The sequence below is a fragment of the Microcebus murinus genome, chromosome 23 (assembly GCF_040939455.1).
Source record: "Microcebus murinus isolate Inina chromosome 23, M.murinus_Inina_mat1.0, whole genome shotgun sequence".
NCBI classification, from domain to species: domain Eukaryota; kingdom Metazoa; phylum Chordata; class Mammalia; order Primates; family Cheirogaleidae; genus Microcebus; species Microcebus murinus.
The window spans coordinates 26,572,289-26,682,345 of record NC_134126.1 but is presented as its reverse complement, the minus strand read 5'-3'; the positions used below and the strand labels follow the sequence as shown (position 1 = coordinate 26,682,345).

Here is a 110,057-nt window from a genome sequence, read left to right as displayed (position 1 = left end):
CCCAAAGCCCACTGCTCAGCCCAGGCTAAACTCTAAACTCCCAGACCCGGGCTGAGCGGCATCTAAAGGTTCCTAGAGTAGGAAGAGCATCCCTGGCGATGACCCAGGAGAGGGAATGCCCGAGCCCCAGGCAGGGCCCCAGGGGCCACCGAGGGTTTCAACCCAGACTCTCACGCCACAGGGAGGGAGGGCACAGGGCGCTGCCCACTGCCACGTGCGACAGGGCTGCCCAGCTGTCTCCCACTCGTCCTCCCAGCCTGACCACTTCAGCTGGCCACCCTGTCCCCAACCCTTTGCTGATTACTAAGCCCATTCACAGAAAACCCAGAAGTAGGAGAACGGAAAGAAGAGAGCGATTGTTTGCAAGACTCTGAATGGAGACGGCTGAGGACTGCCTCCCTGAATAAGGAAAATGGCCTTCACGGCAAGGGGAGGCTGGGGAAGGCCACGGGGAGGAGCCCGCACCCGACTTACCTGGGAGGGAAGAAAGGGTTAAACCCCACGTTCCTTGTTGCACCTGGTTTCCAGTAAGCGGCCTGGCTGGACGATTCCCTGACAAGACTGGGACCGTGTCACACCAATCAGCACTTACGGTCACGGAACCACGCAAACTGGTGGTTTGGCCGCACCTGCGAGGGGGCAAAGGGGAATATCCAACCTCCCCTGCCCGAAACCACCCGGCACAGCACCGTTTGCCACCAGAACCCTTCCCGAGGACAGCCGAGCCCTCTCTGCCCGGCTGCAGCCAGACCTCCAGAAACCCCAGGCAGGGGTGAAGGCGGAGGGGGCAGACGCGGCTTCCGGATGCCAGTGGCTGAGCCTGCCCTCGAACATCCTAAAGAAAATCAAAGGAAGGAGGAGGAAGTGGTGGAGGAAGGCAAGGGAATGCACGGGGTCCGAAAGAAGGAAGACAGAGGTCAAAAGACATCCTTGGGCAAAGCAAGGCAAACAGGAAACTAGGAAGAGAAACCGGAAGCTGTTCTTTGCAAAGGGGTACAGGGGTGCCCTCAGCCACATCACGTGCCCCTCGTGTCTCTCCCCCTTGGAGCCCAATATCCGCGGGAGAGCTACTGGCCTCTCCTGGCCCTCGGCCCCCACATCAGCACCCTCATCCGGCAGGACCTTTGAATCTACCAGCATCTGAAACAGGGGCAAGGAAAGTAAGCAGCCGCAACCCCAACCCCCCCATACACACATGCACGCACACCCCCACACGCGCGGGCATACACACACAGACACACGCACCCCCATACACGCACGTGCACACACACACACCCCTCCCCAGAATAAAAGGCCCTTGGAGGTGGCTCGCGCTCTCTAGGTTCCGGTTCTCTGACACAAGTGCTCCTCTCCCACAGGGGCGGGCAGACACGTCTGATAAGAACTGCTTAGCACAAGGCTATATATAGTCTAGGTTCCTACCAGCCTGGAGATGGGGAGCTAGAACTTGGCAGAGAACCACGCTAGGTGCTGGCAAGGGCCATCCTCCCACAGCCAGCCAATGGGGAGCCTCGTTTCCCGGCCGGGGGCAGGGAGGGCACCCAGGGTCCTTCCCAGCGGCCCATCACCACTCCCCCCCAGAGGGACAAGGGCTCTGTGGGCTCTGTCTTAGGGAAAGTCGACGTCTCCCGAATGTGAGGGGGATGTGTGGGGGCTGAACTCCCAATTCTAGCCTCTCTGCAGCTTATATCCGGTAGCGTCAGAAAATCAACCTAGTCCCCTCTTCTGGAGGACTAAGGGCAGGGTTGTGCAGGAGAAGAATGGAGAAGGCATAGCAGGTGGCTGGGCTCCATAAACATCCATCCACTTCCGATGTTTGGAGAAATAGAAGAATGGAAAAGAATGCAGACGAACACTTACTGCAGAAGGCAGGGCTGCCAGGCGCCGCCTTTTTTTGTTCCAAATAAACGCAGGCGAGCCACTCTACCCGGCAGCATGACGGCTGTCTTCGGCACACTGGCACCATCCTCGGCTGAGCCTGAGTCGCCAAGAGGTTGTCACCCACTCACGCGGCAAGCTGCACTCTCCCAAGCTCTCTGTGGGGAAGAAGACGAAGGAAGACAGGTGGGCTCAGCTCACAGAGCCAACCAAGCAATGAACTGCGCAGACCCCAACCAGGGTCCCATCCGGGGCTAATACGCAGCCCCGAGACCATGGCCCTCAGCCGCTGCCCGCCATCCAAGACAGAAGCGTGACAACACTGGGCAAAATAACACGGGCCCGTCATCCTGGATCAGTGCCGGAGGACATGGGGTCTGGTCAAAGAAGGCCCGTCCATCACCTCTTTCAGAAAACGAGCCTGAGAGACAACAGAGCCTTCTAAAGCATGGAATCCAGGCTCCCATCATATGCACAGCTCAGGATGAAGAAATACGAGACACCAGCGGTTCCGACACCCACGTAGACACAATATTTTTAGGTCAAGTTGCTCTCTACTCAGGCTCAGAAAGACATGACTGGAAGGGAGGGACTGGGTCCACCTGCCCATCCTGGGTGGGGACGGATGGGCCCCATCCCTTGCCCTGCTCCACTCTTCTCCGTGACCTCAGTCACGTCTCCCTGCCCTCCCCGCCTCAGACCCCGGCTCCCCAGAACCCAGACGCCACTCCTACCAGAGATCCCAAATGACTCACCCTGGGAGGTCCTTGGGGAGAGCAGGACTGCCCGGTGACAAATGTCAGTGCGGGCATCATCCACGGGAAAGCACGAGACCGGGAACCGGTACACGGGAGAGTGGGGACAGGGAGCTCCGGGCCGGGCCACCCCTTCGCCCACACACAGGTTGTCTGTTCCTCTGTTCCCGACGCTGGCTGAGGGGGACAGAAGAGAGAGAAAGGGGACGATGGTCTGAACGGGATTCAGCGGCGCCTCGGCAGTGGAGACGTCTTCTCTTGTTCCCGGGAAGGCGGGGCGGGGCGGGGCGGGGCGGGGGGATCACGCGCCTATGGCGCAAGGCTGCAGAATCCAGAAAAGCCTAGAACCCTGGGCCGCCATGACGCCGCAGAAAAACAAAAAGAAAGAAGGGGCAAGAACGCAAGGTCCACCACTTTACCCAAGAAGGAAATGAGGAAGAGGAGGGGGAGACGGGGAGCTCTGACGTGGGTCAGTTAGGGGAGGGGAGGCTGACACAGAACGCCCAACAGCTGGCCCCGAGCGTGCGGCCAGGTGCGCGGAGCCGCCATCTTTGCCCGGCGCTCCCATCTTCGCCCGGCGCCCCCATCTTCGCCCGGCGCCCAGCAGGGGACCCCTAAGATACCACACCCCCACCATGCCCACCGGCTCCTGGAGTCTGGGGGGGGGGCCCAGTGTTCTCCCAAATCTGCCCGGGCCACCCCCACCCCCACAAGGACACCGAACTCTATGCAAAGCAATGACCACCAAGACTATCACAGACAGAGCCACGGTGAGAAATCCCAAAAGGGCTTTCTGGCCCTGGGGAAGACGTCTTGTCATTTGTGACCAGCAAGGAGAGCTCAAAAACCGACCCTGTTTGCCAAGCTCATCTAACTAACAAACACAAGCAGCTGTGTTTTGTTTTCAGGACTCTAAAATTCAAGGGTGCGTGGAGCCCCGCTGCGTTACCTGGGGTCGCCTCCACCCTGATATGCCAAGCGGCGGCCTTCCGCTCTGCCCAGCCCTTCCTCACCGCGACCCCAGGCCAGAGATGGGCTCACAGCCCTGAGCTGTTTTTCACTGCTTTCGTGTTGACAGAACATCCTGGCCACTCGGCTGAGAGCTCCATCTCCCGGCTCCCGATACACTGAGTCATCTTCCAAAGAGGAAAAAAACAACAAAGCAGCCGTCACCAGGGTCCCCGCTGCCCTCGACTGACGACTCACTGGCTGTCGTCACTCTCCGCTCTGCAGCCCCGGAACGGGTGACAGGGGGGCTTCAGGGCGCCCGACTGCCCTCCCACGGGACTCCACAGCGTCAGGAAGCAGGCAGCCACCGCCGAGATTATTCGGAAAGAAGGGGAAACTAACCTGGCATCATGGAAGGGCTCCCAGGAAGGCTCCCTGGTTAACCCTCACCCTGCCACCCCCGGTCCGACTGCCTGTGCCCACAGCGTGCTCCTGACGCAGAAACGAAGGGGCCTTTACCCCAGGTGGGGACAGGCACTACCCCGTCACCTCCTCCCTGCCCCTCCTGGGACACCCCGAGGACATACGAGCTCCCTTCTTCCCCCGTTTCTTCTCTAGCCCCCTGCTCTGCTCCCTTTTTAAGTCCCCGATAAACCACTGGGCAGGGGAAGAGAGCTGCGTCAGTATCTGCCGGGCAAGATGCTAGGCGTTTCTGTATAATAATCGTAGTGACTCTTATCTCACTGATTGAGGGCACGAAGACTTAGAAAAATCATATGACTTGCCTAAAACCACCCAGCTAAGAAGAGGCAGCATCGAGATGCAAACCTAGGTCTGTCCAAGACTGTCTGGAGCTTATTCTGCTCTTAAGATGCTATAACTGCCCCCTGCCCCGAAACCTCTTCCTCCTCTTCCAGGAGGAAGGCAACCGGGATACCTGAATCTATTAATCCACCAATGTCAGCTACACAAAAGCCATCATCTTGAGTGAACCTGGCCACGAAGGAAGAGGAGAAAGTTAATGAGACAGGTGTGGAACAGCTAAGTGACCCAGACCATGGACACAAGATCAGCCACCCAAACGCCCACCGAGCATCAGGGACTTACAAAACTCCTTAAACAGACACATTCTGCTGGTCTACCTCATGACAGGCATCGTGCAAACACTAAGGATTCAGAGAGGAAAAGTGCAAAGGCTTCGGAAGAACGGGCCTCTACTAACGACCAGGCCACTTACCAGTCACGGGACCCTCCTCCCAGGGCTATGGTAAGAAATAAATGAAATACCTGCCATGAAAGAGCCTAACGTGGTATCTGGCAAACAGAAGGCACCCAATAGGTATTTGTTTCCCTCCTCCTTTCTTTTAGCCTCCCCTCTTGGAGCTCCTCGTTGTGATATCAGATGCATGCACAAAGAACCATAACACAACACAAGTACCATAAAAGAGGGACAGCGTGTACGGGAGTTTGGCCGAAGGGACGGGGGAGGCTACGATTCCCCTGCTCCTTGCAAGGGCAGTCAGGAGAGGTCCACGGAGGAGGTGAGCCTGCCACAGGTGGACGCAGCGAAGAGGAGGCACCGGCACCACCACCAGTGAGAGCAGAGAGGCAGGAAAAGCAAGAAAAAGTCAGTTGCCTGGCTTTGTTGGCATGCGTGGCCCACCTGGGCAAACTCACAGAGGTGAGGACTGCACAGGCAAGCTAAGGCCAGGGACAGACAGCCCTGAGCGTCACGCTAAAGGGAAGGAATTTTACTCTGGGAACGAGGAGAAACCATTTTAACTTCCCGAGCAGGAAAGACAAGATGGCCGCTGCACGCAGAAGGGCCTGGAGAGGGAGGACTGGGCAGCCGGGAGCCTCACCAGAGGACTCCGGCTCCAGCCACGGCACTGGCAGGGGGCACGGAGGAGAAACAGAGGGGAGAAACCGTAAATAGGCAGGGCCATCAGAACAAATGCCATGGACCTCACTCCTCGTCCCCACGGGGAGGCTGCCGGAGACAGAGCCTATTTGGGGAACACGAACCACAGGTCTGACACGTCTGAGATGAGCTGCCTGCCTCTGCCTCCACTCTCCCCAGCGCCCCCCCCAAACACCCAGCTCCTCCCCGAACTGCTCCAAGCCTCAGGCTGCTGAGGGCATGGGAAACCCAATGCCCACACTCTGGCAGAGCCGGGCCCGGGTAGTGAACCCCCACCCGGACCGAGTCCGAGGGTGGGACTGGGCGGTCTGCCCCTGGGGCCACCTTCACTGCGGCAGCCACCACTGTGCCCGCCTCTGCTGCGTTGCTGCCCCCCCTCCTCCGTCACAGCCCCCGCCCCCCGCCCACTCTGCGGAACTGGCACAGCAGGACCAGAAAAACCAACGCCACCATGTCGGAGACCAGGAGGAATGCCTCCAAAATGGCAGCCGAGACAAGGAGTCCAGAAAGATCCTACACCCTCCCGGGGAGAAGGAAGCCGGAGGCAAGGGGAGTGAACTGTCAACCACCTTCCAACTAGGCTCCCCACTCGGTGGCCAGGTCTTCTCCTCCAGAAGCTTCCTCTCATAGGCCAGAAAGGGTACCAGGACAAGAAGGCCATCACCCCCACCCCCGGAGACGACCTGGGGCCCATAGGTGGTACGGGGCGCTCGGAAGGACGTTCTGCATCCCCTGCCCCACGATGGGGAGAGCAAACCATTTCTGTCCTCAAACCTAGCTCCTGCCACAAACCAGGCAAGAGCTAGCCGCCCCCCCCCGCCCCCCGGGGGTGGGGGTGCAGTCTTCCACCGCTCCCAGCCAGACCCTCCCCAGCTCTGCGGGCCCCGGGGAGCGAGGAGGTAGGGTTGCAAGGAAGGGCCGAGAAGGCACACGCCGTGCCCTCGGTTATGTAATAAGAAGGGCGGTGCTCGTCCTAGGCCAGAGACCCAGGGCGCACTGCGCTCCTAGATGCGCAGTCATGGGTGGGGGCCCCTGCGCATGGCGCGGGGTTTGCGAAACCCCCTCCCCACAAACTCGAGGCCTCCCAGGACAGGATGGGGAGCCGGGACCCTGATTTTTCCAGGCCTCCCTCCCCCAACCAGAGGCGAACAGCCTGCTGCCCTAGTTTTTACTCTGACTCCTCGTTCCCCAGACTGCCAAACCTCTCTAACCTGGGACCTCCAAATCTCCTGCCCCACCCCCCCCACTGACTTTTTCTGGAAATCCCACCAAATACGCAGTTTCTGAGCCACTTCCTAGGGTCAATCCCCCATCCTCACCTTTCCAAGCACCAGGTAGCAGCAGCTTCCAGAAGGTAGGTCTTTCCCACACTGGGCTCAGCTCACGACTGGCTCCTGAGGGCCTCTGGACAGCCCCGGACGTCAATGCAAATCTCCTGTCCCCAGGGAGTAGCCCCGAGTCAGCAGGAAGCCCGGGGTGGTGGCAATATCGACAGCAGCAGCTCTGCCCTACCTTGCCCATGTGTTTCCAGGGGAGCCAAGAATTATTTTGCCGCAACACCGAGGTGTGGCTGATTGGAAAATTCCCTTGTCCAACCCCAAACTAAAGGACAGATATTTTCTTCCGACTTGGTCAACCCTCTGCGCACCCATCTGCCCAACCTTCCTCCCACCAAAAAAAAAAAAAAAAAAAAAAAGTTTGGGGAGCCCTGAGCTCTTCTTCCGTAGAGTGGATGAAATTTAAAAAGGTAAAGGGAGAGGCTTCGACTGGGCAGTCAAAAGCAAGCATAGACACAGGAGCCTACGCACACCCCTAAAGAGATTTTAGAAAGCTGCTGGGCTTCTCCCCCCTCCCCTTTAAGCAAGTGAAATGCAAATTCAGATTTGATACCCTGCTCTCGGCCAATCAAAAAAAGCTTTTCACCTGCCATTGGCTCACCCACCAATCAGAGAAAGTGTCTGGAGTGAGAGCCCTCCCCTGGCCAATGGAAGGCCAGCTCAGTCACTTAGTTAATGATGCAGCAGTACAGGGAAGGCCATCACATGTGAACTGGAAGGGAGCCAACATGGAGACACAGAGAGCGCAAGGTAAACAACTTTCCAACGCCAAAGGATGACATTTAATCTCTAAATGCTAGCTTCCCTTCTCAGCTCATCCTTAACCCCTCTCAGCTGGCCCCACAGACCCCGGGAGCCTCACTACCTGTCCCCATAGAGCTCCTAACAAGATGCAACAGTGACTGCGTCACCATTCCCCACTTTCCCAAACTACGCAGTGACAAACCTACCAGCTTTACCCCACTTCTCCCAGCCCACACCCCACCCCGGCCACCCGCTTCCCACCGGCCCAGAATTCCCAGGGCCGAACATTTCAATAAGGCAGCCCCTGGGAAAAAAACTGTCCTTCTGTCTTGCTCTCGGCACTTCTCCTCACTCCCTACCTTCCACGTAAGACCTGCACAGACAGATGGACAGACGCTGACACCCCCAACAACCTGGAGAACCAGTCTGTCTGTCTGTCTGTCCACTAGAAGGAAATGGGGTAAAGGCTGGGAGGTCAGGTGGGAAGCCAGAGACTCTACCCTGGTTTAGGCTCGAGCAGCTGACACTAAGGGAAAAGAAATCAAAGTGGAAAAAAAAAAAAAAACCCTCCCTCGGAGAAATAAATAGCAAAAAGCGAGAAAGAAGGTGAGAACGACAGAGCACCCACATACGCAGAGACATCGCCCGGATTCCAGCAAATACGTACGTGGGGGAGGAAGGAGGTTACGCCATCAAGTCCTGAAGCCCATCGGACCACCCATCGTAGCCTGCGCAGACCCAAACCTCGGTCCGGCCGTGAGGTGCCGCAGTCCCGAATGTTCCAGAATCTGGTCCCGTCAAACCCTTCACCGTCACCCCGCAACCTCTTGCTCCCCCCCTGCCCCCCACCGCCACCCCACCTCCTCCCCACGGGAACCGCCCGTGCCACCTTGCGTGTCATCTCCTTAGCCCGGGCTACCCAGAGGCCTCCGGCCCCGGCAGATCTCTGAACGCTTGGCAAGTAAGCTGGCAGAACCTGGTGCCCGGTGTGGCTATGACTTGTTTCTTGATTTCTCTCTCTCTCTCTCTCTGCTGCAGCACGGCTGTTGCTAGCAGACCTATCGACGGAGCTTGCTCTCTCTCTCTCTCTCTCACTCTCTCTCCTCTCTCTCTCTCTCTGAGCTCTGTGACGCAGATCTAAATTCTCCAGTCTGCTCCTTGTGTTGCAAGAGCAGAACTGCAGCTTTTCCCCTGGAGAGCCGGAGGGCAGTGCCAAGGCTGGTCAAACAAGGCAAAAAAAGTTGGGCCTACACTCTGCTTCCCTGGCCACGCTTTTCGGCCCATCCCCCGCCTCCTCCCGCACCTCCCTGCTCTGGGGCATAGAGGTCCCTTCCCCTGCAGGCTCACTCCTTCCCCCAGGGCTTGCCAGCCACAGGACTACTTAACTCTTTGAGCAGCAGCCCCCAGAGCCTAGACAGGGCTGCCCCATGGTAAATGTTGCATCATCTTTTCTTGAGCCATATGGAATTCTCCCAGCACTGACAAAAGAAGGGTCCTCACCCTGAGACCTCCATCCCATTAACTCTTTCTGCCACAGACAGGTCCAGGGTTACAGCCATAGCTCATTTCTGTTGTTGTTTTCGGCTTTTTTTTTTTTTTGGCCAAAAACCAGGACCTTTCTCTCCCTGGAATTTCCTAAGGACAAAAAAGCGTCATTAAAACATTGCTCGCTTACCCTACGAATGAGATCCTTCTACCAGGGAAGGAATTTGAAAAACCAAGCTGAACTGCAGCTTGAAGAGCCCAGAGTAGAACAGTTTGGATCTCCATTCTTCCCGGGCTCAACATTTTAGAGCCTAGGTAGCTACGTCCAATTAACTTCCCAAAAGGCGCTTAGGCCACACGGTCTCAGAGGTCCAGGTTGCTGAGTCATTTGTTCCCAAGAAGATCCTTCTGACAACATGAAAAGCGGCAAAACACAGCGACAGCCGAGCCTGGACCTGAAGTGGCCGAGGACTGGGTCCTGGTCTCTAGCATGGGCAGCCAACTAAGATTAGCATCCACCGGCCCAGCCCACCCCCGCCCCCTCTACAACGGTAATGCCCGGACTTCCACACACCTGGAAACTCCTACAGGGTGGGGAGTTTCCCCCCAATGCCCTGGAGACCAAGTGGGGTTGTTTTTGGATACTCACAGGTCTCCACTGAAGCAAAGCACATGGCTCCTGATATTTTCCTGCCCCACAGACCCCAAAATACTTCCAAGACCAGCTGAGATACTAACCCACTGGACCCTACGAGTCCAGACAGACCCAGGGAGTCCAGGGTTCCCCGCACCGCTACCGACACAGACGGCAGACCCACGAAGGTTTCTGACAACCTTACACGGTATAAGCCTAGACTTGACCGGAAGTGAGACGTACATTCAGGTCCCATGCGGCTCACTCATCGAGTACATCGCCATCGAGAACTTTGCAACTTCCAGGAAGATGAGTGAGGATAAGAGACCAGGCAGCCACCTTACCCCACACCCACTTCCCAAGCAACCTTCTTTGAGCAACTAGGAGCCACGGTTTCACGCAGCACAAAGGACCACGTGGAAGACGAGCATGGCACTACACAGTTTTTAAAGAAGCCCAGAGCATCTGTGCCAGGCTCCCAGCTGGGGGGAAAGTGGTTCAAATTCACACCTTCTGGGCTCCAGGGTGAAGCATGCCAGTAAAGAAGACACCTCCTGGTCCGATGACCCCAACGGAATGTGGCCTTCATGGCACCAAGGCAAGTCCCCCGGAATGGTCCCCTGCTTACTTCAATCCCATTTGCCGTAGTTTCCTTCTCCATGGAAGAAAAACATGCCTAAGTTCATGTCAGGACATTCCTGATTTATCCAAGAGCCCAGGATCAAATAAACAAAGGGCTCTGAGTTCTGCCAGGGAGCCTCCTCCTTCAGGAGGGAGAACGAGAGGGAAGTAGACTCAGCACAGAGTTGGCCCATCACCCTGTGAACTCGGTGAATGACGTGGCTGCTCACTGCCATGGCGATGGAGATGTCACGGGTGGGTGGAGAGGAGAGGCAAATAAGTCATGAGAGACGGAGCGGGAGTCAGGCAGGGTCAGAGGAGGGACACACACAGCCACGGCATATGTGTAGACACAGGCCGACTGTGGTCTACAGCCACAGCCAGACCGAGCTTGAGGCCCTGAGAGAAGTCCCCATCGCAGGGGCGCGGCGTGGACCCAGAGCGACTTGCACGGCGCTATGACGACACTCTGTCTGGGGAGGCTTTGTTTCATTTCACTTTTCATCTACATCTTTTCCTTCCCACGACCCTGTTTCCCCTTCTCGCAATTTTACTAGGGTTAAAATAATCATTTTAAGCACCTCCGCCCGACTCGACGTCTTCCCTTTATGAACCTGATTCTGCGGGTCGCTAAGTGCAGAAAAACCCCGAACAGGATGACCAGGAAGCAGCGACGAATTCAGTTCCAGAAACACGGGAGGATGTTTACACAGCAGGCATGCGCGGACCTACCAGGAAGCAGTTTTACAGGGCGCTGCGTGCAGTGTTTGATTTCAGGGGGCAAAGATAACTCTGGAGCGAGGAGAAGGCGCTGGCTCCTTCCACTCACCTCTGGGGGCCTGGGGAGGAGAGGCCAGGCCCGTGCCACCTGGAAAAAAAAGGCAGGGCTTCAGCTCAAGCCCAACAGGTCGCTGGCTCTCTCCGGCTTCCCGGCAGCTACGGGCCTCAGAAATTAAACACACTCTCCAGACGTCGTGAGCTCTCCGCGGCCTCTGGCTGATCTGGGTCAAAACTTTGAAATGCCAAAGACGGAAATTTTTTTTTTTCTTCTTCTTCTTCTTCTTTAAAGGGAATGAGCTGAACTTTGACCCGCCTTTGTCCGGGGTGTGGAATGCAAGCACTGTGTACCGGCCACACACTCCAGTTCAGTGGGCACCGGCCAGGAACGCAGGCTCCGTGCCGCCTCTCTGTCCTGCCCCCTCGCAGGGGCCGGCGCTGCGGGGTCTGCCCCGCTACTCAGTGGGAGGCGCCGTGCTCCTGGGGCGGGCGAGCCGTCCGGGGGACAGACCCCAAACTCTGGCCGGACATTCTAGAGCTACAGTGGACGTTCTAGACAAATCAGGCAGCCATCCGGTCTCGGGCGGAACTGACAGGCCCAGTCCACACGGCAAGGCGGCATTTCTGTTTGCTGTCCAGGAGCAGGCGGACAGCAAGCACTCGGTGACCCTAGGAAGTAAATCATTTATTAAGTGCCTACTGCGTGCGAAGCCCGAACACGGCCCAGGAGAAGCGTAGGACAACAGGCCATCACCTCAGACGTACGCATCCTAGCGGGGGGGACCCTGGAAGGATCCCCAAAATCTGCATCGTTGAGATTTCAGAAACCCGCGCTCTCGAAGCTAAGAATCCACTTCCGGCTTTGATAGTGACATAATGGCAAACATAATGGTTGGGTTCCCAGGCAAGCCCACAAAAGCCTGTTTTATCCACTCCGGGAAGGTCCCCTCTCCACTGCCTTCGGGGTCCAAGCAAGCAGGTAACAACGGAGTGAAGCGGGCTGGGGAGGGCACGTGCCGAGTGGAAGGAACATGCCACTCCCAACCCAGAGCCCCTCCTGGGAGTGGACACCCAAAGAGCCTAGTCGTCCAGTTTTTCAGCACAAGGCAGAAAAATGAGCTTTAATTATGTTCATCTCTTGCTTTTTAAACTACTGTCAAGATATTTAAAAAGTCAAAACATACCTACAAGAGTTTCCAGTTTGTTCTCCATACCTACAGAGTTTCCAGTTTGTTCTCCATACCTACAGAGTTTCCAGTTTGTTCTCCATACCTACAGAGTTTCCAGTTTGTTCTCCATACCTACAGAGTTTCCAGTTTGTTCTCCATACCTACAGAGTTTCCAGTTTGTTCTCCTGGTCATAATGTGTCTAAAATACAGTATGTTTGCAATGGCAAAGGGGAGAAAGCTCTCCCAGGTGAGGAATTAAATAAAATAAACAAAGAAGAACATAACGGAGGAGAAAATCTTTACCTCCATAGATGCTGCTATTTCAGGAAAATAACAGCCTAAAGGAAAAGGAGGGAAATTTAAATTTCAGGTCAATGGCTGTCAACCAGCCCTACCTTGAGGGTTGCAGGTAGAGAGGTGTGTGGGAAATATTTTTAAGTATCTGTGATGCGATTAAAGTTCTAATGTTTGTAACCCTAACCTGACCTGCTAGAAGGGCAGAGAAGTCATGCTGATATACTGGGTCTCTGTCTCCCAGTTGAGAGTCATGGCTTGGGACATCCACGAGGGGTCTGTCCAGGGCTTTGCTGATAAGACTGGTAGGATTATCAGACTCCAGCTGCCCACCCAAGGCACAGGGCCCTCCACGACCAAGTCTCTGTCTCGCCTCTGCTTGATTCGACAACTCCCACTGCACCTCTGGAGGTCTCAGACACCTGGAACACAACTGAGACGAAATCTCTCTGCAGGTAAGTATGAACCTCCAGGTCTCTACTCTGCCTCTGGCAGAACGCAAGCATTACTCTCCCAAAAGACTCCGAGATATTTTAGCGCAGTTTTTACAACCGTAAGTTCTTAGGCTAAACAAGAAGGTACAAAAAGAGAAATGAAAAAGGAAGGGGGGGGGGGAAAGAAGCCAGAGAGAAATAGTCTTAAAATAGCTGATCAAAAGTTAGCAAGCCAAAGGAAAAGAGGAAGAGACATTTGCATTCATGAGAAAGGAGACTCTTGGGGCAGAATGAATAGCGAGTGAAGCAGCACACGGGAAGGAAGGGCCCACGGTCCACACACAAAAGAAAATGACAGGAGCCACCGGATCAGACAGTTCCCAAGGCCAGCCACCAGGTTGTGCCCATGATCCAGGACAAATTGGTTAAAACCTGGAATAGGGATAAGAACTGTATACCACTGACAATCTTAAATATGGGACATTCTTTTGCCCAACTGTGGGAAGGGGTTCTTTTTCTTACGGATTTGTTGGAGATATTTATACATTCCGTATATGAATCCACTTTTGCCAGTAATAGGTACTGCATGTATCTTCTCCTCCATGCTTGCCTTTGCTCTTTTACTGATGACTTTTGATGATCAGAAGTTCCCCATTTTAATGTCATCCAACTTGTCAATCTTTTCCTTGATAGTCAGCGCTTTCTGCGCCTTAAGAAATGTATGGCTACCCAAAGGCCATAAAGATATTCTATGTTATCTTGTAGATGAAGTTTTACTTTGTTTTATCTTTAACATTTAGATTTATTTCGAGCACTTATTTTTGTATAGGGTCAAGACTCCTTTCTTTCCTGTGGACATCCAGTGGGAGGAACAGCAAAGTTACCTTGGTCCTTCTGAGCCTCAGTTTCCCAATCAGCAAGAGGGGGATAATCTTCCTTGCTGAGCTGTAAAGATGAAACGGGCTATTTGATGTGCATCACTTAGTACAGAGCCTAGCACCGTAATATTCCAAAACTGCTGGGTGCTATCCCCGTCATTATTAGTCATGCCATAGAGACCAGCCAGCCTGTGAGAGCAATCCTGCCATTCAACAAACACTTACTGGGTACCTACTACTAAACAAAAACAGTACGGCTAGCGGCTAAAAACTCTGACTCTAAAATGAGACAGATGTGAATCTGAATTCTACAGATCTGAATTCTAATCCAGCCCCATTACTAGATATATATAAATCTGAACAACTTACTTATTAATCTTTCTAAGTTTCTAGTTTCAGCTTCATCCATACTTTACAGAGATTTCTCAGAGGGGGTATTATGAGAAGCAAACCATTTAGTATAAGGCCCAACACGGAGTAAGTGCTCAATCAATCCCAGCTATCACTACGATGATGATGATGATGAGAATGATTAAGATGAAGATTCTGCATGCTGTACAAGAAAAGGCCTACTAACACCTCGGAAGACCTACGGCACCCAGCGTTCTCAGGCCTTCCATCCAAATACCAACCAGGCACAACCATGCCTAGCTTCGTGCTGACAAGATCGAGTGTGTCAAGATCAAGACAGATGAGGGGCTTGGAGAAGAAAGGCTGGTTTTGGCCAAATAAAGCCAAATTACTGGGACAGTTCAATACTTGGTCAGGAAGAGAGGAATTTCTATTATCAGGGAACTTTAATAAAAAAGAAACAAATGCATAGAATCTGTAAATATATGCGATCACAAAAAGTCTGAGATATGCTGTGTTGATGGGGAAGGGTACGCAGAAGTCTGATGGCATTTATGGGGAGAAGTTTCCCCAAGGAAGAGCACCGTGGATGGCTCGGGGCAGCAACAACACGCCCAAGATGTGGTCGGCCTTGAGCCATCAAGACCGCGTCTCCTCGGCCTCCCGGAGGTGCCACCCCAGAGTCACTGCGGGGTTTTTTTTCTCCCCAACCCAAGGGACCGTGGCCCTTCCACCCAGGTCACTGAGCTGAAACGAAACGAGGCCCAGTAGTGACAACAAACACTCCAAGGACACAATGCGGTGCCAGGTGCCAAGTGAAAATCCCAGGGACGAGGGCTGGGGACAGGCTGTGCTGGAGGGTGGGTCCTGGCAGAGGTGAGATGCAGAACGCTGCCGCCGCCACAGACAGGGAGCCGGAGCCAGGCGGCAGATAGCGAGCGGCCTGGCAGGCGCTGGCCGAGAACGCGGGACTCCCCCCCACCTCCGAACTGCAGGGTGAAGGAAGACGAGCAAAGGCCAAGCACAGTGCTGAATTCACAGCACAAACGGGAGCGGACGCCCGCAACCGACAGAGACGCCCACGTAGAGCGCGCCCAAGGGCAGCACGGTGAGGGGGCACGTCTGCTTGCAGGGAAGGTCGGGACGGGGACGGCAGATACTGCGACCAGGATGCCCTGTTTGTGAGTAGATGATGCTTTTTCCTGGGCAGACTGAGCAGACTGAGTCAGTCTGTCTCTCGGGCCAAAACTCCAGGCTCCGAAGTGTCCTGCCCAAGCTGGCTCCCATCACCTTCTGGGACGGTGGAACAGGCCAAAACATCTATCTTGTCCTAGGCCGCTAATCGTTAAACCTAAGCTCCCACCGCAGAGGGCTCCCGGCTCGGCCTTAAGCAAAACCCAGCCTGGCTACGGGACTGACACGTGCTATTCCGGTGATGGGCTGGAGCCGAGTGAACGTGGCCACTCCACCAGCCACTGGTGGCAGCCCCTCCAGTGCTGCCCCAAACACAGGGGACAGAGTCTTCTTGGGACGCGGGGAGTAACCCAATGCGCCTCTTGGCTGGCTGCTCAAAACCCTGGCCTGGCCAATGGATGGAAATAATTTCCAGAGAGATGGAGTGTGTCTGGGCCACGTGAATCGGGCTGACGGGCGCACGACCCCATTCCTGAACAGCGGAACCCGCAGCCTGTGCCACAAGCCGGACGTGGCCTGGGGGCGTGAGGGGTCTTGGCCATACGTCCTCCAGGCACAGGCTGGTGGCCTTATGTGCTGCTGCTGCGCTTTCGGGCAGGACGAGTTGTGTCTAGGGTACAAAGAACGTGGGCCACTGATGACTCACGGAGCTGTGCTGACCTCTGCCTGACCATATAAGGTTAGCGCCATGTGACTTAAAAATGGGGTCTCCTTCCTGTCCCAGGACAAACCAATGCTTGGACTGACTGAGCCAGGCCAAGCATTGGCCTAGACGGCAGGAATGATCTAGACAGCAGGAATTCTGAACACACACGGGACACGCGCTTCCCCAAACAACTCTAACTTGGGCTTCCATTTGCGCCCCATACATCTGCACCCCGTACGGGGGATGCCGAGGAGGAAAGAGGACAGGGCCGCCATGCATGGCTGGGGGGCCCACCTAAAACATCGCTGCTAACATCACGATTTGGGGCAATATTTGGAATGCATTCCCATTTTGTCTTCACAACATGACACCATACCAAAAGTAAGGCTCCCCAAAATCTTTAATGACATTGAATACATCTTCTGTGTGGGGCGGGGTCATGGACCAGAATCTCTGGGGGTGAGAGGCAGCCCAGTGGTTGCTTTATTTGCTGAAGGAAGGTACTGGAACAACACTCTTCAGAGCAGCGGTCCCCAGCCTTTTTGGCACCGGGGACCAGTTTGATGAAAGACAATTTTTACACGGACCAGGGGTGGGAGGGTTGGGGGGTGATGGTTTCGGGATGATTCAAGCGCATTACGTCTACTGCACAGTAGACCTCTGCACAGTCAGACCTCTCTGCTACCGACAGTCTGTATTTGCAGCCCCTCCCCAGCGCTAGCATCTCCGCCTCCGCTCCCCCTCGGATCACCAGGCCTGAGATTCTCGTAAGGGCTGGCAGCCTAGATCCCTGGCACCCGCACTTCACAGCAGGGCTCACGCCCGTGAGAATCCAATGCCGCTGCTGACCTGACACACGCGGCGTCCGCGAGCCACGGGGAGCGGCTGTAAATACAGACGAAGCTTCGCTCGCTCACCTCCTGCTGTGCAGCCCAATTCCTAACATGCCACAGACCGGTACCGGCCCGAGGCCCCAGGGGTTGGGGACTGCGGTTCTAGAGGGTTCCGCTCCCTGAAGCCCTGTGGGACCAGCGGCCAGCCCTTATTCTCAGGCTAGGATCTGGCGCAGACCTCCGAGGCTGATGCCTTTCTCTCCAAAAGCAGCACGGCAACAACAGCTCTCTGCCTTAGAAGATAAAACATTACACTTAAGAAGCTTCCCCCCCCCAAGGTCACATGATTTGGGGTGAAGAGCACCCCACTACTCTCCAACACCCTCCCTCTGAAAACTTCCAAACCTTCAGAAGCCAGGGTGAACATCTAGAAAGCATGCAGATGCTTTGGAAAGAACTGTCATTGATTTATTCCCCAAAAACATGTCGGGGCCCACTGTGTGTGGGGCACGGTGGGAGGCACTCTCTCGGGGACTCTACCCTGGGCCAGCAGGGACGCTGTCCCAGTCTGCAGAGCCTGGTGCACTGGGAAGGCAGGACGCTGGCAGGACAGCTGGCTCCTCAGTTGCACCCTGGTCCCCCAAACAAGACGGCGTGTGTCCTGCCACCCTGCGGTCCCAGGCACCTGGACACTGCTTGCTCTGTGCCCTTCTGGGGAGGCAGAGCTGGCGGTAGGGGTGGGGTGGGGAGGACCTGCAGGTGAGTGTGATACAATCCAGAAGTTTCTGGGGATGCTGACATAAAAAAAAAAAAAAAAAAAAAAAAAGCACCTTTGAAGCTTCTGAGAGCCCTGAGTCACAAGACAGGTGGAGGAGTCAAGATCTGAGACGAGCTCGGGATGCCCTGGCCCACGTCCCCAGGGAGGCCCTTTCCCAGCAGCCAGGGGGACACCCTTGCTCAGAGCCCCTCCTCCCACTGACCTGGTGGTCCGGCACTAGCATCCACAGTGAGGTCGCCTGAGAGCGGTGACCACCATATTCCCACCCCAAACCCACAGAGCCTCATACCCAAGTGGCCCTCGGATGACCCACCAGACGGAGCCCTCAGGATGCTGGGGCTTTAAGGCACCCTCAACACCATCCAGCCTCACCTCCCACCAAGACGAGAAGAGTTTAACCTAGGTTAAAGCCCAAGATGTGGGATCTTGGGTGGGTTACTTCACCTCTTGGCCTAAATTTTCTCATCTATAAAGTAGGGCTCAGCATGCCCCTCCACGGTACTGTGGTGAAGATTAAATGAAGCCACCCAAGTAAAGCACGTAGTCACGGCGCCTGGTACCTGGCGAGCATTCCGTGAGTGGTCTCCGCCACAGCTGTTTTTATCACAGCATCCCTGCGTGGCGGTCCTTTGCTTGTGTATAAACGCCATGGGACCCACAGGAGGAGCACGCGCCTCCCAGGGCCACTCGCCTTCCCTCCCCCACGCCCTTCCCAGCTCCAGAGGTAGGAAAGTAATTCGGTGCTGCGAGTTGCCATCTGCTGCGTCCCGGTCACTGCCGTCCACTGGCCCTGGGGCTGCCGCCCACACCACCCGACAGCCCTCGGAATATACAACCCTGTGCCCCGAGAACCCCCTCTCACCAACCTCCTGCCCCGTCTGGGGCTAACAGGCTCGTGTTTGCAACCTGTCTTTGCATGCCCGCAGCTCTGCCCTGAGCCTATTCTAGTTTGACATTTTCCCTCCTAATCGGGACCAAGAACTGGAGAACCGCCCTCCAAAAAAAGTGGCCGGAGCAGAGCAAAGCACAGCGGACTCCGATCTTCCACGGAGCTTTCTTCCTCCCTCAGGAGCCCTCTTCGCCGCCTCCCTCCTCTCCGGCCACCCCCGTGGCTGTCCTGCTCTGCACGCCCACCCCGTTTCGATCCCTGCTATGTGCCTCCTGCAGGACCCTCTCAGATTCCCGATCTCAGGAATCTATCCATGAGCCCTTGCTGAATTATTTCTACGTGCCCCAACACGAAGCCGTTTCACATATGTTATCTCCATTAATCTGCTCGATTCCCCTTAGCCTGGAATCGATCCCAAAGCTCGCCTGCTCCTTTCCCGAGCGCTCGCTGGATGGACCCTTCCCGCCTGGCCAAACTCCAGCAAGGAGAAGGCGTTTTGACACTGGTGACGCTGGGCGAGAACCTGAGACCCTCAGTCTTCTCTAGACTGAGCAATAGGCCCACCTTCATCCTCCATTCGTTCCAGGGCCGGAGAGATGGCAACCCCGCAGGCCACATGTCTGCCAGGACGACCGCTCCCCCTTCTCTGAATGCCAACCCACTTCAACCTCTTGCTACAATTCGGAGCCCGGTGATATGTTGTCATGTCTCATGTCACATGTGGCTCATCTGGTACCAATTAGAGCCTGAACTTTTCAAAGACAGGGCCCAGACAAGCCTCGGCATTCTTTTTCACTCTTCCCAAAGCTAAGCTTCCAGCAGCACTCAATCAATACTTGTTGATTGGCTGATCGGACTGGATTAGGCCTGTCGACACGATGTCCCCTTAAGTCCCCGACGAACACTGGAAATGGGCTCACCTGATGCTAATCCCTTCCCTCCCCACGCTGGTCCTCTGAGGTTTCTGCTACTCTCTCCCTCCTTTGATCTACACTTATCAAACAAGAATGTACTCTTCTAACTCCGGCTTTTGGAAAGGGCCCCCAAGCACATATCAAAGGGACATCCAACCTGTGGTGTCACAAATACCAGCCATCACCTCACCCTCTGGCTGACGGATGCGGAGAGCGGCTCGCCCCGGGCTAAAAACAGCGCAACCCCGACACTGAGCCCTGGGGCTCTATTATGTGGCTTCCTTTTCCCGTGACCCCACCTGAGGCTGAGAACAAAGGAGACGGAGATCAGCTACCCTAATCACATAGGTGGGAAGGCCACGGCCAAGCCCACCCTCTCTTAGGAATCAAAGACCAGAGACTCTAACAGCTCCCCACGGCTACACACTATAAATTTCAGCTAAGGAAAGAGCAGAAAGCCAACCTTACCTGACACGGTAGCAGGAGAGGAGGGGAAATAACAAAGCAGAGGGGGACCATCCAGGCCCCCCCGGGAGGCAGGTGGGAGGGCGGAACCTTGCACGCACGCCTTCAGGCGCCTCTAGCGGTGGGCTGAGCCTCTTACCATCACTAAGAACACGCGCCGAGCAAGGAAAGAAGGCACAAACCCCTCTCTCTCCCTTGTGCCTTGCTCGCTCCAGGCATTTCACGGATTCTGATGCGTCCAAACAGCAGCTCGGGGTCCTTCCGAGACAGGAAGAGGCATGGGCGAGCGAGAGAAGGCCTAACGTCCTTTGGAGGCTGCTCTAGGTACCAGCTCGAGTTAATCAATCGGCTTTGACCGAGTTATCTCCCCATTCTTCTAAGAACTTCCAGCACCAAGCCAGGCACCCGGTGCTCGTGGATGCTGCTACTGAATCCAGGACAGGAGGGAAAAGAGAATCAGAATTAAATATAAGACATGGTTCATAACCAAAGGCGTTCCTAAAATAGCTTTCCAGAAGCTAACGTGGTTTGGGAACAGTTATAAAACAGCCTCACTGCGAGGAAGCTCCTCGCGGGCCCGGACGGCGACACACGGCTCCGTCTGCCCCCAGCAGGCCACGTCCCTTCCCGGGGGCCGCCTGCTGGGCGAATGGGCCCAGGAACACAGGAAGGGGACGCGGCACAACTTCTCTGGGGCCCACTTCCAAACATCCGGAATGTCATGTCTACCCCTCATTCTCGGAATCAAAAACCGCCAAGACGCTACTGACCGATCACCACCTGCGACCTGCCGCTAGGCTGTCCCCGGAGCGGTTATGTGTCACCTTTGTACCGGCAGCCGCTCCCACGCCCACCCCAGCACCGGGCTTCCTCATCCCCTGGCTCTCTCACACGCAGAACCAAGTCACAAGTTAAAAAATGGCAGGAACTCTTTCTTGAGTAAACTTTGTTCCCTGGCCAAGATGACGAAGAAGCCAAGCTTCGCCGCGGAATGCGTCCGTCCTCCGGTGATTTGCAACCTGCCCAGGCCCAGGCTGGAACCTGGCCGGCTGACCTCTAGGACACAGCGGTCCCCCTGGGGCCTGCGGGAGGACTGTGGGCAGAGGCCACTTACCTGCCTGCAGGTCCTTGTTGGGCCAGCAGCCCTGACCACCGCCGACCCCCGGCTTTGGGCGCAGAAGGACAGCAGAAGTAGACTCGCCATCTGGCTCGCAGCCTTTTTTTTTTTTTTTTTTCAAAAGGAGTCTGGCTTCCTTCCAAGACTGCCCTGTGAGCTCAGCCCTCGCTCCCACCAGGCACATGTTCCCCTTGTCCCCCTTCTAGGAGAGCCTTCGAATAGGGCCAGGCCCCCAAACGAGCATGCCCCTTGGGTTTTACCTGCACGAACAAGCATGCTCCTCATCGTGACCCTCAACTTCGCGTTCAGGGCACTCGCCACCTGTCAGGCCTGGTGCCACCTCCTCCCAGATCATCCGGCCCCACATGACAGCGTATGGAACAGGTACGGTCATCACCTCCACACCTTGCAGGTAAGAACGAGGAGCTCACGCACAGACACCCATCTGGTAATGAGACTCAGAGCCCCGACTCCCAGCCACCACGCTGCCCACGCAGACGACATCTCGCCCCTCTGATGAGACCCCCCACAATGCCTGTCCTGTGCTGATGAACTGCTTCCCCTTCCTCACACCTGACAACCCCTGGTATCAAAGGCAGAACTAACCAGGTCTCCTTTAAAACAAACAAACAAAAAGAGCCCTACACACACACATGTGCCCTGTTTTGTACATAAGTATTTTTAAAATACGTTTTTTACTTCTGACTCATTTAAATAAGGTGCAATGTGTGCACGACCCCCTGCTAGTTTACAAAGTACGCTCAGGACAAATGATCTGATTTCACTCCCTGCTGAAGCCTCGTGAAGCAGACACAATTATTCCCATTTCACAGACGAGCACGCGAGATAAAAGCTAGGAGAGTCAGCGAAGGTCACCAGGCCAGCAAGCGAGGGGCAGAGCAACAAACAGAACCCAGGACTTGCAAAGGCCGGGTCCTGCCTTCTGGGCACCTGCCGCGGTTGAGAGAAAGCACAGCACTGGGACCGAGAGTGGGGGCCTGGGAGTCAGGAAGACTCACAGGGGACCGCGCGTGGCCTAGGACAAGTTAATCACCTACATCTTGCATCAGTAAGACAGTGCCCATCGCAACCGTGACACGTGGTTACTGTGACGACGAAATGACATCACATATGCAAAGCACTTAGCACGATGCCCGTCACCTAGTGAACGCTCGATAAATGGCCGGGATTTTTAGTATTCTCCCAGGCAGGAATCATACAGTGTTTGCTTAACTCTTTGTATGTGCCTGTCACAGTGGAGACAAGACACAAAACTCTGCATGCAGGAGGTGCTTAACTAACACGAGTTGACCAGGAGCCACTGCTTCATGTCCTGGCCACCACACCTCACAAACAGCTGTGGCCAGGAATTGCAGGGCAAGGAAGCGGCAGCATCCACCCGAGATAAACACGCTCCGGACCCACACGGCTCCGAGCTGCAGGCTCTGACCACGCACAAAATGGCCACCGGCTGTTGGCACGTGTCAGCCCGTGCACAGCTGTGTCTTCCCGGGGGCGGCGATCTACGCTTCCTCCGCATTCTGCCTCAATCTTCCTGCCCCCCCCGCCTCCCCCCGCCACCCAGGCCCCAGGTCTTTGCTCCCAGGGCTTGGGAACATGCCTGTCCTTGGTGAGAAGAGCAAATAAAAGCACATGGCCTACTTCCAGCAGCCTCCCTGTTTCTCACTTTAAGATGAAAATAATAAACACACACACACGCACACGCACACACACGCACGCACACACACACGCACACACACACGTACACGCACGCACACACGCACGCACACACACGCATGCACACACACGCACACACACACACACGCACGCACACACGCACACACACACGCACGCACACACACACGCACACACGCACACACACACGCACGCACACACGCACACGCAGGCTGGAGAGTGAGGGGGAGATGGAGTGGCGTAGAAGCCGCGGCACAAGGACTCGCACGGCACAGGGCTGCAGTAACCTGGCAACCTGCGAACGGTGTGAGTAGGACGCAAATAGACAAGCGCCGGGCTCAGGAGCAGTCAGGGCTGGACAGGGAAGGTCATGGCGTGCTGGCCTGGTTCCTCCTGGTGCTGACCTGGGGGAGGGGGCGGGGAGAGCAGCCGGGGCGCTCTTGCCCACGCACCTCGTGACTCCCAGCCGCACGCCCCCGACAGCCTCCCAGCTGGCCGCCAGGCTAGCCCCAGCCTCTCTCCTCTCCAATCCCGTCCAGATACTTCCATCAGTATTTTCTCTGAAATTCTGAACCACCATGTCCCTCTCCTGCTCTGAAACCTTCCATGGCTCCCCAGTGCCTACCTAGCCTAGGCATGCTCCAGCATCTGGTCCCAATCTACCCCTCCCACCTCACTTTTTACTATTCTCCCATAACTGTAACCTCCAATCCCACCTCCCTGCCCCTTCCACATGCCTCCCTTCTGTATACCTCTGCTTATGGTGAGTCTTCCCGACCTTAGCCTAAATCCTGAAGTCATGTTTTTTTTTAATGCATATTTTTACTGAATGCCTACCACGTACCAGGCACTGGGCACTGAGACTTCAAAGTACTTAAGACATATCCTGCCCACAATAAGGGCATGGGGCAACCAAACAAGCCCACTAACGCTAAACAAATGTGACAATCCAGGAGTGACAGACACACAGCACTTAGTATCAGCAAGACACGGTTTTAAGCCCTTTACGTGCTCATTTAATCCTTCCAATAACCCTAGGAGGTAAGTATGCTTATCATCAGCCCCATCTCACAGATGAAGAAACTGAGACACAGCAAAGATCAAGTAACACTTACTCTGTATCACCCTAAATGTCGGACAGCCTTCTATGGACACTGAGCATCTCCGAGGCCCCGCAGGGGCAGGCAGAGGTGGCTGCAGCCACGAATGGAGCCGAATCCAGGATGGCCAGGACCATGGACACAGCACCCCCTTCTCTGCTCCCCAAAGAGAATATTCTGGAAGTGGGCACTTCCCAGATGAAAGAGATGCTCCAGGTGGGAGGTAAAATACTACCCAAGCTGCCCTCCCTCACTCTAAGAACAAAGAAAAGGGGGCGTGAGTATGAGCAATAGCCAGTTGTCACAGCGTGAGGTGACAGGTGGGCTGCAATGCCCCCAGGCCACTCAGTGTGGGACTTACCTGCACTGGGGTGGGGGGCGCAGTGGTTCCAGTGTTCTGCCTCTTGCACGAGCTGGGGAGGGGAATTTCTGGGGTACGTAGAGTGGCCTCTCCTTTCTGTCCCTGCGTGGCTGTAAGCCTCTGGCTGGCTCAGGGAGTCCACGCGCCCCTGCTGGCCAGGCTGCCACTGCTCCTGTGCCCGGCGAGCCTTCCCCACGCCGCGGAGGACGGGAGGGAAGAGGCCGGCACAGCCACGCCACGGGAAGCCACAGGGCGTTGTGACCCCGTCCTCTCTCAGACTGGGCGTCTCCACCTGGTGCCCTTCCTCCTGCCCCCTGTGGACCGCAGGTGCGGCTTCAGGGCCGGGCACAACAATACGGCTCAGAAGGGCTCACTGTCCCCTCAGTCCAACCCAAGTGGCCTTTCCTCCTCCTCTTCTCCCACAGGAGACACTGACCCAGGGCGCGCCTGGGCCCCCACGCAGGCCACCGGGCAGCCTCCATCCTGCCGCGGTGCCACCTGGGTTGCGGTTCTGTCACCAACCAAGCAGGAGGACTCTTTCCTCATCCCTTCTTCCGGCGACCCCGTGGGGCTCTTCCGGAAAACTGGCCGGATTAGAAGTTCCACGAGGACAGGGACTTCTGCCTGTTCTGCAAACTGCTGGACCCTCAGAACCTAGAATAGTGTCTGGCATACAGCAGGCACTCAATAAACACCTATGGAATGCATGCACTATCATCTCCACCTTACAGATAAGAAAAGTGTATTTCCTAAGGACATAAAGCTAGTGCATGGCAGAACCAAGACAGAAGACCACATTGCACAACCATTTAATTCCACTATTTATTGAGTATCTGACATGGGCAAGATACTCGGGAGGACGTGGAAGATGATCCCCACGATTAAAATTTTTTATTTTATTTTTTTGAGACAAGAGCCTTGCTATATTGCCCAGGCTGGTCTTAAATTCCTGGACTCAAGCAGTCCTGCTACCTCAGGCCTGCCACAGCCGGGATGACAGGCATGTGCCACCACACCCAGCTTAAAAACTTTTACTAGGGACCTATTTTATGTACCAGCACTGGGGGACATAAAGACGTGGTCTTTCTTTAAAGGTCATATGTATTCATGTGTGTGTATACATGCTATACACACACACATACACACATGTATATGCATGCATATAGATCACACACATATGTAAATATATAAATACATGCTATTTATAAACACAACATATATAAGTATTATGTGTGAGCACAAATACATTTTTTAAGCCCATCACTAGGCAGTATGGGGAGCCCAGTGGTTGCAAAAGCCCATACATGCAACAGGAAGCAGGAAGGGGCAGAAAAGCTGGAGGCTGAGGCTCTGGGAAGGAGGTGGAAGCCGAGGGAGGCTCTGAAGACTGAAAAGCCCCCGGTGAGAATGGAAGGAGCAAAGGCCACCCACGGGGCTGGCGTGCAGGACAGCCGGGAGCAGAGCTGTGCAGGCTCTGGGAGGAACTCACGGGACATGTGACTGCCCTAAGGATCTTCCCCCTTTTATCTTTCCTTTTTTGGAAAATGTACACCTCTACTCTTAACTGCTTCATATTCTGCACCTATCAGTAATATTTTGTTTGAAGAAAATGTTCTACTGCAATAAAAAAAAAATGTATTTTTTGGAAATCACTGCTTGAATTCCAATGTGTTCTCCTGCAGATGGGAAACTGGGATTGCCCGAGGTCCCGGAGCTAGCCGGCGGCAGAACTGGGGACAGAACGGAGGCCTCCAGGCGTCCCCCAAGTGGTGCAGGGCACTATTAGATTTCACAGGGTGGGGAGGAAGGGGCAGAGAAGGCGGCTGCTATGGAGACCGGGCGCTACAATGGGCCAGGCCACCGTGTCCTGACCTGTGAAACGAGGGGTGTCATGGGGCCCCTTCTCGGCAGTGCGTGTCTGCAGGCAGGACCTCACCTGGGACGTGCGGGCCCCGCGCGGCTGGGGCGTCCCCTCCCGCCGGAGAGACTGCACAGCCTTTTTCTGCTGGAAGTCATGAGCTGTTTGTTGGTTTTTTTCTTGCTTGGCTTGTTTTGACATGAGGAAGAGGCTAATCCCGCTGGCAAACCTGGGCAACCCGACAGGGCCGCAGTCTCCTCCCTGAAGCAGCAGGGGCAGCTGGCTCCGACTGGGAGAAACCGGATCCGGGAGTCTGATTGGTCCGCCCGGCTGACCCCTCCGCTCCTGCTCAGGCTGCGGGTGGCTCCTACACATCCCGCTGGGGCTGCCTTCCCTTAAGAGGGCAGGCGCCCCAGCCCCAGCTGGTTCGGGTTCTGCCTCTGCCTGTCCCTGGCTGAGTGACCTCAGGGAAGACACTAGACCTCTCCGTGACTCCGTTTTTCTCATCTGTCAAATGTAAGAACTATCCCGGAGTTACTGTGACGTTTAAATGAGTTAATACACAAGGAACACTTAGAACAGCATCTAGGGACACAGGAAACACGCGATAAATGTATCTGTGGTTACTGCGGGTACACAGGGCTCCCCGAAACCTGGTCCTGGGTGCCAGGCCAGACCGGCTGCACGCTAAGGCAGCTGCTATGCAGCTGGGGTAAACAGTGGTGCCGGAGATGCTGCGGGCACAAGCCTCCTTTAGGGTCCTGGCCTCCCGTACTGCATCTCAGGATGCCTCATGCCCCCGCCCCGTCACTCAGAAGGGAGGCTCTCTGCCTTGGTCCCAGCCCTGATGGGTGGCCTGGGACTGGTTCCCTGTAGAGAATATTCCTGCTCCACCTGCTCGGATCCTTCAATCACATCCCGTGGGAATGCTCAAGGCTCTCTCCTTGGGAAAAATAGCTCCCAGGAGTCCTGGATTTGGGAGAAGCCAGCTAGACATCATCTTTAAAAGTCATTGCTGAGAATTTCGAGATCTGGGGCCATCCTTGTGGGTGTACCTGAGGATTCCCCAAGCCGCTTTTTCTGGAGGGGATCTGTGTGAGAGTGTAGACCAGGGGTCCTCAAACTTTTTAAACAGGGGGCCAGTTCACTGTCCCCCAGACCGTTGGAGAGTGCGCACTGTGGGACAAGGATGAGTCGGCTGCTAAGCAGGACAGGCCGCGGTGGCAAAAACACCTGGCGGGCCGGATAAATGTGCTAGGCGGGTGGCACGTGGCCCGTGGGCCGTAGTTTGAGGACGCCTGGTGTAGACTTTTGCCTTGGCCCCAGGACAGAAAGTGGGGAGCTCTGAGCTGGCACAGGAAGCTGGAGAGAGTAGGACAGGGGGACAGAGATGGCATCCACTTTCTCAGTCCTCAGCCCCCTATTTCCCCGGGTTCTGTCTGCAGAAAGGAAGGTTTCTAAGACTCAGGTAAGTCTAGGTCCAGCCCAGGCTCAACTCTTACTCCCTAATCTCAACTTCTGTGTCCCTGTATCCCGGCATCTAGCTGGAGCTCGCCGAATCCTGGTTGGATTGACCGAAGCTCTGATTGTCCAGTGCGGGACTCAGAAACAGCCACAATCACGTCTGAGCCACCTGCATCTGTCACAGCCAACCAGGTCCTTACAACCACCGGTGTCCGTGTTAGAATATTCCAGTATACATACGGGACATCCAGTTGTCCTGGGATTCTTAGGTGTCCAGCAATTACAAATAGAAGTTATGTGAGATATAGTGCTTAGATATAGATTACTCAAGCTTCCCAAATGCCATCTCCTGGTCCACTTTAAAAGGGAGGAAATAATAGAAATGACAGCCCTATTCCCCACTTCCCTCACACGTCCTCTGCCTCACTGTTCTGGTCCCCTCTTTCTACCAAGCTCTGTTTCTCACTGCTTCCTCCACCTGAGGTGTCCTTCTCTCTGTTCTTTGTAGTGCAATGTATTTCAAGTCCACGCTCAAGTTCAAGACTTCCATGAAGCCTTGGAACCATGTGTGCTGATGAATCTTTCCCCTATTGCTGTTTCACCTGTTGCTAGTCCTAGCACCTCACCTAGTTCCCAGCATTTAATAGCTCTGTTTCAGGTGTACTTCCCCCAATCGCATGTTCTGGCCTGGACCACCACCACGCCATAGAAACTTCTTTCTGAGGTCAAACAATGACGTCAGACAGACCTGGGTTCAAGTCTCGGCTCCATCACTCTTTGCCAATTTCCAGCGTTGCTTCCTCAGGCCTCATTCTTCTTGACTTGGATGCTGCTCATCACCCTGGTCTTAAAAGCCCTGCCCTGTTTTAAGCACAGAGTACCATCCTGAGACCACCACCTGTCCTGCATCTTTCATGACTCTGTCCCCAGCCACGCTAAGCTCCTGTGCTCGCTGCTCCATCCCTGTCCCTGGGGATTCATCCCGTACCCCTGAAGGAGATTCCAACCTTTAGCTCTATGTCATCCTGGAATACCTGCTGGACAGCCCACCTGGGTGTCCCTCTGTCCCCATGTGTCAAACACAACTAAAATGCATTAACAACTGTTCCTGCTAAAGCCAGGACCTGTCCTTGTCACTGGTGACCAAACCATATAAAAACCCTTGCCCCAAGCGTCCACTGACAGATGAATGGATAAGCAAAGTGAGGGGTAAACATATGATGGACTACTACTTAGCCTTAAATGGGAAGAAATTCTAACGCATGCCACAACACAGATGAATACTGAAGACATTATGCCAGTGACAAAAAGACAAAGCCGGTCACAAAACAACAAATGACGCTATGATTCCAGTTATGGGAGGTTCCTCGGGCAGGCAAATTCATAAAGACAGAAAGTAGAACGGTGGTTTCCAGGGGCCGGAGAGGGGAGGAAATGGAGAGTTGTTGTTTGATGGGTACAGAGTTTCAGTTTTGTCAACCGAGGAGAGTCCTGCAGACAGATGGTGGCAATGGTTACACAATCTGAAAGTACTTAATACTACAGAACGGTGTACTTAAAAATGGGTAAGGTGGTAAATTTTATGTTATGTACGTTTTGCTACACACACAAAAAAAAATGTTTAAGACTCTTCCCTCTGAGCACTTTTCTTTATGCTTCAATTAAAATGGAAAAAACTTTTGTCATCATGAAACTTACATTCTAGAGTCAAGATCACAGTCATCATCTAAGCAGGTTCCTTCTCCAAACCCCGATCGCCTGTCCTGCCGTCCTGCAGGCTTGTGCGGCAGTCACCAGACGTCTCCTCCTCCCGCATGTCCGAGCACTCTCTCTCCTTCCTCTTTAAGGACTGCTCTCGGTCCCTCCCCAGTGCCACGACCACCAGTGCCACGACCACCAGTGCCTCTCAACTTCTGCTAGAAAAATAACCTGAGGAAGTGCAGAAAACTCTGCAGTGCCTGGTTCCAGAGCTGGCTCCACCACCTGCTAAATAACTTCTGGCTACAGCTTTAATTTCCTCACCCACCAAATGAAGAGCTTGACAAGACTCCTTCTGGCTCCAGCACAGGATAAGCCTCCGTCCCCCCCTCCCCGGCCCAGCCCGAGGCCTGGTGTATTCCTTCCCGGGCACTCCGAGAAGAAAGGCCTCATTCAGGAGGGGAGCCCAGCCCCGGGCCACAGCTCCCTCCAAGAGCTCGCTCCTTGGCTCTCTCTCCAGACAGCCTGAACTTTTTTACTGCTTTGCAACCTTGTGACTTTGGATTACCTGACCTTGAATCCTGCCAGCCCTGCACTCCTGCTGGGACCTCTTCTGACCTGACTGCCCATAACTGGGACAGCTTTGCCCGCTGACATCGGACCTTGTTCTGCTACTACAAACTGGGCTGCCTTGTGGCGGTACAACTGGGGTGCTGTTAGCTGAAATGAGAATTCTCCCTGGGCCATCACCACGGCCCCCTACCGATATGCCTGCCTCGGCCCTGGTCCCTGTAGTGTCCTCTTGCGTTCAACCCATCTGCTACTCGGGGTCCGTAATCCGCCTGTGATGGACTCATTCACTCTGCAAGTCGTAGGCTCATTCGCTATGACGTCTACTCCATAACTCGCGATGCTCTGGACAAGAGATACATCAGGACGGAACACAACTGCTTCCCTTATCGACACGCTCCACTGCCAGGGCCAACCTCCCTACTCAGTGAAGACCTCATCTTACTCAGCACTGTCAGATCATTTCACGCAACAGGTATTTACTGAGCACTTACTGTGTGCAGGGTACTAATAATCTAGGCACCACAATCAAACAGCAGTTTCGGGGAAAATGCAACTTTCCATGCGGTACCATGGTTAAGGGCATGGGCTCCACAGTCAGAATCTCAGCTGTGTGACCCTGGGCAATTATTGTAGGGAGCTTCTCTGAGTCTCAGTTTCCTCACTTGAGAAAGAGGGTAACAATAGTGTATTTAAGCCTGTCTGAGGAATGAGATTGCCAATGTAAAATGCTTAGAACAGTATATGGTACATAGTAAACACTTCTATATTAACACTTTTTATTTTGATGTGACCACAAAGGTTACACAAAGCACTTAATATGCCAAGAACTTCAGGAGTCTCTGCCCCCACACTACATGACCAACCAATACCCCAAGAGTGCCTTCGTAGATGAGTAGCGGTAGAAGTAGCCCCAGTTTCAGCACACCTAACAAAGAATTAAAAGATCTGTGTGCAAAGTACTATATACAACTCCGATGTTTCCACAGGGGTTAATTTGGATATCGCCAAAGATATGGATACCAAAAGCTACTGAGGGAAGAAAATATTTGCAATACACATAATATGGCAATATATAAAGAACTTCCTACAAACCAGTATGAAAAAGACAGAGGATACCCAAATAGTATCATTAAAATGCACATTCAGACCACAGTACAATATTACTGCACACCTACCAGAATAAGCACAGTGAAAAAAGAAGCTACTATCAAATATTGGCAAAAACCTGGAGCAACCAGAACTTTCCTTTGCTAGTTGGAATATAATTGGTACAACTACTTTGGCACTATCTATTAAAATTATGCTCTGGCAATTCTGTTCTTAAGTATATACCAACAGAAATATATACACATATTGGTACTTATAGATAGATATGTATGTACATATACATACATGCATGTGTATATATGTATGAATACATATACTTATATATTAATACATATGTATATGTATCCATATGTATGTGAATATGAATATGAAGACATTCACATTCACAGCAGCACTGTTTATAATCGCCAAAATCTACACGCAGCCCAAACATCAATCAACAGTATAATAAAGTATGGTCTAATAGTAACATGGAATAGTACACAGCCATGAGAATGGAAACCTATAATGGCACACAGCATGGATGAATGTCACAAACAAAATGATGAGTGAAAAAAACCCAGACTCCAAAAGATAACACATTATGTGATTCCATTTATATAAAGTTGAAGAGCCGACAAAACTAACCTATGATTTTAGCAGTTTGAATAGTGGTTTAAAGGATGATTTGTAACTAGAAAAAAATACCAAAAGCGTCTTCTGTTGGGTTTGATAATGTTCTCTTTCTTTTCTTTATCTGGGTGCTGGTACTTTCTTTGCGCTACATATTTATGATTCATGCACTTTTCTGCATGCATGCTACATGTCAATAAAAATACTAATTAAAAAAAGCTAATGAGAAAATAAACTTTTATCCAAGTAGGCTGTTGTCCCAACACCAACAGATTTTAGTGCCTACCACCTCTGCTCACAAAATCTGAAGGACACATACACATTTATGACCGTTTTTCTATTGTATTTTAATAAATGGCAGAGATTTTACTCTATAAAACTTCAATACTATAAAAAACAAACATGTTTTCAAACCTCTAAATTAATCCGTCAACATTTATGTTCTATGAGACCGAGTCTGAAAACGTATTCATTCAAAATGCACGTTGGAATATGGAGAACTTTTTAGGAGAAACGGGATTTTTAATGAGACACAAGTGGCAGGGGCCGGGGGTGAAGGGAGTGAAAACCAAGAAGACCGGGGAAGCGAGACAGTTCCAAATCAGCAAAATCCAGGGCTTAAATTTCCAGTGGCTGCCAGAGCACTGAAGTAACTCTGGGCCCAGAAGCCAGAAAGTCCAAGCAGAAGCCAGGGACTCAAAGAGACAAGCTCAGGATCTGGAAGCCAGAAAGTAGCTGAATCGTGAGCGGACTCAGAGACAGAGGTGAAAGAATCCAGAATGCTGATGGATGATGATTACAAGCTACCAGGAGGTTGTGAGTGATCTGCACTTCCTGACCCAGCGCAGGAAACAGTGGCTGGGCGTGGGCAGCCTTGGGTACACAAGGAAGTGACTTCAGCAGATCATGGACTAAGAGGATGTAACCTCGGGTGTGCTCTGACCTGTGGCAAGGATGAACGAGCCAGCCTCACCCGGAGGTTCTTTCTCTGCTGGGTGTGAGTTTCTAAATATACACACACACCTCTGTTCAATCCATTCAAATATTTACCATCCCTGAACAGGACTTCTGAGGCTTTTGGTTTCGACTGCCCTAGTTGCCAGTGAAGATACCACTAATTTAGAACCTGGTTCCTGAGCCCGCTAGCACCATCTCAGCCCCTTGCATGAGAAGTGAAGTAGTGAACCTGAACTCAGAGAACATCAAGGATTTGTCATATAATCCAGCGGTCCCCAACCTTTTTGGCACCAGGGACTGGTTTCATGGAAGACAATTTTTCCACAGACGGGGAGGGGCTGGGGGTGGGCGGGAGGTGGAGCTCGGGCAGTGAGGCACAGCCCTGTTTTCCTAACAGGCCACAGACCAGTACTAGGCTGTGGCCAGGGAGGTTGGGGACGACAGGTGTAATCCATTCCCAGTCATTTCCACTAACGAAGGGAGACATAACAAAAGAAAACAAACAAACAGGCAACCCCCACAGCACTTGCAAAATGTTATTTACTCTCCTAAATAGAATGACCTTCTTAACTGTTTAGCTTGGGCTTATCCAAAAAATATATTTACCTCCCCAAAACATGGGGACATTGAGTGAGGGTAGTGGGGGTAGTGGGGGCAGGGGAATAACACTGAGGAGCAAACTGTAGGCAAGGATGCCGAATGCACCCAAGGCGAATATCGGTGCATCCCCCAGGCTGTCTGGCCACTCACTCCGTCACTCTCTGACATCACAATTAGCGAATCCAGGTAGTGAGGTCACATGACTTCCGGTCTGGAAATTCATTAAGTGAGCATATTCTAGCATCCGTGCACAGCTACCCACCCTTCGCCGGCTACAGCAGGTGAAGGTCCTCACTGTGGGAGACTTCTACAGGAGGAAGGTGCTGGCAGGTGAGAGATGCACACGGACGGGGCTGCTGAGGGGTCTGCCACAGGTTGGGTCTCTTATCTAGGAAGCAGCATCATGTTCTCCAGGGCAGCGATTATGTGTTTCCTGCATTTTGGAGAACTTCAGCAAGTAGAACTCAGCTCTGCAAGGCAGAACAAGCACTTCAGCTACAAGCGAGAAAGCAGGAAAACAGCTCCAGGCTAGACTCCGATCATTCCCACGTGATGCCTCCTTGGAATGGCTTCCCTGTTGCCCTTGAAGTTCATCTTAAAGGCATCAACACCTAAATATGCCAACATCATGAGCTTATTCAGGTGCACCACAGAGACAGCTGCACAAAGCCACCCCTGTGGCCTGGAAGACGTGGGTGCTTAAAGAATGGGAGTCTATGGGAGACCGTACCTTAGGAGCTTCGTGACTGCCTGGAAACCAAAAGCTGAATGCAATTAGACAGGACACTTGAGCATTTTTCACCAAGAGTCCCTGTAAATGCTGAGGAGGGGAGGGAGGAGGAAGCGGGAGACAAAGGGAGAAGGCAACGGCTCGACAGCTCCTGTTTCAAGTCATTTCCAACAGAAGCAGGACGGGAGCTGGATGCAATGACCGCTCAGGGCCCTTTCTACAAAACTGTCACCCTCTGCCAAGGTTCCTCAACCTCAGCACGACTGGACAACTCTCTGCTGTAAGGATGGCTGTTCTGTGCATTGTATGACATTAGCAGGTATGACATCAGCATTGTATGACATTAGTCCGCATCTACTAGGTGCTAGTAACCTCCTTCCTGCTCCCCAGTTCTGACAACCAAAAAGTGTCCCTGGACATTGCCAAACACCCCCTGGGAGCCAGACGTAGGGGGTACAGAATTGCCCTTGGCTGAGAACCACTGCTTTATACCGACGAATCATGTCACATACCCATGACCCCAGCCTAGGCCTAACAGTGTAATCATCCGCTTTGGAAAGAGTTGAGTACGTTTAGCCTGGTTACGACGTCCCAGGGTGTTACGGAAAAGAAGCTCCCTCTGGCAAGCCACCACCACCAGCTCCCAGGGGTGGGACGAGGACTCCAAAAGGGGACGATGTCCTGTCACCTGCACACCTCCACTTTCCAGTCCCACAAAATCTGTCTCTTCCCGTCAATGCGGAAGGCCGAGCCAGGCAAAGAGAAACTCCCAACTGTCCCGGAGTCTCACAACCACTCTGTCCCCATGGTAATTCACCTTGGGTGGCAGGGATCCATCCTGGTTATGTTTTGGGGAGGAGGGAAAGTATATCTCAGGCCCTCAGCGCCGTGTTCAACTAACCACCCCAGCTCCTCCCTTTCCCCTCTGCGTCCACTTGACCAAAAGGTGGCCTAGATGCCAGGCACCCTAAAGAAGAGCCACCAAAGCTCAGGTCTTGCCCTCCAGGGCTTTGGGACACAAGACCGCCAACATTGCCCAAGAGGCATGAAAGAATGTACAGGCCAAGGCGAAGGAATTCTCACACCAAGGTGAGAATTCCAGACGCACGAGGGAGGGAAAGATGGAAGGACGGATGGAAGACCAAAATCCTAGGGGCAACCTGGGCAGTGGGGGTGGAGCCAGGGAGGCCTGCGGGACAGGCTGCAGAGCTTCCCAGCTTTGGAAACCAAAGGATCCTGTGTAACGACAAGACTTGCCCAAGCAGAGGCGGTGCTGACTGCGTTGCTGACTATAAATCTAGTCCACTCGGGCCGGGTTTGGCTCACTCCAGGCCGGCCCCCCACCAGCGACAGTTCTGCTAAATTTAGTGCTGTTCCCAGCCACCCAAACGACTCTGCTCTTCGTGTCCATTTCAGGTTCAGCTGGGGACAGACAGAGAGGGATGAGACTTGTCCAGAAGAGAGCTGCCCTCGTGTGACCCTCTCCCTTCCCCGCCTAAGGCAGGGGCCCAGGGGAGCAGAAGATGTGAGAAACCACAGTCAGAGGTCTCCAGGGCTCTGAAGGCAGGCTCTGCCCCCGAGGCGGCACTCAGGGCTAAAAAAGAGGCCGCTGATCCCGGGAGACCACCCCTTCTTCTGCCCTCCCCATCCCACCCAGGTTTCACTTTTTGGGAGTCATGGATGCTGGGGGCGTGGGGGTTCCTGCTCCGTCAGATACCACAGGGCACAGTGGGTGGGTGGGAGACACTCTCGGGATGGGCTGGAGGAAGCCCCTCTGCAGCGCTTTGGGTCATCCTGGAGGTACCAACGTCTCCGGCCAAATAAGTCAGAGGCCCTGAAACAGAGGATACGGTCGTGGTTCCTAAACCTGGCTGCACATTGGAATCACCTGGGAAGTTTCAAAAACTCCTGATGCCTATGTCGCACCCATCCCTGGAGACCGTGGTGTAATTGGCCCGGGCTTTGGAAATTCGAAAGGATTCCCAAGTGATTCTAATATTCAGACAAGTTTGGGAACCAGCGGGTTCAGAGCATGGGCTTCTGCTTCCATGGAGTTCTGCCTTCAGGCTGCCCCGGTGGACGCCTGACTCCACCACCTCCCGCCACCCCGGGCCGGTCATTTCACCTTTCTGTGCCTCGGGTGCACCAACGGTGAGTGCACGTGGAGACACAGGACACCGGTCTCAAGGGCCGATGTCAAGACGCAACGAGACAATCCAGGTAAAGCACACGGAACAGGGCGTGCAGTAAGCGCTCCAGAAAAGCTAGCAGTCAGCGTTGCCATTCGTTGCTACGACGATAAAGAGGAGGAGGAGGAGGAAAGAGAGGAGACCCAAGAGCTGGGTCTTTGTTGTCCGAAGAGTTAAGAGTCTCCAAGACCGAACGGGGAGCAGCTTAGGAAGAAGAGGCTCCAGAGCCACCTGCACTTGGTAGGAGGCCTGCCCCTCCCCCACCCGCCTCTGTCCACGCCGTTCCTCCCATCTTCCGCATCCTCGCCCTCCTCATCTTTGTAAGCCCCATCATTCAGGGCCCAGCTGTAACCACCCCAGGCTCTCTCCCTTCTCTAGTCTCCAATAATACTTTCCTCTCCATGCCTATTATTTCATTCATGCATTCATTTTTAGAGAAAGAGTCTCATTCTGTCACCCAGGCTGGAGTGCAGTGGCACAGTCACGGCTCACTCACTGCAGCCTCGAATTCCTGGGCTCTCACAATCCTCCCATCTCAGCCTCAAGCAGTTAGAACTACAGGTGTGTGCCACCACACCCGGATAACTTTCTTCTTATAAGATATTTTCAGAGACGGGGTCTTGCTATGTTGCCCAGGCTGGTCTCAAACTCCTAGCCTCAAGTGATCCTCCCACCTCTGCCTCCCAGGGTGCTGGGATTACTGGCATGAATCACTGCACCTAGCTAATGCCTATTATTTCAGAAGCTTATGATTTGCTCCCCTGAACAAAAAAAGTATCTGCCTGTGGGGTGAATGACTACTTTGGTACATACTAGTCTTGTCACCTCAAAGAGACAATAAGCCACTTGGGGGAGGGCCCAATTCCCATGCTTCCGAGTGTTCCCCATGACACCCAGCACGCACCATGCCGGGCACACAACTTTGGATTAACAAATATTTGTGGACCGAGAGTAGATGTTGAGCCAGCAGCACTAACTACACATCAGAAAGGATCTAGGCTCAGTGCCCAAGGGAAGCAGGCCCAGCGCCCAAGGCCCATGGGATTCTGGGCTCCCCAACCCATCATGACAAGGACACGCCACCACAAGACCCTGCCCACCTGTCCCAGGGCCTGCGGCTGTCAGAAAGCCACCGGCCTTCCGTGATTGCCCGAACCCCAAAACAGCCAGAAGCAGCCCAGCCCTACCCACATGGGCGTCCAGAGCAGCTGGCACCCAACAAGCTGTAAGCCTCTTACAGATTAAAGGTCCTAATTTAAACCTCTATTTGAGGGACGACAAGTGGGTCAGCACTCCACCGGCCGGTCAGTGCAGCCGGAGGAAGGACGGGCAACTCTCATGCGAGACAGGCTCCTTCCTCGGGGGGGAAGGCGGGGCCAGAGATCACGGATCTAAGTGGAATCACTGAGCGGGGAGCAGGTTCACACCGATCCACCAGGGATCTCCCCCCTGGATCATCTGAACTCTACCCTCCCTAGGCAATGAACCTGAGAAACAGGGAACCTTAGTAAGGGCAAAATAACAAGCCGGGATGGCCTTCCTCTCCCTGCCCTGGCCTTGGTATGTGGGGAAGGAGGAAATATCTGGCTGCAAAATAAAATAATTTTTTTTTTTTTTTACACGCAAGGAAACAGCTAATAAATCCAGGAACCAAGAGGAGAGGGAAGGGGCTGGGCAGGCTGCATTCTAGGGAATCGTACCCGAGGGAGGAGGCAGGGGAAGACGACCTTTGCTCCTAACCCCCGGGTGAGGTTTTCCTGGCCTTCCTCCCCAGCTTCTCTGCGGCAGGAAGCACTGGGCACGGGTGAGCAGCTGCAGGCAGGCCCAGGATCACGCTGTGAGAGCCTGACTCTGGCCGCTCTTTAAAAAAAAAAAGCTCTCTTGACACATGTCTCCATAGAGACGGCCTCTGGGGAAGTAGCTAGAACCCACCGTCTACACGAAGAGCAGAGAAATCCTTCCAGCGTGACGTTTCTCAGATTTTCCCGACTGTGATCCGTGGTAAGAAATAAGTTTTACACGATGACCCAGAGCATACATATATGCATGCACTCTGCACACATGTTTATGTATCTCTCTCTCTCTCTCTCTCTCTCGATATGTATAATTGAAACAGTTTCATGAAATAATACTCAATGCTTACTACATACCATGCAATCCAATATTTTCTATTCTATGCTTTATTTTTTTTTTTTAACTTGCTGGTTGCAACCCACTAAATTGATCTCACCACCCATTACGCCGTCTGGACCTGCAGTTTGAACAGCACTCTGGACAAAATGAGAGTGGTTCTGCTCTTTGAAGGAACTTTTAAAACTCGCTCACAGACTCACCTGGGCACAGAGAGAAATCCCGGTGGGCCCGTGAGTGGGGAACTTTGGCAGAGGGGAGGAAGTCTGGACCTCAAATGCCAAGTCCTGTCTCTGCAATAGGCATCAAGCAGTGGCTGCCCCCGAAGGTCCCCCGAGTCTGTCCCTGCTTCTCGTGGGGCGCAGAGTTCAGGACTTCTCCCCCTACACCGCTAATCGTGCCTCTGGGGCTGGCCCAGCAACTAAAAAACCCAATGCTATTCACTGGGATTAAGCACTGCCTCACCTGCCCCTCTGCTGAAGGAACGTACCTATGACACACAAAGGCAGAAATGTCAACACTGTGCTGCCCACATTGGCTTTTATTTCTCCCAACAGTTTATCTGCATATCAGATACCCTACAAAACCCCAGAGGACAGGAGGTTTGTTTTTGTTGTTTTAACTGATGGTACAGAGATGCTTTTTGTAGGATTTTTTTTTTTTTTTTTTGACAATAGGAACAAAGCCAATCCAATTTTAAACTATCCTCAGCCCGGCCTTTCTGCTCTTCCAAGAAGTCCATGAAATCTCTACTGCCACCTCCTCCAGAAAGCCCTCCCTGATGGGTCAGGCCTGCTAAGGAATTCTCTATACCCTAGAGCATGGTAATATGAAACTCTAATGACTCCTTTCCACCCTCGCTGTTCCCACAAATGCCACACCCTGCTTCCCTGTACCTGTCATTACTGTCGGGGTGGGTACCTGAGTTGGAAACCATGCCACAGAGAAAAGGTAGCATAAGCATTCAATATTCTGAATGTTTAAGTTTTAAAGGTTAATGTTTTTGTATTTCTTCCCAGGTAAGGTTTTTTTGTCCCTGCTAAGCGGAGCAAAATTCCACTCGTGTCAGCGTGCCGACACTCCACGCCTCTGCACGTATGGAAGCCTACTGTGCCTGCCACAGACCAGCACCCCCAAATCCAGAATGCCTCTGCAGGACACGTGGTCGATCCCCAAGGATTCTGGAGGGGAAAAACGTGTTTGATCACTGTCTTAAGAGCTCAATCAGCATTTGATGGCTCACCCAGCATACAGCAGGGTTTCATAACTTGGGATCTGTGAATCCTCTGATGGAGAATGTCAAATCATGAGCTATTATCATTTGTTTTTTCCCGGAGAGAGGGACAAACTACAGTGAACAGACACAAAAAGAAGTCAAGAGCCATAGAGGCCAAATTCTTAGAAAGCTGGTGGAGACCCTCCCAAGACTGCCTCTACTTGTCCAATGAACAGCCCCTCCTCTACCATGTACACTCTCTTCAATGACCCAACCGCTTCTGCCAACAAGCCATCTCCGCCTTCATCCTAGTGCCTTGGCACTGCACTCCCAGGTGAGGTCCCACTCATCCTTGAACACCCACTCACTAACAAACACCAGATTTAGGTGACACTGAGCACCTGTCAGGGACCATGCTAGGCTCTGAGCATACAGCCACGAACACGACAGAAGAGATAGCCTTTGTGTTCCAAGAGATGCCCCCAAATCCCAACCTGCCTTCTGGCTAATCCAGCTCTTTCCTATACTTCATTTGTGTCCCTCTTATGCATCATCATGTACTTCTCAGGTAAAGATGTCTGTCTCCCTCCTCTCCCAGCCCCACCCTATTCCATCCACAAAGAGAAACAGACACGAAATCTCTCACACAGGACGCCCCATACCAATGTGCATCGATCAACGGATGCTGAAGGGGTCACCAGTGGTCCAAGTAGCAAAGACCAGCACACCGGGGACAAGCCCGCTCAGCGAGGCAGGGAACAAGGGAGATGGTCTCCGCTGCAGCAAAAAGCCCACGCGGATCTCTGTTCCCCAGCCACAGCCTGCAGGTCTCATTCTAGCTGCTCATATTTCAAATTAAGCTTTGGGTCCTGGTCACGGCAGTTGGAAAAACAATTCCAACTGTGGGTATCCAGCTGACCTACCTCCTGGACCATCAGGGTGGAGGAGAAGTGTGCTTCTTAGATGTCTGAACCAATACTTTTTGCATATGGTTAACTGACAGAACACAAAGCAATGCTTCAAAGATGTACCACCTCTCTCTTTAAGAAGAGAACCGGCTACTACAGCTACCATGGTCATCTCCTGCGGCAATCTCTGCCAGCTCACTTCCAGAGCACAACTATCCACTTCCAGAGCACAACTATCCACTTCCTAAATCACGGCATGGCAGTGACTACAGCAGCCACTGTATTTACCACGTGTCAGATGCAGAAGGATGCACAGCCAACAGCATCGAGACCACAAAGCTAGGCCGGGCGCGGTGGGCTCACACCTGTAATTCCAGCGCTTTGGGAGTCCGAAGTGGGAAGATCACGTGAAGCCAAGAGTCTGAGACCAGCCTGGGTGACACAGCGACACTCCATCTCTACAAAAAGCAAAAACAACAACAACAAAAAATCAGCCGAGTATGGTGATGTGAGCCTATAGTCCTAGCTCCTTGGGAGGCTGAAGCAAGAGGACTCCTTGAGCCCAGCAGTTCCACGTTATAGTGAACTATGATCAGGCCACTGCACTCCAGCCTGGGCAAATGAGCAAAAGACCCTGCCTCTAAAACAACAACAACAACAACAACAACAACAAAAACCCTACAATGATGCTGTTTTCCCTAATGTCACAAAAGCTTTCACTGCTGCTAAAGAAATGGCTCTAGAAGCCACCAAAGAAATCTGACTACTGGACTTGGTTGTCCAAGAAATATAACCTTATGGCACCGAGGTCAGAGACTGGATCTATTCCCCAGCACTATTCACGCAACAAATATTGATGAAACCCAGCACTGTTAGGTACTATGAGCAACAGAAAAGACAAGACTCAACGCTCGTTTTGATTAAAGGTTGGGTAGGGAGGCAAGATTAACATAATAGAAGAAACCATTAGAGCAATCTCTGATGTGGCATGTACAAGAAGATCCATTAGGATGAAGAAGAAGATATCAGGATGTCTACTTATTTTTGTTGAAAAATAATAAATTAAACTGTATTATTATTTAATACAGGAACTGGCACTAGCATACTCCTTCAACTCGTGTGCTGGCTGTTGCTGTTATCTAAGGTCCAGGAGGCATCTGTGTGTCTGAGTAGCAGATCCAAACACAGAGGGTGAATGGTGGCAGTCCCCAGTCTGTTAACTTAGTACAGTTTACATGTGCCTAGGTGAGCAAGTTTAAAGAGACCATCCTCAATACAGTAAGTGACAATACTTCGTGGTGAGACTTAAAAAATCATGTGACCCCACTGTCCCTCATTACCTCATGGTAAAGTACCTGAGCTGCACAGCTTTAAGAGGAATTATGCCTTTTTTTTCAGCCAGAAAACAAAAATTTCTCAATTTGCTGACCTCTTCTGTAATGAATGCCTGTAAGTAGAATGCTACTTAATGAATGTCTTTAAACAAATAAATATTTAATCTATCTCTTTTAATGCAAAGGTGTCATTTTTTAAATGGTTAAGAAAGCCTTTACTCTTTGAAAGCGTATTTTAAAAACAGGCACTCGGAAATCATGTCCACCGTTACGTGATGATGTTGCCGATTTCAGCGTAAGGAACGTCATCTCTCAAATCCCCTATCTGTGCACACGTTCCAATCAGAACATCCAAATGTGTTTTAAAATTGCCCCAAAATGAAGTGTTTCAGAGGTCTTTAATCCACTTATTAACGTATAAAAATATTAAAGTTTCCAATGAGTGAGCTTGCAAGAACCGACTGATATCAAGAAAGACTGAAGTGTGTTAGCAGGATTTCAACAAAAATGTTTGCAGAAAACTGGTGGATATGAATAAAAAACAAGTATCGAGATTTCTTAAGTATAATCCGGGATGCATTTCTGCCATGAGGATCTGCACGTCTTTGTGAGGTCTCTTTCAAAATATCCTGACTGGAAACACAACTTCAAATTGCAAGTGATATACCAAGATATTCTGCAACAATAAAGTCTGCTCCATTGCATTGTTCTTACTGGAAAAAAAAAAATCATTCTTAATAATTCATTCCATTTAATTCTGCAATAAAATACCCATCTTTATATGCATCAGGTATACCATTCCACGCTCTGGAATACCGCAGGGAACAAAACAAACAAAAATCCCTGTTCTTGGGGAGCTCACATTCCAGTGGGGAGAAAGAAAATACACTAATAGAAATATATTGTACGTTAAATGGTGATGGTGGCCATGGAGAAAAAACACTGCATGAAAGGGATGTAGGAGAAGCTAAAGAATGTCAGGTGCAGGGGCAGTGCATCAAGAAGGCAACATCCAAGCACGGACCCAAGGAAGTAAGAGATTTCGCCACAAGGCTACCTGGGGAAAGCACTCCAATGGAGGGAACCAGGAGCAAAGGAAATGCTTAGTATGTCAGCGAACAGCAAGGAGGCCAGCGATGCTAGAACAAATGCAAGACAGGAAGAGCGGCAGGAGACAAGGACACAGAGAAAAGTGGGGCCCAGTCATGAGGACCTGCCTTGTGCAACATGGAAGGCACAAGCCGTGGGAGGCTGCTGAGCCCAGGAAATGCAGCTAGTCCAAATGAGGATGTGCTAAGAGCTTGACTTAGTAGAGAAAAAAGAAAACCAAAAACAATGAAACATATTTCAGAAATGGAAAATATTTTTAACATACACGGTTAAATATAAAATACATTATTAAAAATAACTTCAATGGTGTCATTTTCCTTTATCAAAAAATTTTAAATTATAACATATATGTGGCTGTCATGTGTGGCTCACATTATAGATTTCTATTGGACGGTGCTGATGTAAGCTGTAGGGCCCGAGGGACTACAGTGAGGCCTATGGCTTTTACTGAGAGAGGAGAAGCCACTGCAGGGTTCTGGGCACAGCAGGGCACGATGTGACTTGTGTTTCATGGGACCGTTCTGGCTGCTGGGAGGACTGCAAAGGGGCAGAGGAGAAGCAGGTGGGAGATGATGGTGGGTTAGACCACAGTGGTGGCAGTGGAAGTAGTTCTGATAGGTCGGATTCTGCATCTGTTTTATAGACAGAGTCAACAAGACTTGCTGATGGATCCGATGAAGGACATCTAAGAAAGAGAAAAAGCCCAGCATGACCACAGGTGTTTGGGATGAGCAACTGGAAGCACGGCGCTCCCATAACTGGGATGGGCCGACTGTAAGAAGAACATAATTGAGTAGGAAAACCAGGATTTCAGTTTTGGACATGCTCAGTGAAACATCTACTAACATCAAAGGTGAAATATTAAACAGGCAGATGAACACACAGGTCTATAGTTCAGGAGGAAGTCTGGGCTGGGGACAAATAATTGGGGCTCATCAGCATAGAGATTTCTTTCACTTTTCATTATGGAAAATTGTAAACACAAATAAAACTAGAAAGAACAGCATAATTCACCCCCAGGTACCCATTCCTCGGCCTCAACAATTATCAGTTCATGGCCAATCTTGTCTATCTCCCAGGATTGCTTTGCAGCAAGTTCTAGACATCATTCGCATGGACGGTATTTAAAGCCGAGAGACAGAACAGGACCAGAGAGAGAAAAAGGAGATGGACAGGAGGTGACCCAGGGCCTTGAATCCTTAGAAATCAGGGAGATGAGAAGCTAAGAAGGAAGAGCCCATGCGGCCAGTGGAAAACCAGATATACACACCCCAGAAGCCAAGTGAAGACAGTGTCGAGGAAAAGGGTCTGACCAGCAACGACAAGCGCTGCTAAGAGCTCCGAGGATGAAGGCTATGAAGTGACCACTAGACTCAGCATCATGGAAGTCACTGTGGACCTCGCTGACAGTGTTTGCATCTGCAGTGGTGTGACTCAAGGGAGGACATGAAGAGAATAAAGACTGAACCCTTCGCAGGGCAGAGAAATGGGGCAGCTGCTGGGAGAAGTGGGGTCAAAGAAGGCCTTTTTTTAAGATAAGAAAATTAGCAGCCTATGGAAATCACCCAGTAGAGGGGAAAAGCTGGTGATGCAAGGAGAAGGGAGAAGTGGTTGAGGAAACATCTTGAATATGTGAGGGGAATGGAATTTAGTGCAAAGAAGGGGGCTGCCTTTAACAAGACCAAGAATAGTTCATGCAGAAAGAAGGTAGAAAATATGATATATCACAGCCATTTGAATTTTCCCTTTTGTTTTATATACTATATATATAATGCTGTATATAAATTATAAATAGATATACACAAAGAAAGTTGCTCAAAAGTTTTAACTGATATGGGCACATGCTCAAAACAATTAAAGACCACTCTACTAGAAGAAAATAAAACATATCATCAAGCTCTAACCCACATAGCCTCTGGTGACAAGAAGGTGTATACCATGGCATATTTAATATAGTCTATATTATTACCTTAAGTATTCAATAAAAGATCTAGGAAAGGAGAAAGAATACCATTCTTAATATCCGAGGATATTAACTAAGATTTTTTTAAAAGGCTCAGACACTATAATTCAGAACTTAAAATATAGCTGCATTTGCACCGAGAATGCAAAAACTATAATAAGAATCACAGACCATTCTCAAAATCAGAGCATCCCAGGAACCAAAGTCTTATTACTTTTTTACATAGAGAAATGTAAATCAGTTACAAGGTTTTATTAGCAAGACAGGCCTGAGTTGTTCCATCGGATTCTGCTACAGAGGCAGTATGGCCACCCAATACCCAAACGTACTGCTCAGCAAAGAATGGCAAATCAGGAACGTAGGCCTGTCGTCTGAAAGGCTGACAGGTAGCCTAATTAGAACAGGCAGAAGCCCCAAACCCACCTGAAGTCCACAAAGTCACAGAACACATCCAACTTGCTCAAATATACTAGCACCACCTGGCAGCTGCCAAGCCCTGTAACGATTCACACAGCTCCTTTTAAACATTTTTCATTTAGCGTCTCTCCAGCCCATCAGTTCAGTAAGCTCTCCATTTTTTTTTTTAACTTTCAGAGCTATGCACACTCAAGCCCAAGGGTGTTAAATGAATACATGCAAAGGCAAACTAGCGCCACCGCCAGAATGCAGGTCACATGGCTCCGAAACACAGAAGCCCCGAGACTGGCTTCCTGAATGGTTCTAGAGGGCACCTCTATCAACCACGTACAATGACAGCAGGAGCACATGAACACCGAGCCCTAAAGCGTGGCAGGTCTGCCTGCACAGAAGTGACGGTCACGGTCCCGGAGCTCAGCTGGTGTGAACACAAGGGAACAGTAACAGCAAGCAGCTCTCCCGTGGGGGGACCGCAAGCTCCAGGAGGGTAGGGCCCTGCCTGTCTTTTGACAGGTGCAGGCCTGGTGTCCAGTGTGGTGCCCGGCACAGGCAGGCTCTCAAGAAATATTTACTGAAGGAAGGAAAACGTGACTGGTTACAATAAGCCGTAAAGGCCAGGAGGACAATGAAATATGCTCAAAATCATAAAAAATGGTTCAAGAAAACTCAGGAAAGCTGCTGACGGCAGCCGATCGGATATAGAAGCGGGCAGCTAAGTAAATCTAAAAAGTAGAATTGCCAAAACATAAGTTCTTTTAATGACCACGATCTTTATGAACAGAGACTTTGCAATGTATCGTCAACTAAATGAAACGCGTGGATCTTGTTCGGAGCCTGACTCAAACCAAGCAACCGCTAAAAGAAAAACAATGGAGACAATCAGGGAAATTTAAACACCGTCTGGATGACAGGTGACGTTCAGGAATGGCTGTGCCTTGTCAAGGTGCGATAATACTACCGGGGTTATGGTTTTAAAAGGTATTACCTTTTAGAGACACGTAATAAAGGATTTACGGATGAAATGATGCCGAATCTGGGATTTGCTGTTAAATAATAATCCAAGAAGGGAGTAAGGAAAAGGTGGGTGGAGGTATGAGCGAAATGAGAAGGGCCATGCGTTCGTTGGCATGTTAAAGAACTGGGTGATGATAGGAACGCTGAGGTGTTATTATTCTCCCTCTCTCTACCTTCATATACCTGTGAAAATTTCCATAGTCGAATTTTTTTTTTTTAAATCTCGAGTAACTGTAATGTGAAACCAGTGTTAATATCCTTGCATTTGCTTCAGCATAGCAAAATAACTGAACGGTATTCGTAGTCATACATCCTTTCTTCCTCCCTGCCACCAAGCTCATCTGCGACTCCCTTGCTGCATCTCTGCTGTCCCTCTGGGCCTGGAGATACCCCGAGTTTCCTCTCCCACTGGCTCCTACTCTCCCTCCTCCCAGTCTTCCCTTCCCTGCCTCTGGCTGGTTCTCCCTTCTTCCCCCAGCCCTCTGGGGCTCTGTCCCAGGATGCTGACTGCCTCCAACCCACCTCTCTGTACCAGGTCCCACTCCTCCTTTCTCACGGCCCTAACGCCAATGGATCCCATGGCTTTAACCCTTCTCTACCCTGTTCTCCTTAAAGGCAATCACATTACCAGTATATCCTAGTATGTCCATCTTCCCCCAGATATGTCACGCTTTGCTGTCATAAGCTCCTCTCTTCCTCCACTTACCTACTCACATCCCTCCCGCACATTTCCAGGACAAGACCAAATAAGGATGGTTCGGCCAGTGGAATATCTGCACACAACTATCGTGTGCCAAGCTCTGTACCCAGCACTGGGTGGGGTAACAGCAAAGAACAAGAGAGAGATACGCCTTTTTGAAGCATATGATCTAGCGCAGATGGAATTAAAATTGGTTCAACTGTCCGTGAACCTTCCAGACAGGACTGAATCCTTTATTTACCTCTGTAGCCTCAGAGCTTCATGGAGAACCCAACACGTAACAGATCCTTCACAAATATCTGGTAAAGGAAATGAATGTTCCTCCAAGATGGCACCTGTCTCAACATTAGTTTAAGTCCATGAAGTATGGAGTCGCCCTAAACTCCACAAATGAAAAGGTACTTGGAGAGGGCTTTTGATGAGGATCTTTTTTCGGATGGGAACAGCCTCCTGGGAAGATGTGTGTAGGGAGGGAGGTATGCAGGCAGGCTCCGAGAGCCGGGCTTACCGTTGCCGGCTAAAAGCAGCGCTGGGTGTGCTCGGCTTCTGTCTTCTTTGCTATTCTGGACCGTCTGCTCCCTCCTCCCACTGCCAGCCTCCTCCCTTCCAGCTGCAACGGGAATAAACCTCAGTCACCCCTGTTCCCCAGGCTACTCGGAGCACGCGGTTTCCTCTTGCCACTGACACGTCTCACTTCCTATCTCAGCCCTGAGCAGAAGTGCCCCAACCGCCGGGCTGTTGCTGCTCTGCTGTCACCCTGTTCCTAGCCAGGAGCTTCGCCAAGACTCCAGCTTGAGGACCAGGTCAAAGAGGTGGACACCTCGACACAGGAGGATTGCACAAAGGGTGGCTGCAAGAACGCCGGATGCTGGTTCCGGCCCCCAAGCTGGCACAGGCACAGACCCCACAAAATCCGAGCCCAGAGCCTTGCTCCCGCACGCTGGATGAGTGCCAGCTTCAGGCAGACACGCCAGGCTGGGCTGCAGGCTCTGCCTGCGGTGGCACCTCCAGGGCCTTGGCACTCAGGGGGGCAGTGAGGTCGGAAGTGACAAAGTAGAGGTATCACGGGCAACATGCCGCAGGACTTGGCAGAATCGATGAGCCTCCCTTTTTCCTGACGTGAGACTGGGTTTAGGTCACTCTAATCTCCCCCGCACAGGCTGGGAAATCAGAATGAGAGAGAAGGTGGCTTGTCAGATCGAGGCCATCACCCGGCCCTGCTGAGGAACTCAGGCCTCCATGCTCCAGGGAAAGCACTAGAAACGGAAGGGTTTTCCCAGATACGGAACTACCACTTTGAAGCTGACTCCAACAATCTCCTGTCTCAACTACCAGATCATCTTCTTGTGGGATCACAAAGGCAGGCCCTATGCAGAATCTTCAAGAACTCTGGAAATCTGAATCACCCAGAGTAAGCATCCCTAGTAGAGATCTAAGCACTTCTCTGGTAGTCTACAGCAGGGGTTGGCAAACTTTTCTTTTATCTTAAAGAGCAAGATACTACATATTTTAGGCTTATGGGACATATGGCCTTTGCTACGACTACTCAGCTATGCCACTGTAGCATGAAACCAGCCATAGACAATACATAAACATGAACGTGTCTGTGTTCCAATAAAACTTTATTTACAAAAACGGGCATCTGGCCCATGCGTCATAGTTTGCCAATCCCAGGCCTTTGGGAAAAACTGCTCATCCAGGATTTCTATGCTCAAAAGAGCAACAAGGGCCACCATCCACCTGGAGGGCTCCCATCCACTCTGGAGACAGGGGCCTACTACTCTGGGGAACAGGCCACCAACCACCCCTGCTGGTCTCTCCCACAAGGCACTAAAGAAATGTAGCCTACTTATTCCATAAGCCTGGTCTGCATCACAAACCTAGACAAAGGTGGAAAAAGTTTCAGACGTCAAATCTAAGGGCTTTGGAGCTGGAAAAAATTAGATTCCTTAGACTAGACAGTAAGGCCTGGAAAAGGAAGTGACACATCCAAGATCTTCCAGCTGACAAAGGTCTTCTGACTTTCTGGCCAGTGAGGGTATGGGTGGAAAGGAAGCATATAAACAGCATGCTGGTGGGGGCCAAGGAGCGTGGCACTTCCTGGGGCTGGGAGTGAACGGTACATAGGACAGGGCCAGGGGAGAGCTTGGGGTGGGAGGAGGTGGGGAGGGAGAAGAGAGAGAGAGGAAGGAGGGGAGAGGGAGAATTTTTCTTCCAGCTGTACCCGGACATAGTTACTAGGGAGAAGAAAACTTAAACAAAAATCTGAACTTCAAAAAGAGATGTGGTTTGGTAGAAGATGTGAGTGTTTATTGGCAGAAACTGGACCAGGGTCTGGGCGGGACCTGGGATAATAAACCAGCACAAGGCACCCAGCCTCACCCAACTGCAGGTCAACGGCCCAGGCTCTGGGATCTCTCTCTATATATACCTTCTCACTAACTGTGTACTGCACCTTCAAGCTTCATAATCCAGTATCTCCCAAATCTCTCCCCCAAACTGATGATTCCCATTGCAAACTTCATTTGACTGACTTTAAACATTTCTATCCAGGTGCAACATTTCTAAAAGAAAATCAAACATGACTCTCCCAGACAAGTCTGAACCCTAATGTTTCTATTTCTGTCAATCACTAAGGCTCAAAATTTCAGCACCTTCTCTTCCCCACATCCTGCCCCCAAGCCAAAGTGGCTCTCCGAATCTGTCTCTTCCTCTCCAATCCCACAGGCTCCACCCTAAACCATCACCTCCAATGCGGCATATTGCCAGACTCCTGCCAGGGGCCCCAGATTCCAGGCTTGCACCAATGCCAGCTCTTCCCCCATATACTCATCCTCCTCCCACCCACCGTAATCTCTTCAAGGTCAAGGCCCAGTGCTGCTGACCTCTGGCTTCCCAGCTTCCAGAACATCATCTAATACAGGGGAGGGGAGGGTTCACAATAAACGCTAACGAACGAATCCTAGTTCTCATCACGAGAGATGACCACCCAAGAAACCCAGGCCATTGCTGGCTCCCACTGCCTGGAGCCCAGACCGCCAGGCTCGGGGGGGCCCGACGTCAACTCACTGACCCTTCCCACCCAGCTCCCGCCACCCCAGAAACGGACTCTTGGCTCCAGCTAGCTCATCAATGCCCAACCCTCCTCTTATGCCAGTCATTCCTGCATCCACATCTCTGCCCACGCTCTGCTCACCCTGCCCTGCGATGACGTCCATGCCCTTCCCCCTCCAGCTACTCCAACTCCTACGCAACTGCCAATTACCGAGCTGGGGGGGGGAGGATAGGGGATGCAGGAAGAAGGGTGATAATAAAAAGTATTTGAGAAAGGGGGGCTACGATGAGGATACGCTGGGGTCTCTCCCTGACCCCCGGAGGCATCACCCTCCCAACGGGTCGCCAGCGATTAGAGAAGGAAGAGGCGGAAGCCAGATTTTTCCACTGAACGAAAGGCATGATTTTCATCACTGCTTCTGTTGCCCTGGTAACCAGGGACAGCCCAGTGGAGAGTACAGTAAAAGAACACCATGTTTATCTTTGCTGTCTGATCTACTTCCCTGTACACCCTTCCCTGACCATCCCCTATCCCCTAGGCCCGCTCCAAATCTCTCGCTCCACCACCACCATTCTTCTAGTTGCTCTTGCTCAAAAACTCAGACACAGAGGTGATTTCTCCCTCTCTTTAGCCAAACTCGAAGTACCGTTCTTCCACTGCAACGTTCTGGGGGTCATCTCACCACACCCACCTGCCAGGCCAGAGGGCCCCCAAGAACAAAGAGCTGGCCTCAAAGCCCAAGAAGGGCATCCGTTCCACGCGACAGGGCAAGCGGGACTAGGAGAGCAGGAAGGTGATGAAGGCTGCACGGCCAACCCCTCTTTCTCACCCCCCGACAGCCGGGGTGGAGCGGGCCCCTGTTCTCCCAGCTCCTCTCCTCTGCCTGGGATCAGGAGAAGGAGCCAGGCTGGGGATGGGGGAGTGGGTCCACCCACAAGCTTCCACAGATCCTACCTCCTACACGGACACGGTGTCTGCGTGACCCGAGAGTGGAGACACAGTGCTCTCCCTGGGAGATTATATAAGCGTTACATAACATGGTAGCACCAATAAGCACACGGGAGCAGTTGTTGAGTGCCAGGGACAGGCCAAACCCAAGGGGCTGGAGGTACAGCCCTCTTGCCACCCATGCCAAAGCAGCCCTGGCCCTGTCTATACCTGCTCCTTCCACCCCAGAGGACACGGAGAGAGACTTGCCTGGCTCTGCATTCTTCTTCCCAAGCTGGGCAGCAGGGAGGGGCCGCAGCACCATGGCCACCCTGGCCCGCAGCAGCCTCCGTCCAACGGGCCTGAGACAGCCTGGCTGCCCTCCCCACAAGGGGGTGCTGGGGGTCGGGGCAGGGGAGGGGTGTGGGCCAGCAGCCCCCTCCTCTCTGTCCTCCTACCAGACTGTGCTTGTTTGGGGAACAAGTGCTGCAGCAGCTCCAGGATTGGCTGGGCCAGCCGTCCCTCTGCTCTGTCATTTGCTGTTCCTCTAAGAAACAAAACAAACCGAAAGGGAAAGAAAAAAAAAATAATAAGCACATTTGGCAAGTGCCAAATCCCAAATGTTGGTCTATGGCTGCAAACAAAGCCTGAAGAAGGGGTTCCTAAGGAAATTATTTCCCTGTGGCCCCCATCTCCCACCACATCCTGGCCAACCCACCAACTACGCACTTACTCTGCAAGCCTGAAGATTGCCCCCCAGTCCTGGGTTACCCCACCCCGGACCCCCGCGGTCCCTACCTCAGCAGCAGGCTCAGTTGGAAGCCCTGGGTCCCCCAACCCCCATCTCCCCCAGCCCCTGTCTGCAGCTGCCTCAGTGGGAGCCTCTTCCCGGGCGTTCCCCCTCCCCCCTCTGCAGCGTGCTCAGAGTCTGCGCCCCCCTCCCGCATATGCACGCGGGACCAGGTGGCCGGCCTGCCTGCGGGGCAGCTCTGGGCCAGGTCTTCACCAAACTGCTCCAGCATCATCACCACACCCACTCTATTAATTTGGGGGAGGTGGGGGCCTGAACGGAGACAGAGCCCAGTGGGATCTCCGGCAGCACCTGCCCTCTCCCGAGCTATGACTCTGGCCTTCCTGCCTCCTCCTCCGCGCGCACCTCCGCGCCCCCTGAAGAAGGGGGGAGAAAGAAATGCGCGTTAATATCACGAGCCCCGGCGCACCAGCCCTCGCCCCCTCAACCACCTGTCTCTGAGCTCTCCCTCCCCCACAGCCTGCCTCAACTCCAGGCGCCCCCTCTGCAGCACAGGGCACCACGCCCACTGCGGAGCGCGGAGACGCGCGGCGCGCAGGGACGGGGGCTCACGTGCGGGGCGCGGGGGCCGCCCCTCCACCTCCGCGCCCGGCCGGCCGGCCCCAGAGCCCGGGGCCCGCCCGGGGCCGCTCCAGGCCGCGATCCGCTCCCACGCCCGCGCTGAGGGCAGCCGTGCCCGGAGGCCGCGCTGCGTGCGGCGAGGGTGGGGCGCGGCCGGGACCCCCGGCATCGTCCCCGGGGAGCCCGCCCAGCCCCGGGACGCCCCGGGACCGCCCTGCAGGCCGGGCCCACGGCGCCCACTCCCACCCGGCCAGGGCCCGGCTCTCACCTCGGCGGCCGCCTCCCTCCCCGGAGACGCTGCGCGGCGCGGCCCGTCGCCCCCCAGGCGACCCGCGGCCGGCGCGAGATGCGCAGCCGCTGCGGACGGCGGCTCCGCGGCGGCCGCTTCCCGGCGTGTGAGCTCAGCCCGCCCGCGCGCCCGCGCTTCCCACGCTCGGCGCCCCGCGCGGCGCCACCCAGCGGCAGCGTCCCGCACCGCACGCTCGCGTCCGGGAAAATCTGCCGCAGCCCGGCCGACCGGTTCGGAAATTCCCAGAATTGGACCGTGGGTCTGCGGCGGGGCGGGGCGGAGGACAGGACGGGCAGTGTGACGGTCCCCAGCCTTGAGGCAGAACAGCTCCCACTCACCTGTCTCTGAAGGAGACTGCAGAGTCTTGGCACCATACATTATCGGCTTCCCCCTTTCCTCTGACCTTGCCTCCCCGTGTTTCTCTCCGGGCAGTGGAGACGCCTCCTGTTAATGGGGGTGGGGATTCGGGGGTGCGCAAGGAGCGGGAAGCTCTTGGGGCTGGCGCTGCAAGGCCTCCATGGGCCTATCTAGAGATCGGAGGGGTGCACCCGAGTGACTTCCCCAGCTTGTTTTTAAAAAGACACAGATGCCCCAGCCTACCTGCAAAATCTAATTTGGGAGATTTGGAGTACTGCTTTTGACCTTTTCTAGCACAGGCCCTCTCTTCGCAAAAATGCGCATGCATACAGAAACGCAGTTTTGCACAGTATTTCAGGCAATTCAATTCTGAAACTTCCCGAACTCCATGGAACCCAACTTAAGAACTCGCTCTATGCAGGTACCCTAGGGCAGAAGGAGACGAGCTGGTGATTACCTGAACCCGCTGCCATCTTTCTCATGCTGGTTCCTCCTTCACGAATATCTCCACCAGACCCCACTCCCACACTTCCGCCTCCATAAGTCCCACCTCCCCTTGAAGGCCAGCTCCAAAACCTCTTCCTTCCCGATTTTGTCATCTATGACCTTGGTTTTCTGGGACCATGTTTTTTTTAATTTTTTTATGCCTTCTATGGCTATTAACATGATATACACACACCTGTAGTCACTCCTGTGGTTGGTTGTTTCATTTCCTTCTAGGCTATTAACTCTTTTAAGATCAGTTTCTTCCTCTGCAGCTACTAAAGTGCCTTACATTGTATTCCCTTGACAAATAGTCCTTAAATAATCAAAGAAGTTTGGTTGAGGGGAACAGGAAGCCCAGGGAAGCCCAAGGAGATAAATGCCTTTGCTCCGGAGAAACCTGCACTCCTCTCCTTCCCCCTTGCTCTGACAGCAGCATGTATATATATATAACATGCACACCTCGATGCCTGGAACACAGAATCCTCAAGGTGGCAGGATCTTCTCATGCATTCCACCTCCTCTGGGCAAGGCAGCCGTAATTTAGGGGTTCCTGCATGAAGTTGGGATACAAAATCATTCAGCATGCACCTGCCAAATTGCAAATATTCTACCATTAGTATACCGTAGTCCGGTGACGGACATTCCTACCCCTAGGTGCACATGCTAGAAGCAACCTTGACTTGTCCAGCTTACTTCCCTCCTTCCTTGCACATACCCCAGTCAATCACCACATCCTGATTCTACTTCCTACATCTCAAAGACCTTCTCTCCATTCCCAGCTCAGACCAACCATTATTTCTTGCCTGGGTTTCTGCATTTGTTTCCAGCTAACTAGCCTACCTGCCTTCAGTCTTACTAGGCTTACTTAGATCCAGTCTTCCCATCTGCTAGGGACTGAATGTCTATGTCTCCCTAAAATTCATATGTTGAAATTCTGAGCCCCAGTGTGATGGCATTAGGAAGTGGGGCCCTCTTGAATGGGATTAGTGCCTCTATTTTTGAACTCCTGACCTCGAGCAATCCGCCCACCTCGGCCTCCCAGAGTGCTAGGATTACAGGCGTGAGCCACCACGCCCGGCCTAATTTCTTTCTATTTATAGTAGAGACGGGGTCTTGCTCTTGATCAGGCTGGTTTTGAACTCCCGGATTAGTGCCTCTATAAGAGGCACAGAGCGATACCCTCTCACCCCGCTCTCTACTCTCCACCGTGTGAGCATACAATAAGAAGATGGCCAACTGCACCAGACACAGAACTGCTGACACCTTGATCTTGGACTTCCCAGCTGCCACAACTGTGAGAAATAGATTTCTGTTGTTTAAGCCACTCAGTGTATGGGCATTCTGGTATAGCAGCTTGAACTAAGACAGTGTCCCGACCAGAAGGATCTTCCAAAAATATCAATCACTTCCCAACTTAAAACCCTTAGGTAGCCTCACGTGGTACTAAGGATAAGGCTCCAACGCCACCTGGCTCACCAGGCCTCTGAGATCTGGCCTCAACGGACTCTCCAGCCTCCTCTCTTAGCATTTTCCCTTACCTATATGCTTCCTTTATACTAATCACCAGGCCTCTTCCTACCTTAAAGGTGACCTTGAGGTGAGAACACTCCTCCTCTGCTTTTTATGCTCTACTCATCCTTTGGGTTTCCCTACCGTCTCCTCCTCCCTCAGCTGGTCCTCCCTCTGCTGTAATATGAGAAACACAGTGTTGTTCTTCACTTATGTGATGTCTGCTTTCCTTTCCGCACTAGGGCCTCTGCAATGCAATGGTACCCTCAATGCCTGGCACAGTAGCTGGTGCCAGAGAGGAGCACACAAATATTTATTAAATGAATGAGAGCGCTGAACATGACACACACCCGACAAGAGAAACACTGGGGCCAATGCAGTGGTGCTATGTGATCTCACTGTTTTCAAGCGAATGTCACTCTTTCTGAGTCTTCAATTTCCCCAACTGAAAAATGGGGATAATAACACTCAGGGTTACTCTGAAGGTACCCAGAGATATATGTGGAAGTACTTTATAATTTTAAAGTTCTGTGTGTGTGTGTGTGTGTGTGTGTAAGAACTTTCACATGACTTCACTTGATCCTCACGATAACATTTTGAGTAGGCAGCTGACATTTCCCAATTTGCGTGTGCGGAAACTGAAGGTGGACAAGGTCAAGCAGTTTGCCTAAGGTCACCTAGCTAGTTACCAGGGAACCGAGCTCGGTGCTGGGTTCCAAGCCCACACTCTCTCCACCACATCCCTACTGCCCCTCCCTCCCATCCCCAAAGTAGGGAAGCATGTTGGGACACATACATGTTCACAGCCTGAGGATCATGCAATTCACAAATGTCACCATTTACCACTTCGAAAAAGGGGGGTTTTTTGGGGGGAGGGTGAGTTGTTGGTGGAAAATGGGCTTTTCTGGCAAGTAAGAGTACATTAGAAAAAAGAAAATGGACTAGATAGCAACAGTTATCAGGATAGGAAGGAATGGAGTGGGGAGCAATTGACTTTGGGTTTGACCCTAGGCTCCCCATCTCGGTCCCTTCCCCCACCCTAGTAAGGTTCCCTCAGTTGACAGCCTCCTTTTACCGTATAACAGACCCCTGCAAGCTTTGAGCTTCCTGGAAACTGAAAATCTATTTCCTCCATATTCCCAATTCTGTCTATCAGCAACTATTTACCGAGCTCTTACTAGTGCTTTGTCATGGCCCATAAAGCCTGGCCGCAGTTTCCCCATTCTGCAAAATGGGATTGATAATAGCCCTTCACATGGCTGTTGTAAGGATTAAAGAAGATAACCTGACAGTTGTCGGGGAGCTCTTGCTAGTGGATGCACCTGCCCCAACTCCCTGCTCTGTGTCAATTTTTCATTTGAGGGCATGGGACTGTTTGTCTAGGAGCTAGGGCAGAACAGAGCAGAGCAGAGGAGCTAGAAAAGCAAGGAAGGGAGCGTGAAGGGGACAGTAACCCTCATTGTGCATTTCTGGGGGACATGGAGACAGCTCTGGGGCTCAGAGCTTTGTTGGAACTCTTCAAGAATGACTTGTGAGTTTCTGGGCCCAGGCAGAGCCCTTTGAGTTTGCAAAGACGAGGTCAGGCGTGGCGATGAGAGGCTTCCCCAAGCTCTTCGTGGGCAGGGAGCATGAGCCGCTGAGAGCCACAGGAGAGGAAGAGCAAGCAGCACAGCCATCTTTTGGTGACCGCTGCTTTGAGGGCTCAGATGAGGCTCCTTTTGGGGAACTCCCAGAAATAACTCGAGGACACTCTGAGAATGTGGATGAAATCATCAGACAATTCATCACGAACATAAAGAATGGAGGTGGTGCCAGGCACGTAGTACGAACTCGATATGTGTCAGTTCCCTAAGATGTGCACACGTGGGCACCAGGCGCTGAGTCCCTGTGCTCCTGCGTCTTCTGCTAACGCTGCCTTTGCACCAAGCAAGTTTGTTTCTGTGTCCTGTGCCCCAGGGGACGCGCAGTGGAACTGCCCTTCACAGATCCCTGAGTGTGGTTATGGTGGTTTTCTCTTTAAAGATTAAGTCTTTTCTCCCCCACCCTTTCTGCTCAACAAAGACAACAGCCCTTTGGTGTTTGATAAACTGTTCCTTTCCTACTAGCAGGTGGATTTGCCCCGGGCACCAAGAGCTGTGCTTTTAAAACACACACAAGCCCAGCTGTTTGAATCTGCCACTTCGGTCTGTCTTACTTTTCTTATCTCCTGCCCCCGGGGCTGGGTTTTCTCTGCCTTGGCAGGCTGATAACATGTGGAAGGAAGAAAACAGTTCTAATTAATAGACTAATTAGTGGTACAAGCCTTTAATAGCTGATTATAGGAAAGTCACCCCCCACCCCCCAAGTGATTGATTTCTTTATTGATGTTGTGCTGCATTATAGCAAAATAGTCAGCTCCTAATTATCTATTGGCTGGTTTCAATTAGGTCTCTTCCTTCTCTTCCTTCTCCTCCTTCCCCTTGGTGGGCACAGGGAGAATGGGAGAACTCAAACCAGCTGATGAGCAGCTCTGCACAGATGTAGAATTGTTCCTCCCTAGGACTGTTGTGAAGATTAAATGAAATAGCCATGGAAAGCACTTAGCACAGTACCTAGCACATAATAAGCCCTCAGGAACATTAGTTATGATAATTACGACTGTCTGAAATTATTTACCGTATGTGATACAGAGAAAGAAGTTGATAAATGCTTGTAGAATACATGAATGACTGTATCATAATTTTCAAGTAGATCGTGAGCCCTTGAAGTCCGAAGGGGTGAAGAAAAGAGGAAATTGAACACTAAATCATAATAATAAGTGCTACCTTTGGTTGAGTGCTTATCAAGGGCTGGGCTCTGAGCTAATTGCTTTACGTACATTCTCTCATTTAATCCTTATGTAACCTGATTTTTATCAGCCTTCTTGGATCGTGTTTTCTTTTAATAGCCTGAGTCCCCATACTAAACTTTGTGGGAAGTCCGTGTTCTTCCAAGATTTCCAAAAAACGCTTTGGGGATGGGCTGACATTTTTATGGTCACTTTTTCTTACAAATTCCTGCTCCACCCGAATTCAAACTCTTTCATCTCCTTCCTGATAATGCTTTCCTCTGGTCCCATCACTCTCACTCATACCAAGCTGAGTCCCTTCTTTTCTTCTTTATTCTAAAGACCTGCAGAACATGTGGCCATTTTGCATGGAAGACTTTTACTGAAGGTTGAGGGCAACGTAGGATAATTATAGCACCCCTCGGAGCAGGCAATACTGGAAATTATGATGCTAACAGGCCCACACCCTACTTCCTAGCTGTTCCTTTCTTCCTCCTTCCTTCCTGCCTCCCAAGCCCCGTCTGCAGCCATTTTCCCCTTCACCCAGGATTCTCCTCTCTCTCTACTGCCCTCCGCCTCTCCCTGAAAGCATCAGATTATTGTTACTTTATTACACAAAGAAACTTAGCTCTTTTGAGCAAACATCTCCATTCTGGGCTATTCTCATTCTGGGCTCAGCCAAGGAGCTGGGGAGTCAGATGCTCAGCTGCTTCAATGAACCAAAAAAGTTTAACAAACTGTTTTTTTCCTCAACAAATGAGTGAAATGCCTCTGTAATGATGAGTCCTGCCCTACCCTAGAAGGAAGAAGTATGGGCAGCCGTTTTTTGCACAACATCTTTTTCTTCTTGTTATACTTGTGGCCATACTATGAGGTAGATATTAGTATTTCCATTTTTTTTTTCCCATATGAGGAAACTGAGGATGAAAAGTCACATAGTGAACGTTGCAGTTGGACTCCAGGTGCAAGCATGTCTGACTCCAAAACCAGAAGGACTGACCGTGACACCCTGTGGCCATTTAATGCGGCTCAAGGAGGGCTGAGGTGGGTTCCACTCACGGGGCAAATCTCACTTAGGAAATCTTTCTGTGTGGGAGACAGTATGGGTCAGAGGAAGGTGAATTGATTGACTGAAGGCCAAAGACATTAAAACAGAGTTTGAGCTAGGAATAGCTACCTATCTATAGCTTCACGTCTGAGACCCAAGAAGAGTTGTTGCTATTAATCACTGCTGAATGATTACTCTGATTGCTTCGTTTGTTGATGCTGCAGTTGCTAAATTTTACTGTACTCTATTCGACCTTGGGTAGGGGCCCCCTCTTTCCGAAGATAAGGCAGATTTTTCTCTTGCCTGGAAAGTGCTGGCTTCATATGTAAAATTGGTTGGTTGTCCGTTGTCCGTTAATGTCTAAGAAGGCTGGCCAGGTAGCTGAGGCTTTTACAAGGAGCTAAATAATCGACTGTGGAAGGAAGGAAAGAATGACTCAGTTCAATTTGTCTGTTCTCTTCCTAAGGACTTACCTAAGACAGGTGGGGTGAGCCAGGCAGAACCAGATGAAGGACCATCCTAGCTGGAAAACTGGTTGGGGCACTAAAATTGTAAGGGATGCAAGACCATCACTACAAATGGAATGAGGTTGCAAAAACAGACGTTATCAGAATTCTTCCCAGAAAGAGTCATGAATGTAGTTGGAGAGGGTTCTTTAATTAAGGTCACAGATCAGGGGGATTTGTCACATGATAGCAGTGGGACTTTGGTCCCTAAAATGGGAATTATGATACTTACCATACATTTCTCCCAGTAAGTATAATAATAGAAAAATTATAGCTTTTATTATTATTTACTCTTCAGTCCACTATAATCTGGTTTCAGCCTTCCCACACTCTAATGACTGTTTTCACCAAGGGGATCAATCACACCTTTGTGGAAAATTCCAGACTATCTCCATGAGACAGTCTCTTCCCTGGCTTCTCATGACCCCAGTCTCACAGTTCTTATAGCTGCCTGACTACCCCTTCAAAGTCTCTTTTGAGGCGTGCATATCCATTACTGCCTAACAAACTACCCCAAAATTCAGCGACTCAAAACAACATTGATTATTGTTACACCGTTTCTTAGGGTCAGGGATCTGGTGCAATGTGGCTGGGTGGAATGGCTTAGCTGGGCTGTTCTGGCTTCAGGTTTCTCATGAGGTCGCAATCTTATTATTTATTTATTTATAATTTTTAAAAAAAAACTTTTTTTTTTTTTTTGAGGATCCTCTTGCAAGGTCTTCCAAGCTCCCTCACATGGCAGGAGGTGGCAGTTCTTCCCCACACGGGACCTTTCCGTAGGGCTGCTCATGACATGACAGATGGCTTCCCTCGGAGCAAAGGATCCAAGAAGAATGAGCGTGTGCGGGGCCAAGATAGAGATCACGATGTCTTTTATAACCCAGTCTCGGGAGTGACTTGCCATGCCATGTGCCCTTCCTGTCACACAGACCTACGTGGGAGGGACTGCACGAGGCCTGCCTAGGAAGGGATGCATGTGGCCGCCTTGGGAGCTGTCCACCCCAATGCTGAGGCTGGGGTGGACATCAGCGTTCACCAGGATTCGAGCCTCACACGTCGTCTCCTCTCGTTCTCCATGCGTGCCCTTGATACTGCACTGCCCTCCCGAACCTTCCACCACCGCCTAGATTCTGAAGACATGCAAGCGTGCAGCATCTCTAGCACGCTTGCCCTCCCAGAAACGCCAGGCCCAAACACTGCCTGCCAGAGCCCAGAGCTCCTCCCAGTCTGCACATTCCACACTGAACTCATCGTCATTCCACAGTGCCACCTCTGCTCCAGCGTTTCCACGTTGGGAATGACGACAACGCTGTCCACTCCGTTTCCAAGCAGGAAACCAGAAAATCACTCTTGGCTGCCCTTCCACCTTTCTCTCCTATCTAACCAGTGATTACCAAGACCCGTTAAGGTTATTTCAGTTTTGTTTTGTTTTTTTTCATTTTCTCCCCATCTTTTTATTTCGAAAATTCTCAAACCCACAAAAAGGTTGCACAAAGAGTAAAATGATGCCCCATTTACTAGATTACTTTCACCTAGATTCAAAATTGCTAATATTTCGTGTCACATTTGCTTTCTTCCTCTTTCCCCATACATATATATATATTCATAATACTACCAAAATGGTATTTGCCTTTTCACTCTTATTCTCTCTCAGATGTTCTCTGTGCGTGTGTATTTCTATGTGAATATGTTGGGCCATTTGACATTATGACACTTTATCCCTAAAGATTCTTGCAAGCATCTCCTAAAAATAAGAGCATTTTCCTATGTAACCACAATGCCATTATTACATCTAAGAACCAAATCCAGTTGATTTCATCTTTCCGCGATGTCTCCAATTTAGCCACTTTTCTGTAGACCACAAGTCTCCCTCATGTACGATAGTGCAATCACCTCCTAACTGGTTCTTCCCTCGGTCCACGCTCCATACTGCAGCCAAAGTGAGCTTTCTAAAATGCAAATCTGACATGTCCCTTCCCTATTTCCGACTTTTCGATGGCTCCACATTACCTTCAAAATAAAGAATAAACCTCATGTGGCACACAAAACCTTCATCATCTAGACTCACCAAGAGCAGCATAGCCCGGGAGACACAGAATGTGAGCTGTACTTCTAATTTAAGATTTTCTAGTAGCCACATTTTAAAGAGTAAAAAAAAAAAAAAAAAAAAAAAAGTTAACTTAATTTTAAAATACCTTTTATTTACTCCAATATATCCAAAATATTACTACAGCAAAACATACCCAGTAGAAAAAAGTACTAATGAGATAGCTTACATTGTTTTTATACTAAATCCTTCAAATCTCTCCTGTGTTTAACCCATATAGCACATCACAATTCAGATGCTAAGTTTTCATGGGTTAAAGTGAAACGTATTCCTACCAAAACTATAAGGTTATGTTTAACTGGAAATAGAGAAAAGGGGACCATGTTATATTGTTCCCATTTTTAAATTTGAATTCATTAAAATTAAATACAATTTAAAATTTCTGTTTCTCATTTGAACTAGCCACATTTTAAGTGCTCAGTAGGTAGCTACATGTCACTAGTGGCTACTGAAACAGTAGATATGAAGAGCAACTGTTCCTAACACGTGATCCAGGCTCTCCTTGGGGTCCCTAAAACATTTCCAAGGGGTGTATGAGGTCAAACCTATTTTCACGATAATACTAAAGTGTTATATGCCTTTTGTGTGTTCATTCTCTCACAAGTATACAACAGAGTGTTCCAGGGGCTACACATCAGGGAATTCCATGACAGATTAACTATAGAAGCAAATAAAAAGAATCAGCAGGTATTAAGCCAGGTACTTAAGAGCCTTACCAAAACATAATACAATGACACTCTTCTCCCTAACAGTTTTTGTTGTGGAAAACATAATTATTTTTTCATTTAAAAATGTGTTACATTATATCATGCAATGGGATAATTATTGTTAGCTTAACATTTTAAAATAATTACAAATTTTCTCAGTTTTAATTTCATATATGGTAATTATCGATAGATAGGACCTTCAAAACCAAAAGCTCTTTGACATCCTCAATTTTCCAGAGTGTAAGAGGGCTCTGAGAATGGCTGGTCTAGAACCTGCGTTACTCTCCAATCTGATGGTTGTGATTTTCTCTCCTCCCTTGGATTTTTGGCTTGAACTTTGAGTTCCAGACAAGAGGGAGTAGATGAGCCTCTTCCTATTCCTCCCACTAAGCACATCTAAAAACCCTGGACGTTATATGTAAATCAGACATAAGGAGACTCTGATAGGCAGCGAGAAGGCGGAGTGGCTAGGGACCTCAGGCCCCAAGGACTGGCATGGCATGGGGGGAGGGGCATCCGCAAAGACCTAGTGGGGAGCCCGAGCTTCTCCCCTGGCACAGCAATAATGAGGCACCCCCTTTCCTTCACTTCTCCACCCTGCAGGTGTCAACGGCTGAATAGGGAACCCAGACCCACCGGTGCAGTATCAAAGGACGCCTGCTAAAACAGAAGCTTTAAATAAGATCCGTAGTCTTACATTTAAAAATTACCAATCATACCGAGAACTCAGAAAATCTCCACTTAAAGGAGAAAAGACCCATTGATAGACATCAACACTGAGACGGTGGAGATGTTAGAACCATCTGCCAAGAATTTTAGAACAGCCATCGTAAAACAAATTGCTTCGGTGAGACGTCATCACAACATGCTTGGAACCAAAGAACAACAGAAAGTCTTGGCAAAGAAAGAAAGGGTCCCAGGAAGAAGTCTGTTCTTCTCTTGGGCCTTCAAAGAATCACTCCCATTTCTGGAATGACCACTCTCACTCTGCACCTGGGCCACGGGCTCCTCTCTCTCCCTGGAACACCCATCTCTCTTTCTTTTCTCTTTATTCACTCCCGCTGGTCTTGCAGGGTCAGCCCCGATGTCCCCTCTGCTGGAGAGCCTGCCGTGGGCTCCGTGGCTTCCACGCCCCTTGCACTCAGAGCTTCCCGCACCATCGCGCTTGCGCTCAACCCAGACTGTTCTGTCGTCTGTCCCTCCCACGTCCACCCAACGTGAGGCCTGACAGAAGGGACCGTGTCTTTTCCCAGGTGCTTGGCATAGTACCTGGCTTATAACAAGCGCTGAAAAAAAATATGATATCTGTTTAATAAATGAATAAATTGATGGATAAAGAGAAACTCTTCACTGGCTCCTCCTTTCCTACTGAATACAATTGAACTCTGTGGTCTAGCTTTAAATACTCTACAAACTGACACACTAATCTTGCTGGGACTCAGCTTCCTTTATCCCGTCTTACTCCTCTGCCATGCTGGGAAAGACGTTGTCCTATGAGAGTACCTTACACGTCTCCATCTCTGCATATCGTACACGCTCTTCTATCAGCCTTGAATGTACTAACCCGTGATTGCTGTGAAAATCGTACTCGTTTTTATAGACCCACCCAGACAGCTTCGTCCACGCCTCAGTCTCGGAGCTCCCGAGCTGGAAGGAGTCCTGCCCACCTCTGTCTGGATCCAGGACCTTCATTTAGTCTTTTCTTGTGTTATTTCTCACTTTCTGCCTTGCATTTGTTTTTTGTTGGTTTTTTTTTTTTTTTTTTGCTTATTTGTTTGTCCGAATGTACTTGTAGTATTCTCCCCAAAATTTTAAAATCTGTGGATTCAGATAAACTCACATCATACCCACCCCTGCCTCTCTGTCACTGAGCTCCTGGCACAGTCCCTTGTTACTCTCTATGTTTCAGTTTCTTTTACTGAGATAATAGTACCCACTTCATAGGATTTCTGTGAAGGTTAAGTAAAACCCACTGCTTAAATACCGGTACAGTGTCTAAGTGTTCATGCAGTGAGTACTCAGTAAGTGCTGGCTACTGTCATCGTCATTGTGGTTATTATTTGAAGGAATAAATGCCACGCAAGTCCGGTTAGCTCTCTACCTTCAAAACATTTTCTGAATTCTGCTTCATCTCCCCACTACCAATATTATCACCTGCTCCCAGCCAAGATTGTTTCTCTTGATACTGTCACTATAGTCCACCTGATGTCCTTCCTTCTACTCTCTTGTCCCTCTGTCTCTATTCTCTACTCAGCAACCTGCATGATCCTTTTAAAACATAAAACAGATGATGTGACTTCTCGGCTCAAAACTCTCCAGCGGCTTCCCAGCCTACTCCTAAAAGGCCTCATGTGGCCTCCTGTCCCTCCCCTGTCACTCACCGATGCAGCCCCGTGGCTGCCTTTCCCTCCCTCGTACAGAGCTTTCTGCACTCGGAGGGTTTGCATGGCCATGCTTCACAATCCTCTGCGCTGTACGGGACGATCTCTCCCAGCCTGGCGCACAACCTGCTGCCTCATTTCATTCCAGGGAATCTACACTCTCCACTGTCACCTTTTTAAGAGTAACCCCCATATGTAAAATACCAACCATTATTGTCATTATATTTTTTTGAGACAGAGTCTCGCTTTGCTGCCCAGGCTAGAGTGAGTGCCATGGCGTCAGCCTAGCTCACAGCAACCTCAAACTCCTGGGCTCAAGCGATCCTCCTGCCTCAGCCTCCCCAGTAGCTGGGACTACAGGCATGAGCCACCATGATGCCCAGCTAATTTTTTCTATATATATTGGTTGGCCAATTAATTTCTTTCTATTTATAGTAGAGACGGGGTCTCGCTCTTGCTCAGGCGGGTTTCGAACTCCTGACCTCGAGTGATCCACCCACCTCGGCCTCCCAGAGTGCTAGGATTACAGGCGTGAGCCACAGCGCCCGGCCCTGATTATATTTTATATGTTTCATAGCTCTTAATGTGACCTGAAAACATATATTTATAGAAATAAAATTATTATTTTTCTCCTCCGCTAGAATATAAGATCCATGGGTATTTCCAATATACCCAGTCTCTGGAACAGGGTGTGGCACATAGTAGATGCTCAATAAGACTTGTTGAATGACTGAATGGTGGCTGGGAGCTCCTTGGAAGGAGGCTTTAGGAACAGAAGCACAAAATTGCTCCCCTGTCCTGGGTTTGTGTGAAGAGGAAGTATGGGGTCAATCTACCTGGAGGGACGGGGAAGGGGTTGATTTATTTATTCAGACATGGAGGATAGCTGGCAGCAGATGATTGCAGCCTCGCTCCCCATAAACGGAACTCTCCTGGACTGACTGCGCCCGGCCTCTAGGGATCTTTGTCCCTGGGCTCCTTCAGGACCTGCGTGGCCGGCCAGGCCTGGCGTAGCACGTTGATGAAATGCTGCAGAGGGGAAGTCCCGGACCTCTCCTGACACTGCCACGCTGGCTTCGTGGCATCCGACTATAGTAACCCAGAGACCTGAGCAGAAGAGTAGGATGATGAATGACGGAGGGGAAACCTGGGGTGCAGGACAGGTGAATCCCAGGTGACTGGAAGAGCCACATCTCTTCTTTGGGCTTTTCTTAACTGTACCAGAAGGGAGCCGAGTGGAATGCAAGCTCTAAGGTCCTCTCCAGCAGTGGCTTTCTATAGCGATAGAGCTTTGTGTGTCAGAGAAGCTGGACCAGACTGCTGAGGACCGGGCAGCCCGGACAGAAAACCCGACAAGGAGGCCGAACCGTAGGAGCTCGGCAAGGCCAGCAGGTGGAGCCATTGCCGCACCGGGAGGCACAGGCTAAAGGTGGGAAAGTCTGATTCTCTAGAAAGCAAATTCGGTAAGTCAGGGCAAGCTGTCCAGGTATCACAGGGAACCTGCGCCGCCCACCAACACACGCACACCCCTCCCTCCCAAAGCCTGCACACATACTCAGGCAAACTCGGGGTGAAATGCTATTATTGCAGGTTGCTGGGCCTGAGGCCTGAGGTGGTTCCAAGACTCAGTTGCCTTTTCTGCGCCTTCCGTGGAGATGGGAGTTGGATAACCTGAAGGCAATCAGGGCACACGGCAGGGGTCAGAAGGAGAAGGCCAACAGGCTAAGAGCATCACAAGAGTGTGAAAAATGTTTAGTTAAAATAAATGTAACCAATAGGGCCCCTTTAGTTATTTTTCTGTAGCCCTAACATCTTTATCTAAGGTAAAGGAGGAATTCCTTTAATGGGAGCGTGCTCACCCACAATGGAGGCAACAGGGCCCCTAAATGCACGCATGACCCTTGTGAACACAGTAAAAATCACACCCACCCGCGCCATGGCAACTCCCAGAAGTTATCCAATAAGGTCAAGAAAGGATGGCCGGGCGCGGTGGCTCACGCCTATAATCCTAGCTCTCTGGGAGGCCGAGGCGGGTGGATTGCTCTAGGTCAGGAGTTCGAAACCAGCCTGAGCAAGAGTGAGACCCCCGTCTCTACTAAAAATAGAAACAAATTAATTGGCCAACTAAAAATATATAGAAAAAATTAGCCGGGCATGGTGGCGCATGCCTGTAGTCCCAGCTACTCGGGAGGCTGAGGCAGGAGGATCGCTTGAGCCCAGGAGTTTGAGGTTGCTGTGAGCTAGGCTGACGCCACGGCACTCAATCTAGCCTGGGCAACAAAGCAAGACTCTGTCTCAAAAAACAAAACCAAAAAAAAAAAAAAAAAAAAGAAAGAAAGAAAGAAAGGAGAGGGCTCCCAGTTCTAGGAACCCTCCACCCCTTTCCCAGAAAAGCCATGAATATTCCACCCCCAGCTTAGCATATAATTAGGGATTAGCATAAAAGGACAGACCCTTACCCTGGGGTGATACTGTTCCTCCTTGGATCAATCTGCTCTTTTGCCTTTTCTTAAGACTGTACTCTGCCGTCAATAAATCTTTCTACTTCTGCCTACGCTTCATGTCTGGTCTTTGTCTCACTCTTGCCCCTGGGCTTGAATTCCTTCCTGTGTGGAGGGCAAGAACCCTCTCTGCCGATGTGGGTGGTGGTCTGCAGCAGTATCACCGCCCACCCCTCTCCCCGATGCCCCTGCCTGGGCCAGGCCCTCATCTGGCCACTCTCATGGCAAGGGGTGCAAGTACAGGCAGGCCAGCCGGACTTCCCTTTCCCATGACCACCCTCCCTTGCTCCACCCCCCAAGTCAGCCATCACCTTCTAAGGAAGACTCTAGCCTTCATCCCTTTATTATATACCTCCTGGAGTCCTGGGGAGGAACCTCTGCTTAGAGGAGTTGGAGAAAAGCAAGGAGGAGATGGGGGTGGGGAGAGCTAAAGGGAAAGGTCTGGCTTAGGTGAGATAAGAATGGAAGAATCAACCCTTGTTTGGCCCCAACCTCCTCTGCCTCTGTTGACACACTGGGGGTGTTTCCTGGAGCTACTCAGTTGTGTCTGGCAACACTGTTTCCCCTTCTTCCTGTGGAGGGCTGGGGTTAGGGGACACATGGAAGCTGGGGGGAGGTGAGTGCTCACAAACCCTTTAACATTTTTTGCAGTTAGGCTGCCTTCTGAATCTTGAGGGTGGACACCAGCCCCCTCCTGGAGTTGGCAGTCCCATAGAGTCCTTTGCTAGGTCTGCTCTGACCTAGAGGGGGGGGGGCAGTCTGATAATACAAGGTGCACAGGACAGTGCTCCTTTGCTTTGTTTTGCCTATGTTGCATGCGGTGACCAGCATGTCCCTCTTCTCAGGAGGGTGTCTGTGAAGGGTGCAGCCCACCCGTCCCCAGCACACCACCCTCCATCCTGAGGCTGCACTCGAGCCTGCCTTTCTTCCTCCCGCTGGAAACAGCCGGCTTTCCTGGGAGTCTCCCCACCTCCACCCATGGAGGGGAGCAGGTGGCAGACTTGATATGGAAAATGTCGGGCGCCGCCTGCTTGCCGCCTCCCCCTTGCTCCGCATCTCTGCGGGCCAGCACTGCGCATGGCCAGTTGGAGGGCACACTGCTGGGGCCCGGCCCCAAGGCAGAGCCGGGGGGCATTTGTGGTGCTGGAACGGCACCCGGCCAGCGTGCTCCTGCCTGCTTCCAGCCGCTGCTTGTGTGATCCTGATTGGGTAATTTTTGAATCCCACTGTTTTTGATTGGATGTTAAAGCTTGATGTTGATTGGATGTTAAAGCTTGTAGTTGATTGGACGCTTTTTGAGCCCTACCAAGGGTATAAAAGCAGGTGAGAAGATCAGAAGCCGCGAAGAGAGTCGTGATACTAGGTGTGCTGAGCCTGCTGTGGAAGAATAAAGGCTGTTCTCCAACTCTATGTGTGCTGCTCCGTTCTTTCCCCGGTCAAGAGCTGTAACACTAGCTATACACATTGCCACAACAGACTCAGCCAAAGGTCCTCACGTCCTGGCTGGTCCCTGTGCCTGCTGAGGTGGTCCAGCCTCTTCCCTGGCTGGCCCCTCTCCCCATCACTGCCTAGCTTGGCCGGGTCTGACGGAGAGACCACTCTGGCATTTGGACGCACCCAGCTAAGACAGAGCCAAAAACCAGCTGGTGTTTCAGTATCACTTTAATGACAGTATTTACCCACACCACTTTATACTGAGGAAAAAAAAAAAATCCACCCCATCCTTTTGTGTCTGGAAAGTTTCTATTTCCAACTGTCATTGAAACCAGGAACCCACCCACACCTCTGGAAACAAACAAAAACAACAACAACAACAACAAACAAGGACCTGGGTCACCCACAGAGGAGGTGGCCTGTGGTCAGATGCAGGGAGGGTCCCGCACACTGCCCAGCCCTGCCCCGCCCAGCCGAGTCACAATTCAGTGTCAGCCACCACGTGCTGTCTTGCCGAATGGCCGTTTCTGGAGGTGGCCTGGCCGGTGCCGTTCTCCTGGGCCCCTCGGTTCACACCGGCCTTTCCCTGAGCCTCAGGGGAGGCCCCAGGTCCTGAGCTATAGCCCTGGCCTCCACCGTTCTCCGTGTAATAAGGGTCTTCGCCCTAGACAGTGTATAAATAAAGTAGCATTATCTGGTAAGCAGGGGCATCGGACTCTGTTTGGTGGGGGAGGGACCCAAACAGGAAGCGGGGGGGCCGGGAGCAGGAGGGAGAGGGGGGATACAGCTGCAGGTGCAGACTCCTTTCTTCCTGGAGAGCAGTCAGGGTTCCAGCTCCTAGAGGAGAAAGGACAGAGGAGAGGCACCACACCATGCCACCGCAGCTCAGCAGCCAGCTCCCGCCGAGAAAACCGGCAGTCCCAAGAGTGGAATAACCTCAACCTCCCCAGAATGGGCAACAGGCCAGAGGCCAAGAGTCCAACCTCAGCCTGGTCCTCCCTCACCCAGAACACTTCAAAAGTCACCTTCCTTCTGTATGTCCCCTTCTCGTACGCAAGAAGGCACCCAGTGGGCATTTAATATGCTTGCAAATAAATGTGGGTGATTCTGGTGGGACCCAGCTGAACTCCCCCAGAAAACATCTGCTACCACAGGGCGTAGGTAGGCTGGCCCCAGTCACTGTCCCCTCCCCTAGTGGCTACATAATCTTTTGACGGACACAGTGTGAGCGCATGCGTGCACATCCCTATATAAGTGCACAGAAGTGCCTTTTTTGGTATTTCTCCTCCTCATCCATGGCATCCATGGACCTCCCCAGAAGACCGCTGTCTTCCTCATTCCCTTTGCCCTGGACCCCAGCACTGACCAGTCTTTCTCCCGTGGGGCTCCAGCTACGGCGATTCATCAGGTAATAGCCAGTGATGCCCAGGACAGCCAGCAGGACCCCTGAGGTGACCAGCGCGATCAGGGTCTTCCGGGAATAGCTCTGGTGGCTCCCAACGTCTTGCTCAGTGAAACTTCTGATGCCCAGCTTGAAAAGAAGACACAGAAAAGACAGCCTGTCACTTGTGAACAGTGGGTTCTGGAAGAGGAGGCCAGCCCACTCTAGAGCCCTGTGTGTGACCCAACAGGGACATCGACCTTAGGGATTTTTGAAACAGGATTGAAGAAGGACATCTCTTAGTTAAGCTGCACCACGAAATTTTTGGTTTGAGCCTAGCAAGTTGAAGACCCTCAGGGGACGGTGGAGAGGCAGGAAAGGTGGGGCTGGAGAAGATAGTTACTTCCTCCCCCACGCCAGTGAGCTCTGCTGGCCCAGTATTCCCTCTGAGACCCCTCATCTCAGAGAACTTACCTTTGTCAGGTCGGACTGGTGCTTTTTCAGAAGCTGGAGCTTGCTGGACATTTCTAGAATTAGAAACAGGGGTTGCTGAATCTAGAAGCTAGACTGGTTCATGCTGCTCTACCCTCCCATGCGGTTCTAGAAGAAGCTCTGATGGCTGGGATGGTCTATCTCAAGGGGGCCACTCCCAAAGTCAGCCAAGCCTTGTGGTTTCCAGGGCTGAGATGCCCGATCTCCACACAGGATGCTGCAGCCTCAGCCCTGCCTGCCCTTAGCCCCACTCCCTCCCAAGCTCCTGAGATCCCCAACAGATGTGTCCCTTTACCTGTCCTGTTGGCCAATACCAGCAGCAGGCACTGAGGCCTGACCTCAGACTGGGCGAGGAGCAAGGAGCACACACGGGCCCCAGCCTCGGGGTCAGCCTGCTCCTCCCTACACAGTACTTGGGCCAGGCCTTCTCCTTTGTCCCTCTTAAAGTCCTCCTGGGAAGGAGAGAAAAACAGAGCAGGAGATGAAGTTATTACTATATCCTAAACTGCATCCAGAGTCTCAGGTAATAATTCTGATTTAAGTCACATTATCACCCCCTCCACAAGAAGGATCCTTCTTTCTAAAATTCCAACTTAAAAAAAAAAAAAATACTACTCATTGTATATGGGCAACGAAACAATACAAAAAAACCTCAAACTTTCCCAGTGCCAAAACATACCTCTATTAGCGTCTAAGACGTCAGAGAACAAACCTAGGAAGCATTATCTTATTTAAGAATTGCCCGTGTACACATATGCTACTCAAATTCAATTCAAAAGACATTACCACCAACAGAAAAAGTTAATAATGCAATAATAATGAAGAAAAAGTCCTTTGTTTCAAGGCTACAATAGGCTTACATGGTGGGAAAAAAGCCACGGGAGGTGAGGAATCCAGATTGACCACACACTCAACAGGAGCCTCAGTGGCTTCCTCTCTTACTACCCAAAGAGCATTGCTCAAACCAAAATGGTGTTTTTGTCTAGTTTTCCATTAAAAACATGGAAACCCAGTTTTAATGGAGTTCATGGATCTTCCTCCAGGTTGCCGAGTGGCCCATAGGACTCAGGAACTCGGACGCAGAAGATAACCCCAGAGAATTCTTCAACCATCGAGTCCCAGGAAAGGCAAGAGTTGGAAGCACTGGCTATGCGCCCTTCCAAACTCTGTCCTCCCACTTTCCAGGATTTCTCCCAGCAGAGTGACCAAAGGAACCGAAACTGAGACTTGCTCCTCAGTCCGGATAGCAGATGGCAGAGGAAATGCCTGAACGGCTCTGACATCTTTCCTGTTAGGGAAATCTGCTGGGGCGTGTGACGGTCCTCAGAGCTAAGCGTCCGCGGAGCAGAGAGCTTCCTGTTTGCGGGCAGGACTGCTGCTCCAGACAAGCCCGAGGGTCCTCCCAGTTGGAAGGGAGCCTGGGTATTTTCCTACCGCGGTGACCGGAGGCAGGAAAACCCAGACTCCTTTGCTCCCCCTGCACAAGCCAAGGTCAAGACTGGCCTCAGGACCCAGCTGGAATCTGAGGGATCTTGGGGAAAATAACCGGGCTTGCACGAGGCCAGAAGAGCATGGCTAGAGACAGGAGTCCAAAGACAGCCTCAGAAACCCCCCCAAGAGATGAGGTCACAGAAAAGTGAATTCTCAGGCCCCTGCTGCTTCATCTCTCAGGAAAAGAATCAATTCTGCAAGGTCTCCCAGGAAGTCCTTGGGTAAAGGCTTTGCTTCTGGAAAAACCTGTTCTTTCAAACAGCATTTGCAGTAGGTAGTCAGGACACCATCAGATCACACGAGGGGTGACCACCAGTCTCCTTGCTGTCTCAGGAGACCCTCACGTGGCTTCCTTCCGGGGAGCTCCCCTCCCTAGCACCCTGCTTCTGGTTAAAGAGGAGCAAGGTCCTTGCCCAGATGGCACCGGGCTCCTGAAATGTCTCTGTGGTTGCAGTATGTCTGCTTCCTGAGACAGGCAGAGGGACAGGGCTCCCGTAGGATCTCAACTAGCCCAACCAAATGGCAGCTTCCTCTGCCTGCAGAGTCCAGGAAGCTGCACCTTGAGACTATCCAGCTGCTCTGACATTCGTCAAGCCCCGGATATAAGACACTGTGCAAAAACCTCTGTGCATGTGCCTAGTGTATGTTTGTGTTGCATGTCATGTGTTGCGGGGGGCTTGGGGAGGTATCATGAATTTCATATAGTCAAAGCTCTCAGCCTGTACCTATGGCAATTAAAACAAAGGACACCTGCTACGTCCTAGGCACTGTTCTATGTGCTTTACACATATGGACTCAGCTAGGCCTGACACAGCTCTATGAGATGGGGGCTATTATTCTCCTTTGGGAGATGAAAAAAATCGAGGCACAGAGACTAGATTCTTTGCAAGTTTTGCAATTGGTCTGTCTGCTGAGTTGCTGTGGTGACTAAAGGGATATTTGTGTGAAAAGTGTCCAAAATGGTGCTGGGAACCTAATGGGCACTAGATACATGGCAGCTATCACTATTATTTTTATTTTTTATTTTATTTTTTATTTTTGAGACAGAGTCTCACTCTGTTGCCCCTGCTAGAGTGCCGTGGTATCAGCCTAGCTCACAGCAACCTCAAACTCCTGGGCTCAGGCCATCCTCCTGCCTCAGCCTCCCGAGTACCTGGGACTACAGGCATGCGCCACCATCCCCGGCTAATTTTTTCTATATATTTTTAGTTGGCCAATGAATTTCTTTCTTTTTTTTTTTTTAGTAGAGACGGGGTCTCGCTCTTGCTCAGGCTGGTTTCTAACTCCTGACCTTGAGGGATCTTCCCGCCTCGGCCTCCCAGAGTGCTAGGATTACAGCCGTGAGCCACAGCGCCCGGCCTATTACCATTATTATTAATAGTGGTATTTTATATATCATCTAGAAGCCATATTTTATCATATCCTACCTTACTGCTATTGTCATTGCTCTCTGACTATACCATAGGACTCCTAAGTGTGGCGGGGGCAGGGTACATTAGAAGATTTTGAAGCCAGACTGCACTTATCATAGAACCTACCAAACAAAGAACTCAGGGAATTGTTGTTCAAGTTCACATCCCAACACATTGGCCTCTGCACAGGGTCCCTCCACCCCTCGCTTAGTTTCTTGGACTAAATTCAAGGGAATAACAGCAGTTAGCCTCCCACTCTGGAGTCCAATGGCATCAGTGAATTGTGTTTCAGGCCCCAAGAGGAGCAGGTGGATCCTGAGCAGAGCACAATACTTCTCCGGATGCTTGCAATAAACATCCTCCCCGGAGAGAGGCTGTGGCCAAACATCATGGGAGAGTGGGCAGGAGGAAGCCACAGCTTCACCATTTTGCTCATGAGAATCAGGTTTACAAGCCTCTAGCTACATCGGCTCACACGTGTTTGTTTGCAAAAATAATAAAACCAGGTAGAAAGGTCATTTCTAGAGTAGCGTCCTCAAACTTTGCAAAGACTCTTAACATGTTAAAGAATCATACCAAGCAGTGGGGTGGGGAAGGAAGGAGAGCATGCATGTTTCTAAATGACCTTGAAGAGATTTCCCAGTGTTGAGGTTCTAGGATCAGTTGTCTCCCCCGCCCCTTTTAGGATAATTTTATCTACTTTGGCGTGAGTCTGACAGTGCAGCTATAAACTCGATTTTCACATAGGAACTGGAGTAATTAAGGGACCTCCTACAAGTCAGGCAACAAGTGGGCAGATAATCAAGAGCAAGAAGTTAATTGTCTCCAGAAACCAGGCTCTTTTCAGTAGGCGCGCCATCTTCATCAGTCCTTCCTCTATAACTTACGTTTTCTGCATGGAAGCTGATCTTCGGTGTTTGGGCAGAGGGCAAGGAAGGCGGGGCATACGACCTGGAGGATGGAGGCAGCCTGCCTCGGGTGCAGTCAGTGCGATGGAATGAGGGTACTGTGAGCTGGCTGAGTAAATACAAACTCTGCATGTGAGCAGATGTGGTACTTAAGAAAGGTGGTTCTAGAACACAAATTGGTGGGCAAAGGACTAGAATAGACTTTTCTCCCCAGAAGACATACAAATGGCCAACGAAAAGATGCTCAAATCACTCATCATCAAGGTAATGTGAATCAAAGCCACAACGAGATACTCCTCATACCCACTAGGATGGCTACTATAAAGATAAAAAAAAAAAAAAAGACCTAGAAAATAACCAGTGTTGATGAGGACGTGGAGAAACTGGAACCCTTGTGCACTGCTGGTGGGAATGTAAAATGATTCAGCCACTATGCAAAACAGTATGGCAGCGCTTCAAAAAATTAAAGATAGAATTACCATGTGATCCAGCCATTTTGCTTCTGGATATGTACCCAACAGAACTGAAATCAGGGTGTGGAGGAGATATTCGTACACTCATGTTCATAGCAGTATTATTCACATTAGCCAAAAGGTAGAAGATCGAGGGATGAATGGAGAAACAAAATGTGGCATACCCACACAATGAAATATTATTCGGCCTTAAAAAGGAAGGAAATCCTGACACATGCTACGATGTGGATGAACCTTGAGGACGTCATGCTAATTAAAATAAGCCAGCCACAAAAAGACAAATACCGTATAAGCCTACCCATACGAGGGACCTAGAGTAGCCAAATTCGTAGAGACAGAATGTAGAATGGTGGTTGCCAGGGTTTGGAGGAGAGAGGAGTGGGGAGTCGTTTGATGGTACCGAGTTTCAGTTTGGGAAGATGCAGAGAGTTCTGGAAACTGTACCACAATGTGAATGCGCTTAACACTACTGAACTGTACACTTAAAAATGGTTAGGTGGTGAACTTTATGAGATGGGTGTATCTTACCACAATTAAAAAAAAAAAAATTTTGGTGGATTCACCCGGACAAATGGGTACAGCATGAGACGATAAAGTAATCTCACATTTTGGAAACTATCTGGGGGAACCACAGGCACAAAAACTAAATTAAACTGACACTTCAGCAGAGAGAATGAAAGTTAGGTTTGGGGAGCCCCGTTCTGCTAATAAGGGTTCTGAGATACAGTAGCGGGTGCTTGAGGCAAGTGTGGTACCACCTTCCTTTCACCGGCTGCCTAGGGGTGAAGGATGGGGAGCAAAAGGAGCATAATTGGGATGTAAATGTCTACAGCACGTGTGTCCAGCACCCATAATCCACATATGGGTAACCACTATGTACTAGTGCAGAGCGAGAGATAGAGATAGCCGAGAACCAGGCACACGTATTTCTGTTATGTGCATATACCAGATGCGGGAGTGGATCAGCGTTGTGTAAGTACTCTGGGACATGCCAGGGGAAATCCTTCATGCTCCTGATTAGGCTGTGGGTAGGGCCTGAGTCTCCCAAAGTCACAGCCAGGACCTTAAGGCTCTCTGACACCAAAAGTACAAATGCAACTGAAGGAAAATGAGGCGGCATTGCACCACTCACAGCCTTTGGAACAGACTCATTATCAGACTAGCAGAGAGTAGGACCCAAGGAAAGAGAATCTGGGACACAAATCGGGAGCTGTGGCTAAAAATTCTGGAATGAAGACTGCTGGCGGAGGGAAAACCACCTTGGGGCACAGAAGGAGGCACTGCTGCTTGGGGGCTGGGGAAGAGGAGCCCTCAGGAAGAAAGAGGATGAACAGTGGTGAAAAGACCAGGGGAGCAGTAGCACCACACGTGTGCAGTCAGGGAGGTGACTCATTAGGACCCCGGCCCTGTGGAAGCCGCCTTTAGCATATGAAATTGGGGGGCGCTACTCTCTTTCTACATCCCTACTCCCAGATCCTCCCCAAATCTCAGAGGAACGTGCGGGGCAGAGACCGTCTGTGGGTGAGATTAGAAAGTAGATTAGACAGCAAAGACCAGAGAGAGACAGAGACCACAGCAGAGTAAGAAGAATTATGTCTGGAGTAGCAGTAAGTTTCTGCCACTTGTCTTATACAATGACCCAAATTAAATGTGAACTTTGAAGAGCAACAGATAGACGCTTAGAAGGCTCTGCAGGTAGCACTAAATCCTAGGTACAAAGAATTAGCATTCTGGCACAGACCTGCATGATACATAGGAAAATAAATGTTCCACCGAGATGACAGAAAAAACAAAACAAAACAAAACAAAACAAACAAACAAAAGAGAAGGTGGTCATATTCTTTAGCTACAACTAGCAAAGGATTTGACAATTTTTTTTTTCCTAATGAGTAGAGTTGAAAATCAGCATCAGAAACACACTGTGCTACTTGTACGTTGCATATTCATGATTAGGTTAACTATCTTGCAAGCTGCATTTCGTTATTCCATTATGCAAACTCATGTCTTCATGATTTCTGTTGTTTCTAAATGTCCTAAGTTAAGGAATTCTTTTAGATGTGATTTTTAAAAATATGATGATTGTAGGTAAGACATCAATAGTCAAAATGGACAAAATAAACAACTTATGCACTCTGCACACTACAGTCTTTCCAGTCTATGCATGCCACGCTTCACATATATGTTTCCCTTAAATGGATTTCCAGCCTGTAAGAAAATGTTTTCTTGTATAAGTAAATACCACTCTTCCCTTCATCGCATCCTTCCTCCAGAGCCTTGTGACTATCAGGAATTGGATTTACTGAAACAAAACAAGGCCTGCTATCATCATTAAAAATTAACACCATACTCTACACATTCTTACCAGTAGAATAAGACATGAAGCTGAAACAAGAGGCATAACTACCAAACAGGAGGGGAAAAACAATATATCACAGTAGATAACAAAGTAGCTTACTTTAAAAACTAAAAAGAATCAACTAAAAAGCTCCTGGAATCAATAAGCAAGTTCAAGAAAATGGCCAGCCCCAAGACAATTATTCAAAACTCCATTAACTTTCTAACACATCAGCAACAATCAATTTGAATAGACAATGGGAGATGTATGCTATAAATAACCCTCAGAAATATACCAAACCCATAGAAAAAAATTAAAACTAAAAAAACCCAAAATGCTAAGAGGTACAAAAAGAAAAAACCCAGAAAAAATACAGTAATTTTAGACCAGTTCCGTTTAAAAGTTTAATGCTATTTTTTTGCATTTTTTCTAAAGAAAACAAAAACACTTTATACTTTCTACAATGTAATAAAGAAAGACCTTATTGGCTGGATATTACAATAAAAATACTGTGATGTAAACGTACAATGATTTTAAAAATTTAAAACAGGCAGAAGTACAAACTTAACAAATAAAATATCTCTGAAGAATATGCCCTGGGACATATAAAAACCTGAAATAAGCTAAAGGAAGCAATTAACAAAAGAGGAAATCATTCAATAAGTAATGTTAGGAAAAATGGTTACGTGGAAAATACAGCATTATAGTAAAATTAATTCTGTGTGAGTTAGTGTTATATGTAAATAATAATGATTTGACATTTTAGGTGACTAGTTTATATCTGGATAGTGAGAAGGACTTTCTTAAAAGCAAACTTAAATTCGACAACATATATGTATGTGTGTGTGTGTGTGTGTATATATATTAAATGTTCCTTCGAGGAGGGAAAAAAATAACAAAGCTTAATTAAAATTGTTTTTGCCTTTTTTGCCCACCAGATGGGGCCTCTTACTCCCTAAACCAAAAGCTCTGTATAAGAAGTAAGCTGACCACACTAAACTCCCCCCACCTTTACCAAAGTCCAGTCCAATCCAAGAAGGCTTAGTTCAGAAGGGCTTGGGAGAGGGAGGGGAGGAAGCAGAGTGGGAGGGGGTGGACTTACACAGCTAGAGGTCTCATTTAGCTCCAGGCAGATACCCTGAGTCAGTCTCACTTCTTTGACACCTGAACATTTGATTTCTCCCTGTATGAAAACAAAAACAATAACAAAAACAAAATGAATAAGCCAGTATCTTCCTCACTCATTTCTTCCCCTCCTTTTTTCCAGTTTGTTTTCTTTCTTTCTTTATTTTTTTCTTTTTAGTAGAGAATGGGGTCTCACTCTTGCTCAGGCTGGTGTCAAACTCCTGAGCTCAAGCAATCCTCCTGCCTGGGCCTCCCAGAGTGCTACGATTACAGGCGTAAGCCACCACTCCAGCCTCCAGTTAGTTTTCTGTGGGGTACTCTCTCTTTTTACTCTCTCTGTCTCTCAACAAAGTCTCACTTTGTTGCCCGGGCTAGAGTGCTGTGGCGTCAGCCTAGCTCACAGCAACCTCAAATTCCTGAGCTCAAGCAATCCTCCTGCCTCAGCCTCCCGAGTAGCTGGGACTACAGGCATGCACCACCATGCCGGGCTAATTTTTTCTATATATTTTTAATTGGCCAATTAATTTCTTTCTATTTTTAGTAGAGACGGGGTCTCGCTCTTGCTCAGGCTGGTTTCGAACTCCTGACCTTGAGTGATCCTCCCGCCTCGGCCTCCCAGAGTGCTAGGATTACAGGCGTGAGCCACCACACCCGTCCTCTGTGGTGTACTCTCTTAAAAGAGGTTTTAGGGAAAACGAAATTTAAAATTTGTCAGGGGACTAGAGATTTCTAATAGTTATACTCTCTTCTTCTATCTCACCTCCATCCCCATCAGATAATAAAAACTTTTGTTCCCAGCCCAGGCTTGCAGGCAACTAGCTGCTTGCGGCCTTGGTAAACTTCGGCTTGGATGGTTCGGGAATGGGAAAGGGCAGGATCTCATCCCATGTGGGCTGTTTTCCCTCTAGTGAAATCCACCCTTGCGGGAGGGCCGACAGGCAAACAGGTGACGGCGTGGCCTGGCATATCCTGGCAACACCCATTTTCCTCCTGCCCCCCCCCCTGGGCTCCCCGGATTCTTATTGTGGCTCCTTCAAAAATAGGAAGCAGATGGATCGCTGATGCCTGTCCCCACGCTCCACAGCCCTCGTATGTTCTGCCCTTCGTGCTGAGAGCTGTTGACAGCCGCCGGCCCCACGGCTGCGAAGGACAGGCTGAGCTCGCGTCCCTGGTCTGCACAGTCCTGCCACCGTCAGTGACCTCCTCGCCCCTCTCTACGCCTGGCGCCACCACCACACCCTCTCACAGCGAGCACATGTCAGTCGTCCTGAGCATTTTGCGAGAGGCAGCCCCATTAAAAGGGGGACAGTTTCTAAACATTGCAAAGGCGAACAGTTCCCTGGTCAGTGACGCCAATAGGTACTGGAAAGAGTGACAGAGGACTAGATGGATCTCTGAGAATCCCCTTAACCCTCTGCTCGCTAAAATGCAAAACCTAAAGCACAGATTGTCGCCTGACTCCAGCCCTCTCCTCCCCTTTCTACCCCTCCCAGCAATATTTTCAACTGCACGTTGATTCAACATGCTGATTCCCGAGACCCAAACCCCATCGGCGGCGACAACGAGGACAAGAGGAGGGGAAGACAGAGCTTGCCCGCACACCTATGAAGTGACAGGGCAGTGTGCCATTTTTGGCCCGGTTCACCCACCTTGATGGTATGTGGGGTGGAAGGAGGCGATGTGTAAGGCTCAGGGGTAGATGTCTCAAGGCTGGTGGGGCTGAGCGAGGAACCTGCAACACTTTCAGGTGCTACGCTGGGCTTCAAGGTCATCTCTGAAGTCGAGAAGCTGGCTGGGGTGTTGGGCACGGTGATGGCCAGGGAGGTCTGAGCCTGGACGGAAGAGTTCGTGGTTCCAGAGACTGGGATGACCTCAGAGGTAGATGTGAAATTGGCTGTGAAATTGGTCTCTGGAATAGATCAAAACACAGGTGTGCACGTGTGCACGTACACACACGCACACAATCCGGGTGCGTGGCGTGGGCATGGATTTTAACACAGAAGAGGGAGTTTGGGGAGTTGACAGTCACTTCTTGTCCCAACACTGACCAAACTCATTCCAAGCCAGCTGTCAGAACCATAGCTGTAATCTAGAATGTATTAGAGGTGCCCTCAGGATTCTGAGACTGAAATAGATGTTGGTCCACCCCAGAGAAGCCAAAGACCTAACAGTTTAAACCTGCACCCACTTTCCTTCCTCTTTGGTCCCCATCTGACCCTTACTTTATCACTAGGCTGAACTCAGTGTGAGAGTGGGGGTACAGGGGGCATTACCCATCAGGATGGGCTTCCAGGGCATGGGTCTGAGGGAAGTTGTCACTCTAGGAAGAATTATCTAGAACTTACTTCAGGGCACCCTATGCATAATGGTCAAAGCATTAATACAAGGGGCTTGCATGATTTCATGTGTGGTGAGCTGCCTGCAAACCATCCTAAATGCTTTACTCAAGCACCAGCAGCATCTTTCTGTGATCCGAGACAAACATTCTCTTTACCTGAGATGGTTGCTGTGGTCCCATTGCTGCCCAGTGAGACAGAGTATGGGCTGGCACTTCCAAAGGTGGTTGGTACTGTGGTTTGCTCGTTGGATACATTTGTAGGGGCAACTGAAGTCCTTCCCAGGGTAGTTAACTGTGTAGTAATGGCAGTCGAATTGTCTGTATTTGTGAACCCGGAAGCTACAGGGAAACAAAGAAGAAAAGTCAGAACCTGAACCTTCCTGGAGCCTCGTGACATCGCCTGGTACAATTTCTTGGCTTCAGGCAGAATCCATCTAGAACATTCCCTGCTGCCTCTGGCAATGGAGCAGCCATAAGAACATCCTCCTGGAAAGTGAACTAATTTCCCACTACTAGGTCACCCTAAGGAAACAGAGAAGGAAAAAATTTGACACACACAAGGGTCTAGTACAGCATTATGTAAAGGAGGGAAAAGTTGCAAACAACAAAACTAATTACAATAGGATAAATGGTATATGCACTTAATATGCCATAACCATTACATAATGACATGCATAATCATTACAAGCAAAAATTGATGAAAACGTGGCAACATGGAACTGTGAGGCAACGTTCATCATCTGTTCAGTAAAACCCTAAAATATAAAATCACACCTGCATAAACATTGCAAAGATCTAAAATGTGAGAAAGGGTATGCTTCCGTTTGCCTTTCAATGTCTCCTTCTGATACACCGATGGCCAAAGCATGGCTCCTTTTTGGTCACTTTCCATCCAATACATTAACTCTCGGAAGAATCACTGGACTCACGCCACCTCCATGCGATCCCCTTAAAAATCTTCTGTCCTTCTTAGACCTCCTCGCTCCCAAATTCCCCTTATCTTTTCCCTCCAGGTTTTCAAACCCATTCTCCTTCCCGTTTGTGGAGGAATGCAGATCCAGCAAGCAACTCCAGATGTCTTTTGGGAAACTCTGGACTGGAGAACACAGGGCCTGGCTTCTCACTAAATGTCATGGGAAGACAGAGAGCTTAGTTCTTGCTCTGCAGATAACTATCGATAACTACGTGATTTAATGTGTGTGTGTGTGTGTGTGTGTCTCAGTTTACTTAAGCAAGGGTCCTTTCTGGCTACCTTACGTGGATTGCTGAGAGAATCAATGACATAAGAAATGCTAAATTACTGTAGTATAATGTTCCTGAATCGCATTATTCTCTGAAGATCTTCGTGAGTGTTCTTGTTCCCTCTTCCACATATCCTGGGGTCCTCAGTGGTACCATCCTTAGACCCAAGAAGGAAAAACCTCCTGCTTAAACCCTGCACCTCAGAGGGCCCGCACCCTTTTCTGCTTCCTTTGAGGACCAACTAGAATGTACCCTCCCTTCTAGATCATACTTTGGGGACCAGACGTCCTAGAACTTCTTGCCCAGATGGCCCTTGGCTCACATCCAGGAACTGCACGGACCCTTTCTCCCTGTTCTGAGGGTGAATAGCAGCACCAACATGTGTGTGCGCCCAGGGCCCAGTGATGGTCAAAGGATGGCTGCTTGCAGGGAGAAGCACTGGTGCTTACACACATGGGTGGGGTGTCCCATGCACTCAGGCAAAATCCCCACAGTGTGGGCCAGAGTCATGGGAGGGAAAAAAAGAAGGAGAATGGGCTGGGGTCAGGGGCCACCTCTTTCTGCTCAGCCACCCTGTGGCACTGAATGCCAAAAGTATGAGCGTTCCAAATTCAAACTTGGCCTTCCAGGTAGCCATGAAGGTATGTTTGTCAAGGTAAGAAGCTATCTTATTTATAAATGGGTTGGCTTGATTCATAACGTTGAAGTACCTACAGATACAGTCTGTAGGCCTCTGTTGTGCTCCTGCCTTGGGCCCTGCAAGTGCTAGGGGTGGGTCTGTATCCAGAGTTCACACCAGCAGTTCCATCCTCAAGGAAAGGTCCCTGAGGTCCCAGGCCACCTTTATGTTTGGCTCTGAAATTTTCTTTATTGGGATGTGGGTCTGTATTTTTTAGAGGGTTCCAGGTAAATAACAAGGCAGAATGCCCCCTCTGATTTCCCTCGGCATCAAGAGACTAGTTACATTTTTACTTTCCAGGCAATTAACCTGGGAGTAAGAATAAAATGTCCCAAAGGTGATGACAACGGCCTCCCTCTGCCACAACTGCCTCCCTCTGCAACCTGCAAGTAGGCTGATGTGAACGGTGAGGGCTACCATCACGTCGTGTCTTAATCTTACATATCAGGTAAGCAGGGGGAAGAAGTGCTCTTACTATCTCCATCTTCAAGATGAAGAACCTGGATCACCAATATGTTGGCCAAGAGGGAAGACTGTAGTTCATGCAGGACACTGAGATTCAGCGGACTCTGGAGTAGATGAAGCAAGGGAGTCAGGCTTGGTCTAAACTGCTAAAAATCCGGATGCATTCTCCATATCTCTGGAGAGAAAAGGATGGGCTCCCATCTGACTTAGACAGGAGGTGGGTTGATCAAAATTAAATAGATGCAGAAGCTTCCCCAGGCTTCTTCCCTCTTTAGATCGGACCCTCTCACCACTCTGACTCTAAGGTCAGATTCATCTGAAGTCAGGGCAGGGGGCAGGTGTTGGTGACACACAGACACTAAACTAAAGAATCACCCTCTCAAGGCACAATTCCAAGGCACCCTGGTCCCTGCCCACCCTCCCTGCCTCTCCCCGACACGTCAATTCCTGGGAATCCCATCTGGTCTAGCCCGGCCCAGCCCTTTTCTCTCTCCAAAGAAAGCTGGGACCGGCTGGGGTGACGTCATGCTTTTGAACCCCCTCCCCCAGGGGCCTCCTTCACCCAGACAAACACTTTTGAACTTTTCCAGATGTGCAGAGAGACCTGCTGTTGGTTCTGAGGACAGAGGTGGCTGTTCCAGAAGAACGAGGCGGCTCTGGACCCAGGCCTGCTCCCGACCCACAAGGGGCGGGCCCCCCGGCTGCAGCGGCCTCCTGCAGCCCACCACTTGGCCGAGCACTGAAGAACGAGCAGCAGGATCCATCCGCACAGGAGAACGAGACCTCGACCTCATATGCACAGCCCTGAGTCTGGGGAGGGCAGGGAAGCCTCTGAGACCCCAGAGGAATAGGACAAGAGGGAGGACGGAAAGCCAAGGCTGGGCGGTTGGGTATACACGAGCTGGCCCAGAGCAAGGGGACACGGTGGCCAGGGGCCTGATGCCAGTCCTGATATATGCACAACAGCATAGCGACTATCAGTGGGAATGAGGCTCTCATCTTCACGGTCTCCAGAGCTCTCTGCACAGTGCTCCCATATAGAGACCCGGCCCTGGAGGAGCATTATTTGCACGAGTCGATGGACCGTGGATCACCTTTTATCCTGTCTGCCTACACACATCCACGGCATTAAACCATCAGACACTGACCTTTCTTTATCTTTCTGACCCCTGACTCTATAGGGGAGTAATAGCAGCCTACCAGTTAGGGAGAGCTTGTCGGATTCTAAGAGACAACTGATGAAACCTCCACTCCTTTCCATTCTAGATAAGGAGGAACAGCCGTTAGCCTCAACCCTACGAAGAATTACAGTGCAATTTAAAGTCGAATAAAAAATCTGTCCGCTGATGTTTACTTCTTAGCCCATCCTGATTAACTGCGTTTTATAAAGGACCCCATTGGACCCTAGTTACTCTATTTGATCTCAACTCACAAACCTGGAGCAAGGGGAGGAGACGAGGTATCGGGAAGACAGTAAAATGAGGATGCAAAGAAGCTAAACAGATGTCACAAAATTCATGCAGTAAATGTCACACATTGAACTTACAGGTACCTATTCAGAGGCAGTTACTCTTGTTTTACACACAATACTAATAAGCTTGGTTATCTGATATCCTAGCTGAAGCTGAGGATTAGGAAGAGAGGATTAGAAGTAAATAATAAGGGGAAGCAACAGCTGAAAACTCAGAAAGGGAAATAAATGAAAAACAGACATTAAGTGTCAAAACCCACGCTCGTCTGGAATCATTTATCGTAGGAGTAAATAGATACATACACCTTGAAAAGCCTTAACGGTGTCACTGAGTTGCAACATAGCCACATCATTTTCATGATGCATCTGAGTCACGAAGGTTAAAATCCTCTTTTTTGCTTCTCTAAGGAAGCAGAGGCATATGCGATACATTTTGAAAAGATTTCTACCTACCATTTGTAAACCGAAGATTCCTTTGCTCTCTAAAGTGGGTTTACAAATCCTCAGAGACTTAGAAAGCTCTGTTACCTAAATAACTGAATTCCCCTATTTTCAGGGACAGAGTTGTCCTGTACTGGGTCTTGCTTTTCACAGCTCTCCTTAGTTTCAGTTTTTGACCGGTGGCTGTTTTCCAATCTCTCCGCCAGCCAGCCCCACTCTGCCCATCCTTTCCAATCCTGGCACCTGGCCCACGAGGAGTAGCCTCAAGGAGTCCCCGGGTATCTTACTTAGCCCACAGAATTACAGTACCAGAAGGAAGGGATCCCACCTCTCAGTTGTTTTGAGGAACAAAGGAGATAAGACGTGGAAACAGTTATCCTGCCTGGTAAAAGCTTGAGAAATAGCGACTATCTTTGTTATAAGCCCCTTCCTTATGCTTCTCAGAGAGTGTGGGGCTCTTATCTCTCCCACACATCTGGCACAAAATCATATATGCTGTTTCCTCAGGATAGGTCTAACTGTCACCTCCGCTAGACTGTAAATTTCTTGAGTACCAGTGCCGCTATTATACGTGTGTGTTTTACTCCTGCCGCTTAGCTCGGCCCCCGGAGTTCAGAATAAGCAACAGGGTTGAATGGCAACTGCAGCGGGTATGTTTATATTAACCGCCCCCAGGTGTAGCGGTCTCCTTTGGATGTTATGTTGTAAGAGGGGTATTATCAAATTAGGGAGTTTCCACGTAAAGATAACCAGGATTAGATGAGTTCTAGAAATCAAGCCATGCTATCAAGCGGGGCTGGTGTTATTTCTTCTCCATCAGCAGCTGGGAAACTATGGCCGGTGGACCAAACTTGGCCCCCCACACAGGCTGTTTTTATATAGCCAGTGAGTCAAGAATGGCTCCCACATTTTTAAAGTGTCATAAAATAATAAGACAAATAAGAATATGCACCAAGCCGGGCGTGGTGGCTCACACCTGTAATCCTAGCACTCTGGGAGGCCGAGGCGGGCGGATTGCTCAAGGTCAGGAGTTCGAAACCAGCCTGAGCAAGACCCGGTCTCTACTAAAAATAGAAAGAAATTAATTGACCAACTAAAAAATATATATATACAAAAAAAAAATTAGCCAGGCATGGTGGTGCATGCCTGTGGTCCCAGCTACTCGGGAGGCTGAGGCAGGAGGATCACTTGAGCCAGGAGTTTGAGGTTGCTGTGAGCTAGGCTGACGCCACGGCACTCACGCTAGCCTGGGCAACAAAGTGAGACTCTGTCGCAAAAAAAAAAAAAAAAAGAATATGCACCAGAAACCACAGAGGGACGGTCCCCAAGCCCTGAAATATTGACTATCTGACCCTTTACATAAAAAGTTTGCTGTTTGCTTGATGGCTGGAGATATAGAAAAACAAAACCAAAAACCAAAGTTTACTGGCTCCCGATCCAGAAAAAAAAGAATTCGAGGAGGGAGAATAAATAACTTTCTTCAAGGTTCATGTTATTTATACAGATTGAGCATCCTTAATCCGAAAATCCGAAATCCAAATTACTCCAAAATCCACAACTTTTTGAGTGCCAACAATGACGCCACAAGTGGAAAATTTCACGTGATCTCATGTGATGGGTGGCTGTCAAAATGAAGTCAAAACTTTGTTCCATGCACGAAATTATTCAAACTGTTGTATAAAATTACCCTAAGGCAAATATGCCCAGAATCTGAAGAACATCTGAGATCCGAAACATTCTGGATAGGGGATACTCAACCTGTACATTCATTCTTGTTTTTCTTAAGCGCCAGTGATGTGCGAATGATCTTGCTCCCTGGAGACTGCGAAATCAGAGCTGATCTCTTGCTCCCTTTCCTTCTTGGGGGCGTTAGTGTCATTGTAATTTAGATAAATCCCTCAAGGAGTTTATAATCTAGTGGGGCCAACTGGAAAGGTCTTCAGGAATTGTCACGAAGGACCAAATTAAATCTGTGACGGTCCAAAGAATAGAATTAGGACTAATGATTTGAAGTTACAGGAAGGCTAATTTCACTGCAATATATTTAAAAAATTAAAATAATGCAGTTATTTTTAAGAAGGAAACGAGCTACTTTGGGAGATCAGAGAGCCACCCATGCTTCCTGGAGGCATTCGGGAAGCATCCTTGTTAGATGTCCCTTCCAACCCTCAGGTCTCCCATGAGTTTGAGCCATCTCGGGCTAGAACAAAGGACTGGGCTGATGATGCCTTCTTAAACTGCAGAGGCTAAGCTGAAGTGTGAGTGCAAACTAGGTGTCTGTGATCTGTGGGTTCCCAGTGTCCTGAGATTTCCCCATCCACTCACCGTGGAACCCCGATATCTTGATCATTCTCTGGGGGTCTACATTGTGCCCAGTCACTTCTTGCTCCATCTTGCTAGTGCCCCTGATTCCTGGATGGCAGTCCTTTTCTTCTTCCCTTCTTATGGGATCTGCTTGTGTGTGGGGTCAGCAGACCTCAATACTGTACTACTACTTCCCCATAAGCCAGTTGAGCACCCATTTCTTTAGCCTCCCCTGAGAACCACTAATGCAAGGCTAGTGTGTGTGTAGCTGATGTTTATGGAAGGCTTGAGAGCTTGGAACAAGATTAAAGGGTGGCCCAGAAGAAACAATGGCATGACCTTGAAATTCTAGATAGCATGGTGCTAATGAAATCATACGCTAAAGAGTCTCCTTGGCCAGGTCTTTTCCACCCTCCGCCCATCCCTGTTCCACCATCACCCCAGGCCCCTCTCCTCCCTCTCTATGCCCTTCCTTGTCTCTAGGGGTCACCTTTAAAATAAAGGTTTCCACTTTATTCTATCAAGCTTTGCATCCTCTCTGCCCTTGAACATGCAGCGTTTGTCCATGAAGAACCATTAAGGCAACTTCTTAAACAATGGGGCCAGCTACCTAGAGATGCCCCTTCTCTCTAACACGTATCGGTTTTTATTTTATTTTACTTTTTTTTTTTCCAAATCAGGAAGAAGCAGACTTCCCAGTTAAGCCAAAAGGCCTTTTCCTTTGCATGTGAAGGCCAGTGACTCATTCCCGGCCGGGCCCCGGAGTGCAGGTACTGGGAAGAACACCTTGGTCCGCGGCCCCGTGTCTATCTCTATCTTCCCAACAGGCGTGGGACTCTCCCCTTGGCACAAAGTCGGGGCCCTTGGGACTAGAAATCATGGATCATATGTTTTCATTTCTCAGCTAAGGAGGGAAGAGAATGTTCTCATTAGAGAAGTCAAAGCCCAGAAAAATATGGAAATCCTGGCGACTGTGAGAATTTTCTTTTGGAGGGTGGTGTTTCTGTTCTTTTGCCATACCTTCACATTTTCAGTTCTCCGCACTGCAGGCCATGTAGTTAGAGCAACCAAAGGCAATGCCAGAGGGAGGCCCAAGAACCCCCCTGGGGTGGAGCTGGGTAACCACCCAGCCCTGAAAAGTAAACCCAGGCCCTCCAGCCCAGGGTCCAAGGGAAATCAGGCAATGAGACCGTGAGGAGTGGAATTTGGTCCTCTTTTTGATTTGTTTTTGTAGGACTCTGCAGCTGAGTTTATCTGCTGCAGTTTGGCATTTCTTGCCCTGCGCTTGCTTTTGGAGACAAAGACTCAGCGAGCGAAGGAAGGAGAAGATGACAAGGGAACCGGAGGCCCAGGAGGTGGAGCCAAAGGGATAAGAAAAGGCAGCCCAGGGGTGTTCTATCAGCCAAACAGGAATGCTCTGAAGACGTGAGTTTGCACAGGTCGTGCCAGCTGGGTTGTCCCTACAAGGGGGGGAGCCTTGGGGACCAGTGAATTAGTCAGAGGTCCCCAAGTCTGCTCCTCCTCGGTCGCCATGTGGCAGAGATTCAAAGGGCGGAGTCCTCTCCCCTCTGGAAAATATCTTTTTTTTTTTTTTTTTTTTTTTTTTTCTATTTTTTTTTTTTTTTTTTTTTTTTCCCCAGGAAAAGGCAGTGAGATTTTCTTTTTTCTTTTTTTTTTTTTTTTCTATTTTTTTTTTTTTTTTTTTTAATATTGGTGACTTTTCTTTTTTTTTTTTTTTTTTTTGAGACAGAGTCTCGCTTTGTTGCCCAGGCTAGAGTGAGTGCCATGGCGTCAGCCTAGCTCACAGCAACCTCAAACTCCTGGGCTCGAGTGATCCTTCTGCCTCAGCCTCCCGGGTAGCTGGGACTACAGGCATGCGCCACCATGCCTTGGAAAATATCTGATAAAATTCTTTTCCCTTTTCTTTTTCCCCTCTTACATGTAGCCCCAGACAGGATATGGGTGTGGGGTCAGCAGGCACTAAGGACCCAAAGGAAGAGGAGGAATGTGACGGGCGGGACGGGGGCCGTTGTTAGGGTGAGGAGAGGGGCAGGCCTTGAAGGGCTTGGAGGAAACAGATATCCTGAGCCTGACAAATGGGGTTCCCTAATTACATGCGAGACTTCCTGTCCCAGCCGGTGTTGCCTGATGCACCCTCCCCCAAGTGCCCCCACCCCAACCCCAACAAACAGAGCCCACTTTGGTTGGGTTAGCTGCTGTGCCTATACCATGCCAACTGCTCCCAGGGACAGAAAAAAGACCTTCCCCAAACAAGCTCTTTGTTGGGGTAAACCATGAAAAAAAAACCCCACAGAATTCCCTTCTGCCGTGAATTTCACAGTAATAATGGCTTTTCTGCAATTGCCCTTTGGTAGCGTCTCAAAGCACGGCCATTCATTTCACTTATCCTAACAATGCATCCCAGGACAGAAAATGACTCCTGGTATTAAAACAAAACAAGACAAAAATAAAACAAATCAAAACAAAACCCCCAGAAAGCTTTTGGAGGAGGCTACCACTGGCCTGAGTAGTCTGGCAAGGCTAGGAGTGGGTATCCATGTCTCATCCCTTCTTTGCGGTGCTGAGACACTGAATCCTCAGCATATCAGCCCAAGGTTCTGCAAAGGTTGCGTTGCTCCCCCCCAACCCCAACCCCAACCCCGACCCCGGCAGGCCAAGGCGAGACTGACACCGACCAGCTGAGGAAATAAGAAATGGGTGGGCCTCACTGGGCCCAGGACCAGGTCATCATGCGCTGTCTAGCCAAAGCAGAGCAGAGCATCCCATTGGAATCTGAGCCACTGGCTAAACTCCCCTTTGTCACGAAGGCACAGTCTAGCACCCATCTGAGGGTTCCCAAACCTCAGTGACAGCTTTTCCCCTGCCCCAAGGGGCATTTTCAGAGCTGCTGAACAGGACAACCCAGGACCTAACTCAGAGCTTCCTCCAGCCCTGAGCCAGCTCTCTCCAACTGGGTGGACTCAAAGGGGACCAGCAGAGCAGACTGGGAGCACAGAGGCCTAGTCTAGGTCACTTTGCAAGGGCCACGGTGGGTGGCCTGTGGAATATGGTGAGAGTAGGGAATTGGGAGCCCTGGAGGGCTGGAAGCAAAAGGGAGAACAACTTACAAAGTTTACTTCTTCCAACTGCAGTGAGATGACATGGAGAATGTTATTCCTTTAATGAAAGCAATCAAATATAAACATTCATTGGGCACCTATTATTATTATTATATTTTTACCAAACCAAGAGCAAGAACCTGAGAAGTAAGGGTATGTGGAGGGCAGTGGGAGAGTGTCCTGAGCCATCTACCAGCTTTAGAACTCGGCAGAGGAAGAAAACTCCAAAAGGTAACAAGTTTGAGACCCTGCGGGGGTGTGGGGTTGTATTGAGGAGGGCAAGGCTGGGGGCAGACCAAACTCCCTCTACCCCTCTTTCCTCTCCAGTGGGATCGTGTGGTGTTCGAAGGAGGAATTTTAACTAAGCTTTCCAATCTTAAATGCACTATTTTTTTTTACCCCTCCAGACTGTTCTTCATTACAAACTTCTCTGCTCACCTAACTCGGCCTTCCCCCGCGGGCGTCCTGGGCGTGGGACGCGGCGCCTGGCCCCTGATTGGCCTCGCTCACATTCCTGAGTGCCCACTTCTGGCTCCCGATGTCCCGGTGGGCGGTGGGCGCGTGAGTCCCTTCCCCGAAACGCTCTCCTCCGGGGCCTCTGCTTTCTGGATCAACCCACGGCCACAGAACTTCCCTGCCCCTCTCCTCCCCCTGCTCCTGCTTCGGGCTCCAACTGTGCGCCCCACACCTTTGGCAGGCAGCGCGGAGGCACAGGCACCTCCAGAGCACTTTATCATAGTTGGTTCCAGCGAGTCGCGGGCCGGGCTCACGCCCCGGGCGGGCGCTGTGGCCTCGCCTCTCCCCTTCCCCTCCCGCCGCCACCCGCTCCCAGGTGAGGCGCGGGTCCGCGCGGGCGCAGCCAGGGGCGCCAGCGCGCGGGTGGGCGCCGGGGTCCCTGTCCCTCCGCGCGCGCGCGACTCTGCCCTGCGGCGCAGCGCCCGGGAGAGCCTCGGTCCAGCCCGCGGGGAAGCGGGGCGGCGGCGGCGATACTCACGCAGCAAACTCAGCAGGCAGAGCGCGGTCCAGCCCCGCGGCACCCCGGGCCCCGCGCGCGCGCCCCTGCGGCCCAGCATCCTTCCCGCGCCGCCGCCGAGGAGATGCTCCGAGTCCAAGACACTGCCCGGCCGGCAGGACGCGCTCCTCCCGCCCCCTCGGCCAGGGAGGGAGGTGGGAGATTCTTGCTTTATTCCCCTCCCTTCCCTCTTTAGTCTTGGCAAGGCCGGCCCCTCTCCTTGGCTGCCACTAGCGTTCGCTTCCCTGGTTAGTCCCAAAGGCGGAGGGCGTTGGGAGGGAGGCTGGGGTTGCCAAGGTCGAGGCCAAAAAAGGTGGAGGTTTGCGCGGCCCCAGATGCCTTGTTCAACTTTTTCTCAACAAGAGGCCCCATCCAACTTCTTGAAGCTCAACTTCCACTTAACTTTTAACCCCTTGGTGTCAGCCTTGCCGGTGGCCAGGGCAGGGGCAAGCTTCCTCTGATTGTTTTTTCCATTTTCTTTCCTTTTTTCTTTTTTTCCTTAGTTTTAAGCCCTAACAATCTTGTGGAAGCAATCTACCACCGTGAGTGCCTCAGTTTAGAAGTGTGAGCGTTTTGCTAATCAGGTAAAACTTAGCACATGTCCGACCTGACACATGTAATGATCGTCATACCAGATACTGTCTTGCTGCATGTTAACGGAGCGTGAAGAGTGAGGAGGACACGTAAATGACTGTAATTATTCATTTTTGCTGTCCAAACCATTCTTGTAGACATTTCCTTTCACTTTTTTTCCCTGCAAGATCTAGTTGTGTTAACTTGGAGGAGTTTTTCCTGTGACTGTCCATGTTTTTCCACCTAGTCCGATCCTAACGTCACCATCACCAAAAGGAAAAAGGGACTTTCCTCGTACCTGGGATGCCTTTCTCCCGTCAGCCCCTCTCCAGCCCCTGATCTAAGCCTCTAGGGGCTTCTGCTTGCTCTCCCATTAAAAGAAGGATTTCCTGTGACTCCACCCTCCACCACCTGATAGACCTTGAGCCTCCTATTTGTCACCAGTTGTTCTGGTCGCTGGTAGACTGAGCTGCAGAAACTCTGCGCTGGGCAGTCAGCCTAGTCACGGACTTGGGAGGTGGAGGCTGGAGAGAGAGGAGCCAGGCTGGGCGGCTGATGGCACCGGGCAGGAGATAGGATTAGGCACAGCCTGGGAGAACATGCTCTGATAGCTCAGTGGAATCACAAGATTTCAAATATTCAGTTGAGCCTATTCCATGATGTCTGTGCCACATAGCCTAAAGCAGGGAAAAGGCCAGTCAGGCCAGCACCCTGTCACCCTGTGGTCCTTTCTGATTTATTGCTCTGCAAACACTCTAGCATTGTTATCTTTATGGCCCATCTCAGCATTTGGGTTGCACAGGAGAAGGGTGTGCAGGTCTAAAAACCCCATCAAAATCTCCTTATTCGGATCTGGTTGCCCAGCGTTCCTTTAAATAGGCAACGAAGCCTTTCACCATGTAATAAAGGCAATGGCTTAACGTGTAAATTTGATTGAACACAAAGGTATGCTATGAATCTGTTCCAAAGTGCAGATGATGATTCGGATCTGACCACATCGTGATTGAAAAGGCCTGCAGCTGGGCTGCAAAAAAATACATTTTTTTTTTTTTTTTTTTTTTTTGAGACAGAGTCTCGGTTTGTTGTCCAGGCTAGAGTGAGTGCTGTGGCGTCAGCCTAGCTCACAGCAACCTCAAACTCCTGGGCTCGAGCGATCCTTCTGCCTCAGCCTCCCGAGTAGCTGGGACTACAGGCATGCGCCACCATGCCCGGCTAATTTTTTTTATATATATATCAGTTGGCCAATTAATTTCTTTCTATTTATAGTAGAGACAGGGTTTCGCTCTTGCTCAGGCTGGTTTTGAACTCCTGACCTTGAGCAATCCGCCCGCCTCGGCCTCCCAAGAGCTAGGATTACAGGCGTGAGCCACCGCGCCCGGCCAAAAATACATTTTTAAATCAGGCATTGGTCTGGACTCCCAATTAACAGGGAGAGGGAGTTAGCTCCAATACCACCATGCCCCCCACCCATTCTCCTCAACTCCCTCGGATCCAAGAGCTGGGTTGCTTCAGGCACCCAGTGTGAGCTTGTGAGCAACATGCAGGATTGTCATCCCCGCTAGATATGAAAACCAAGTTGGCCCAGTTGGCTCTGACTTCATTCCCAGACATTTCTTCTGGTTACTTCAAATACAATTTGTCTCCCGTAGCTGGCCCACGGTAAACAGAGGAAAGAACTTGTCTCTAGTACCTGAACTTCTCGACTAGCTTCGGGAGTAGAGAGAGGGAATGATTCTATGGAGCAGAGGTTCTCAAAGCGTGATCTACACAGAATTGAAATCAGCGTAAGGGCTAAGGGTCTGTATTTTTTATAAGATCTCTCTGTGATTCTTATGCCCATCAAAGTCCAGGAAGCCCTGGTGTGGAAAGAAGATATTCTAGGTACAAAGTGGATGTCAGACTTCAAGGAAGGAAAACATGAGTCGAGAATATGAGAGGCTGGCGAATCACTTGCTCCGAGAGACCAGAGCTGTTTCTTCCGTGACCTGCAAGGCTATGGATAGCACCAGAACTATGAAGCTGGGTGATGACACTTCCTATTTCTCAGGGTCACGGAGATTCATCTCTCCGAGCATGCACACCGTGACCCCAACCACCCCCACACACACAAGTTATGGCCACAGGACACAAGTCCACCAAGGGACTCCAGCCTTATGCTTCTTTGCAGCCAGATGGAGTTGAGCTAGCAAGTCCCTTCAAGGCTCCAGCCTTCCTGGGCTACTCCCCAGTTCTCTGCTCCCCTTTCCCATCTCATCAGCTATTGCTAGAAGAGGATGTTAGCTACATTGCACGGAGTGTAGGTTGCAGCAGAAACATGCTGAGCGAGAGGCTCTGTCAGGCCCTTTGTAGATCTTGTAGGTCATGACCACTTCCTACTGAACATCCCCTAACCCACCCCACCCCATTCACACGCACATCAAGTCAGTCGACCTATTACAAAATAGACCCTCTTCCCATGCTAAATATAACATCTCCGATGTTTAAAGAAATAAGGTAAATGATTTTTATAATTCTGAGCCTTAAGATATATTCTTCATTTTGTCTTTGGAATTCCAACTTTATTGCATTGACATAAAAACATGAAAGAATTGAATTGTAGTTTACAAGTTAACTAAGTTTTTATCTTTTGCAGGCACTTAATGAAAAATGTGTTCATTTTTATTTTCCAATTATATATTTGTTGCCCACATTGCAAGCTTTTTTGGTGAGTCTTTGAAAGCACTCAGGTTTGGGCCCCCGTGTGGCGGGGGGTGGTGGGGTACCCTTGGTGGTGGAGGTGTACAGATGGTAGAGGGAGGCAGTGAGGACCTGCATGCTGAAGTGAGTAGCTTCTTTCCTCTTTCCACCTGTCAGTCTCTCTCCAGGGCCCCCTCTTGGCAGAATCTAACCAGAAACCAGCTGACAAGGGAGTCTGGAAAGCGTGGCATGCTGACTCTCAGCCACAGATTCCCATAGGAAATCACCTTGATGCGGTGTTTGCCTCTACGATAGGCAGACTATTCCAGAGGCCACAGCCCAGAAAGGCTCAGACCAAATTATCATGCTCAAATCACAAAGGTTATTGAATCTACCTAAAAACATACAGCCAGAACCCAGGGGAAAGAGTTGCAGTAGGTTAAGTAACACACGTGGGATGGGGTGCAGGCAGGGTGAAAGGACCATGCTGTCTCCATCTTGTGTTTTGTTCCGGCGTGATGATGTAGTTATGAGGACCAGAATGGAGACTGAGTCAGGGGACAGCAAATGGAAGATGCTTGGAGCCACTGTATGTTTGCTCTACTGGGAGATGCAAAGGCAAGTTAGCTTGGCTACAGGTTCTCATCAGTGTCCTGGGCAGGCATCCCTGTTGTCAGCATATCTGGGGCAGAGCATACAGGGGCCAGAATGGTGCCTCCGATAGGTAGGCAATTTAGGGATGACATGGCTGTCATCCTCAAGGTGGCATGATCTAGTCCTTGTGGCTTATGAGTTGCTTTTTCTATCCCTTTCTACCTATAAGTAACACTCTCATTTTTTCCATCCCTTTGCAATATATTCCATTTATTCCATTTTTATAGCTACAGGTTACTAACTTACTACAGGTTGAGCAACCCAAATCTGAAAATCTGAAATTCAAAATGCTCCAAATTCTGAAACTTTTCTAGTGCTCATTGGAGCATTTTGGAGTTCAGAATTTTGGATCAGGGATGCTCAACTGGTAAGCATAATGCAAATTTTCCAGAAAAAAAAGAATGAATCTGAAATCTGGAACACTTCTGTTCCCAAGCATTTTGGATAAGGGATGCTCAGCCTGTATTTTTGGCACACCTTCTGAATTCTGCCTGTGTCTCACGAGTGACTTGCTTACTTTTTTTTTTTTTATCTATAGTTAATAAATCTTACAAGTTTCACCCATCCATTTGCTTTTCATGTCCTCTGTGGCAGATTTGAATATTTTCAAATAATAGAGCAAACACACATTATGCCCAGCATTCCAGAGAAAAGTATAGAGCGTGAGGGTGGGGCTCAGAGACACAAGATAAGTAACTGGCATAAATCTAGTTTCATATATTTTTCATACAGAAAACCATTTTCCTAGTTTCATTTTCTCAGTAGTCTCTTCTTTCCCTGCTGATCTGACTCACCACTTTTGTCATGTGTCAGCGTTTCATATATATGTGGGTCTGTTTCTGGGTTCTCTGTCCATTGGTCACTGTACCTATTCTAGTGCCTTTTGCCCTATTGCCTTTTACCATTGCCTTATTACTGTAGCATTAAATAAGTCCTGCTATTTGTAGGGCAATTTTTCCCCTGCCTAATTTTCTTCAGAAATGCCCTGGCCATTCTTGGTTTTTATTCTTCCATACAATAATAATGATTCCTTTCAAAAACAGCCTTTTGGATTTTGATCAAAATTGCTCCGTGGATTAATTTAGGGAGAACAGAATCTTTCATTCAATGAACTTGGTCTATATCCCCACTGTTTGAGTCTTCATTAAAGTTGGTGACTTCCCCGGTAGTGGTTTTAATTCATCTTTTGTTAGATTTATTCCTATGTAATTGATGTCTTCGAAGACTAGGGTAAGTACTATCTTTTTAATTATTTTTGTTGCTAGTGTGTGAAAATGCAATTCATTGTTTCATATTAATCTTTTATTGAGCTACCTCGTTAAATTCTATCGTTTCTAAGTATTTGTAGATTCTTTGGGGTTTTCTATGTAAATGATCATATGGACTGCAAATAGTGATAATTTTATGTTTTCTTTCCAGTCCTTCTGCCTGGGATTTGTTTTTCTTAAGTTAATGTACTGGCAAGAACATCCAAGATGAAGAATGTGGGGATCTTACACATCTTTGCCTCATTCCAGATTTTGAAGTGGAAACTTCTAATGTTTCCACATTTGCTTAATTTTTTATATATGCTTTTTATCATGCTAAGAAAATTCCGTTCTATTCCTAATTTACTAAAAGATTTTTTTCTTTAATAATGAACTTATGATGATTTTTAAATGCCTAATCTATAGCTATTGAAATGATATATGGTTTTTCTCTTTAATATAGTAATGTGCTGAATTATATTTATAGATTTTTCTAACATTAAACCAACTTAGCATACTTGGATCAAACCCAACTTTGTCATGGTTTATTATCTTTTTATACACGATAGAATTTATTCTGCTAATATAATCTTCTATTTATGATTTTTGCTTCTACAGTTATGAATGAAATGGGCTTGTCATTTTTCCTTCATTTTGTGTTATTGTCTGGTTTTGTTATTGGGGTTATGAAGTCCTTAAAAAATGAATTGGAGAGTATTTTCCCTTTTTTCTATTCTCAGAAAAAGTTTTTATAAGATTGGGATGATTGCTTTCTTTTAAAGATTTATTAGAGATTTACTTGCCTGTAAAATCATCTGGGTGTGGTCTTTAGTGTAGGACTATTTTACAATACTGCTTGCATTTCTATAATTGTTATGAGTTCTCAGATTTACAAGAAAAACTCTTCTTGATAAAAATTTTGTTATTTTCCTAGGAAACCGTACATTTATCAAGGTTGTCAAGTTGCTGCTGATAAAATTCCTATTTTCTTGTTCATTTGTACTTTTATCTAGAGTCTGTCCCCTTTTTCATCTATATTATCACTAATTTGTGAAATAATCTGTTGCAAATATTTAAATGACACAAGTTTTCAAATTATTTATAGATGTATATGTGTCTGTACCTATATTAAAATATGCATATATGTAATTTCAAGTGGGTTGGAAATTATTCTTATGTTTTGAAAACATCGTGTTTTGCACTGGAGCGGGTGGGGCAATTCCTTGGAAAGGAGTGAGCTTGGGTTGATCGGCCAGCACCGGCGCCCGGGGTAATCTCTTGGCATGTCTCATAAGCCCGTTGGGATATCATTAAAGGCAGAAACACAATGATCAGAAAAGAGGGATAAAATGCAATGCCTCCTGTCCCCCTCCCCTCCAAGCACAGTCCTGGGGCTGCCATCGCTGTTTTGCTTCCTAAGGGACAAGATTGTGAGTGAGAGAGAAACCTGTGTTGTTTCAGCTAGGCTTGTACACAGCCCACAGCTTTTCTTTCGGTGGTTGCTGCAGCTACGAAGACCGGACAGGTAAGTGGGGGAAAAGCACGTCGCAGTAAGATGCTCTTTTGTTGTGGGAGAGGTCAAAGTTAGAGGCAACGGTGATGCACATCTCATACGCATGCGCGGTGATTATGCCGGGCGTTGGGCTTATGGGTCATTTTCGCTTTCCTCCTTACTCCTATAGACAGCACACCGATTTGTTTTTCGCAATAAGCATTCGCTACTTTTCCAAACAAAAATTAAATCAATAAAACTATTTCTTTTTTATTTTGCAAAGGAAAAAGTTGCAGTGGTTACTAATGACTGTAATTCTTTTCTTTGGATTTAAGTCCTGGGTTGTCCATGGAAGCAGTCGTGTGATGGCTGGGACAGCTTGGCAAAAGAGTGACAGATTAGTGGGGGGGTCACTTGAGTAAAGATCCCTTACGCCCCCGGAAGCAGCTCCCTCTGAAAGGGTCAGAAGTCCATTGTTTGTGAGTGTGAGCGTGTCTGGACTTCTGGTATTGTCTCTGCTCACTTCCCTGTGTCTTTTCTAGGTTTTAATAAATCTTCCTGTTGGTGCAGACCTAATGCGGCATTGCTCATGAGCGCTGCTAGAGAGCATTTGTGTTTGCACGAAAGCCTGTGCATCAAATGGGGTTGGGGCTACCCTGAAAGTGAGGAGTGTAATTAATTCAAGAAAACTCCAAGAGGAAGGATTTATTCGGGAAAACAAAAATGGAATTACTTGGCAAAATGTCCCTCCTCACCTACAAATTCTCTTTCTGCTGCTGCTACACCTACAAATTCTCTTTCTGCTGCTTCCCTAGGTATAGGGAAACAATTTCCCTCACTGGTGAGTCCAAGAACCCTTCTCCAGGGGCTGGATCTTCTTGCCCCCAATATTGCATCTAGATCATGGCCCAATGGGCTGTAAAAGCCAGGGACCTATCAGCCTTTGTCTCTGCAAACCCAAATGGAGAACTTAATGATATATATTTTATGGAAGCCGAAGCAAAGAGGGCGGCTATTTTTAACTTGGGGCAGGAAAATGTGGCTGGAAAGGAAACATCTGTCCCAAACTATTCTCTGGAGCTTTATATAAAGGTCCCATCTATCACGAAACCATCAAAAAAATAAAATAAGGTGGTTGGTCCAGGCCTGGCTCTGGAAGAGAAAGGGAAAACATTTCTCCCTTCTCACTTCTCCCACTTCTCATCTTCTGAGCTGGGGCTGTGCCCTGGAAGAGACGACCTCAGAGACAGAACACGAGGGAATGGCTCAAGGACAGCCTAATTCCTGTGAATTTCTGGGCCTCTCCTAGTTTGGCGTCTTCATCCAAAATGGTCCCACCCTTTAAGGTTCTGCAGACTCCCCAGTCGGGGGTCAGCAGAGGTCTGGTGCTGAGAGAGTGAGACCTCCGAGAACCAGAACACTTTCCTTGGCAGTTCTGACTGCTGGTCCCTGAGCAGAGAAGCTACTCTTTCTTCCATGGGCAGCAAGAACGTTCCCTTTCCTTCAAAACATGCCAACCTCCTGTGTATTTGGCTGGGGGGAAAAGGGGGCAAGTGTGAGCCTGCAAAGTTTCAGAGACATACATCTTTTTGCCTCAGTAGAAGCATTAGCCACCATTTCTGGGAATACAGAGCAAGGCCAAATTCACCCATTAGAGGCAGGGTTGCAGCAGAGGATGCTCAGGTTGTGCACTGCACAAATTCAGGAGATTCACACAGGAGGTGGAGAAGAAGAGGAGGAACAAGACAGAATGAGCTGTTGGTTGAGGGGTTCCCAGTCTTCATCTTGGAAAACTGATCAGAATTTTCACAGTGCAGTTCTGTGTTCTTGTACTCATCGTCTCTTCTTCTTTTTATTTGATTTCTCTTTCTTTCTTTTTTTTTTTTTCTTTGTTTCTTCTTATTTTCAGTCAAGGATTGGGCCAGGAGAAGAACACTTTTTGCTTTCCAGATTGAGTAGAGAGTTGCCAGGAGAAATGACAAGGAAAGAGCAAGAATAAAAGAGCCTGCGTGGATCCACTCACCCCCTCTCCCGGTGCACTCCCTGAAGAGTGGAGTCAGAGCAGCAGGGTTTGGAGGGTGTGAAACAGGGTTGCCAAATTGCATAAGTCTCTAAAAAGATCCATATGTCTGGGCTGCACTAAGCCTCTGGGCTCAGGGAGGGGGCTAATAACATCATCTGCTGGATGGGAGTGCAGTTCTCTTCCTCTGGGGAGGATTAGATGTCAGCTTGACTAGATGCTGCCAGGCTCATCATGACCCAGATTGGGGACTTCGGGGTGCAAGTGTTTGGGGTGGGGAGGAAGAAAGAGGGGCCAAGAGCAGAGCAAATAGGAAAGATGAGGTCGGTAAGCTAGAGTCTGGGAACCATTTAGTAGGGAAGGAGTTTGGAAGCCCCAGGACATTCAGTTTTCTTTGAAAATTTTTCCCATGCCAGGACAGTTTTGGGGGAGCCACTGTGCAGATTAATGCCAGGCCATTTGCTCGCTTCGTGGGAAGTCTGGACTCCTTATTCCTACAGTCAGCTCTGCAGAGCCAAAGGAAGAGCTTGCTCTCTTCCCCCTCACTTCTTTAAGCTCCAAACTGTAGCTTCCTTTGGGGTGGAGGGCAGCAGATGGTGCACAGCTGTGGGACACATCTAGTCCTGCCGCGATGGGAGGGAGACACAGAGGCCAGTTGAAATCCCAGTGGTTACCCTGGAGGCCTGTCTCCTAAGGTTTAGGGTGGTCCCCCTGACACTCTACCCAGATCCCATCTTGGGCCGACTTCGTGTTTTTCTTCAGTTCCCCATGCCTCTTCTCCACGCCAGCTTCGACTAGACTAGGGGGAGGTGACTTTGTGAGAGTGGCCAGGCAGCCGCTTCCCACTTGTGTAGTTTCCTCTAGAAGTGGTCATACCCAAACTGAACTTTAGGAGGAACTTTAGGAGGATTGGTTGGGCACAGTAGGGTCAGGGCCTGAGAGGTTCATCTGAAGATGTATTGAGCTAGCTGAACAAGCACAGTGACCGTCTGAAGACCCCATGGTAAAGCCAAAGGATTAGAGCTGGAGAGGGATTGGGAAGGTTCTGGAATGTTCTCAAGCTCTTGTGTATAAAACTCTGCATCCAGACATGTGACTTTACTACATTTGCCAGATGACCTGAGTCATTTAGCGCTCGTGTGTGTGTGTGTGTGTGTGTGTGTGTGTGTGCATGTTTTCTTGACAAGTAGAACATAATCTGCTCTAGGGAGGTCTTGAACCTACCACTTCTCTATCTCTCCATTGCTACCATATTTCCCACCTGGAGTATCACTGGCCTCTAAATCTGGTCTCCCTAGGACCCTTCTTGAGTTGCTCCTATTCATTCTTCACGCAGCAGGCAGAAGCTGCTTGGTCCATATATCCCTCCATATCCCTGGGTTCTGCCCACGTGGATTCAGCCAACCGCTGACCAAAAACATTCGGGGAAAAAAGTCGCATCTGTACTGAACATGTGCAGACTATTTTTTGTCAATATGTCCTAAACAATACAGTAGAACAACGATTTACATAGTATTTACATTGTATTCGGTATTATAAGTAACACAGAGATGACTTAAAGTATACAGGAGCATATGTGTAGGGTACCTAAGTGCAAATACTACATCTGGGGATTTTGGTATCTGCAGAGGAGGCATCCTGATCCTAATCCCCTGCACATACAAAGGGATGAGTGTACCTAAAACTAAAACTGGGCCATCTCATTCCCCTGCTGAAAAGCCTACACTGACACATTATTCCCCTAAAATAAGATTGAAACTCTTCCCCATGGCCTATAAGACCTGCAGGTGCTGGACTCCAACCTGCTTCTCCAACCTCCTCTGCTAAAGTCCCCACCTCGCTCCAGTTCCTAAAACTCGCCAAGCTCTTTCCCAACCTCAAGGCTTTACCCAAGCTGTCCCTTCACCCAACTGCCCCAGCCAGTTGAAAATAAGCCCCCGCCAGTCCCTTTATGTGCTCCCACAGCTCTCCCTTTTAGAAACCCATTCAGGGCCCCTGTGCCATTTTACAGTGACACGTTTACTTGTTTATTGCCTGTCCCCGATATTTGACTGCAAGCAACATGAGGCTAGAAACCAGGTGTGTTTTGTGCACTGCCACAGCGTAAGCCGAAACTGGATATTCTGAATATTTATGGAATAAATGGATAAACTGTGTCTTCATTTTCTTTTGAGTATTTTCCACTCTGTTGTTTTCCATATGTGTGGGAAATTCTTATTTCACACATTAGTAAAAAAATGTGTTTTAATGTTAGTGACTGACGTAGGATTGCCATATACTCTTAACAGTCATTTCATGAAAGCAAGGTCTTTTTTTACAACCTTGAGATAAGAGAAGCATAAATTCAGAAAAGAGCCGCTTTCCATGAAAGCACAGTTGGGGACATGATGCGAATTTTCTTTGTTTTGCTGGGGACCCGTGGAAATATTGGCGTAGATATTCCCTGCACTGGCATTGGGAAACCCTAGCCCCAACCTACAGCTCTTACTATCTGTTACCCCGCCTGGCCCCGGTGGAGCTCTGAGTCAGACTCTGAGCATCTGTGTGAACTTGGGCAGGTCATTTCCCCTCCCTGGGGCTCAGTCCCAGCATCCCAGGGTGACAGGTTTCTAGGAAGAAACTGAGATCGTTGCTGAGGCCCCTCCCAGCTCTAACTGCATCCACAGACTGGTGTATAAAGAGGAAGACAGAGCCATGCTTTCCACCGAGGGGACTGGGGGTGGCCCCAGGTCTGAGCCGCAGCTGCTGCCGCTGCCTGGGAAAAGTAGGGTGGTCACTTCTTTGTGTGAGGGGCAGCCAAGGGAGAGAGGGGAAGCAGCCAGAGTGGGTGGCCGATTCCTGTCTCTGACCCTCGGAGCAGCAGCGCCGGCAGCCCCTGCCAGGCTCCCACACCTTGGCTAAGAATAGCGCGGCTCTTTCCTGCTGGCCCGCGGTCCTCGGGCCCAGAGGAAAGAGAGCTGGACTGTCTAACCTCGGGCTGGGCCGTCCCTTCCGGCGATTCTCTCCTCCGCTCCGGGGATCAAAGGGCCGCCGGGGATTTCAGTTCTCCCTTCTGAGGCTACCACCTAATAATAGCGCTGTGGTGTGCGGGGAAGGGTGACATTCAGGCCACCCTCTGAAGGGTGGGAAGCTGGGGGCCTTGAAACTGAAAACCAACAATTCCCAGTGCTAAGGGTCGGGGGGATGGGTGATTAGGGAGGAGGAGAAAGTGATCTGGGGGCTTCCAGGTAAGCTAAGCTTAGAGGAGGAGCTCAGCCTGTGGTCCTGAGGGCAAAGAAGCTTCTGGTTCCCAGCAGGACCAAGGTGGGGTGTGTGTACAGCCAGCTCTGAAGCGGTTCGCCTGGAGCCCACACTTGGACAAGTGGTTCGCCAGTCCAGAGAGCAGAGCCCATGTGGAGGACTGGCCCCGTTCTGGCTCCTGAGCTGACTTTGGGACCATTGCTAGACCCCAACAACTAAGGCGAACCTATAATTTATCACCCACATAGGGTCACGTTTGGCAGTGAAAGGGGACTTCTGTGAGTCACGCCAAGATGGCCTGCGCAAATGAGGACTGTCCCGGGACAACCGGGACTTGGATTCGCTCTCACCACTGCACGTTGTCACTAGGTGTCCACGTTCCCCGCTCCTGGATTTCGCCACAAGAAGACATGTGACGCAACGGATAAAAGAACTTTAGAAATGGAGGCACCATGGAAATCTGGGGGTTGTGACCTGCATTGCACAGCCCTGTCCCTTCTGCATAAACCGAGTGGCAGGAAGTTAATTATAGCCACAGAGGAGTCTGTGCTTCAGGGCTGGGAAAGAAAGGAGAACCTTTTTCAGGAAGTCTCATGGCTGGGCCAGGCTGGGGGCCGCCTGGACAGAGAGATAAGCAGGGCTCACAGGACGAGAGCAGCCGCCCCTGCGGTTTTCTGCAGCTGAAGTCCCATCCTGCGGCCGATCCCGGGGAGGACCCTACACGCTATGGCAAAATAATCTCAGCATCCAGAGAACTGTTGACAACCTCTACGGCTCACTTGAACAAACAAGTCTAACGTATATTAATCGAGGAGGACACGAGGAGCAAATGCCACGTTACATGCCAGCTTCTGGGTTAGTTTCTAGAGACATAAAAAACAAAACAGGGCGATTTCAGCCCGCCTTTAAAGGAACTCAGAGTTGAGCGGGGGAGGCAGAGGGCTAAATAATTTGTGAAGTAATGGAACAATGCTGTTTTGGTGGAGAAACCTGTTCCAGAGCTTCTTTCTTTCTCAGATTATTGGAGACTTTCACAACCACCCTTGAAACAGATGGCCCCGTTGTTCATACCGCAGCACATTTGCTAACGTGATGGAATGTTCCAGGAGATACCATGGGGTATTTGTGCGGAGGACAGGTTCTGGAGTCAGACCTCAATTTGAATTTAGCTCTTCCGACTCACAGAGTGTGTACTCCTGAGCAAGTTGTTTAACCTTTCAGGGTTTCCTGATCTGTAGAAGGCAGTTGGCAATAGCACCTGCTTCCTAAAGCAGGGCTTCTAAACTGTGACATACATACAGGCGAATCGCCTGGGAATCCTGCTGAGATGCGGACTCCAGTCCGACAGGTGTGGTCTAGGGCTTGAGGTGCTGCATTTTGAACAAGCGTCCAGGGGATGTGGAGGTCGCCGGTCCGAGGACCACACTTAGAGCAGCAAGGTCCACTAAGCAGCAGCAGCTGAACGATCCACTAAGTGCTGAGCTTATTAAATGTGTTAATAAATAAATGGTAAGTGAAGTGCTCACTGAAGGCACCCATTGGCTATTCACATGTAATGTGAAAAACGGTCATTTATCTTCATTTAGATATCTCCCCATAGGTTGCTTATTGTCATCATTTGAAATAAAATGTCTTAAGTCAGGGAAACACTCCCTGCCACGTCTCTTGGGTACCACAAGAGGCCAGTTCTTGTCACAGTCCGTGACGTTGGGAGAATACCAGAGGAGAAGAATGCAAGATTTCGAATGCGCTTCTAATACCGGATAGCTCAGCGGTAACTTTACCGTCCCAAGATGCTCCCAACGTGAGCAGCGGCGGGAACTCTTGCTGAACCGTCACACCTGTCCTGCACAATACGGGTGCTGAGAAGGTGTCACCCCCGGACTCAATACTGACAGTAAATACTAACAGCAAAGAGAGGCGGGTATCAAAAACACAGCTGAAGTCCACATATTTTTGTAAGTTTTGGTGGTTTTAAAATAAGTCCCAAATTCATTGACACCCCTAATCACTGGGAGGCCCTTCCCTCAAATCTGAGGTAGCGTGTGACTGCTTCGGCCGGGTATCTCAGCCTCTGCTGCAGTGTGACTTCTAAGACTAGTCCAGAAAGCGCCCGGCAGCTTCCTCCTGGGTCCCCTGGAATGTTTGCTTGCCTGACGGGCTCCCTGTCTGGGAGCCAAGCTGCCACATGCCACAGGAGAGGGCCTGGGGAGGTGCTCTGGTTGACAGCCTCAGCCGAGCCCAGGCAGTCTGTTAGTCATCTCAGCGCAGGAACCGGGCATGTACACGAAGAAGCTTCCAGATGGCCGCACCTCCCCGTTGCTCTAGTCACTCCCAGCCATCCCAGCTTTGCGGCCGAGGCCCCAGGCTTGTGAAGCAGAGACAAGCCCTTCCTGCTGTGCCCTGTCCTGCAGACTTCATTAATAGAATAAAATGCTTCTTGTTTTCTGCCAGTAAGTTCTGGAGTGATTTGTTGCTCAGCAACAAATAGTTAGACCATAAGCAATATTTTTTTTTTATTTAGTATGAGAAAATATAACTATGGTATTTAAAAACTAAGATTTGTTTATCTCAAATGCTTATTAACAAATATTCAATATTATAAATAGTATTCTATATCTGTTAAAAAGTTAAAAATCGATTCGATTTTTAAAAGTAAACATCGTATCTCTAACAAATTAAATTTAAATTCCACGATTAACTATGATATCATTAGAAGAGGAAGAGTAAATAGTGGGGGAAAAAAAATCAGGGTTTGGAATCAGACAGACCTGGGTTTAATTTTATTTATTTGTTTGTTTACTTATTTTCTGTTTTCAAATCCTTCCACTTCTGGACAGACCTGGGTTTAAATTCCAATTTTAAAATTTGCTAGCTGTGTGATCTCAGGCAAGTGGGTTTATTTTTCCATATCTCAGCTTTCTAATCTATTAACTGGTGTAATAATGTCTACTGCATAGGGACTGTGGGAGACATTCGATAAAAATAATTATAGCACACAAGTAATATTATCATTGTTGTTATTTCCAGAAAGATCTCTTGAGAACAATGTACCCTGGAAATAACAAGGGCATGGAAGATGGGAACCTAAACGACCTGTCAAAGAGCAGACAGGAGGGTTTCTGAAAGAGCTGCCCCTAAGCTAAATCTCAGAATGAGTAGGAATAACTAGGTTAGATATTCTCAGACTTTAGAATTTCAAAAATGTCCAAAAAACTTTGGGGACAAATTTAGGGAGAGAAGACTTTTAATAAAAGCAACTTTCTAACATTTTATGTAAATTCAAAGGGTCAGTAATAGCCAAGATAATCTTGAAGAGAAATAAAGCTGGAGATCTGATGTTATTGCACATCAGGGTCTATCATAGAGAGATACAGTAACCAAGATAGTGTGATTTTGGAACCCGGATCGACAAACTGATGAATGGAACAGAACAGAGTCAGAAACACACCCACCTGTGTTTTGTCACCTGATTTATGGCAAAAGGGACAACTCAGATACTATGAAGATACGGGACAGGAATAGACAGGTGTGAAGTGAACAAGGAAAGAAGAGTATCACAGACACCAAGGGACGAAAGAGCTTCAAGAAGGAGGGAGAGAACAACAATGCCAAATACAGCAGGTGTCTGTGAAGCCGAAAAGTTAACTCTGCATTTGATTTTCAATGGGTTGTTGACACGTTGGGATGAGTTCTTCCAGGAAAGTGGAGAGGAGCCAGGTTATAATGGTTTGCAGAGTGAGTGGAAGTGATGGATTTAGGCATAGGAAGCCTGAGCTGCTCCTCCAAAAACCCTGGTGACAAGGGAGACAAAGAATTTATAGCAGGCATGTAAAGGACGGGCATTCCTTATTTATTTATTAAGGAAAGCAGAGACTGGAGTGGGTTCATAAGCCGAGAAGATGAAAGTTGAGAGGAAAGGGAAGGTATATGCCATCGAAGATGTACTATATTGCTAGCCCGGAGGAAATTCAGTGTATTCCAGGGGAGAGAGGAAGATTAAGAGCCAAGAATAATAGCAGGTGGATAAACTATTTTATGAATCTTTAAATGTCTCCAGAAACTATTATAATAACATTTCAGTTAAAATGGCCTCAATTCTTGGACGTTCCCAGTTATATCTCAAAGGTCTTTCAACTGTTTAAGAAAATGTATTTTTAAATATTTCAGGCATAAAAAAGGTTATAAAAGGTAATGGAAGGAGCTTATGAACCCTCCACTCACCGTAAGAAATACAACATTACCAGACAATTAAAGACTCCTTTGTCCCTCATTTCTGATCACCACGCCTCACCTCCCCCAACCTGCTACCTCCAAAGGGAGTCGCCTTCCTGAGTTTGTTGTTTATTATTCCCAAGCATTTTTAAATACAGAACCTATAATACATTTGTACTTGTCTCTAAGGGATGTATATTGTTTTATACTTTGTATGCTTTATTTTTTATTTCAATAGATTTAGAGGGTGTAAGTGTTTTTTGTTAAACAATGAATTGTATAATGCTGAATCAAGACTTTTAATCTACCTATCGCCAGAGTATTGTACATTGTACCCAACAGGTAATTTTTTATCCTACACCATCCTCCCAACCACCCCCATTCTTAGTTTCCTACCATTACACTACTTAATGACCATATATACTCCTCGTTTAGTTCCACTTATAAGTGAGAACATATGGTGTTTATTGTTCAATTCCTGAGATACTCCACTTAGGATAATGGTCTCCAGTTCCATCCAAGTTGCTGCAAAAGACATTATTTCATTTATTTTTATGGCTGAGTAGTACTCCATGGTGTATATATACCCTTTCTTTATCCACTCATCAGTTGATAGACACTAACGTTAATTCCATATCTTTGCGATTGTAAACTGTGCTGTGGTAAACATTCAGGTGCAGGTGTCTTTTTGATAAAATGACTTTTCCTTTGGATAGATATCCAGTAGTGGGATTGCTGAGTCAAATGGCAGGTCTACTCTGAGTTCTTTGAGGAATCTCCATACTGTTTTCCATAGACGTTGCACTAATTTACATTCCCACCAGCAGTGTTTGAGCATTCCATTTGCACCACACCTGCGCCAACTTATTTTTTGACTTATTAATAATGGCCATTCTGACACGGTGGTATCTCATTGTGGTTTTAATTTGCATTTTCCTGATGATTAGTGATGCTGAGGATTTTTTCATATGTTTGTTGGCTATTTGTATATAGTCTTTTGAAAAAAATCTGTTCATGTCTTTTGACCACTTTTTGATGGGGTTGTTTTGATCTACATGTCTACCTTTATACCAGTACCAGTATAATGCTGTTTTGGTTACTATAGCCTTGTAGTATAATTTGACATCAGGTAATGAGATACCTCCAGATTTGTTCTTTTTGCTTAGGATTGCTTTGGCTATTTGGGCTTTTTTTGATTCCATATAAAACTTAGGATTTTTTCCTAGTTCTGTGAAAAATGATGTTGGTATTTTAATGGGAATTACACTGAATCTGTAAATCACTTTGGGCAGTATGGACATTTTAAAAATATTAATTCTTCCAATCCATGAGCATGGAATGTTTTTCCATTTGTTTGTGTCATTTATAATTCTTTCATCAGTATTTTGTAGTCTTCCTTGTGGATCTTTCACCTTCTTGGTTAAGTATATTCCTAGATATTTTATTTTCTTTGCAGCTATTGTGAATGATATTGAGTTCTTGATTTGACTCTCAGCTTCACTGTTATTAGTTTATAGAAATGCTACTAATTTTTATATATTAATTTTATAATCTGAGACTTTACTGAACTTATTTATCAATTATAGGAGTCTTTTGGAGGAGTATTTAGGGTTTTCTAAATATAAAATCATGTAATTAGCAAACATGAATAGTTGACCTCCTCTTTTTGGAATTGGATGCCCTTTATTTCTTTCTCATGCCATTGCTCTGGTTAGGACTTCCAGTACTATGTTTAATAGAAATAGTGACAGTAGGCATCCTTGTCTTGTTCTAGTTCTTATGGGGAATGATTTCAACTTTTTCCAATTTAGTATGATGTTGGCTGTGGGTTTGTCATATATGGCTTTTATTATTTTGAGGTATGTTCTTTCTATGACTAGTTTGTTGAGGGTTTTTATCATAAAGGGGTGCAGGATTTTATCAGATGCTTTTTCTGCATCTATTCAGATGATCACATGGTTTTTGTTGTTAATTCTGCTTAAGTGGTGAATCACATTAATTGATTTGGTGTGTTGAACTATCCTTGCATCGCTAGGATGAAACCCATTTGATCATGGCAGATTATCCTTTTGATGTGCCATTGAACACAGTTTCCCAGTATTTTGTTGAGGATTTTTGCATCTATGTTTATTTTATTTTTTTGTTGTGTCCTTTCCTGTATACTTTAAATAAATGGCATCATACTATATGTATTCTGCAACTTGGCTTATCTATCTATCTATCATCTATGAATCATCCATCTATCTGTTTATAGAGACAGGGTCTTGTTATGTTGCCCAGGTTGATCTCTAACTCCTGGGCTTAAGGGATCCTCACACCTTAGCCTCCCGAGTAGTTGGGATGTAGGCATGTGGCCGACTATGCAACTTCATTCTATCTCTAGATAATTTTGTGAGGTTTATTTCTGTTGATATATGTAGCTCCAGTCTATGAAATTTTAATGATGCATGGTATTCCATCATATGGGTATATGATAATTTATTTATATTCTTTCCTACTGATATCTCCAGAATTTTCTAATTACAAACGCTGACACAGTGAACATTCTTATACATGTTACCATGTATACACATGCAAGAAATTATTTATGGGATGTACATACTTAGAAATAAGATTGCTGGGTTGTTGAGAAATGAACATGTTCAACTTTAGTAGAGCTAAGTTAATAAATTGTTCTCCAATGTGGTTGCTCCTATTTCTCAGGCCTGGAAAAATCTCAGCTATTATCTCTTCAATTATTTCCTTTGCTCTATTATGCTCTGTCCTTTCTTTCTGGAACTGTTATAAAATACTAATCAGAACTTCTCAATATATGCTCTATATCTCTTAACTTCTCTTTCATATTTTATACCACTTTGAATATATGAGCTGCATTTTAGAAAATTTTCATTTCTGTTTTTACCATTTACTAATTGAACTAATTCTCAATTTAATCGCACCTATTTTAAATCTATATATTTAATTTTAG

At 49.4% G+C, this 110,057-nt stretch overlaps 2 protein-coding genes across 2 annotated transcripts; both read right to left on the bottom strand.

The window, feature by feature from the left end:
- Positions 1–1,010: 1,010 nt before the first annotated feature.
- On the bottom strand, positions 1,011–64,421 carry LOC109730105 (uncharacterized). The gene is made up of 7 exons (XM_075997000.1): positions 64,350–64,421; positions 52,846–52,886; positions 52,422–52,703; positions 51,052–51,328; positions 40,627–40,719; positions 2,634–2,810; positions 1,011–2,036 (listed from the first exon to the last, which is right to left on the bottom strand). The coding sequence occupies exons 1-7, from the start codon at positions 64,419–64,421 to the stop codon at positions 1,998–2,000; spliced, it is 981 nt and encodes a 326-aa protein (XP_075853115.1). The 3' UTR covers positions 1,011–1,997.
- A 4,073-nt stretch (positions 64,422–68,494) lies between these two features.
- CD34 (CD34 molecule) lies at positions 68,495–91,237 on the bottom strand. Its single transcript, XM_012758776.2, has 8 exons — positions 90,955–91,237; positions 80,396–80,578; positions 79,551–79,810; positions 77,879–77,959; positions 70,453–70,609; positions 70,140–70,192; positions 69,651–69,815; positions 68,495–68,948 (listed from the first exon to the last, which is right to left on the bottom strand). Exons 1-8 carry the CDS (start codon positions 91,031–91,033, stop codon positions 68,763–68,765), a joined length of 1,164 nt encoding a protein of 387 aa, XP_012614230.2. The 5' UTR covers positions 91,034–91,237; the 3' UTR covers positions 68,495–68,762.
- Positions 91,238–110,057: the final 18,820 nt, after the last annotated feature.

Bases quoted from the DNA above. Each gene is read 5' to 3' on its own strand.
- LOC109730105 (XM_075997000.1), bottom strand. From the start codon at position 64,421: ATGGCCATGCAAACCCTCCGAGTGCAGAAAGCTCTGTACGAGGGAGGG. The intron at 52,704-52,845 runs GTCAGAGGAAAG...GCCCCGCCGCAG, and splicing joins GAGAAACACGGGGAGGCAAG to ACCCACGGTCCAATTCTGGG. The intron at 40,720-51,051 runs GCAAGTCTCTCT...TGCTTTTTGTAG, and splicing joins GAAGAAGAATGCAGAGCCAG to AGATGGAGTGTCGCTGTGTC.
- CD34 (XM_012758776.2), bottom strand. From the start codon at position 91,033: ATGCTGGGCCGCAGGGGCGCGCGCGCGGGGCCCGGGGTGCCGCGGGGC. The intron at 79,811-80,395 runs GTAAAGAGAATG...GATCTATTCCAG, and splicing joins GACCACAGCAACCATCTCAG to AGACCAATTTCACAGCCAAT. The intron at 68,949-69,650 runs GTCAGTGCTGGG...TACACTGTCTAG, and splicing joins GCCCCACGGGAGAAAGACTG to GGCGAAGACCCTTATTACAC.